The 140,930-nt window shown below is 34.5% G+C and overlaps 18 protein-coding genes, 1 long non-coding RNA gene and 1 other non-coding gene across 43 annotated transcripts; 12 read left to right on the top strand and 8 right to left on the bottom strand.

Moving 5' to 3' along the window:
- Positions 1-667: 667 nt before the first annotated feature.
- LOC108195813 (uncharacterized) lies at positions 668-11,657 on the bottom strand. Its single transcript, XM_017362774.2, has 14 exons — positions 11,570-11,657; positions 9,604-10,040; positions 9,242-9,310; positions 9,040-9,147; positions 7,642-7,710; positions 7,261-7,407; positions 6,809-6,856; positions 5,149-5,255; positions 4,962-5,024; positions 4,219-4,270; positions 2,384-2,988; positions 1,250-1,453; positions 1,054-1,177; positions 668-929 (listed from the first exon to the last, which is right to left on the bottom strand). Exons 2-14 carry the CDS (start codon positions 9,994-9,996, stop codon positions 843-845), a joined length of 2,076 nt encoding a protein of 691 aa, XP_017218263.1. The 5' UTR covers positions 9,997-10,040; positions 11,570-11,657; the 3' UTR covers positions 668-842.
- A 1,899-nt stretch (positions 11,658-13,556) lies between these two features.
- On the bottom strand, positions 13,557-19,583 carry LOC108196620 (uncharacterized). 13 transcript variants are annotated; one of them, XR_001801823.2, is made up of 13 exons: positions 19,028-19,581; positions 18,810-18,920; positions 17,811-17,935; positions 17,404-17,491; positions 17,204-17,332; positions 16,878-17,011; positions 16,519-16,670; positions 16,077-16,175; positions 15,726-15,784; positions 15,160-15,223; positions 14,885-15,003; positions 14,459-14,491; positions 14,184-14,266 (listed from the first exon to the last, which is right to left on the bottom strand). XR_001801823.2 is itself a non-coding variant. In XM_017363986.2 (13 exons), the coding sequence occupies exons 5-12, from the start codon at positions 17,294-17,296 to the stop codon at positions 14,484-14,486; spliced, it is 645 nt and encodes a 214-aa protein (XP_017219475.1). In that variant the 5' UTR covers positions 17,297-17,332; positions 17,404-17,491; positions 17,811-17,935; positions 18,810-18,920; positions 19,028-19,582; the 3' UTR covers positions 14,184-14,266; positions 14,459-14,483. The 13 variants fall into 13 exon arrangements, 12 of the variants coding, with proteins under 12 accessions (XP_017219474.1, XP_017219475.1, XP_063937719.1 ...); XM_017363986.2 differs by having other exon boundaries at positions 14,885-14,920; positions 19,028-19,582; XM_064081649.1 differs by lacking the exon at positions 14,459-14,491 and having other exon boundaries at positions 19,028-19,096; positions 19,313-19,579.
- LOC108194994 (telomere repeat-binding factor 1-like) lies at positions 13,868-14,233 on the bottom strand. The gene has a single exon (XM_017361929.1). It carries the CDS (start codon positions 14,231-14,233, stop codon positions 13,868-13,870), a length of 366 nt encoding a protein of 121 aa, XP_017217418.1.
- Positions 19,584-20,132: 549 nt separating the features above from the next.
- Positions 20,133-22,876, top strand: LOC108194129 (uncharacterized). Of its 2 annotated transcripts, none has more exons than XM_017361031.2 (4): positions 20,133-20,268; positions 20,376-20,464; positions 20,559-20,631; positions 22,630-22,876. In XM_017361031.2, exons 2-4 carry the CDS (start codon positions 20,380-20,382, stop codon positions 22,640-22,642), a joined length of 171 nt encoding a protein of 56 aa, XP_017216520.1. In that variant the 5' UTR covers positions 20,133-20,268; positions 20,376-20,379; the 3' UTR covers positions 22,643-22,876. The 2 variants fall into 2 exon arrangements, with proteins under 2 accessions (XP_017216520.1, XP_063936890.1); XM_064080820.1 differs by lacking the exon at positions 22,630-22,876 and adding an exon at positions 21,227-21,405.
- An 867-nt stretch (positions 22,877-23,743) lies between these two features.
- On the top strand, positions 23,744-26,707 carry LOC108194113 (zinc finger protein GAI-ASSOCIATED FACTOR 1). The gene is made up of 4 exons (XM_017361012.2): positions 23,744-24,172; positions 24,777-25,173; positions 25,259-25,461; positions 25,579-26,707. The coding sequence occupies exons 1-4, from the start codon at positions 24,037-24,039 to the stop codon at positions 26,316-26,318; spliced, it is 1,476 nt and encodes a 491-aa protein (XP_017216501.1). The 5' UTR covers positions 23,744-24,036; the 3' UTR covers positions 26,319-26,707.
- A 649-nt stretch (positions 26,708-27,356) lies between these two features.
- On the bottom strand, positions 27,357-32,764 carry LOC108196517 (G-box-binding factor 1). Of its 2 annotated transcripts, none has more exons than XM_017363835.2 (12): positions 32,625-32,764; positions 30,949-31,047; positions 30,454-30,501; positions 30,272-30,358; positions 30,074-30,160; positions 29,669-29,841; positions 29,468-29,525; positions 29,203-29,251; positions 28,909-29,117; positions 28,321-28,398; positions 28,098-28,223; positions 27,357-27,703 (listed from the first exon to the last, which is right to left on the bottom strand). In XM_017363835.2, the coding sequence occupies exons 2-12, from the start codon at positions 31,006-31,008 to the stop codon at positions 27,623-27,625; spliced, it is 1,056 nt and encodes a 351-aa protein (XP_017219324.1). In that variant the 5' UTR covers positions 31,009-31,047; positions 32,625-32,764; the 3' UTR covers positions 27,357-27,622. The 2 variants fall into 2 exon arrangements, with proteins under 2 accessions (XP_017219324.1, XP_017219323.1); XM_017363834.2 differs by having other exon boundaries at positions 28,321-28,401.
- Positions 32,765-37,037: 4,273 nt separating this feature from the next.
- LOC108195653 (uncharacterized) lies at positions 37,038-47,190 on the top strand. Its single transcript, XR_001801558.2, has 3 exons — positions 37,038-37,290; positions 39,278-39,355; positions 44,449-47,190. It is a non-coding gene; the product is annotated as an uncharacterized LOC108195653 (long non-coding RNA).
- LOC108193634 (homeobox-leucine zipper protein ATHB-40) lies at positions 42,870-44,486 on the bottom strand. Its single transcript, XM_017360372.2, has 3 exons — positions 44,346-44,486; positions 43,900-44,207; positions 42,870-43,222 (listed from the first exon to the last, which is right to left on the bottom strand). Exons 1-3 carry the CDS (start codon positions 44,437-44,439, stop codon positions 42,989-42,991), a joined length of 636 nt encoding a protein of 211 aa, XP_017215861.1. The 5' UTR covers positions 44,440-44,486; the 3' UTR covers positions 42,870-42,988.
- A 6,403-nt stretch (positions 47,191-53,593) lies between the features above and the next one.
- Positions 53,594-55,848, top strand: LOC108193633 (probable NAD(P)H dehydrogenase (quinone) FQR1-like 2). The gene is made up of 2 exons (XM_017360371.2): positions 53,594-54,188; positions 55,385-55,848. The coding sequence occupies exons 1-2, from the start codon at positions 53,701-53,703 to the stop codon at positions 55,611-55,613; spliced, it is 717 nt and encodes a 238-aa protein (XP_017215860.1). The 5' UTR covers positions 53,594-53,700; the 3' UTR covers positions 55,614-55,848.
- A 1,096-nt stretch (positions 55,849-56,944) lies between these two features.
- Positions 56,945-64,681, top strand: LOC108193673 (DNA topoisomerase 1). Of its 3 annotated transcripts, none has more exons than XM_017360431.2 (16): positions 56,945-57,181; positions 57,896-58,752; positions 58,896-59,090; positions 59,556-59,636; positions 60,356-60,415; positions 60,574-60,668; positions 60,797-60,953; positions 61,088-61,213; positions 61,486-61,566; positions 61,848-61,938; positions 62,031-62,164; positions 62,799-62,867; positions 62,978-63,067; positions 63,748-63,851; positions 64,015-64,183; positions 64,462-64,681. In XM_017360431.2, exons 2-16 carry the CDS (start codon positions 57,904-57,906, stop codon positions 64,528-64,530), a joined length of 2,370 nt encoding a protein of 789 aa, XP_017215920.1. In that variant the 5' UTR covers positions 56,945-57,181; positions 57,896-57,903; the 3' UTR covers positions 64,531-64,681. The 3 variants fall into 3 exon arrangements, with proteins under 3 accessions (XP_017215920.1, XP_017215919.1, XP_063938333.1); XM_017360430.2 differs by having other exon boundaries at positions 57,899-58,752; XM_064082263.1 differs by lacking the exons at positions 56,945-57,181; positions 57,896-58,752; positions 58,896-59,090; positions 59,556-59,636 and adding exons at positions 60,003-60,053; positions 60,154-60,217.
- An 849-nt stretch (positions 64,682-65,530) lies between these two features.
- Positions 65,531-68,786, top strand: LOC108193364 (uncharacterized). Its single transcript, XM_017359982.2, has 4 exons — positions 65,531-66,095; positions 66,796-67,410; positions 67,524-67,699; positions 67,982-68,786. The coding sequence occupies exons 1-4, from the start codon at positions 66,082-66,084 to the stop codon at positions 68,578-68,580; spliced, it is 1,404 nt and encodes a 467-aa protein (XP_017215471.1). The 5' UTR covers positions 65,531-66,081; the 3' UTR covers positions 68,581-68,786.
- A 16,637-nt stretch (positions 68,787-85,423) lies between these two features.
- Positions 85,424-87,126, top strand: LOC108193732 (allene oxide cyclase, chloroplastic). The gene is made up of 3 exons (XM_017360536.2): positions 85,424-85,778; positions 86,073-86,200; positions 86,633-87,126. The coding sequence occupies exons 1-3, from the start codon at positions 85,559-85,561 to the stop codon at positions 87,032-87,034; spliced, it is 750 nt and encodes a 249-aa protein (XP_017216025.1). The 5' UTR covers positions 85,424-85,558; the 3' UTR covers positions 87,035-87,126.
- Positions 87,127-87,782: 656 nt separating this feature from the next.
- On the bottom strand, positions 87,783-87,854 carry TRNAG-UCC (transfer RNA glycine (anticodon UCC)). Its single transcript has one exon. It is a non-coding gene; the product is annotated as a tRNA-Gly (tRNA).
- A 778-nt stretch (positions 87,855-88,632) lies between these two features.
- Positions 88,633-90,618, bottom strand: LOC108196213 (large ribosomal subunit protein uL6m). 4 transcript variants are annotated; one of them, XM_064081374.1, is made up of 3 exons: positions 90,463-90,596; positions 89,443-89,600; positions 88,633-89,322 (listed from the first exon to the last, which is right to left on the bottom strand). In XM_064081374.1, the coding sequence occupies exon 3, from the start codon at positions 89,313-89,315 to the stop codon at positions 89,007-89,009; it is 309 nt and encodes a 102-aa protein (XP_063937444.1). In that variant the 5' UTR covers positions 89,316-89,322; positions 89,443-89,600; positions 90,463-90,596; the 3' UTR covers positions 88,633-89,006. The 4 variants fall into 4 exon arrangements, with proteins under 4 accessions (XP_063937444.1, XP_017218887.1, XP_017218886.1 ...); XM_017363398.2 differs by having other exon boundaries at positions 88,633-89,333; positions 90,463-90,593; XM_017363397.2 differs by lacking the exon at positions 89,443-89,600 and having other exon boundaries at positions 88,633-89,333; positions 90,463-90,618.
- Positions 90,619-91,794: 1,176 nt separating this feature from the next.
- Positions 91,795-106,685, bottom strand: LOC108196210 (vacuolar sorting protein 39). 5 transcript variants are annotated; one of them, XM_017363392.2, is made up of 14 exons: positions 106,090-106,684; positions 105,382-105,596; positions 105,075-105,206; positions 104,845-104,988; positions 103,457-103,569; positions 101,508-101,919; positions 100,008-100,337; positions 98,824-99,045; positions 98,435-98,677; positions 97,004-97,459; positions 96,156-96,254; positions 95,766-95,959; positions 95,388-95,438; positions 91,795-91,914 (listed from the first exon to the last, which is right to left on the bottom strand). In XM_017363392.2, the coding sequence occupies exons 1-14, from the start codon at positions 106,520-106,522 to the stop codon at positions 91,896-91,898; spliced, it is 3,063 nt and encodes a 1,020-aa protein (XP_017218881.1). In that variant the 5' UTR covers positions 106,523-106,684; the 3' UTR covers positions 91,795-91,895. The 5 variants fall into 5 exon arrangements, with proteins under 5 accessions (XP_017218881.1, XP_017218880.1, XP_063937756.1 ...); XM_017363391.2 differs by lacking the exon at positions 91,795-91,914 and having other exon boundaries at positions 94,021-95,438; XM_064081686.1 differs by lacking the exon at positions 91,795-91,914 and having other exon boundaries at positions 94,021-95,438; positions 95,745-95,959.
- On the top strand, positions 94,249-95,234 carry LOC108196212 (uncharacterized). Its single transcript, XM_017363395.2, has one exon. The coding sequence runs from the start codon at positions 94,249-94,251 to the stop codon at positions 95,089-95,091; it is 843 nt and encodes a 280-aa protein (XP_017218884.1). The 3' UTR covers positions 95,092-95,234.
- Positions 106,686-118,089: 11,404 nt separating the features above from the next.
- LOC108195340 (GATA transcription factor 18) lies at positions 118,090-119,830 on the top strand. The gene is made up of 2 exons (XM_017362302.2): positions 118,090-118,969; positions 119,370-119,830. Exons 1-2 carry the CDS (start codon positions 118,508-118,510, stop codon positions 119,658-119,660), a joined length of 753 nt encoding a protein of 250 aa, XP_017217791.1. The 5' UTR covers positions 118,090-118,507; the 3' UTR covers positions 119,661-119,830.
- Positions 119,831-122,780: 2,950 nt separating this feature from the next.
- On the top strand, positions 122,781-126,030 carry LOC108195487 (uncharacterized). Its single transcript, XM_017362450.2, has 4 exons — positions 122,781-123,577; positions 125,283-125,372; positions 125,439-125,509; positions 125,703-126,030. Exons 1-4 carry the CDS (start codon positions 122,909-122,911, stop codon positions 125,833-125,835), a joined length of 963 nt encoding a protein of 320 aa, XP_017217939.1. The 5' UTR covers positions 122,781-122,908; the 3' UTR covers positions 125,836-126,030.
- Positions 126,031-127,257: 1,227 nt separating this feature from the next.
- Positions 127,258-129,537, top strand: LOC108195161 (uncharacterized). Its single transcript, XM_017362114.2, has 5 exons — positions 127,258-128,011; positions 128,518-128,607; positions 128,739-128,806; positions 128,976-129,107; positions 129,193-129,537. Exons 1-5 carry the CDS (start codon positions 127,370-127,372, stop codon positions 129,212-129,214), a joined length of 954 nt encoding a protein of 317 aa, XP_017217603.1. The 5' UTR covers positions 127,258-127,369; the 3' UTR covers positions 129,215-129,537.
- A 5,981-nt stretch (positions 129,538-135,518) lies between these two features.
- On the top strand, positions 135,519-137,506 carry LOC108193843 (zinc-finger homeodomain protein 6). The gene has a single exon (XM_017360674.2). It carries the CDS (start codon positions 136,403-136,405, stop codon positions 137,342-137,344), a length of 942 nt encoding a protein of 313 aa, XP_017216163.1. The 5' UTR covers positions 135,519-136,402; the 3' UTR covers positions 137,345-137,506.
- Positions 137,507-140,930: the final 3,424 nt, after the last annotated feature.

Genomic DNA, 140,930 nt, shown 5'->3' on the forward strand with positions numbered 1-140,930 from the left:
TCGCGCACAAATACAAACTTAAAGAGAAAATCCGAATATCACATCAAAACTTTCAAAAACATAAAGTATTGAATATACTAAGAAAACAAATAGTCACATAAAAATGTAAATTGAGAATCGGAAAAAGTACACCTTTACTTTTGAATGTCGAAATCTTGACATGTAGATCCGTAGATGAACCCTAACGCGACGATTAGAATACGTGTGTATCATATTTGTTGGGAAAGAATCACCAGCACTCCTCTTCCTGTTCCATTATCGTAATGCACGATCAGATCTAATTGAAGGACAACTCTCCACAGAACCGGAGCTAATTGAAGGGCAAGAAAGCAGATCGAGATCAAACCCGAAAAAATCAGAATCACGCCGCTTCGAACAGCATAAACAGAGAGGCTAAACCACCGCATGCTTTTTTGCCATTTGTATTGATGGAATTAATACACATGTTTACTTGTTTAAGCTGATAATCACTTTTAATATGCTAAACGTATGGGCAATAAGTATTAAACCCATATCTGCCATCTCACTTGTTTCGTATTTAGTCACCAGCTTAGCTTTATACCTATAGGCTTACAATCATGCTGCATTCTTTGCTTTTGATAGGCTGTTTTACCAGTATAACCAATAATGGTTTATGAATTTTCAATAAATATTTCCTACTACTGAATTCCAAAAGAAAGAACAATTGATTAGAAGTGAAGATTTTGTGTTCATTACATTATATGATGCTTCCATTCATCAAGTCCTACATACATATGGAACAAAGAGTACTCTGAGAACTACATTATATTCATTAGTATAGCAATCCCAATCCATATACAGTCAGTTGATTCTGGGTCAGCTCAGCTGTGCATCTTGTCATCTGGAGACCCGTCGCCGCTTTTGAGCACCCACACGGAACCTCGCGATACGCACAATTCACTCATAACCTGTAGCAGCAGCAGCACATCTAATATAATTATGACTAAAAAATAACAAAAACATTTTCTGAAAATTGTGACATGATGCATAAAGCATGAAAGAAAAGATTGATTGCTGATATAGTGATATGACCTTATTGTACTCGGCCATAGGAATTTCCTCCCTCTTCAGTGCAATTTTGGCAGCTTCCATGATGGTAGCCTTCTTAAGCTTTGCATTGGGCCCCTCAACAATAAGAAGATCAATAACAGTTTTCCTAAACGAAGAAAAATAAAATTTAGCATCCCCCAACTCGTATTCTTTGAAGAACGTAACAGTCGGACATTACCTCAATCCATCATATGAGTGCTCTGTAGATGTCCTTGAAACATAGACACCATGAATATCTATAGCAACTTGATTAATAATTGCTCGAAGCTCCTCTGGAGGAGCATCAAGACCAGTTGCTGCAGATCTCTCAAGAGCTCCCCCTTTCGCATGAACATCTTTTGAAATTGCCACGTCCCGTAGAAGTTGGCATATGCGTCGGAAGCTGCCAAAACAAGCAATAATTAGAAGTACATAAAATTGTAATACTTTGGATCTCTCATGTTTTAGTTGTTTAATTTGATCCAAAGATACAAATTTACATCAGAATCCATACACACTTCTTCACTGGAAAAGAAGATCTTAATCAATGTCCATACAACAGAACCTACCTGAAAATACAAGAAGCCTTTAACCTAACAACAAAAGAACACCTGATAACTGTATCTACATAGGCAGTTAACATAACGCTAACCAGAGTCACAACAGTCAATGCTGCATTGTATTCATTTTTCCCACTCGTCATCCAATATCCCTTGCCACATACAAAAGGCCTACCATACTAGGTCCAGATAATTATCAAATTAAACAGAGCACCAAGCACCAAAATCATCATTATGCAACATTAATGCTGTAAAGGTATATTGAATATTATTCTATCAATTTCTAAATACATTAAAATGTTCCTTTCTAACTGATAACAACATCCTCGAAGTGCTTGATAGAAAACAGAAAGAGAAACATAAGGGCCCTGTTTGGGAATTAGCGGTTAGCGGTTAGCTGTTAGCGGATTGAATTAGATGTATTGATGACTAGCTGATTGAAATATATGTTTTGACTAGCGGATTGAATTAGTTGTTCCTTGTAAAACTGTTTGGTAAATAGCTGTTTGATTAGCTTTTTATGACACGTATCAAAACCTCTAACCCAAAAAGCTCCTCAAAGTAGCTTTTTGAAAATTAGCTTTTTGAGTCCAAACCTCTATTTCAATCCGCTAACTATCAAACACTAGCATTAGCGGGTTGAAGTGGTCAAACCTCTAAAACACCCCAAACCTCTAAAAGATAATTTTGTTTGCTAAAATTGCGAGTCACTATACAACAGTCAGACAGGTCAATATCACAGGACTAGTCGAGTAGTAGAGAAGAAAACATACCTGCAAACTTTGTTGCTCTGGAATAGTTTCTGAAGGGTCTTCAATAGTGCTTCGCGAGTTTCATCTGATATAGCTGTTTTCGGAGGGGCTTTAATTGAAGTTTTTGGCAAGCCTTTGGTAGCATTTTCTATGGATACGGGCCTACCAGTGCTACCAGTCTTTGAAGAATTCTTCAGGCCATGTCCACTGCGTTCACCATAGATTTGAATATTCAACTTTTCACCTCTAGCTTCCCAAGCTTGTTCTTGTTCCTTAACAATATCAGGATGAAGTTGCACAAAAGACATATCTTTAGGTTCCTTGAATTTCCAATCTCTCAAGGCCGATCTTTGAACAGCAAACACTCTGAGCACATTTTCCATAGCATTTTTCAATTTACTCTTTTGTGGTAAATCACTTTTACTGATGCAGTGACTCTTGCTAAACAAATACAGGGTGTAATCCCTAACTAAAGCGTCAAGCCCTTGAAGTTCTAACAATGAACTTTTTGGAACCCATAGTCCTTGCACTAAATAACAGAGCTTCTTCAGCACTTCTAGAAGATCTTCAACAGAATCACTTGGAGCTAGGTACTTGAGAACGTCAAACCGATGAATGGGTGCTACCTATATTGAAATCATCTCTATGAATCATTAGCAGAAACTGAACTGAACTAATACCTAAGAACCTGAGTGCTATTGTAAACTAAAAACGTGCATGCTTTTTCTATCATTTAGAAAGAACGATCCTTTGAAGCAGCCAGATTTAACACTTTTCTAAAAAAACACATCAAAGTATCAAGTGAACAAAGCATGGTGAAATATTCCAGAATAGATATTTAGTAGCGATACTACTTAGTAGCACTGTTTAATGGCGCATTGGTGTCAGTGGTCCTGTTTACTTGATTCAAACCATAGTCCAAGAAGATAGAGCAAGTGGTTATTCATTACTTAATTACATAAACCACCATGACTGTAACGTGCACGCATTGTGCAAAGACAATATATAGTCTAGTAATAAACTCAATATTTTTGAAGACCAGATTTAGAAAATGCCCCCCCCCCCCCCCCCCCCCCCCCCACAAGTACTCTATTAATATTTTTTCGGTCCAAACATAACGAAGTTAAAAGGTATCAAGAAGGTACTTGTATCTAATGGTAAATTATGATAATGTATGTATGATGAAACCCAGAACGGCTTGAACATTGGATTTTAAAAAGTATGGGTTGACCCTGATAAGTGTTTAAAGCAGTTGAACTAAAGGAGTACACTGCATACAACTAGACATTCAACGGATGAGTAGGAAAATAGTTCAAAACTCAGCGGTAGCCAAAAGGAATAACATTGTATATATTTCAAATCAGGCTAAGATAAACATCTCAGGGAGCATCTGGGAGAATTTTCCATCCAACAACTTGCAATACTCACATTGGATAATATAAATATTATAAGTCCCTGTATGAAAGTTCTTTTGAAATTTGAACAAACATGAAATTTCACTTGAATATAATTGTGTGTGTGTAAAACTGTATATTTGGTCTAAGAAGGGATATTTCACAACCCATTAGAAATGCCCATAAACACACCTGTGTTATAATTTTATATAATAGTCTACGTCGTAGACTATTATATAAAATTATAAAGACATTGATATATATACAGTTATACACACTAATAATGCATTTAAATACAAATAACATAGGTTAACAAAAAAAATGCAGATTTGTGACATAAAAAGTACCACACATTTCCCAAGTAACGGGCAAGTAGCGAGCTATATACAAGCCAATAAACCAATGGGTGTGACAAATCTTTATCAAAGACTTCATATCAGAATTAGAGTCTTGGTCACAAACCTTACACAACCAAATCTTTAAGCGATCTTCAAGCGGCAATGAAAGCAGATACCTGAAATCCATCACACAAAATTTGAAGAAATTGACATTACAAAAATCATGGACATGAGTTCTAAACTTCATTCACCAGAATCTAGCAGTACTTCTCCATTCACGAACAAACAAAGGGGACAGATAAAGTTCTTGTATAAAACCATTAACACACGTACCAGTGGACAAACATAACGACTAGTATACGACCTTAAAGTCTTCAAGGATAAGTCACTCTTGAATTCATATTCAAGTTTCTAAAATATGTCTAAAGATAAAAGAATGCTGGTGCAAATAGACATTACAGACAAGAGCTTTCCCATAGTAAAAAGAAATTTTAGCCAAATGAGCACAATGGGATAATTCATGAAGTAAAAGCATATCCCTATGAGCCCTAACGCATATCGGTATAACACCATTACAATCTTAGCTTTTGCCTTCAAATATAATTTACTCTAGATCTCAGTAAAAAGAAAAGGAACGGCAAAGTAAGCATTTGAAATAAAATATGCATTTTTTGACTCTGAGAAGTGAAAGGAACTCAAATGGCGACAAAAGAGGGTGGGATGAGGCACTGATTGCTCTGACAATTACTTCCCTACATAATGTAGAGCTGTTTGGTGGCAAACCTGACCCTATTAACACACAAATTTAGTGTTTAAATGATCAATTAAAATATATAAAGAGACCACCTGGTTATCAATAGCAACTACCTTTTAGAAGGACCTCCTTGTCGATTTGAAGTCCCGGGACAAAAGGAATTGACATAATCAAACCTACAAGATTTGTGAGTAAAAGTTACTTAGAATACAAGATCACCTTTAAACTTGCACAGCCTAATAAAAGATTGATTGACTTGAGAATTCCCAATATTCAGAAAATATGGTATTAAAGGCATACGAGCTCATTGAAAATTCAATCTCAGAGCCTTCTTCTCCCACCATTTTTTGTAAATATCTGCTAGAAGCATCACTCGTTGGACCATTGTACTTGAGATGGATCCAGTTCTGAGAGTAGCAAAGATAACCTTAAGATACTCTAAAAAATTGTTGTTGTGATTATAATACAATAAAAAAAAAGAGCATGAAACAATTCACAAGCTGCAGCATCTATACGTAGTTTACTTGGATTTGCAAAACAGTGACTATTCAGTGGTAAAATAAAAGGCGAGGGAGCATTTAAAACAATCATTTGCTGGTTGCAGTTAATATGCAGGTCTTTGCCTTTTGTTCTTTCTCTAATAAAGGATATGTTCCACTACCATTGTCGATTCTGTAGATGTGGGCATATGGCAGTCTTTAGCTTCAAAATTCATGGTTTACTTCAAAATCATTAGGCAATTATCAAGCAAACCCACTGTCGGTGAGTTAGTTATATGTAGCCAGTGGCAAAACTAAAATTTTATAATAGGGTAGGCATGATTTAACTTAAATATTTCACCAGCTAGCATATACTTTAAAAAAATTCACCAACAGCATATATGCAATGTATTCAGGTCACTTCTAGCAAGAACATCCAAAATTACTTATAATTTCGAAGTTAAAGAACCAAAAATGAGCAGGAAAATAGGCAAAATTCATATAGGCTGGGCTCAACCAATTGTTTGTTTTTTTCCCCCAAGAATATGCATCCAAACGGCGTCATTTGTAACATATCATGTAGAAAGTTAAGGGTAGGCAGATGACTACCCTGCTTACATGCTGGTTCCGCCCCTGTAATGTAGCTAAACTCCCGTACAGGTCGATATATATGAATTGAAAAAAAAAATTTGCAGTACAACATTTAATAATAATATATATTGAAAAAGTATAGAATAAAAACATCGCCGCTAGACTAGAGCTCTACGTGCCTCAAGTCTGCAGTCCAGCTCAATTGTTAATACACTAATTACAATATTTAACTTGGAAGAGTAACAAAAACAAGTTCCTTTTAAAAAGTTTGTAAGTACCACTTAATTTTTTTCATTTAAGAGGCCAAATTTCATGTAATTGAGATTTATTTGTGTGGTTCAACTGCCCATCATCTGGAGACTTATCAGTTGCCACAGTGTTAAGACTACTATACGATTCTACTCTTTTCTTTTACACTATAAACAAAAAAGCATTTTAGTAAAGCTCCTGATCTTCTGTCAACATTTTTTACTGCTTCAGAGACCAACGCTACACAATTGAGTCTGTGGGGATGGTTATATGCACTCCTATAGTTCTTTATAATCTAGCACTAAAAAAATGGGGAAATGTTGTGGCAATTTAAATCACTTCTTAAAATGAGTGGCTTCTTGACAGATTGGACAGCTAGACCTTTGTTATCAGGCATCTTTCTCTTCCTCCAGAGCTTCAAAAGAGGAAGTAGGTTACTTACTTTAACATGTCATGGGCACCATCTGCAGCAGGTCCTTATTATACTTCAGCTATGATGAACTATGATAACAATAAATCTAGCTTAGAATAATACAGATATCACAGAACTCTGCAATCCCAGGCCACAGAGAAGGAACAAGGTAACGGGCCTAGAAATTTAAAGCTACATGATTCTATACAATGAAGCGAGTCTCATGTACCTCTTCTAAGTCTTTCAATGCCTCATTTAGGACCTCTGTCTGCTTGTTCTGCAGTAAAATTGACACAGAATTTGGAATCCTATTTTAGTAAGATGCAGATAACGAGAAATTGAATCAAATATAATCAGTAGATAGTCAGTTAAGGAATGCACCTACCACTAGCCCCCTCCCCCAAATAAACAACACACAAATAATTTTAGGCACAACTTGCTATGCAGTACATTATGCACCTAAGATCAGTAAATATAAGTACTATGTATAAGCCATCAAAGTTGTTTCCCTTATTGGAAACACACTCCCATACACTTCCCTGCATAAGGGTTAACTATTTAACCATCTATTAATAACTGTGCACTGCTATTAAAACTTAAGAGTTGGTCCTAAAATGGGTCCTGTGAAACTGAATAAACAATTTCACTGACCTTCGGAAAGATAAAGATGCCTAAAGTTACCTGTTTCTTTGATGGTCCAGCAGATTTTCCTTCCTTAACTTCACCCTCGTCATGACGTACCATATGTTTCTTTCTTGACGCCCCAGATCCAAAATGTTGCATGGATGGCCGGAGCTGGACTGCTGCATTCACAGGATTCAGGTGCAACTGCAAGAATTCACAACGACAACAAACTGAGCATCTTCCAGAGCAATCTTGTTAGAGTACATCTTCAAACCCATCTCTTCTAACTTGAGGTCAAGACCCCAACCAAGTAGCTTCACATTTTCTTTTGTCATATAACATTTCATTAAAAGTTGACAATTCATAGTATTAAACTTAAAGTTATCACTAAAACATCATAAGCTATGCTCAGGAATTTCGCCTGAGGAAAGAGCTTACCTTATTTCCTTTTAAAACTCCAACTGCGTATCCACTCCTACAAGGTAACTTCCATGAAGATGACAAAATCTAAAAAGAAAATATGAGCAGTGAATCCAAATATCATTCAATGTTGTTGCTATTCCATAGCTATAAACTAATAATTATCATTATAACAATTACTAGGCAACTATAAAAGGACAAGGAACTGTAATCTCAACAAAAGTGGTCTCCGACCATATAATGTAATAAAATAAGCAAGCTGTCAGGATCTGGTACTTTCCTGACCTAGTTTGAGACTTTGTTTGGTGTTTTCTATGTATATAAGTGCAGAAATAGAGTAACAGCAGAGAATTGAGAGGAGATTAGAGAGAAATAGAGGTGAGAAACAGAGTTTAGGTGAGAAGAGAAGAGAATTTTAGAGAGAGAAAGCAGTTATAGAGAGAGAAGCAGAGAGAGAAAAGTGTTGGAGGCAAATGCCAATTTTTCATATCATAACAGAATGAAAGTTTTACATCAGTTCTTATAGAGACCTATCAGCATAGCAGACTTATAACTAATACAATAGAATGACCAAAGTACCCTTACTATCATACTCTCCTTACTATACTGCTACTACTATAGTACTATTACTACTAGTATTATGCTGATACTAGTCTTGTCCTAACACAAGCTCTGGAGTACTAGCAGTCCAGCAGCAAAACCACCTTGAGACAAAGATGGAACAAGAAACAAACAAGAAACTTACAATGGTATATATAAGTATAGCCGATTTGCTTCGCACTCTGAATTACTCTAGAGGCCTCACTGGGAAATACAATATATCATAAATGCAGATTCTGAACCTCCCATACCCACTGCCACCATTGCTATGACCTATCACGAACTAGGCCATACAAAATGCCTAGAAATTTTGTGGGTTGCAGCGGACCAGCCAGTATGGAGTATGAAAATCACAGTATTGGATAAATAATTGGTCAGAGCACTTGAAAAACCGCAAGTCTGTGAGTAAAGGATATTTAGGAACTTTAATATCCAATTCATATACCAATGGTGAAAGAGCTCTCAAGGAACCTTGAGACAGCAAAAGATAAAATCTTTAGGCATCAACTAAATAGCATAACCAATTCTAATGATGTGTTCCAACAAGAAAGCACGATGGAGAAAAAAAGAGCCATATCTGGTAGCAAGTGCTTAGGAAGGAGTAGTTCAAATCAACCATTTGCAATATTATTTATCCATCTACCACAAGATTGTATTACATACGCAACTGTTACACAGACGATGGTTTATTGGTTTGTCTCTCATGCTTTAATCAAAATTTAGCAAATAATGGTAGGTAGCAAGCAGTAACTTTAACTTTTAACAGAAGGGACATATATTTGGCAGTATAATTTTGTTGTGTAAAAGAAAATAGACCTGCTTTGTCATCTTCACTCCGCTATTTGAATCAGGGTCGTAATTCTTCGAATCAAGATCCACTGTTAAATCAATCTCAACTTCAGAGGACGTTGGTTTCACTCTTACCTGCAATCAAGAAGCAAAGCTCTAACATCAACACAAGATTTTAGCAGTGTCTTTGTGTCAGTAAATAAATTTGCCATGGAAGATCCTTACAGACCTCTTCACATTGTTCATCCAGTTCGTAGGGACGCCAGCAGGGCTTTAATGGATATTGCATAACGTAAAGCTGAATAACATTATATAATAGAGAGGTTTGTCAAAACTATATAATTTGTATCGATACTACATGCCTACAACCATCAATTAGAAAGACTGCATTTGTTTTAGACTGCTATACAGTTTTCATATGCAAAACAATTGGATATTTTAGGTTTCTAGTATACACGTTTTACACAAATGGGCTAATACTAGTTGAGTACAATAATACGATTTTGAAAATTTATGACATCAAAATTGTAGTCCGTTAATTAGAAGAAAGAATTGTAATCAGTTATTGCATGATGGAGGATAGAGATTGACCAGAGACTTGGAGTCCAAGGATGGAGTGAAGAATACATCAATTTCTCGAACAATCTGATCTTCGTCTTTGTGATTGTCTTCTTCCATTGGATCTTCTGGCAGGTTCCCTTCAGTCTTCAAGTCAGTGTCCATTTTTACAATATCATCTCTGTTGGAAGCGGTTGTACAGGATGATTCCATTTCTACCTTAACTATATTTCCAGAATCAGTAGCTGTTATTAATGGCTCTGCTAATTCCTTCTTTGTTGAAGGCAGAACAGAACTGGTATCCAATTTTGGTTTTAGTGGTTTGATTTTAGGTTTGGGTTTAAATTTAGAGTTCTTAGGGGCAAATCTGGTAGACCTTGATGGAGCCCGGCCCAGATCGTCAAGTTCGTCCAGGTCCATGTCCATGGCTCTTGTTTACCTTACTAGACGTAACTTGAGCTTTTCATACACTGAGAAAAACCAGAGGATAAGAAGGCAAATACTTAATCACAGGAAATGTCTACAACACTGAAGTTAGCACGGAATTAAATAGAGTAATCATTTGGGTTTTAACAACAGCAACTTCTAATCTTTTCTAATAACAAAATCTATAATAAGTCATTAGTAATTACTGACTCATTAGTTTATCATTCTAGCAAGTACTTGTATCTATCAATAATTTATTATCCCGACATAATATTTCATGATCCATCACAAACCATACAGGTACTATAAATACACATGGCCAGTATGCAATGCAAATGAAGCATTGGACATCCAACATAATGCTCCTATATTTATGACATCATGTAAAGCATAGATGAAGGATGCTAAAATTATATAATTTTCACCTCACTAAAGTCATAATTTCCTAAATGGTTCACAAAATCAACACTATAGTTCAACCCTTTTATACAAATATTCAACATCTTAAATTCTGTTGATTTTATGTCAAGTACAAACCAAAATATGATCTAGATTTACACCCAACAGTAATATGCACACTTCAGAGAAGCATTTCAGGTCGAAAAATTTAATAGAACATATTCAAAGTATTATCAGTTGCTTGTATTATTTATATATAAATGTAAATTGTGCATAGAAATATGAAATAAGCATTTGCAAAATACGAGAGATGATATATAACCAAAACAAAAGTTATAGAGAGTATGTATAGCAGTTGCTATCGTAGAGGAGATATCGAAAATCGGGCTACGCAAAAACTATATGGTGGTTCTAAGAGGTGATATTAGTCTTAAGAGGATATTTAATTGAAATGGTGGCAGGTTCCATGTTCTACTGTAAAAATTCCGTGTGTATTACAATTCTAGCGTTCTGTTTGTAGTGTGTAAATAAATGTTCTGATCTCCTTCCTACCCATTTTGTTTACAAACACCATCATAAGAAACCCCCCCCCCCCCCCCCCCCCTATTTTTCCTTACATCCCTTCTAATTTTGTCCACAGTTTTCCATTACATTCCTCCGAATTCCATTCTCTCCAACCAAACCAAGGAGTAAGAAAACCCGCTGAATATGGTAGAAACATATGGAATACACATCAAAACATTATTCATCAAAGCACTAACCCTGCATATATCATTATTATCATTATAGCAATGTATACATATCTCCGCCTAACAATTATTCCACGAAACGGCATACAAGCAAACAATAGCGGCTTATTCTACAGAGTTCAGTCCTCATTTCTTGGCAGTGCAGTGGTGGTAGGAAATCCTTAAACAGTGAGAAGCTTCACATGTTCAATAATTTCTTAGAGGACTTTCAACAGACACTTAACAACCTGAATTAAAAATAAAAGAAAGAAAGAAAGAAGCTCCACATCGACTAATTTGCGCTCGAAATTTAAGACAATATAGGAATTAAAAATTCAGAAACTAAGCAAGAAGCTAAATAGGCAGTGCAGTAATGATTTCATAGCTCAATCAACACAAATAAGTATAAATTATCGGATAAAATATGTAAGCGATAAGGCACTTACGAGAGAGCAGAGCAGAGCTGCGAGAGCTTAACCGAGTTGAAAATTGGAAAGAAGTAAGAACGGTAATAACAGGGAAATAATAATTGTGATCTTACTTTATTAAAGATGTAAAACTAAATTTTATGGAATATATTTATAAAAATACCAACTTTTAATAAATATTTTTTTTATAAATTATTTACAAAACATGACTACTTATAATTAACTAGGTATTTTTGCCCGCGTTTCGCGTGCTCTTAAGAAGATATTTTTGAAATTATTTTAAATTTTCTGGTCATATAATTTTATATCGTTTTTCCGATACAGTCTTATAGTTTTAAATTTTTTTTTTTTTTTTCTAGTTTGAAATGATATATATACCTTATAAATAGTCACACGTAATTTAAAGATTACTATCATCGAAAATATAGTTATATCTTTGTAGATTTATCATAGATCTTTATGTTAAATTAATAAGACTTATATTAAATTCCGATAACAGATGAAAATATAGTAAGGTGTAAAATATATAAAAAATTGTACACAAAGAAATCCCTATACATACACAGTCGCCAAAAGCACCTTAACTGATAGACAAAACTGTGAAAATTAGAATAGATTGTGATCCATACTTGGCATTCATAAATCTAAATCAGAAATTTTAACATAAAAAAAGTTGGAAAATCAATAATAATAATAATAATAATAATAATAATAATAATAGGTTACCTTGGAATAATACAATGTGCGATAATTCGATAAAATAAATTTGAAAATTATGACTGTAGACAAAAATAATAATATACAAAAGAGAGGCCGAAATAAAATAAATTTCAGCATTCGACAACATACATTTCATATGCATATAAAAATCGATATATTATAACATTGTTTATATTTTTGTGCCTAAAAAGTGAAAAATTCAATTATTGTTATCACTGTATATGTATTAAAATTCATAAAATTCATATTTCACTCTATATTGTTATCCCAATTTTGCACATGGTCCTATCTTTAAAAAATTCATATTAAAATTTTCGTTTGAAGATTTAAATCACATGATTAGGCAGTGTATACCATAATAATCTAAATATAAAAAAACTATTACATTAAGAATTTGGTATTATATTTGGGAGTGCAAACCTCCTTAACTAATATAAATCATTTTATGTTCAAACATGTTTTACACGATGCCTAGTCTTATAAATGGAACATAAATGAAAACGGTCTCTATAAATATAAAAATTATCCCGATGGCATCAACCATGTCCAGAACCTCCTTTTCTGCCAAATTATGTAAAATTCAACACTTGCACCGAGCTTGCCGATAAAAGCACATAAACTGCAATGTCAAAAGCTTGTTATCAAAATAGTGGCCGTGCTTCACACACAATATTTATATTATATTTTTCTAATTAATTTAAACATCATTTTATTATAATTAACATAATTTTTTTATTTTTTTTAATATTTATCCTATATTGACATTTATATCAACAACTAATGTTTAATTTGATTATATAATTATGTGGGAGAACCGTATCAAATATCAAATATTACTTATTAATTAAAAATCATAAATAATATTATAAATTGTGTGATATAATTTTATTTATAATAATCATTGTATGTGATTTCAAAAAAATAAAATAATAATCATTGTATGTAATTCTCCATCAATTTCAGTATTTGGTGTTTTCTAAGTAAGTTCTAGAATTATGCCAAAATTTAGTACACGGTGACACATTCTATCTATTTATATTTCAATATTAATATGTATAAATTTAGGTTCGGTTTTTATCAATATCAATTTTTTTTATATTTTAATAGTATTTTTTTCTAAAAGACTTGCTGGAAATTTCAAAAAAAATTGTATAATAGCCGTTTTTATATCAAACACGTGCATAATAAAACTAATAATTTTAACCAAGATTAACGATATTGAAACATAATCAAATTACTTAGACATTAAGAATTGATAAAAGATGCAGAAAATGAAGACCACATCTCAATGACCACATGCTTCAAATATTTGTATATACTTAAATAACTTACCACATCTCCTGAGATGATAAAAATAGAAGTCAAAATTTTGTTCGTGCTCCGGATAATTTCTTCTATACAGTAATATTCTAAAAAAATCAAAATTTAATTTAGCAGTCTAACAGAATTAGTCAAAAACTTCAATTTAGAAAGGAGTCTTAAAGTTTGGAGGAGCCCAGTATTGTTCCTCCATGTATGTAACAATAGTAGTCTTATTAGAACCAGCAAGTTACTTCAAGTTGGTTATTTCTTCCATAATAAGATTGTCCAGTCTTATTATAGATCTCTTAGAACTACCAATCTGTGGAGAGGGACCATAGAAGTTGCAAGAGGCTGCTCATTGAAAAGTTCTTCATCGCTCTGATCTAAATGAGCAAGAGCCATAAAATTATCATCATCTTTAGAACTCTGGTGCATTCTTTTAAGTGCCAACCTAGCCTTCTCTCGAGAACCCCATCCATCTGCGATGACACTCATGTTCCTCCACTTGTCCTTGAGGTCCACAGTTGAGCCCAGGTATAACACACCGCTAAACTCTGGATCTTTAAGGATCGTACGCCACTTACCTGCATCATGTTTTTTGACACCAGCCTTAAGAGCAACTTCTTCTTCTGAGGTCCATTTCTGCTTGGGGGCACCCATTGGTAACAGCTCACAAGTGCCTGACAGAACTACCTTGAATTTGGAAATATAAATCTATCAGTGATAAGCCTAACAAATGAACATCTCAGTTCGAACCAGAAACAATGCCTATGGTGGACTTGTTAGTTGAGCACAGATAGTCATAACAGAAATTTCACAGCACTGACTGAGGAGAGACAAAGAACTAATATCAGTGTACATGCTTCATGTAGAGGTTAAACATACCACATGACCAAACTCCTTGAAAAGACTAACTACCTGTGAAAAAAATTCAAGTAATAAGCGTATCAAGATTATCAATCATGTCATCTTGTGTAGACACGTAATAATTATCATAAAAGACACCAAATAGAGAATATATCAGGATTATATGTTAGACCATGTTTCACTCTGTAATTAAAATTATAATCAAGTTAGCAAATAATAGGTCTCTATGAAAATTCTAACCAATCAAAGACTAATCTTAGTGATTTTTCTATATAAATCTCAACTTAATTCTTCCTCAATTTCAAAGTCAGCAGAAAGCACTGAAATCATATAGAGAAGGCCTGAAAATAATCTCTGCAATTCCATACTCTACTGCAGGGATGTTCAGTGGTTTAAAGATAGGCATAACAAAAAATTTACAGCAGAGAAAGGGGAGAAACATACCATAAGTGTACATGCCACACCTTAAACAGGCCACACCTTAAACAAAGCAAAAAGGAATGGTAAAAATTTGCTCCAACGAAATGGATACCCGAAAAAAAAACCACCACCACAAATTTTTCCTGAAAAAATGTTTACAAAAGAACATGTAGAGACCTTCAGATAAAATTTCATAAGCTAAACTTGTGCATTGTAGAACTATGTCACTTGTTATAAAGGGATGTTATTTATAGATCTTGCAAAAGATTAAAAACACAATTACATATGTGGTGAGTTACCTTGATTTAAAGTAATGGAGTTAATGGACTGTATTTCTATCTGTTCACACCATGACCTGTACATCTGACGACCAATAGCCACCATTGCAAAATAAGATAAAAAAAAAAATAAGAATGTTTACATAAGTAAAACAACTAATGATTTTTCTAACAAACGATAAGTAAAAATGTGAACACTATCTAGCAATAATCAGACCAGTAGCTTTTTGTAGAGGGAACAACAATTTTATACTAAAAGAAGATAGAAAATATATAAATTATACTATAAAGTTCGGTCCAGTGCACAAAGCATCTCCTTTTCTTGAAGAAGTGATATATGGACCAGTACCTCTACGCCCGATAAAGGCATATTGGTGCAAAATATCTTAAAAACACGAAGTTGAGTACTTGGATTCATATTTTCAGGTGTGATGGTTTTGCATCTTGAGCAACCTATTTTGAATATAAGGATCAATAGTTGTTAGATGTCCTTTATGTTTTATTTCTATGTCACTGAAAACGGTGGTGATTGCAAAACTCATATAAAACCTTATAATAGAAAACATGTATGGCTTTGTGATAGTTACCGCTTGAAATTCATCTTCATAGGAATCCGAGCTTCGTTTGCGACATAATATAGATAACACTGAATATAAAAACAATTATCATGATCAAAGTAATGCAAAATATAAGGCAATATTGATAATTGCAATTCGAATTAGTCCAGTGTAAAATATATCCATGACACGAATATATGGCCTGCTTATAGCTAACGACCTGTCTAACACAATAGCTTATCCAAAACACAATCACAGTATATCTAAGCATCCTTATGGTTAACAACATGGTTGAGACACCCTGAAATTATCAAATATTAGATTTTAAACCAATAGACAGCACACAGGTATGAAGTAATTTTGAATTTTAATATAAAATACCTTCTACTGAGAGAAACACTACCACTTTGGTGTATATTCTTTGATGATTCCGACTACACCACATCATTGCGGCCAGGGTGATAGACTTTGATCCAAATTCTGCAAGAAGGATTTGTAAAAATGTAAGTTACACACCAAGACGGGATGGCTGCCACTTAAAAGTTTTACGACTTATAAATGAAAGTCTGAAATGATTCAAGAGATGACCTAAAAGAATAAATAACCATTTTTGTGAAATAAGAAGCTGAATTGTCAAATATATATATCAAAGTAGTTGCCTTAGAGACACATTTAGCTGGGCTAGTATGAGGTGCCGGGCATGCTTTACAGAAGCTAAATACACAGAATGACAAAATGTAATAGTGATAATTTATGATTAATACCAACTAAGATCATATCTACAAAACTGACAACCTGAATTTGATATCTCATTATTTGGCACCTTTCATGCCAGACATGCGCATCATGTCTAGCCTCATGGGATGTGTTTGGGTCGACGCTGCACCACTTGTGCGCACATTTCTCAGCTTGGCCAGAGGCACCATTCTTTCCCCATTTGTCTGCAGTTTTCTCAAAATGCACTGATCCATCTTTCTGTAGGAAAACAGAACAGAATTGCATCAGCCAAATAAGCATAACCAATCATACATATTAGCCACAGTTGCATTGAATATCAACCTTGTTGCCAAAACTCAAGTTATTAGGTCTGCATTCGACAGGGAAGAGATTAACTCCAACAATCTAACAGCGCGATTAAAGAAAGCTACATCAGATTAAGCACATGCATGAGATGTTAATTACCTGGTACATGGACTCTTTCCAAAATTCACGCTAAACGTTTCCAGCAGAATCACGTCCTGATTTCTCTGAACCAAGTTCCTTATAATCAAATTCATCAGCAGCCTCCCACTACTTCTCTTCTTATTCAACAAACCCTTCAAATATGTCAGACTATTCCGCTAAATATTCGGAAAGAGCTTCTCCAAAGAATGGCAAATTAGATTCAGCTGACATCTCAATACCTATACTACTACCTATTGACCCTTTAGAGACGGTTACATATTACAAATAATCACAGTCCGTCAGAATGATTACAATATGCGAAGAAGATAGTAACTATTATGTACCAGTATCAGTAGTTGTCCTCGTAGCTCTATTCGGATCAACATTTTCACTTTCTGCTGGTTGGTCATTCCCAGTACTGTGACTATCGTGTGCATTAGAGTGATTGGACGGTGAACACCATATACGTTGTCCTGACAACACCCAAAACCATTCAAACAATGTGCGATAAGCATACGTATCAGTAATGGTTAGTTATGCTCACCAGTTCTGCCGGACGAAGGCGAATAAACCTGATGTGTTGTACTCTGATTTACAATGTAAATCTGGATGAATCTTCAAATAGTTGTAGCCTGCAATATTAAAAAAATGAAATTACTTGTTAAAATAATCTCAAACAAATAAACAAACATCATGAACCAATAAAATAAAATGTTTGATTGAGTCAGAGAACAAAAACGTGAATACATAGATGAAAAAGCTTGCGGCCAGGCACTATAACAGCAGAACAAAATCGAAGCAGGCATGGGAGGACAAAGAAAAACAAAAATTACAGGACTTTAAAGGAAAGGATAGCAACAGTAACATAAGTTCACTGTGTAGTCGAACTATATGAATATTTTTGTCTTTTAAAAGATTTACTAATAATTGAAACAAACAAAATAGGAATACCTTTCGAAAAAGATTGGGACTCGAAAAGTGGTGAAACCTCATCAAATGCATCTGGAATCTCTTTCCACGCTTCTACTATCAAAATCATAGCCTCTCTCACTACTTTCACCTACAACACTTACAATCTACAATAATAAAAAATATAATTAAACTTTTAGTGTTATGGTTTGAGAAATCTATAGATTTCAAGAATTGAGCTGCAATATTTCAGTATGAAATAATTTTAAGAAAAACAACTCAAAACAATACTCAAATCTTAATAATATGATATAAAACAGTAATAAATTAGTTTTTTAAAGAAGTTTTGGTACTAACCTGATGCATATGTTCCAAGAATGTTTTGTTTTATATTTTTCTTAAAGAAGAAGATGATACCACCACTAAGCTCAGATATCCATTTGAATTCAAAACAGAAATGGTTAAAAAATTTCAAAAAAAAAAGACTAATATTGCAACATACTAACATGCTCAACTCTTTCTTTGATGTTCTGTAAGCAGAGCATCAGAATTAGATGAAGGCACATATTAGCTTTTTTAAGACCAAAGCCCGTCGCTAAATCAAAAAATCTGTTTAAGAATCCTCTACAGCATCTTGTGTAACAAAGTCCAATTTCTCTGCTCCTAGTGGTGTGTGAAAATTTTGAGCCTGAGGAGGTATGTGTAGTGCATTATACACTGTCAATATTCCTTATAGTGCAGTTCATCACGGCGAACGTGTAAAACAGAAAAACTCATCTTCAAAACAACAAAGTATCCTCTGAGATCCAAGAATAAGCGACAATCATGCAGGGATGCAATTTTTTGTTTAAAAGTGGAGAGAGAGAATCATTGAAATTTAAATTTTATTCAGATAAAACAATGATGCATATGTTCTGGTGCTAACATGATGCATATGTTTCCAAGAAAGAAATGGTGACAACTTATGATTAATACCAAAAACTTGTACATGCCATTGGTAAAAATACAACAAATTTAAAGTCATTCATTTGAGATACATACCACCAGGAGTATACATATTGCTTGGTGACTGTGCCTCGTCATTTTGCATAACAACCATTCTGTTATGCAAAAATACATATACACCATTGCCAGATTTTTTACTTAGCTCACCTAATACATACATATATTTAAAGAGTTAATCGTCACTCTATTGATAACCATACAACACTGTATTATAAATTTAAGCCAAATATAGTGTGCCAAGTGAGAAGTATTACCATCAATAATTTCAGTTTGAGATGAATTCCAAGTACGTTTACGGGTCCAGTAAAACATCAAATTATATACTTGCAAATAAAAACAATAATATTAGAGAACCATAAAGACACACATCTTTTAGTTCCTCGATTTTGCAAGAGTGGACGGTATAATCATTTGGGCAATTGCATCAGCACATCACTAATGTGTCCAATCAAATTAAAGAAAATAATTAAACTTACACAATCAAATTTTCAAAAAAGAAAATAGCAAAACCTATAGAAACACAATTGTTCAATCCTTACCCGGGTTAGGGTAACAAAGTGAAGCCAAGCCTTGTAATTCGATAGGTATCAACAGCAATCTCCGGAACCTCATTACTCAACTCCCGACCATCACTTATTTGATCAGACTCCGGAGAATTATCCCCAGCCTCTCCACCGCACTGATTTAAAAGAGTGAAACCTTTAATTGAATTGGAACTGCATCACCGAGGGATTCAAATGTCAGCACCGATCATGGGATTGATTGAGCAAATATAATACATAATAAAGTTTACTATTTAAAAATTTCCATACGTAACACATTTTTATATGTAAAGTGTATCCCAAGTATTAATACAAATTAAATAAGTAGAACAATATAATCATTTTAAATTATGCAAAAGCACACTTTTAATACCTTGAAATTAGTTTTCTACAATTAATAATTAATATATATAATTACAAACGGGTTAACGGGTCGGAGCAGGCAAATCAAAAAGAAAATGACCGAAATACCCTTATTTTGTATAGGAAAACCAAACTCTTCACTAGCACCCATTAAGAATATATAGATATAGATATAGATATAGATATAGATTATTCTCAACTCAAACTTTTTGGTATATTTTAAAAGACTAATCTCAATATAATATTAATATGTTCGAAAAGATTACCACATGAAACTTCAAATCAAAATTTGATTATGTCATTGATACATATTAAATGAAATATACAAGTTAGGACTAATTATTGTATTTAATTTTTTTGACTTATTAGAATTTTTCATGAAAATAGAGAAGTATAAAATTATAAAAAAAAATATATAAAGCAAAAGTGTCTATCAAGTATCAAGAGATAAAAGATTTTTATTTTTTTATTTTTTGTCCGGAAGGGAAAAAAGAATTAAAATGACACATGAATGGCAAAGAGCCGGCTTCTGATAAACTCACACTACTACAGATTTAAATCATTTGGTTTCAAACTCGGAACTTTCAAAGGTAAGACTCTCTGTCTGTGATCTTGTCTTGTAAGTTGTATCTATACATGTATGTATATACCCGTGTAAATCTTCTGGTATCAATCTCACATATCATTTTCTTGTCAGAGAGATGAACTGGGTTCAGCGCAAAATCTATCTTTACAACGTTACCTTCGGGCTCTACATGTTAGATTGGTGGGAGCGTTGTCTTTTTAGTATCCTTTTTTAATTTCCTTAAATCTTTGTACTAGGTTGGTAATTGTGTGTGATTGTTGAAGTGGATGTTTGTGGATCCTTAATTTTTGGTAGATACTATTGTGCTTGTGCTCATGTGGTTCATGTGTTACAATGGGATTCGCTTCTTCTCTCAGCTCGGCAGCAGGTACTTTATTGTTTTTGTATCGATACGAGAAGTATGATTAATATGGGGGAAAAATTAGTAATTGTGCAGTGGATTTAAGCTGGGATTTGAAGTTACTAGTCTTGACATGATAGATTGTTTGTTTAGTCCTGATTTGTTTGACATTGTTGTTCTGTCGTGTGCTTGGGATCCTGAGGGAAATGATTCCTTGTGTGTGATCAAGGGTTGTAAACAGCTTGATTGTGCATCAGATTAGGTTTACGACTTGGTATTTTGGTGTTGAATAGTAGGAAATAGGAATTATTGACTTAAGAAGATGTGCATAATGTTTGTTAATATGCCTTTGTGATGTAGAACACTGTTGTGAATTGTGATCTAATGTTTGAACTAAAAGTAACAAAAAACTTGAATCTGTTGGAATTAAAATAGGATCCTCGACATTTAAAAGAGTAAGAATGCCTTAGATTCAGGAAGGATACTGTTTAAGAAAGCCATTTTGGATGTGTGGATTTTGGCGTAATATTCATGTAATGAGCTGTTTAGAATTATAATTATGAGTAGTTGAGCAATTTATTTATAGCATCTCATGGGTAGCACCTGAATCCTTGATCTGCAGATACATAAAGAAAGAATTCCATCAATTTTCGCTAGGAGCGTTTGTTTTAAGTACAACTGTAAAATACTATTGAGGAGCTTAATGTCGTATAGGCAAATGGAAAGTGTAGAATTGAACAAGGGATCAAGATTCTAGCTATGTAAGCCATGACTTACAAGTTTTTTCTTTGGTGGGAGGTAGCATGCATAGCCTATGCAGCATATATGCATGTGAAATTTAATTAAGGAAACGAAGATGAAAGCAATAGAACAAAACATAGATCTAAGGATCATGCAAACACCAATCAGTATATTAAATCACTAGCAATCATCATGGTAAGATCTATGTATTCTTCTGGCTTTTAAGCAATGTATGCCAAATCTCACAGCTTTTTCTTGATGCTCTAAATGTACCAAATCTATGACACGTGTAAATAGAAATCTTTGTGAACTAGCAATCATCAATGACACATGTCATGGTTTAATTAAACATAGAAATTAAATTAAAGGATAGATGATACAATATATCATAGAACTAGATATAAGGAAATTTGTAATCCGTAGGTTGTAGCCAGTTCTCTTTGTAGATATAAAAGTCTTGCTTGGTATCCAATTGATAGACATTTCAGTTAAATCCAGTAGCAAATTTATTAAGCAGTCAATATAGAATGGAGAAACAAGAGAATCAAGCACAGAACTATAAAGATCTCACCATGAATTGAGCGAAGCTTTATAGATACATGATATTATAGTTCAATCTGTCTGGAACTACTTAGATACAGCTAATAAAAATATAAGAAACCTAAATTGGAATTTTAATCTAGGAGAAAATAGGATTATAACAGCCCTTACATTTTTTTTCTTTTGTCCAGTGATGTAGGGGCAAATTTCAGAGGAATGTCTTGGTAGGGGCCAATCTTCCCCTACACCCCTTAGAGGCACAGCCAATCTTATTCTTGATTTAGATTCTGATCCATTACTTATAATGCTTTACTCCCCCCTAGATCTATATGCACTCCAGACTCATCAGCATAGAACATAGTTTCTCCATTGCAGATATGAGGACAAGACAGAGTAATTACAATTTATAAATTTACAAGCACATGAATTCAAAGCCCTTGAGCAAGTAGTTCAAATGAATAAAAGTATATTTAATAAAGCACATAAAAATCCTTATTATCATAAATACACTGTAACTTTTCTTGGTCTTGCATTGCTTTCTTTATGAGTTGTGTATAAGCCTTGAGCTAAAAGGACCAACTTAGAAATGATATGCTGAAACCTTATAGCTTTTGTTTGCAAGTTCTGCTTTTTGCATAATTTATTGCTCTGCAGATATAAATTTATTCATCCTGGTCTTGAAAGGCCCTGCTCTCAACCAGATCATGCATTTTTCTCTTAATCGGTGTATTCCTTCCATCTCAGGTATTTATGGTGAATCTACTACGCGCTTGGCCTGGATGCTGAAGATGCTTATAGTGCCAAAGCTACTTGTGCTTGTGATGTCTCAGTTTTAGACTATTCAATCTTTTCTTACATACAAGCTTAAAATCAAGTTAACTTAACCATCATTGTATCTATTTTGAAGAGTGATTTGCTACATAGTATATCGAATTTCTAGGTATTGTTTAATGTTTTCTATTTGATATATTTTTACTTTTCTTCGTTTCCATTCATAGTGCTGGTCTGTTTAATAGTTTGATGAAGTCAAGATTCCTGAGGCCATTTTCTCATCTTACCAACCTGAAAATGAAATGATTCTTATTTGCAGTTGATATCCAAAGCTTAATTTCAGAATTGCCCTTTTTTTAATTGACACCACATGAGCTTGTAGTTCTATTGTAGATTTACCAAATAAATTAGGGACAATCCTACTAGAAAGAGAAGAATGAGAAGAAATCTTTTTTTTTTTTTTGATTTCTTTCAAGAAAAATATGTTATAAATATTCACAACATCCTAATTCTAAATCAAATCAATATTTGTCGGATAATGGCTAATTTGTAGAATTTGAGTTAAATTTGAAAAGAAAAGATAAATGAACAATTCATGTAACTCAATTATTAAAATAAAAGATTCAATGCACAAAATTTTCTCTCTCTAACATGGAAGAGGTTTAATCCAACTTTGCAACAGCTGCAAGTCTGCAACACATGTCAAATTATTAGAATAGAGCGGACACAATTTAGTGTGTATTTTGGATATAAAACTGGAACAGCATGTTCCAATTTAAAGATTAAAAGTCACAATCTCATTGTATGTTTTGATTTCTATTTTAAAGTCTAGGATTCAGTTTTTATCAGTTCAATTTTAATTATAAAACTGCATGAAGATGATAAATCTTTTTGAATGAAATGATTATGTTTATTCTCCTCTAAAAGAAAGTCTTCTAATAAAGACAAAAGCAGTTTGACTTTTTCTGCTTGACAGCTCTACTTTGGCATCTTACTCTTTGAATATTTGGTCAAACACCACATCAGTCCAAAATACTTAACCAAACAATCAAAACAAAGATTTGCCCTCACACTCTAAATCAACACTAATCAAAGTACAACTTTTTGGAACATTTCCAGCGAGTTTTGTAATGAGTTAATTTTCATAGCTTCTAAAAATTTGATTTTGCTACATGGGTTTTGTCTGATAGCTTGCTTCTTTATCTGGGTTGTTGCTAGATTTTGATAACAGATTGAATACATGTAGCATAGACTCAATTCAAGAAAACAATATAGAGCTGGAACTCTAGCTAAACTTGTATTAGCTGCAAGATTCACTTCAGCTTAGCACTAAGTTTTGCTCTTTTTGAGTTTGAATTTGGATATAAAGTCATCAGAATCATGCTGGCCAATACAGATAATTCATCTGCTATTAATGACTCCACAGCTTCTGGTGAAGCTAGTGTTTCATCTTCAGGTGATCAGATGGCACCTAAAAAACCAGAAAAAAAGAAGCGAAATCTCCCAGGAATGCCAGGTATAATTCTTTATTTAGCTCATGTATGGTGTTGATTCATGTACAAATTAATTTAGCCTATAATTTACAAACTGGTTAGTTGTGGTTCGGTGACTTAATTTTTAGGATCGTGACTCGTGATTTGTGGCTAGTTTTTAAAGCGCGTAAGGATATACGGTAGAGCTAGTACAGTTATTGTATGAGGTCTACCCAATGTTAGATACAGAGGCGCATAATAGATCGATATGAACATCATGAGTTGTCGCGTAATAAAACTTGTTGTTGCTGATAATTTATTGTCGATTCCTTCTTCTCCTTCTTCCATGACTTGGGCTCGGAGAAGGAAGAGATAAGAGGGCCCTCTGGAGAATGTGGTCAGAAATCCATGATAGAGTCCGACCAGAATGACCGAAATGATTATCTTCATGCATAAGGATACTGGATTATCTAGTAGAAAAGATTTCGAAACCATCACAAACCTCCCTAAAATGATTCCTAGTATAACATGATCGTGTACGTGTAGGTGAATGCAGGTTCATCTGAGCTCGAAATTTAAATGATTAAAGTAATTGTTTATGTAGTGAGTGTCACAAATTTATTTGGACTGTTAATATGTGGGAGACAGATCCAGATGCTGAGGTTATTGCTATGTCCCCGGCGTCTCTGATGGCTACGAATCGATTTATTTGTGAAATTTGCAACAAAGGCTTTAAGAGGGACCAAAATTTGCAGCTCCATAGGAGGGGACACAACCTCCCATGGAAGCTAAAGCACAGGTCAAGCAAAGAGAATCACAAGCGGGTCTATGTCTGTCCAGAGGAATCATGCGTTCATCATGATCCTTCGCGGGCTTTAGGTGACCTCACAGGGATAAAGAAGCATTTTTTCCGAAAGCATGGAGAAAAGAAGTGGAAATGTGACAATTGCTCCAAGAAGTATGCGGTTCAATCAGATTGGAAGGCTCATTTGAGAATTTGTGGAACAAGAGACTATAAGTGTGACTGTGGTACTTTGTTTTCGAGGTCAGTTCATAATATTTTACTTGTTTTACTTCTTTGTTTGGATTTAAGCTGCTGAAAGGTTTAATAAATTTTCCTTTTCTCTTAGGAGGGATAGCTTTATCACACACAGAGCGTTCTGCGATGCATTAGCAGCAGAGACTAGTAAACAACAGCCGGTAGATGCTAGTGCTACTCCCAGCTTAGGAGAAGATCCGATGCCTCAGAATGACAGTTCATTACCTCCATCCCCGCCTTCACTCCTTACTTCAACCGCTGAGATTCCAGCTGTTTTGCGTAATCACAGTCCAGGTTATTTACCATATTAGTATTGTCTGGTTTTGAAGTGGTTTAAGCAGGTTTCGTATATTTGAATGTCTTTAAACATGTCTTTGTCCCATTGTTTTGTTCTATTTGCGATGGTCACAGAGCTGCAAGAAGCTTCAGATCCCAATACTGGTGAGGTTTCAAACAATACGCCACCACTGGTAATTGGCTTGAGGGGAAGCTGCAGCAGCTCAAGTAGCAATGGAAGTACAAGCAGCAGTGTGTTTACGAGCTTATTCACATCATCCACGTTTTCAGGAAGTATGCATTCTCAAACAACTGGATTTACTGATCTAATTCGAGCAATGTCTCAAGCTGAACCAGCACCTCCTTCGTCAGCAGAAAAGATATCTCTTTGCCTTGCAACCAATCACGAGTCAGGCAATATCACCGGGCAAGACCATAAGCAGTATGCACCGCTACCTCCACCTGCAATGTCTGCAACTGCATTACTACAGAGAGCTGCCCAAATGGGCGCAACTGCCCCTAACACGTCTTTACTTAGGGGGTTTGGAGTTGTCTCTTCTGCATCTCCTACAGGACAGGGAGAGTGGAAAGGACAGAAAGTTGAGTCAGATGGTTCATTACTGGCTGCAGGGCTTGGACTTGGGGGGCATTATGATGGGATATCTGGTTTAAAGGAACTGATGATGGGAACTCCGTCTGTGTTTGGTCCCAAGCACACTACACTGGATTTTCTTGGTTTGGGTAGGGCTGCCAGTGATGGTCAGACTACAGGGTTGTCGCGGTTGATGATGTCTACTCCCGATGCTGCTGCAGCCTCAACAACTTCCTTTTCTGGTACTGAACATTCTGGAGAAGAGAACAGGAAGAGTTCATAACCTGGAATGTGAACCAGAATGTTTTCATGAAATTCGGTACTTGTACTAGTCATTATCTATGCTAGAGACTGACAGCACAAACTTATTTGTAGAGTTCTAATTAAATGTCTGCTACTGCAAATCAAAGTTTAGGTCTTATTGTAAAAAGACCTACATATATGGTCTTTTGATCCATTCCTGGATCTATCAGTTGAGATCTTTAGTTAGTGCCAATTCTAGGGAAAACACAAGCATGATATAACAGGACTTGCTGAAGAGAACTGATCACCTAGATCTCAACCTTTCCAGTTTATTTAAGGAGCTGGTATCTTTTCTAGTTTAATTGTAAATGTTGAGCTGCTTGAGCATGCCTAGTTACGTTTTTTCTCGAATGCATAAATTATGTTTTATTTTCGAATGCATTTATCTGAATAACTCCTCGAGTTCCAGATGTTTAAATAGAGTTTATCTCCTCGAACTATCAAATAGAAAGCGTTTGGATGCTAAGTGAGAATGAGAATAGGAACGTGAGTGAGAGTGAAGGCATGAGAATGAGACTGTCAATGTGGAACGAAGGATATGAAAACGAGCATCCAACCAAAGAATGTGAGGAATAATTTACATTCCAAAGAATGTGAGGAATAATTTACATTCCACACGAAAAAACTGCGAATCCAAGTACCAAAACATGGGTATGCAATTCCGGTCCCTGGTTAAGGCTCCGTAAACTTGTCCGAAAAAATTGTGCAAGCAAAAACCCATCCATTCCGTTCCAGCGCCCAGATTCACCCCGGGCTATGCCGTCCCATTCGTTCAAACATGTAAATTTTTGAACAGATGCAGTTTATCATTCCATAGTCCTTGGAATCACAGGTACCAGAAATCGCTTGGAAAAGCAAATAAGGCATATTCCCATCAAACATTTAACGACTTCGATTTTGTGGTGAACTTTGTGATATACGTGTCATCAACATTGTAAGAGGCCAACATGTTGCAATCATATTAATAGGCACAAAAGGTACAGATGAAGCTATGATATAAAGGAGCTTCGTAAACAGGTACAACAAAGACATGCTTCAAAATTGGTTATAAAATGAGACGTCTTCTCATTCTCGTCTAATTGCTATTACAACATGAAGCATAAGTTGAGAGCTTTCTCTCATGTTAGTATCTCATAGGTAGTAAAAGCAAATTTACACTGAAAAGTTCATGTATTAGTGAGGACAAGCATTGCCTACTAACTAAATCTAAGCCATAGGTTCTGCAATCAACTTTAAAGAAGTTTCTGCTTCACCAGACGAAGTAAAACAAGTAAATTTTATGTGTTAACTGTCACCTCCGTCATCGAAAGATTGAATACCAAGTTTAGAAACCTCATCTGCACCGTAAACTCTGATTAACTCTTCCTGTATGAAAAGAACAATAAATTGTTGCCATTAATAAACTTTCTCAAATCACAATATATAGGTCCATACAAAATACAATGTCTGTATATGTTACTTTGCGCAAAAATGACAACAATCAAATTTAGAACATAGAAATACTAAGAAGAGTTAGCAGATTGTGGCAGAATCTCTCTGAATCTCATTCTTATACAGTTAACAGTATCATTCTGAACTGAAAACTACAGTCCCAGGCAGGTCAGCGTCAAAAGTGTTTTAGAAATGCATGTACTCTATGGATAATTTAAAGCTTTGATTTACTTTGTTAATTAATTATGGATCGACTTGAAGGCAGTGTGTAACAGAAAAGATAATTCACTACAAATGCGTTTTACTTGTAAAAAAAACACTGGAATACCTTTATTGTATTATTTTCTGATGTAACTTTCTCACACTCCTCAGACAGCCTCTTCAGCTCATCTCTGAGACTGCGGTTTTCATTATTAAGCGTCTCTACCCTTCCCTGTAGCTCTTCACACTCAGCCTGTTACAAATAAGAGATGTAAGCCAATAGTAATGATCATAACATTCAAACAACTATAGAACACTCCGTAATACGAAGAAAGAATTTAAGCCATTACCTGCTTCCGTAATCTTGATCTCCGAGCAGACTCTCTGTTAGATTGCTTCCTCTTTTGTCTCTTCAGCTCACGTTCATCCTGCTATTTTAAGAGTCAATAAATAAATCAGTCACATAGTTCTTGATCACCTGAATTCATTGTTTAAGCATTAATATACAACAATATATCTGTAAATTACAGATATTTTCCATGCAACATGAGTATTATGACTTTATGAGTTTTAACTACCCATCAACCGAGAATAAAAAATTAATACCCAACATACAATAATAATAACTGAAGAGCAGCTTGTAAGGCTATTAAACAAATTCATAACCCCCACCCCCCCCCCCCCCCCCCCCCCCCAACCCCCCACATACACACCTGTTTTTTATTTAAAAAACATCGATTACCAACGATTTTGTTGCATTTATTATGGCCAAGAATACACGGGGATGCAATCCAAGTTATTCATGTACTTCTGTTTTGTGTTTAAACACAGTAAGCACACTAAATTAACGTCACACAAAATTACACAAGTGTATCAAGTGAAGTAATAAAGTTAATGAAGCAATTTTATAAGTGGGGCTGTGAGGAAAAGTTCAATACATTGACCCACTGATCAGGCATCATCGCATCGCGACCCATCACTGTTCCTGGTACAACAGCAGCGGAGGGATTTTGACGCACTTTTAGAGATCCATTTCCAGCAGGAGAAGCATTCCACAAGTCCATTCCAATATTAAGATTAGCTGCGGGTACAGAAACCAATGCATTCCCAGGGACTGAACCAGCTACAGTATTCTGTGCACTGGCTCCTAAAAATAGAAGGCCCCTAGATTACTATGAGGTATATAACGAAAAAGAAACAATCAGTTTGAACTTTGACAGCAACAAGGTTACCATCTGCGAGCATCTGATGAAAACTTCCTTTCTTCCCAGTTGAAAATTCCTGAAGACATGGATTTGTATAAGTACGGCTTTTGAGTAAATATACTTCCAACTGGATTATATTTCACTGTACATCTATAGAACGTACAAGGTTGGTAGGTCACTTTTTAGTTAAACATTAGAGCAAAGTTTTTTATTTTTGCATGTTGAGGCATTTGATGTGCATATTAGATTATAAATTGCATTCATGTGACTTCAATATATATGCAGAACGTACATGGTTAGTATTCTCATCACTTCCTCCATCCGATGATCCATCGCTTCCGCTTTCAGCACTATGTTTGATTCAAATTAACAAAAGATCAGCAAATGTATAATTGTACAAATCCCCATACTCCGTAAATGAGTAATTAAAAAAGAACAATTAGCAAATGATTTATTTCCAACATAAGTTACAGTGAAATTCAGTCCAACACACCTTTGTGTGCCGCCATCATTTCCTGAACTTGAGGCGGCCTTTCCACTGTCTCCAGCTTTACCACCACCAGAACTAGCATTTCCTGAAGCTCCCTTCGACTTTTTGGTTGGATTTCTGTCCTTCCCATCAACTGCTTTTCCTTCTGATTCCGCGGTTGGTACCATGCTAGGATTCTAAAAGAAGCATTAATAGTAAATTAACAATAATATTAAAAGTGTATTGTATGTGTATAATTCATGAAAAGCAATATACTTATATATGTGTGTGTGCGTGCGCACGAATCCATATGCTAGATTCTTTTAACAATAAGCTCTGGATTTCAAGTAGGAATCACGCAAAAAACCTTCGTGTATATAGATACTTATTTAAACAACATGCCAAAAGATTAGATCTTGATATGATTACCGTAGCAATACTAGGATGAGCATACATCCCCCCTGGAGGATATACTGGATATGGAATAGGAGTACCATACGGTGGCATTAAAGGATGCTGAGTCATCAATATGATAAAAAAAAAATATCAATTCTACAGAAAAAACAGCAGTGTGTGCTTTTTAGGGGGCGGAGGGCACTTAGCTACATAAAATAATACGACAACTACCTGACCTCCCCACATATAGGGATGGGGAGTTGGAGGAGCAACAGTTGAGGCATAGAATGCAGGAGCAGCTCCAGCACCATAATAGGCCTAAAAAGAAATCAGAGCTATCAACTTTTCCGACATACGTTAAATCATGAATAATACTGACGACATTAAAACTAATGATGGATTTCATCAGGCACCTGCATAGAGCTTGACCAGTCTGGATATGAAGGCGGTGTCTGTACCTCCTGCATATTAAAATGAGAACAATTATAGACATGTTATACTAATACATTATTAAACCAGTTTTGTGATGATTAAATATTAATGAAACAGGTAAACTTTCAAAAGAATAGGCTCCGTCACACTGCATCCTTAATTGGAAAAGAAGACATGTGAACCTCGTCAATTCCACGGGGAAGATAAATCATGATTCATGAGTTAAAAGAGTACAAATCTTAATTACCAGAGATCTGCGCCAAGTTAGGGAACCACAAAAAATGCGAACAAGAATATTTTTGTAAATGTCATGTATTTAGTTTATGTGTGTACTACTAGTTTATAAGCACCAAAATTCGTCTGCAGTCGGTATGTGTGAGTGTGAGTGTGAGTGTGTGTGTGTGTGAGATAGATAGAGAGATAGAGAGAGAGAGAGAGAGAGAGAGAGAGAGAGAGAGAGAGAGAGAGAGAGAGACCTGAACTGGAGCAGTTGGTTTAGATTGCTTAGAGGGTGTGTTCTCTTCCCCAGCCCCCATGAGAACAGGAAAAAAGTCACAACTCCACCTTAAATTTCCCTGTACATATCAATATATCATTAATTACGATCCACGAAGAACCCAAAGACATCAGATTTTATAGGAGCAACATTAAGATGATTTAGTATATCTAACACTAGTAACAGCTCGTCTAAAATTTCTCAATAGGTTGACAATAAATTTACTACATTAACTCTAAAAATTAGTATATCTGATTCAGATATCCGCAACCACAATAATTTGATACTCGAGGCTTATTGTTTTTTCAAAATTAAGTCTGTTTAATCTTTTAACTGATAATAGTCATGCTATAGATAACTTTCAAGGCTAATTATTCTATGGTTATTTTTTTAGGCTAATATTGGACCGAATTATACTTTTAACTAATTTCCTCCTTAAAAAAGAAACAGTTAGTCAGCGGTCATGCCCAACAACCCAACACCTGTGATGGAATGAAAAATTACTCGTACCAGCCATTCTTAACACGTTTGATGACAGTTAACAATATTTAGTCTGTTTAATCTTCAAACATATATTTTACCAGATAATTTTCAAGCCTCATTGGGCTATGGTTAGTTTCAAGGCTAATTTTGAACTGAAGTATACTTTCAAATCTTAAATTTGCTTTATTTTTAGAAAAATATACAGCTTACTCTGTGTCAGCATTCGGGCCCAACACCTGTGATGGTATAAACTGTCTTACCAGTCATGCTCAACACGTGTACTGACTGATGGGTAACAGAATGGCGTTTCCAATATTTTTTTAATAGACCTGTTTAAAAAATATGAATGTAGTCCTTCACTAGATTACATAAACATATACGTACTCTGTATTTCCTCGAACTTTTATATTATTCTAGGTGCTTACTTGTCTGCCTTGGCAACAATCCCCAATGGTCCGCTTTATCCTTAATTAGACACTAGCTACCATTTTTACAATTCCTACAAGTCACAAGTGTAGCCCCCAATTGATCTTCGGAGCACTTAAATATCAAAATCCTTCGTCACACTAACTTTAAAAATATCTTAGGAATATCACGAGAGAGTCGGGGTCTATCAAAGTAAAAAGAGATAAGTTTCCATGTTTGGACCCATAGCCAAAAAGCACGTAAACATTCCGACAAAAGCCGCCTACAACCACAAGTATCTATGCCATTAGGCAGTCACCAATCTGAAGTAAATTGTATACTTTAGGGCTTATATCATACTTTGTTTTAAACTTCCCCGTAAAGTGTGAACCTATATTTCACTAGAATTTTAGAAATACTCTAAATCAACCGCTGAATTTTCATTTCAAATCCTGTTTCTTCTTAATTTTCTACGCCCCTATTCTCTCGAGATTTCCGCATTTAGGTCTTAATTTGTTCCTCTACAAGAACAACAAAAAACCCTCTACAAGCTAGCTTTTACAGTTAATTTAAACCTAATAGCAGTTATATAGCACAAAAACAACCTCAAATTCTATTCAATTCACAACAACAATAACTACAAGTCTAGTCTGTTATAAAGCTAACTAATCAAACAACAAATCCCCCAATTAATACGCTAAAAACCATCATAATATTCAGACAAAACACAAAACACAGACATAGAAAGAGAGAGTTAGAACAAAGGACCTGTTCGAAGAAACAGAACACTCGTTGTTCAAATCTGCAGTTGTTGTAATAGTCTAGGCAAGTACTTTAGTTCAGTAGTGATCTGGAGAGCTAGTTGGTGTTTGAAAAAGGATAGATGTAGATCCAACGGTGTTAAAACGAGGATGCCCACAGAGACAAAAAGGCGGAGTAGAGAGAGAAAGGGAGGAGAGAGAGTAGGGTTTTTAATGTGACACGTGAATGGGGTAAGAAAGTAGAGGACAGGTGGCGGGGTTTGAGTGGGCGAGCATGACGAGGCAGACTTGTTGATTAATACTATGGTTGTATATTCATCCTCCACAAGGGCAATGACACACACACCTAATCCTACCACCGGATAACCTTCTTTAATTACGATTTGATTTACCATTATACCATTCGGGTAGGGGCTCCACCACATTGTGTGTATCTGCCGTTTTGACTTTGGGGGTGTTCTAATTATTTTTACTCTTTTTTTTTCATATGACACTTTTGATTGGGCACGTACCGTTAGTTGGGTTCACCACATAGTAAAAATTTTTATTTTTAATTAATTTTTTTTGTGAATTAAAGTTTTGATTATCTATTTTTATTAAGAAAAAAATTTCAAAAATAATACTTTTAACTATCCGGTCAAAGCACTTAAAAGTGTGTGTCAAAAAGTCAAACGTCATATATTAAAAAACAGAGGGGGTAGTATCCTTATTGTAATACCCCGAATCCATTTTATTTGAATAATGCATAATGTGTATTTTAATGTAGTGTAGTACAAATTCTATATTGAATAGAAAACTCCCAACCGACATCGATAAAAGAAAAGAGCAAGAATAAGAATATATAGCAAGAGTCGAGGCAAGGTTTAACAAAAACTTGTTGATTTTGGCCATGCACCCTAGAGCGCCATGCTAGCGCCCTAGGAGCGCCTTGTCAGCGCCCGTAAGCCAACAGCGCCCTGGAGCGCCTTGCCCTGTTTTTGTACCACATCGATTACAATATGTTATACTACTATGAATATAGAGAATGACTTGGTTTATGAGTTTGTAAATATAAATCAAGTTGGCGTCACCCCGTCGCTCATCCCTGTCTTGGCGCCACCCCCGTCGCTCCCCGTGTCTTGGCGCCACCCCCCGACGCTTCGGCGCCACCCTGTCGCCATTTCAATTCTATTTTTTTTAGCCATCTTTGTACCACATCGAGAACATAATGGTATATTCTTATGAATATAACCAGTGATCTAATTATTCAACAAAATATGTAAGCCAAGCGCCCACCCTGTCGCTTAGGTGCAAGCGCCACCCCTGTTGCCAATTCAAAACTTATTTCCTTACAATCATCTTTGTACCACATCGAGAACTTGATAATATATTCTCAGGAATATAAGGAAGAGCTTAGCTATTAAGTTAAAAATATGTTAGCTGAGGCAGGCGTTGCACTGTCGCCAGCCCTAGGCGCTGCCCGGCCCTGTCGCCAACCCCTTAGCGTCACCCCTGTCGCCCACCAAAATGTTATTTTTTTAAACCAATTTCTTCGTACCCCATCGAGGAGTAAAAGGAGGGTCATTCCTTTCCTTATATATACACAACACATCTTAGCTTACTAAAATTAGGAAGCGCCACTGCTAAATTTGGTACGTCTACTTATTTATTCCTAATTAATGATTTATTTTTATAATTTTGTTAGCTCAGTTATTAGTTTAGCTGTGATTATAGAATTAATATAGGTGTGACTTATAATTATATATGTGTGAACATTCTAGGGAATGAAGTTGTAGGACTCGAGAACGTTGTGCACTGTAAGTATATACTGTACCCTTCGCTGTTGATATTTCGTGATGTTTTGGTGAATATTTTTACTGATGATTTTCTGATGAGAAATGAGTATTCTTGCATTGATACTTGATGAACTGATGATGATGCTTCCTTTTTGGAAGTAAAGCTAAACCGATTGTTTAGCTGGCCGAGATCCCATCTTGATGAATTGATGAACTAATCGTGCTTGAATACTCATACTCATACTCATCTTTAATGTGAGAAACTGTTTTGATGACTCTGATGAAATATTGATTTGGTTCACCAAGTTTTGGGAATAAAACTCAGTTGAAATGTACGTATATGCTTACTGAGCTTTATAAGCTCATGCTTTTTTATGTATTAACTTTACAGGGAGGAATTTCGGAGAAGGGTATTAAGGCTAATGCTAGGTGAAGAGTGTGAGCTGTTAAGTATCCAATAGTCAAGAGAGATATTCAAGGAAATGTTCAAGGTTGGTCTTAGATAGAATTGTGTAATTGAGATTCAGTTGTAAACTATAGTTGTAGTAGATTAACAGTGATTCTTCTTATCGAAGTTGATCCGATAATGGTAGTAGTTGATTCTAATTTCAATACTGTAACCTGGATGCGATCCTGTTGTTTTAGGGGGTTAAAATGTTCTTTTTGAAATCTTATATTAATGCTTTCAGGTTTTAAATTATTTGATTTTCAGAAATACAGTTTTTCAAAAGTGTTTTAAAAGATTTTGTGTGGTGACGTCAGGATCCAGGCCCCCGGATTCCTGAGGCGTCACACTTATGGTAAAGTAATCCATCAAATAATCAAACTACTCTCCCCGTCTCCTTTTACCTGAGTAGTCAAATTGACCAATTTTTTTATTAACCATTACAAAATATATATTCATTATTTGTAAGATCTGAAGGTTGCATATTAAAATAGACTAAATATATTTTCTAATGATATAATTTTAATTATTATTCTCAATTATATGGCGCATGTAAATTTTAGTTAAAGTATAGTTAATTTAATTGGTCAAAAGTCAAAATAGACATGTCAAATAGGACGGAGGGAGTAATTTATTTTCTTCATCGTTTATGTATTTACTCCCAGCTGTCATCCCCGTAATTAGGGTGTACATGGTTCGGGTTGGCCAGTTTACCAAAATTTAACAACCCAACCTAATTAATTCAGGTTTTCAAAATTTCAAACCAACTCGAACCGTGTAAACCCTAAAACCAAACGAATTTGTAGTGTTTCAGTTTGGATCAGTTTGACTCGGTTTGTTAAATATATAATAAAGAAAAATTAAACACATGCCCGACTCTCCTATGCATACTAGTATAATCAGATCAGACTACCCGGTAAAACTGAAACATGTACTACTAATAATTTAAATATTTCATAATAAATTCTGTGAGGTATACATGTTCAAGTATAGATCATATTATTTTAAGTTTATCCATATCTCGGTTCATGATCATATTATTTGGATATAAATCGATGTCGTGTATTTAAGTTCTGAATATGAACCGAATATGATCGTTATTTTTATTTTTTAACCAAGTAGTTTATGATACATGAAATATGAACAGGATATGATCCACCAACATCAAATATCATTATTGTTTTAATATTCAAATAATTATCATTTAGTCTAGATAAATATAATATTTTTAAATCAAAACTTACAATTATACGCAGGTATATATAATTTATTAAATATATACGATACGAAGATAACAAGCATTATAACATTGAATAAATCATATTTTATTTTATGAAGATTTAAATTTAAATAAGATATTAAAATTTTATAAAATGATGGCTACTTACTTACAAATGTAATAAAATAAAAATTGAATACTACATATGAGTTGAAATCAAATATAAACCAAACATGAACCGTAGACCATGTTCGAGCAGAACGTATTACGAAAATTATATGACTAGGTCCAGGCGGTTACAAAATGCTCATATCCGGATATCGACAGCCCTGCTAGTAGAGGTGGCCAATCGAGCGGTTTTGAACCGTTCGTTCGGAATCGGCCCATCAAATTATTCGTCAAAATTCGATTCGGGACGGGCTTGATTGGTACCGGACCGGCTTGTTATATCTTACGAAGCGAATACGAATCCTAATATTAGAAACCGGAACCGGCCCGCGAATTAACGAGTCGGTGAGAATTATAAAATATTTTTTTAATTAATAAAATTTATACGAGGTATCTTCCTCTTTTATTTTATTTTAATTTAATTAATAAATATGGTAATTTAAGATAACTGAACATAAACTAAATTCCGAGAAAAGACACGAATCAATCGCGATTCGCGAATCATGAATTAATTCGTGAATCGCGAATGATTCGCGGTTTAAGGCTGGCTGAGTGGTATGCCTTGTCTCGATTTTTTTTTTGTTTTTTGTTTTTTATTTTTGGCTTCTTTTATTTACAAAATATTGAATTTATTTTAAAAAATATTTGATTAAATCAACTGAAATATGAAGAAAAAAAAATGAAAATGAACCGTTTCAATTCGTGAACCCGTGAATCAGTTCATTCGGTCGAATTCAGCCCGGAACCCAACCAGCCCGCCTAACTAAATGGGCCGATTACGAATCATATTCATGTAACCCGACCGGATAAAAATTCGGCACGGCTCGGACCGGCCGTTTGCCACCTCTGCCTGCCAGTACCCAGGCAAAGAGGCAAAATAAAATGCAAACGAAACGGAGGGAAAGTTCAAAACAAAGGCGAGGGAGATTAAAAACGCTGGAGAAGCAACCATACCTAAACGTTAAACCCTTCCCCAACAAATCAGCCTGGATGACTGGATCACTGGATCAGGGCTTAACGATCCAATTAAATTTCATCAAACGTATTTAGCTCGTCATTTGTCAAGGTAGTTTCTATACTCCGTTTTTTCCGTCAGTGTTAAATTCCGTTCACTTTATGTCATTGTTTTCTTATATCGATATACTCGTCATAATCGTACTCGCAAATGTGCAATGTGCTTGTTGCATAATCAATCTAACTTCTTCAATAGCTGAATCTAAGGGTGTGTATCGATTCGGTTATTTCCAAATTCTTATTTGAAATGATTCGGTTATGTCTCTGGCTCTCTGCCTTAACGTATAGAATTTAATTTGTGATTTAAGTTGTAGTTTCACGGTGGCAGCCTCTTCAATTTTGTAACGCCGTGTTGTTATAAAAATGTGTTGAAGTTATGTGGGTGTGCACTGACACTTTGTTAAGGATTCAATTTGAACAGGAATTGAGACATAGTAAGCGAAATTAATATATTTAGTATAACAGGTATGTGGAAATGCAAATAATTTTGTATATCCAAATTAATTTTGATCTGGTTCCGAAAGACCAATCATTGTTAATTAACTGTGTCTGGTCAGGCACGGGAATAGGTCTGGTTATTGGAGTGACCAGAAGTGAGAACCTATTGCTAGAGTAGATGAGATGAGCAGTTCAAATTGACACCACTAGTCTTGATTACTAACTACTAAGTGGTCTGAGTCAGGGAACACTTATAAGTCTTTCTCGGGTTTAAATAAGCAAAGAGTTTTGGTCGAAGGTCATATAATCACAGATTTGATTTATGGCAAGGTTCTGTTTAACCGCAACTTTGCAAGCTACCTATTGTTGGAAATACTCGATGTATATACAATTTCATACCAAGATTTGGAATTTGGGGATGGTTTGCAGCCTCTATGAAGTAAGGTTGTAAGAGTTTCCCAGCAATGTCTATCTGCATTATATATATTATATATTATATATTATAGACTCTTTGTAGGACGTATATTGGATAATATCCATTGTTGTCGATATACTAATCAAACCCGTAAAACATTTTTGTTATATACCTAAGAAACACATAACCATGGAGAGTTACATGATTTAGTGGAATTTATTGCGTATAAATCAAATTAAAGGAAACTGAAACAAGCTCAAACCCATACTCAAATGTCATTCAGATGTGTGGGTCGGTCAGTTTAGAACACAATCAATGATTTACTATATTAGGTGGCTATACACAAATGAAATTGCCTTGCTTTGATTGCTAAGAGCATCTCCAAGGGTAATATGTATAATGGTCGGCTATTTTCGTTGGCTATATGGATTATGTAAATGTTTTGCTAAGGGGGCTAATGATTACTCCAATGGGTTTTCTATATTCATGCTTATGTGAAATTATACCTAGAGGCTTTCTTGGATCGACAAATATAGCCAACCAAACATGGTTGGCTATATTTTTTGCTAAGGGGAGAGAGGGTTGGAGTTCTAAATTTTTTACATGATCTTTGAAAGTGACGCGTAGATGCCAAATAGGCGCCACCTAGATAATTCTAGCTTAGGGCTTTTACCATCGGAGATGCTCGAATATGGAGCAATCACTGCAACAGCCAGAGTAGTATAGACTTTTCTTATTCTTTATAATTTTCATTTTTCATCTCTGCAATAAGCAAATGTGACAAAACTCGCAGCTTGTTAGTTGATAATCAAGAAGATGACGTGCTCTGGACTTAACAAGTCAACATTACCCTGAGCCATTACTAAAAACGCAGAAGTCGTATTTGTTTTTTAATTTGAAGTGGGTTGTTAGATTGAAAATAAATTTAATGAGAATTGATTAAATAATTTTGCTGATGGAATCCTCTTTTGTGATGTTGGACAAAACACCTTTGACGCCTGAATTTCGTCAAGAATCCTAACTTTCTTAAAATGTCTGCTTTCACCATGTTATATTGTTATGCTTGTTTATCCTGCTTGTATGCTTAAACGCACAACCTTATAAATACTATAACTTAGTAGTCCTTTCAAATACTAGATTTATATGAAGATGACCCCCCCCCCTTCTTCTCTCTCTATATTTCCAGTGTTTCTTGATTGGAAGAACCTGAGCATTTGACCAGATGATATCATGATGGGAGGCTACCTAGAAAAATTGATCAAATGTATGTTCTCACCGGTCTTCACATAATTGCTGATTTTCCTTTTGGTAATTGTATGATGTTTTACTTATCGTTCCGCTTGTCTACGTTTCCCTCTTGAATTAAATGTTATATGTAATTATGTTTAAAGATTAAAATCAGGAGTTCTCGAATGAGAGATATTTGCAAATTGTGTGTGTGTGTGTGTATCAGAATATGTATTCCATAAAATAGTATAATCTCATAGAGCATAGTGTATATAGGAAAATGACAGTTCCGCATGTTTATTTATTTATTATAGTTTAGGTTGTGCAAATTGTCTTTGTGTATGTCATCTACCCATTTGGCTGTAAAATTTTCTGAATATATCAGTTCCCACAGTTTTATACATTTCATTGTGCGTTACTTATTCTATTTGTAGTTCTGTCATATACCATCAATTTCAACTTTAAGTTGAAATTGACTTGATCAAAATTGAGTGAAACATCAGATTTCAAATTCACGATGGTTGAATTCGAAGTCAACTCTGAACATCTTAATTGAGTAAATTTAAAATAATACTATATTAGGCTCAAGTCGATATCACATGGGTTCACCACAACATATTTCAACTTTTTAAGTATTATGTGAAAAATCTCATTTGCAATTTCTCGATTTTACCTTATGCTAGTTAAAGCAGGAATCCAAGAAAGAAAAAACAACACACATGTTCGTCATGGTAGCCGAATTTTGATTTGTGGATAGAGACATTGAGTCTAACAAATAAAATTTTCATGTAAATATTCTCTTAGCATGAAAAATTTGGGAGTTGTTGGAGTTATGTGTTCACTTAAGTTTTTAAAAATAATATAAAACATAAAATATTCTTATATAAAATACATTATTATATTTTATTATGTTCATAAAATTTAATAGACAAGATAATCAATTCATTTTAAAATGGGGAACCATAATATAAACATACTTAAAGTTTAAAACACAATCTCTTAAATTATATTTAAGTGGTTATTTTCCCAAGCGCAAACAGGCAAATAACTAGCATACAAAAAGGATGGAAGTTTAAAACAAAGGCTAGGAAAATTAAATCTCAACGCTAGAGAAAAAACCAATAGCTGAAAGTTAGAACTTGCCCTAACAATTAGCCTGGATCAGGGCTAAAAAATCCTAACAGGATTTCTTCACACGTGTTAGCTTTTTAAAATGTACAAGGTTACAGAGTTATATTGACTTCAAAGCTTCACAAGTCACAACCAGGGTAGGTTTTAGTACCCTGATTCATTCAACATTGTTATTATTTGGTTCAGATATCATTTAATATGTGTCATTGTTTTTTTTTTTTATATCGGATATAATTGTTCTAGACTCGCGCTAATGTCTAATGTAACTATTTTATATTTGATCTACCAACTGTAGCTAAAATAATATCAATCTACGGAGAAGATACTTGAATGTAAGGGTGGGTATTCGGTTCAGTTATTTAATTATGAGATGCTTTTATTTGTTCGTTAATGTCACTGGATAAATTATAATTTGGTAATTTTCAATTGAGAAGCCCCTATTATTTTTCCAAGTTTTATGATTCGTTTACCATAAGTCTGTTCCCCTAGTGAGCATTACTACTTTGTTTAAAATTCAATTTGAATAGGTATTCCGATATAGCAAGCGAAATTAAGATATTCAGTATAATAGGCATGTGGAAATGCAAAATAATTTTGGATATCCAAATTGATAATGGTTTGGTTTTGGAAGAACCCTGTCCCTGTACTTACTCCCATATAAATGGAGATATAGAACAAGGGTTATTAACAATTAGCTTGTGTCTTGTCAGGTACCGGAATAGGTTTGGTTATTGGAGTGACCTGAAGTAAGAACCAATGAGCTAGAGTAGCTGAGATGAGTAGTTCAAATTTATAGAACTAGTAATTACCTTGCTGTGCACTTTCACTTAATAACCCAGTGATCTGATTTAGGGAACATTCAAAAGTCTGTATCGAGTTAGATGAAGAAACAGGTTAGGCTTGAGGGCATATCGTCATAGATCAGTTTAACTAGAAACTACCTATTGTTGGAAACAATCAAGAATCAAGATGTATACATATCCATACCAAGATTCAGAAGATTGTTTCCAGCTTCTGGAAAGTAAGGTCTTAAGAGTCGCCAAGCAATGTCTATCTACATTATATATTTTGTAGTCTTGTAGGCTTATGTAGGACTTATATTGGATAATATTCTTTGTTGTAGCTTTCTTTAGACACTCGTAGATCAAGCAATCATAGTGATGGCGGCATTGCCTTGCCCCATTATTATTACTATATACTATATTTTTTTGATAGCTTCTCACTTGCATATTAATAAAGGACTCATTCTATGTCTAATTTCAGAGAAGTCCTTATTTCTTGTATGATGAGCTCTAGTTGTTCCAAATTACAATGTGGAAGAATATAATCTTATGTAGACAGTGTATACAGGATCAAGGAAATGGAAGACCCTGTGCAGATAATAAGGCATAACAATATAATATGTCAAAATACGTCTTCTAGTTGATCAATCTAAAGTTCTTGAGATAGTTGGGCAGTACTCACCCGTATATAGTTATTCACTTAACCGAAAAAACTCGTTATTTATAGCAAAATAAGTTCTATTAAACCTCTATTAGTGAGTATCATATGTATTTTTAAATAGAAAAATTTAGGAGTTCTGGAACCAGAGAATTGTGCAAATTGTGTTTGTATATGCCATTTGGATGTCAGAATATTTAATCCGTAAAATGGTATCATCTCATAGTATATATAGGAAAGTGATGGTTCCACACTTTTTCTATATATTTTAATTTTGGGTTATTTTTGCAAGTGGGCATAAATATTACGTGCTTGTGCATTGTGAACTTTCTGAATACATCAGTTCCCAATGCTCCTGTGCAAATGCGGACACGTCGTTCTTTGTTTCCTTATTGTACACCATGTTTTAATAACTGTGATAGGACGGAGGAGACATCTAGCGAGACCTCCCCCCTTTCCTTGTTTATCTTTTGGCCTGGACAAATTAGATATGGGCTTCGAAAGGGGTGAATAAGTTACAACTTCAGCAGCACAATTTCCGGTTCATAGGCACAATTATAGGCAATTGAAGCACACAAATTTTTTATAATGTTCCGGAATAAGTAAAAAGATGATATGATCCACTCATTAGTTATTATATGTATGTAGTATGTACATAATTTCGCTGATTCCCGATTTGGCCAAGAAAGATGGAACTAGTAGATGTTGATTCCTTCACATGATAGAGAATTTAGCATGAAGTTGCATGTATAAGACAAGAATACCCGTGTGAGTGGTGTTTGTTTCCCAGCTTTTGGCATCTCAATGTACTTGTGCTTGTGCACTTCCCTAAAGAAACCTCCTTTTTAGTTTTTACACATTACCAACCTTATGAAACCCAATAGGTTGCTTAAAAAAATTTACACTAGCAAGGTTAAACAATAACTACCATATTAAACTATCACAATGGTGTAGATTACAGGTCTAAAACATGCTATAACTGGTCAAAGGCAAGTTATTTAATATGCAATATTTCCCTAGTTACACAATGGAACACTTGCTAGAAATCAAGGAAACATTTACATAGGATAATGAATATGTACAAGCTAAAATAATCTAATTATATGTCATAAAAGTTATGCCAGTACTCCATTCCGGTAGTGTCATAATTGTTTCCCGTCACACAGAAGACACTTTCGAGTCCTTCCATTCCAAATCCGCCAAGAAAAGGTGGTTCCATTATTTCAGCTGAAAAAGAAGAACTCGGGCTATTGCTTGAAGCCCCATTGGATTGCTCTAGTAACTTCTGCATTTTTTCCTCATTTTCTGAGAGTCGTTCTTTAAGTTTTAGAACCTGTACAAGTTATCGGATTTCAGACCAAGTTTTAATACTATGTACTGTAGATAATATAGTCACTAAAGGCTTGAAATTGTTACTGGGAACGTAACTTTGAATAGGAATCAGGTAAGGCCAAGTGGCTAACCACATGGGAAAAGAGTATTTGCAGCTTCATTCAAAAGGGTGTGGCTTAACATTATAAAGTATAAACCTCTAACAATTGTGTACATATGTCAGATGCTTGTGCATAGAGACAGTTGTACCTTTCCTTGTCCATTTAGGTGTCAGTATTCCTATCTCCATGTCAAAGTTTGTCCTAGTATTTCAAACTCAGCTACAAGTCATAGACTTTGCTGAGACTAGATCCCATTCATCTTCATATGTGTATAGACTATAGTTGATTTGTTTATCGGACCTCTGATATACATATATATAAAACACAGTAGGAACAAAGTCTAAACTACTTTCAACTTGAGTTATAGCTAGAACTATATGTCTAAACTATCCAAGTTTTAAAATAGAACTATAGAGCTGGGTTAAGCACATGAAATGATAAGATTTGGTGTGAGAAAGAGGAAGCTTTTGTACATGACAACACCATTCGAGTATTACCTCACTAAAAATGATATCTGTACTATAAAAGGAAACATGTACCAATGACTAATGAGAGTAGGAACAGGGATAAAACTTACTTCAGTTTTCAGTTGGCACTTTTCAAACACAGCATTCTCGTGTTCACTTTTCAATCTTGAGTATTCTTCCTCAAGCTTCTTGCTCTTGTAACGAGTCCTTCTGTTTTGGAACCAAACAGCTACTTGGCGTGGATCAAGCCCAAGTTCCGCAGCAAGCCTATCCTTCCTCTCAGACTCCAATTTGTGTTCATTTTGAAAATGAAGCTCGAGCATGTTTACCTGCTCATCACTAAGTTTCCTCTTCCTAAACCCGCTGTTTGACTCCGCTTTATTATTCTTGCGCCTTCTTCTTGGTTTCGTCTCTGATCCTAAATAGAGTCCAAACAATCTAGAAAGTTATATCTTGTGAGTTGTAATCCTATTCATTAATTTGCATGCGTGTAATATCTATATATAGAGTGAAAAAGAGAGACAGATTGCATTTTACAAAAATACTACATACCGACCTTGTACTGATGCCACCTGAGTGTATACATCAGGATAATAGTGATTGAGTACTACCATCTGGTCATCAAACTGATTATTCAAGCTGCTTGACATTTTTTACAGGTTTATAATATAATGAGAGGATGGGTGTACTGATGAGCTATATCAGAAAGATGGGACTATAAAAGGGAAGACAGTCACTGGAGGAGTCCCATTTACCTATTTATAAAGCCGCGGATTGGGTAATCGTCCTCAATATTGTTTAAAATATCAGGTTTGCCATCTAATAGATAAGTGATGGATGCATAGAACTATAGAAGTGGTCCTGCCTAGATTAAGAAAATGAAGGGTAGAGTTGTTTTTTATCTAGTTTTGTTGAGACGTGACCCAGTGAATAAGGTAAGTCAGTTTGTTAGTCCCTTGTTATGTACACTAACCCAGCCTCATGTGCCAAGAAGTGATCCAGATAAAGATGAAGTAATACATGGTTAGCTCATTAAGGTACCAGCCAGGCATATAATGCACTCTCACACAATGAACTAGTAACCTTATCCAATAAGCTATATATGTGTATACATATCGTTGATATATCTTTTAAGTTCTCATCTAATATAGAAAAAGAAGTGTACTTGAAGGAAGTAATCAACATAATGAGAACGTGGGTATTGTAGTTTTTTACACCAACGAAGGACGCGTTAAAGAATTGTTATTGAGAATCCGAGTACTGTAGTTTTTACACTGAAACATTCTCTCATGTGAAATTTACTCTATTTTTATGTTTGAAACAAATAGGTTCCCAGTGCGGAATAAGCTAGTTTATAGGTTTCGTGCTATACTGCTTGTTATCAGCTTTGTCATTGTTTTAATTATTTTGATGCATTTTGGAGATTTCCCTGTTCTCTGGCGAGAGAAGTGAGGTTAATCTGGTTTGCCTTTCAAGTTCTGGCATATAAGATAAGTAAAGATGGTCATTTTAATGTGGTTTTTCCATTAAAAAGCAGAATTTTATTTCATCTGAGTTCTTTGCAGAAAGAAGTGATAGTGTTGCTAATAGCAAAGATAAAATGTACATATATGATATATGGATAAAGATAGGAGAACATGTCCTCTACTGGATTGTGCATATTGTGTTGGTCCATTTTGGTGTGAACACAAAATTATCATTGTGGTGAACAGTGATGTTCACGAGAATGTAGTTAAGGTTGGGATCTGGAATCTGACCACCACCACCATCTCTGAGTTAAAAACACACTCTGTACGGACTGAATATATTTGTTGTAAAGTAGAGGCTTTAGATTTTTAAATAGTTTTATTTAATTGGATGGTGTTATTCTGTCCTCTAGTCTCCATGACTACCAAGTACCAACTAACTTAGCCAAAGCCAAACTTCGCCGTTAAGAACAGCCGAAGCTTTGTTTGAGCTTTCGGTATCGAATATGTTATAAGCCAAGGGGGGCTGGCAGACGTCTAGTCTTGGACTTAGACGGAAAAGACATGCACCAAGTTCTAAAATCTAAATAATTTCGTAAACTAAAGGGTGTTTGGGTGGTAGATGGGAATGAGAATAAGAGGTATGAGAATGAACATACGTGGAAAGAATGATTTATTCATCAAATAGGAATGAGTTTTCCATTCCATACTTGGATGGTCCACATCTCAGGGTCAGACGGCGATGAGTTTGTGATTTCTGTTAACCGGGCTCATTAACTATACAGCAAACATCCCTTAATTGGATTAGGAAGGGAAGTGATGGCTTAAGCTGCCAGCTACGCCGAGCCGATTGGAAGAGAGAACAGCCTCTACGCAAAGGAAAATGCACATCAGCACATGGGAGCAAGGTGAGAAGTGAACACCCGTCCAGCCCGGAAGAGAGCTATAATGGTACCAATTTTCCCTAAGGCTCACACACCTACACGTGTGCACTTTTGAAACTCTCCACTCTTTAGCCCTACCAAGAAAAAACAATAAAAATCAGAACCGTACATGAGCACGTTAAAACAATTTAAAGTAACCGCCGATACATTCAAGCCCACTGTATCGAATACTCCCTCCAAAGTAATGAGAAAGAGAAAGAAAAGTAGGTAAAGTGGTGGGACCCATTAATATTTAAGTGATAGATTTGGAAAAGTAGATGAAAGTAGTTGGTGGGTGGGGTTTTTATATTATAAAATTTTACTATTTTGGGAAAGTTTTGAAATGTATACAATTGAATGGGACATCCCGAAAAGGAAAGTGTATAGAAATCAAAGGGACGGAGGGAGTAACCAATACCATTGTGGCAATGTAGGTGGAGTACGCTTCTTTAGAGTCTTATCTTCACCGTTTTATTGTACTTGTGATAAGCTGCAGTGCAGTGCTTTCTGACTGGGGCCGTGCTTTGTTGTTTCGTTTAGTGCCTTAACATCATACTTTAATTTCATCGTTGAAAATTTGGGCCAACTAAGTCAGAGATTGCATCATCTATATTAAACGTGGCTAGATTCAGAGTTAGACAGACTCACTGATGTGCCCACAATCCTTTGATATTTTCTCTTTGTATTTTGTTACTGAATATTCTCAAGACATTTGGAGAAGAGTCTGGTTTCAGAGTTAAGAGCAACTCCAGCCGCTTCTCTATTTCATGTCCTAAGTCCAATTATAAGGAATATGACATAAATTAGTGTTCCAGCAGTGTCTTAGAGGTGCCTTAAATCAGTAGGATCCTCATTCCATGCCTTATTAGCCATGCCTTATTTGATTTCTTTAATAAAAAAATCATTTCTCTCTCTTATTGTAACTTATTTTCTCTCTCTTCCTTCCATCTTTTATCAATCTCTTTCCAAATTTATTATTATAATAATAATAAGGAATGAATTATAAGGATCATTGTTGGAGTTGAAATACAAAATCTTGTCCTAAATCACTAGGATTCAATATTTTATAATATTTATAAAGAAGATACTAAGACACTGCTGGAGATGCTCTAAAATGTGCGGCAGACAACAAATTTAAGTTATTTTCTGTAGTTGTGAATTTGTAAGTTCCTTTAGTTATGAGTTAAATCTGCGAGATTTTTGTTTAGTGCTCTCTCTGTCTCAAAATAATAATTTCTTTGATTTTGTGCACATAATTCAAAGTATAAAAATATATGAATTTGCATATTATTTTTTAATTTTTGAGAATAAAAATATAGATGTTAAAAATTTATTCAGAAAAAAATTGAAAAATAATATGTAGACATATGTAATTTTTTTATCTCAAATTATGTGCACAAAATCGAAACTGACTTTTATTTTGAGACAAAAAATAATATAAATCCATATTTTGAAGTTTACACGTTTATATCAGGTAAATTAATCAAAGATCATTAGTGTGTCTTTTTTGTTTTACCTCGAATTTGGACCACGACTTCTCGCCTACTTGAAGTCCATTTCATATACTTTTACCCTATATGCTACCAATTCTCATTTAGATGCAAACATTGCCATAACAGACTGGCCAGAAATAATTTGTGTATTCTTTTCTTTTCCTAACAACTTAGACTTATATGTTTTAGAATTAAGTATCTATTCTAATAATTTTCTGGGTGAGTGAACTTTTCTGGGTGAGTGAGAGTCGAATCCGAGTTTTCAGAGACATCGCAAAACTTCAATATCAGCAGTTTAAAGAGTAGCTAGCACATACTTTTGGCCCAACACGTAGGAATCTGAATATGTTTCATATACTGAGTGTACGTAGATCATGTCTGGGTTTACTTCACATACCAAAAACTCAAACATTTAGGAGCATTGATGCTTTCATAAAGTGCTGTTTAGCTCAGTTGTACAAGAATATTCGAGGAGTTTTTAGCCAGTCTTTACTTAAAAACGAGGGGAAAGCTTTAGAGCATCTCCAATAGCCTCCTTATTTGAGCTCTTAACTCAAAATTTAAAGAAGAGGAGTGAAAATGCAACTCCAATAGACTCTTAGTTGCTCCTCAAATCATTAAGAGCCCCACTTCCTTCTTTATTTTTAAGAGCCACAACTAACTCTTAACTTACATTTTATACTATAATAATCTCTCCACTTTCTTTCTCTCTCTTTCCTATTTGTCCTTTTATAGCTTCAATGTACTTTTAAATTTAAAATAATAGATAAGGAGGAAGTTTAAAGAGTATTGTTGGAGATGAACCTACACTATCTCACTAAGAGCTATTTTTTTATAATATTTATAAAGAGAGAGCTAAGAGTCTATTGGAGATGCTCTTAGGAAAACCAAATGCTATCGCAAATTTAATATATAGGTATCGAAAAATTGGAGTTACTGATTGATTTTCCTTTAGACTATGATTGGAAGGACATTAAGGGTAATTATCGACTAAATCACTAAACTGATTCTGCTCTCCTCTTAAAGCTAAGCCATTAGTTAAGAAGCGTTATGGATTTCCTGAGTTAGAGTATCATGCAGGTGTGTATTAGGTCTCATCTGGGGAATAAACAAGTGCAAACTTAAATCAAGAGACATGCGTATGATATGGCTAAGATTCCTCTTATGCTTTTGAGGAGTTATTATTGGTGGCTTTGCTTAATTTAAAACACCGTTAACTAAACAAATGGGTGTCATGTTTATTCCGACAACTCCTCCTGTTGTTTCCCCATTCCCAACTTTGTGATTTAGTGCCTATACAGCTATTGGTGATTGGATTTCAACACCTACCTCTGGCTAATTACGTTGGTTTTGCTGTATTAGCATTTGATTAAACATTTAAGTACATTGCTTGGAATCATTTCATTTGCTACCTCACTGTAGACAGCTTAAACAATCCCCCATCTTTAGGCCTTTCGAGAAATCATTCATCTGTGGTCCTTCAAATCCATAGCCTAAAATAATTATCTTGTGATCTTGCTAGTTAGATCGTGATTAGTCATCCACTTCAGAGAAGTGTGTGGAAATGTGTATTGTATTATATAATAAAATGTTGGGTTATTCCAGGTTGTGTTGGAACTTGCTTTTTGAATCCTTTGTACATGACAATGTGCTTAAGTTGTACATTTTGATGTCTTCCGGCCGTGAGAATGAAACTCAGATTTGATAAACCTGTAGTGCATCATAATTTTACGTAGTAAATTTTGAAAGGCGGTTCATGTGTCAAATTTTGACACAAAATATGAAGACTGTCGTATAGTGTCGAGCATCTTCAACAGCGTTGGCTAAAAATGATCGACTAATTTAGACTCTGTATGATATTATATATATTTTGTCGAATCCGTAAGACATTTTGTTTTAACGATATTGTTAAGAGATTTGCAGGGTTAGGAGATTCTCCCAGCACCAGAAAGCACTAGAAAGTATGTATTACACAAAATTTACTAGACTTGTTTACAGACTTAGATGTTAGCAACCCTCAAATTACGCCACAGATTTAGCCAGAATTTATCAGATATAGGTCATGCATGACTTCATGATTCTCAGTAGGGCTAATTATTCGGTAAAAACCGAACCGAATTACCAAATACCGAAATAACCGAAATACCGAATAAGCTCAAAAATCATAACCGAATAGTGAATCGAATTTAATTCGGTTATTTTACCGAACCGAAATTTTTATTCCGGTTAAAACCGAATACCGAAAAAAAAAAACCGAAATTTTATAATTAATAAAAAAATATGAAAATAATGGAGAAAAAAAATTTAGGAGGCAAGCAACCAACATTATTATATCTTTTTAATTATAATTATTAATTTGTGGTGTTAATTTGAGTCAATATATGAGGTACTTTGAATCAGCTACTCATGCGATACGGTTCCAGAACTCTTTAGACTTCACCTTTAAAGCTGGAGGCACTCTGCATAATTTGCATATACCATTTCACCATGTCAGTGCTTTCTGGTGCTTGCTTTTATTTTGTTTTTCTGCAGTTATTTCAGCGAAACTGTTTCGCAATCTTATTATAAATATTGTTTTAAGAGAGACTTTCATATCGAATGGTGGCGAAATATCATATCTTCAACTCAATGGTGACCCCATCATGTTTTAATGTATTGAAAAATAAATAAATAAATAAATATATTTTTTTATTTTAAATATTTCGGTTGTTCGGTTTTTTCGGTTAATTCGGTAAAAAACCCGAAAAAACCGAAATAGCCAGAAAACCATAACCGAATTAGGTACCGAAATATTTCGGTTCGGTTAACCGAACCGAAATATTTCGGTAATTTCGGTTCGGTATTCGGTTAACCGAACCGAATGCTCAGTCCTAATTCTCAGTGCTTATTTTAAGCTGAGTGCCTGGGGTTAATCGAATTAACTTAATTCCAAGCAGCATAATTACATGATTCTAAGCACCGGGTAGTGGTGGTTTAGATACAAGTCAGCAAGAGAATCAAAGTTTAAAGTATTCAGAAGTTGAGTATAATGGGCCTGTTTGTTTAGGGGAAGTGGCTTCTGCTTATGGCTTCTCTTTTTCTTGACCCGTTTGTGTAAATAAGTAGAAGCACTTTTAAGAAGCTGAAAATGCTAACTTCTCTCTTAGAGCTTCTACTTCTTTTCCAAACACTTTATTAACTTATTTACTTCTCACTTCTACTCCACTTCTTTAATTTAAGCAAGAAGTCACTTCTTTTAAGCTAACCCAAACGGCCCCAATATGTATGTTGTATGCAAGCTTTTGTTTCTTGAAGCATCCATCAACTTTATTTGCACATGGTGAGCACTTGCTTATATATTCACGTGTATATGTGTTTGTAGTTTGTTAGCCTGGTTCCTAATCTTGGTTAGCTTGTGCAAATCAGGTTTTTGTTCGGGCACCGAGCCATTATAATAGAAAATTCGAAACACATGTTGAAGAAATATTCGAAGAAGCTCAGGCTCTAGCTAAGACGGAGAGAAAAGATCATATCGATTTGAAATTAATATTTTACATTTAAATTGATGTAAAATTAACAAAAGACACCAATTTATTTACATTTATAGGATTCAAAATCCCACATGGTTAAGCATTTAATGTCACTTGTAAAATCGAACGATTTATTGAAAAATCTTTCATTAAATTTTAAATATTATTTTATAAATTTACCGTATACATAAATTTGATCAAAAATCTTTAATTTGTCGAAAAATCTCTCAAAAATCAAGAATTAGTAAATCGTTCGATTAGTTATGATTTTCTATTTATTATAATATAAATACAAAGAAAAAAGTCGAGCTTATAGAAGGTTGTATTTGTATATTACTCCTAAATTATTATTTTAAGGGGTCATTTATGTGAACTAATTATTTTTGTGATGTGTAAGTGATTTTTTTTGATATGTTACCAAAATGTGCTCAAATTAATACTTAGCCTATCATGAAGGGATCAGGCTCTAAAAAATAATGGCCCATGTTCAAACCTCCGCGAGGTTCCAACTCTATTTCATGGGCCAGCCCAATTTGGGGTGTGAGTAGGTGTTGACATCAGTATCAGTAATATACTAATATCAACTACAAATCTATATTGCTAATAATCTTTTGAAAATAATGTATAATGTATCTGTTGAAATTAAATTTGAATTCAATAAATATTTATTCAACTTTCTTTTCAGAAATTATATTTGGAAAAATATTTTCATTATCCAATCATCAAAATAAAAATTAGTAAAAGATGATTAATTTGAAAAATATTTTTTGTTTAAAAAAAAGGAGTCATTTATCATAAAATCATATCATCATTGAAAATAATTTTCCTTCTTCAAAATTATTTAGACCAAACAAAGCAAAAGGAATATTTTGTACAGTTTCTTGTTTTTTAACATATAATTTGAAGTATGGTTCAAGGTCTCGTACAGAAAAATTATTTTAAAAGATGATACGAAATACGATTTTATGATAAATTGCGACAACCCGGGTCAAATCCCGAGTCTTTTTCGAAAATCGGGTCAAGTCCCGAAATTCGAATCCGAATATAAGCCGCAATAAACTGGTCCAAGTGCAACAATTTGGGTAATCCACAAGCCCACCACAGGCCCTAAAAGATCATGATTTGCTGGTGCAATTGGTAATAGTAGTTATGCTTCTGAATACCATATGTGACAATCCGGGTCAAATCCCGAGTCTTTTTCGAAAATCGGATCAAGTCCCGAAATTCGAATTCGAATATAAGCCGAAATAAACTGGCCCAAGTGCAACAACTTGGGTAATCCACAAGCCCATCACAGGCCCCCAAAAGATCATGATTTGTTAGTGCAATTGGTAGTAGTACTTATTAGGGCTGAGCAAAAAACCGATTTGCAACCGAAACCGAGCCGAAACCGAGAAAAACCGGAGAAAACCGATCCGAATGTAACCGATCCGAAACCGAAACCGAAAAATTAAAAACCGAACCGATTTAAATGGTTCGGTTCCGGTTATAACTCCCAACCGAACCGATAAAACCGAACGGAACCGATTATTAAAATAATTATTAAATAAAAAATATACAATATAATAAATATATAATTTAGTCATATTTGAAAATCATTAATAATTATTTTACATAAAAATGGCTCCTGTATAATACGAGACATGTTTACTAATAGCTACACAGTTAATTTACAAACATTTAGGTTTCTGGTCAGATTTTTAAAACTACATATCCTCAGAGTCTGCACTTTCTGGGAGATGCTTTGGAGGCAGTTCCGTAGTTGCAAACTTTCCAGGAGGGGGCTTCAATGAAGAGGAGTATTTCTGAGTGGGAATATTGCCGCTGTTTTTACAGGAGTTCCCAGATTTGTAGCACCAGAGCCAATATAATGGCTTGAGTTCTGGACTGAAAGATTACCAGGCCTGTGCTTGTTTATAGAGTTTATATATCGTTTTTATTTTTATATTTGTCGGTTTTATAACCGAAACCGAGCCGATTATAACCGAACCGGGGTTTTTAAAACCGAAACCGAAACCGAATCCGAACCGGCGGTTGCGGTTTTCAATTTTAAAAACCGAAGATATATGGTTGCGGTTCCGGTTTTATCCCGAAACCGAGCCGAACCGGCCCATGCTCTCCCCTAGTACTTATACCTATAAACTGAACTAAAGTCTCCACACGACTCGATGTGGGACTGAGGTGTTACATAGATGATTTCTTTTTCAAAATAAAAAATGCTATATTTTGTTAATTTATCAAAATTGAAATATTTAATTTAGGCATACTAGAAATATAGTTTAACGAATTAGTAGTTTCTCGAAAATTTTAAATTAAAAAAAATCTTTAGCCAAAAAAAATAATAATTTAAATTTAAGATGACGTCGAAATGGGGCCCAAACCTCTCATCTTCTCTCCCGCCGACCGTCCAGTGTCCTCTCAAAGTCTTGCATTTAAAAAACACAATTAGGGTTTATTCATTAACATAAACACATTAAAGACATCAATATATCAATATATCAAGCGATCTCTTCTGATTTAATGGGGAAAGGAGGTGGATGCATTCCGAGCAAAAATAATCCGCCGAGAATCCTCGACGACAATCCTCCCATCAAAAACGACGCCGTTCGCTCGCCAAACTCAAAAAAACTGAAAATCTACATTGTGTTCTACTCAATGTACGGCCACGTGGAAGGCCTGGCGAAGAGGATTAAGTCGGGAGTGGACTGCGTTGACGGAGTTGAGGCCGTGTTGTTTAGAGTGCCGGAGACGTTATCGGAGGACGTGTTGGCGAAAATGAAGGCGAATGAGAAGGACGCTGACGTGGCGGAGATTTCGTCGGCGGAGGAGCTGGTGGAGGCGGATGGATTCTTGTTTGGCTTTCCGACGAGGTACGGGTGTATGGCTGCGCAGATGAAGGCGTTTTTTGATTCCACGGGGAAGCTGTGGAGGGAGCAGAGGCTTTGTGGCAAGCCTGCGGGGTTTTTTGTCAGTACCGGGACGCAAGGCGGTGGACAGGAGACCACTGCGTAAGGCTTGGCTCGATTCGACTTGACTCGAGTTTTTGTCTGTGAATTGTTATTTTGTGATCATGATTGATAAATTAGTTTTGTTTGTAGTTATTGAGTGAAGTGATTAACTATTTAGTCACGGTAATGGTAGTGAACTAGAAATTTAAGCTTACATTTAACTAATTAGCATTTTAGGAGCTTAAATAATTTGTGTTATTAAGGTTCTATAATTTAACTGGTCTTGATCATCATCCAAGGCAGTGGGATGATAAATTTTGAGGTGATTAACTAGTTTAGTTATGGTAATAGTAGTGATAGTAAAGTTGTAATGAAATAGAAATTTAAGTTTACATGAAACTAATCGGCATTTTAGGAGCTTATATTATTGGCATCTTAGGAGCTTATATTATTTGTGCTATTAAGGTTCTACAATTTAACTGGTCTTGGTCATCCAAGGCAATGTGATGATAATTTTTGAGGTGATCTCATTGCTATTATGTAGAGTTCTTGAGTGCTTATTCTAATCTTTGTGCGTTTTATCAGGAGTTTTGAGTTTTGACGTTCATCAAGTGTGGTTAATTTTTTGGATATATGGCCAGTGTGTGTATATAAATTGTTAAATTTCTATTTTTTGGATGCAAAAATTTCATTATACTTGTCATTCATTCGTATAAGTTGTTTGATTTCTTTTTCTGATAGTGCTGTTTACTATATACATATATATTTTAATAATTAGCAGTAGCGAACCTGAGATTCATAGGTTCAGTAGAATTGAAAAGATATTTTTGTCTATTATTAAGATTCATTGTGTTTTTGAATGGCAGAATTTGTTTTAAGATGCATGTGTGGGTCAATATCAGCGTTAGTCATAGAGGATAAGTTGTTTATACTGTCTTAAAGATAAGTTCAGTCGCCGCTGTTAGAGCTATAAGAAAACTGTGGATAACTTTGAAGTTGGTAGAGGTGGTCTTATCTGAAGCAGATAGGCATCACTCAAATTCTGTGTAGCATTACCATTTACCAGTGGTAATATTTTGGTATGTCGAATGTATGTAGATGCATTTATAGTGGATGCTTGGTGGTTGGTGCAGACCGAATTAGATTAAGTGTATTCTTTACGTTCCACTTTATTGTAAATGCTCAGTGTCTTGGTCCTCAGAGACGAAGTTAAAGTCTTGCAGGCCTGCTCTCATTTACTTAAATTTGTATTGCAGGTGGACAGCTATTACCCAATTAGCGCACCACGGAATGCTATATGTTCCTATTGGATATACCTTTGGAGCTGGTATGTTTGAGATGGATTCTATCCGTGGGGGTTCTCCATATGGTGCTGGTGTCTTTGCTGGAGATGGCACAAGAGAACCGACTGAAACAGAGCTAGCACTTGCAGAGCATCAGGGCAGGTATATGGCTGCTATAGTAAGGAGGCTCGCACGAACTTGACAAAGTATTCTAGCTTATAGGAAGTGTCTGGGGTCTATATTATTCTTTATGGAGTATCTGCATCTGGGGTCTATATTATTCTTTTTGGAAATGTTGCTTGAGAATGGGAATGTCTTTATCTGGCGTCCAGGTCCATAGTATTCTTTATGCATGGGTTGAGATTTCCCTCTAGTCTACCTGGATTGGATTTTGATAACAAGTTATATACGTTTCATTAAATATGATTGTTTCTCCCAATTTCAATTTTCAACCTTTAGATTATATAATAGTTAAGTGGATCTGGATTTCATACAGGCTAGTAATTCCAGTGCATTGATAGGTCCGGACCGTCCGGTCATGTAAAATGATATGAAACTTATGATAGAGGATTATAGTTTAATTAGCAAACAGGGATCTAATTCACCAGAAACATAATATGGAGTTACATTCAGTGCAATTCTTGGACTCTTTTAGTAGCCTTAACAGTTCTTATACATGCGTAGCCGAGGGATTTCTGTTTGCTCCAGTCTCCTGCCATATGATGGTTTGTTTTGTTCGTTAATTAAAACAAATTTAATATTGAACATGAATCTGGTAAATTCGAAAACGATCTTGAGCTGAATTTTTTTGCATGTTTGAATCATTTAGTTCATAATTGATTCATGTTTAGTTCAAACTAGAAATATGTATATATTTTAAAATATTATGAAAAGAATTAATATTTTAAGAAACAAAAATATCAAATCATTATCATTAAAATGATAAAATCTTGATATCGAAGATGTGATAAGTCATAGTGTATATATCGATTATTATCATAGTCGATACTAATCTAAATTTAACTTGTAAAATGAGCTGTTTGAATGATAAATAAATATAAAATATTTGTCAGAATAATGTAAATGTAAGTATATAATTATAATTGATAATATAAAACTGATGTGAATATAATTTATAAAATTATAAATTTAATTTTAGGAATGAGGCTTGATTACATAAAATTATTCGATGAAAAACTTGATAATATTTAAACTTGGCTCGATTTAAAACTCTGTACAGCTTGCTCGAACATTACTTCCGTTAGGTTGAAAACTTAATATATTACTTCGACTTATTTAAAAGTTTAAACTAATTCGATTTAAATCGACAAAACTCAATCCGCATCAATTCATTCGTGGACTCACGTCAATGTACGATGTAGTACCAGTTACCCGGTCAAAGACCTTTCTGGACTTAAATGAAGAGTACTCCCACGGTATAAACAAGAATAAATATAAACCGTTAGATCAACCTCTGATCCAACGGTACGCGTTCTCTTTACAAAATCCATGTAGATCAGGGGTCCACATTTCTTTTGTGTGGGGATAATCCGCTTCTATTACAAACACCTTTCGCCACCGTTAACCACCGCAATCAGACCACCGTGTAGCCACCGCCGGCGAGCTGACCTGTCACTCTTCTCCAAATTTAATCAATTTTCTCTCTCTCTCGTTAATCTGCAAATAAATAATTTTCACCGAAATTACCGCTAATTAATATAAAATATTCGTTAATTTATTTTCAGGCGGTGCCGATAGTCTCGACAAAAGGTATATGCACAATTCTCATTTTAATTTGTGTACGTAATTGTGTATATTGCTGTGTGTATTTTGTATATGTTAACGTGTGTTTATATCATTAGGGTTGAGAATAATTTATTTTTTTTGCTGAAGGAAATGATTGCTCTTTGATTTTACTATAGCATGTATGTTATTGTGTGATTTTGAATGCGCAACTAAATTAATCTGAACATGTATTTTTATGTGTTCACTCTGTGACTCGTTCTCGAATTTTTTTTAGTTTTACGCACATAATTACTCTACGCAGAAGGCTATGATCAGTTGATATGTGTCGTAATAGTGAGTTTCGGGTTAAATGCCGTGATACATATAGTGCAAATAATGAAATGTATAACTATAACATTATTTCGGGGGCAGGGAAGGGTTCATTGATTAATTGTTGTGGCTTTAAGTGTATCAAGTGCCACTCATGATCTATGATGTAGAAACGATAAAATGTTATTGCCTTGACTGGTTTTTGCAAATTACTTTGCATTGCTCAATGTTTTTTTTAATATTATCTGTTGCTTTTTCACGATTTCGAAGTCCTGGATAGGTTTCTTTGGCATGTGACAAATTTTATTTACTATTATTTTTTTGTTGTTCTACTTAAAATACCAACTCCTAACTTATTAAATTATGGCGTTTTGCGGTGTTGTTGATGGATGTATGATCCGACGTTGGATGTATGTGATGGTGTAATAGCAGAAAGTATGAGTGAATATGACTCTCAAGATGACAAGCCGTTGGTTTTTAGAAGGAACAGTGCGACTCCACAGCAAAATGAGTCTAATCCAGAAATAACCATTATTAAACAGAATGCATCCAATGTCATGGAGAAAACATTGAAGGAAGAAGGTCAGTCAAGAAGCAATTCCGAGGATTCTGATGATGATAAGCCCCTTAGTGTTAAACTATCATCTGGAGCATTGAATGGAAACTCCCACCACATCAGGATGGGATCCAACTTATCCTGTCCCAGTCCTTACACATCCCCAAAGCCAAGAATAATCAAAGGCCCAGAAGATGAAATGCTGTTGTCTTCAGAGCTCCAGTTAAATGCAGGGGCATCTAATGCTGAGTCATCTGATTCCGATGAAAGCAAACCGCTGGCATCAGAACTTGAGGAGCCTTCATCCTCATTAAATAAGAGACCTTTAATTCAACCAAAAATTTCTGACCCGTCTCCTTCAAAAAAGGCAAAGCTTTCAGAACCATCTGCACCAACGAATCGTAAACGAAAACAGCCGAAGGCAGAAGAAGCTGCTGCTGATGATGATCTTCCGATTTCTAACAGAAACAAGAAGTCTACTACGCCAGCCAGTAAAGTGTCTGATAAGAAGAAAAGGCCAGATGTTTCTGCTTCATTGAACAAAGTAAATAAGCAGTCTAACAAAGCGGATTTTTCCAAATCATTGAAGGTCCCCCCTGGTTCTGGTGAAGGGCAGAAATGGACAACCTTAGTTCATAATGGTGTCATTTTTCCACCTCTCTACAAGCCCCACGGGGTGAAGATGCTTTACAAGGGAAATCCAGTTGATCTGACGCCTGAACAAGAAGAAGTAAGCCTTTGTATTTCTGTTTCTTATTCCACTTTGTATCTTATATATCTACAGTTCTTTGCGCGAAGCATTCCTAATAATTTTCGTGGAAATTTCCAATTCTTTTACTAGTTTCCTTCAAGTAATTTGCTAACTTTTTGCAGGTTGCGACAATGTTTGCAGTGATGCTAGAGACTGAATACATGACCAAACCAAAATTTCGGGAAAACTTCATGAGTGATTGGAGGAAGATACTCGGAGAGAAGCACATCATTCAGAACTTGGAAGACTGTGATTTCACCCCAATATATGAATGGCATCAAAGGGAAAAGGAGAAGAAGAAGCAAATGAGCACAGATGTAAGTTCTTTTTAGTAGTGCGAGCCAATCCCCTTGTTCAATAGTCTTACACATTTTAAAAAACTGCTGCTCTTACTTGGCAATGGATTGTGAAACTTACCTTGAGTTGCTGCTTATAAAGGGCTCCTTTTTGGTAACGTATCAAATTCTTGGTAGCTTTGCTCAATAAGCAATCTGAATTGTATACAACATATAGATATACCTTAAACATATTTTGGTAACGTGACATGTATTTGCATACCTTTCTAGAATGACCCCTTTGACATACTGCAAACCCTTTGGCTCACAACAGAATAGTATCTACTCTCAAGTGATATAACCATCAGTTTCAGTTTGGTATCAATGTTTAAACTTAATTCATTGTGGATTTGACTATTTGAGCAACGGTCTATCTTCTCTTTCCATTGTAAAAATTCTTGAAAAAATATTTGGATATCTATATTCTATACTGTTTAACATTTGCAGGAGAAGAAAGCCATAAAAGAAGAAAAGATGAAACAAGAAGAGAAGTATACGTGGGCCGTTGTTGATGGTGTCAAGGAAAAGGTTAACTACTTTTCAAGTACATCTTTTTCAAAATCTGGATCATTATCAGTTGTTATAAGGTTATATACAACTGACCTGGTAAATGGAGAAGCATTTTTTAGTTTATTTAATTGACACAATTTTGTTATTCGAGTCTTTTCTGAACACTCCTCCTGACCTCTTCGCTTTCACTTTTTCTTCTTCCTAGTGATCCCGCAGATAAGTAGTAATTTGCGATAAATTGATAGAACATATTATTGTTTTGTAATACCCTGTTGATGTGGCTCAAGTTTAGTTACTTCCAAGTGATTTAACAACTATATATGTTGTGTGGACCAGTGATTAGCCAAGTTGATGCTGGGAAGTCGGTTGTTGCAGACAAATTCTAACTTAAGATCGTCCATTCTGTCTGTATTGTGTAGAGGGAAATTGATGATTGTAAATTCTCTTGAACTTTTAAATTTTTGGTATAATTATTTTTATGTGCAATGGTAATTATTGTGATAACTAGTTGATGCAGAAAGTTGACTCATTGCAGACATATGGAAGAATCACCGTATAGCGATATTTACCTTGCATAAAGCTTTTGTTGATACCAATATGTGGGTCTATCTTACATGATATATTGAACAAGATATTGCTGTGAAATATATGTATATATGATTCATTTGAATGTTCTCATTTTTGTATAATCATGAGAATTTAGCTATCTTAACATCTGCTTATGGAACACTGAATAGGTTGGAAACTTTAGGGTTGAACCACCAGGGTTGTTCAGAGGTCGTGGAGAGCATCCAAAGGTTATTTTATTGTCATTTTACTAATTGATAATTGGCTGACATATAACATGTAGAATGCCTTTTCTTGATATGTTGTGGTTTCTCTTTACTAGCTTATTGACTAGATTTGCATTACTATGTAAGTTTCCTGTGAACTTGATATCATTTTTCTGTCTCAGATGGGGAAGTTAAAAAAACGTATATTCCCAAATGACATTACTATCAACATCGGAAAGGATGCCCCGATTCCGGAGCCCCCAATACCTGGGGAAAGGTTGCAATTGTTCTTTATTTTGTACTTTTATTACGTTTATTGTATTTTTTTAAAGTTATTAAAATTGTTTATTTAAGTTGTCTACTTCCATAATATCTGTGTGTTGTTGCCACTTTGGCTTCTGTCAGATGGAAAGAGATCAGGCATGACAACACCGTCACTTGGTTGGCATTTTGGAATGATCCAATCAACCCAAAGGAATTTAAATATGTGTTCTTAGCAGCTAGCAGTTCCTTGAAAGGGCAAAGTGACAAGGAAAAGTATGAAAAATCAAGAAAGTTAAAGGTATGCATGAAACCTCTTACAAGTATCATTTTAGGCACATTGACTTGATACCTTTACATTTTTTGCTTGAAAAAAATAGAATGATTATGAATTTATGTTTAGACACCCACACCTACATAATAATATAATCTCAGGATTACATAGAAGGCATCAGAGCAGCTTACACCAAGGATTTTGCCAGTAAAGATAGCAAAAGGAGGCAAATAGCAGTAGCAACTTATTTGATTGACAAATTAGCTTTGAGAGCAGGCAACGAGAAGGTATAGATGCATAATATATCTTTTATTTTTATATGAACCAATTATTTCATTGTTCTTTCTCATTTACATTTGTCGTTCTCTTGAGTATTGAGTATTACTAACTAGTACTGTATCGAAATATTGGCTGGGAAATGCTATCTAAGTGCAAACTATTGCTGTATTCTAAGTATAAGTGCTTTTTTTGGTATTTTGTTGCAATTAGCCTGCTAGGTAGAGTATAAATATATCCTCGTCATTTGACTTTTTCCTTCAACTTGTCTTATGTTTTACAGGATGATGATGAGGCTGATACAGTTGGCTGTTGTACACTGAAAGTGGAAAATGTCGAAACAAAGCGACCCAATATTTTGAAGGTATATGGTTAATGTTTGAGAAGGCATAGTTACACTTGTGAAACTATTCTTATGATAACGCCTTGTTAAAACCAAATTCGCATGTCAAAGAGATTAAAAGTGAACAAGGAGAAATCAAGATTCATTTATTTATCGTATTGCAGATTATGATTGAACATCATATGCTTTGACAGCGAAGTCAGTATATTGGTTATAGGTGTAAAATTTTAATAATATGTAACAATCATATTTTTTTAAAGAAATGTAACTATCATTTTTAATAACACATCTCTTGTCTTCAGTTTGATTTCCTCGGAAAAGATTCAATACGATACCAGAATGAGGTAGAGGTTGAACCTCGAGTTTTCAGTGCTATTGAGCAGTTCCGAAGTGGTCAGTTAATTTCCCTTTTTGTTCAGTATTGCAGAATCTGTCAAATATCCTAATGTGTGGAAGCTGAATATTCTATTTATAAATATTTTCAGGGAAAGAAGGGGGCGATGATCTTTTTGACCAGCTCGATACTAGTAAATTGAATGCCCACTTAAAGGAGTTGATGCCTGGTCTTACAGCAAAAGTGTTTCGTACATATAATGCATCCATAACATTGGATGAGATGGTTAGATGCAAGCTTGTACCTACTTCTGCTATAAGTTTGTGGCTTTCTTTCACAATGTGTATGCACTATACCTGCGGTAATGTCTATGCATCTTATCCAGAATGCCTAATCAGACCCTACGCTTATTGATCTATGCTGCATCGACCAAAACACCAAAAAGAATTCTCTTTCAAGTTCTTCCTCTATGAAGCTACCCTATCTGCGGCCTTAAACTTTTTATTCACCGTCTATCTTTTCTACCACGCGTCCAGCGAAGCATGCACATTTCTGCAACACTCATTTGTAGATATGACTTTCATTAGGAGCCCAACAATCCGTCCCATTAAAGTAGTGTTGGCCTAAACGCAGTTCTATACAATTTCCCTTTCAATTATCGCAGAATGTTTTGATTGCATAAAACTTCATTCGCCCTTCTCAATTCTAACCATAATGCCTGAATTCTTCAGTTGACATCTATGTCTACATCCTTAGGTATCTAAAATGGTTGCTATCTTTCTCACTAGGTGTAACACCACTAGAATTACTATATGATTTGTATTGGATCGGCTTAGTCGAACTTATTCATTCTCCCATGAATACATTAAGACCCTAGCATAATCCTTTTTGTTCTTTTTTGTTTTTTGGTTCATTACAGCTTAGTAGGGAAACTAAGGGGGGAGACGTTGCGGAGAAGGTTGTAGTTTATCAACATGCAAATAAAGAGGTAAATAATTATATTTAAATAAATTTGGTTGTTCTAAGTTTCCGTGAACTAGTCACAATAAAAATTTTAAAATCAAACAATCACTTCAAGTTTGATGTTTCACGCTGCAGGTAGCAATCATATGCAATCATCAGCGTACTGTTTCAAAGTCCCACAGTGCACAAATGGTGAGATTGAATGAGAAGATAGAAGAACTAAAGGTACTGTTCTTTGTATGTTTTACCCCATCATGAATTCTGTGCTCTATTTGGATAGTACTATCAAAGAATCGGGTATATTATATATGATTATGACGATATTACAAGTTCACGCACATACAGTTTTGGGGTACAGTTATAGTTTCAATTGGTTATGAAATAAACATCATCAAGCTGGACAAAAAGACCTATAGCCAGAACTAGAATTTAAATTAGATAAAAGAGGTTAGTTGCTTGGCTTTTTGTGCATTTAATATAGAAAAAAGTATGGAAAAAAGTTGAGATGATAAAGAGAATTATTTCAAGGGTTACAAGTCTTAGTTCTGTTCATCTATGTTCTACTCTTTTTTGGTTTTATAGAGGGGTTCAATGTGAAAGTAAAACTATAACACTCCGTTTGGTTGGCTGGAATGGAGTAGAAATGGATGAACCTCAAAATTATAAACAAATCAAAGGTGAAAAGAATAATGTTAGTGGGAAGAGTGAAACAAAATGAGAATGCAAATATATGTAATAAGGTTTTTGAAGAAAGTTTGTTGAAGTAGATGTGAGACACTTGTCCTCAAATTATCAGATTTAGCTTTAGTTTAGATTTGTAAGAATGATATGGAGGAAGGAATTTACCCCCAAAATAATAAATTAATTTCTGTCTTGTTATTTGCACCCTGCTTTCCTGTTTGTAGGGTCTCCTGAAAGAACTACAAGAAGATTTGACTAGGGTGAATAAAGGAAAGCCCCCGCTGAAGAACTCTGATGGGAAGCCGAAGAGAAACTTGAATCCTGAAGCGTAAAAGCACTACTTACTTTTTGAATACATGTTGCTTTCTCAATAGTCTCTACATGAGTAATACTTGTCTTTTTCTTCATCTCAGAATTGATGCACTAACCTTCAATGGGGGATCTCTAGATATCCTTGTGTTGCTATTTGCTAATAGTGATCCAATATGCAGGTTACAAAGGAAAATTGCTCAAACTAATACAAAAATTGAGAAAATGGAGCGAGACAAGGAGACCAAGGAGGATCTGAAAACTGTGGCACTTGGCACATCAAAGATTAATTACCTTGATCCTAGGATTACAGTCGCTTGGTGCAAGCGGCATGACGTTCCTATTGAGAAGGTCGGTAAGCTTTTTTGAAATACAATTATATTGTAATATGGCTTTTGCTATTTTACTCAAGTACCCAACTTGCATGGTTTACTGCACCTAAGTAGAATTATCAAACCACTGCACCACTCATTTTGGAAACAATATAAACAAAACCGCACGACAGAGGTTTGAAACTGTGAGTAGTGGTGCAGGCTGTTTGATGAACACTCGTAGGTGGCCATGTTATTGAGTTTACCTTGTCAATGTGAAGTTTGTTTAAGGTATCTTTACCTGTAATGTTACTGCAGATATTCAACAAGTCTCTTCTGGCAAAATTTGCTTGGGCTATGGATGTAGATCCTAATTTCAGATTCTGACACTCAGTTAACTATGATTTATAACCAAATCATAGTTTTTTTTTTCAATCAGGGCTTGTCTCGATTTCCTTTCAAATTAACAAAAGAATGGCAAGAAACCATGGGAATGAATTGTATGATATGCTTTTAACTTAATTAGAATTCCTTATCATATCAATTTTGTTGTTTGTATAGTCTTCGTTAAGTTAGTTAAGTTATCACGTAAGCTCTGCATCGTTATAACTTATAAGCATGTCCAACATGCTTATAAAAACTTTTATCTTTGAGTAAGGTGAGATTAATCTATTTTTGTAGCTGTAGCCAGTAGGTGAGGCGAGAAGGAAAATCTAATTCTTAAATTGCAATGCTAATATGCTATCAAATGAATTTAAATGGTATTGGACATGTTTTGCTGGTCTATATTTATGAAAATAAAGATTTATTTTGAGAAAAACTGTCACGTTTAAATTTTAGAAAAAATAATATAACTTAAGAGGTGTTTTAACGTTTTTTATTTGCAGAAGTAAATCATTTATTATCAAGTTGTACTTTATACACTTTTATTTCTGTAAGTAAGTGTTTTATTTATAAAATATAAGATAAGCTAGCTCAAATTTGCAAACAAATGAACATGTAAGCAAGGGTGATATATATATCTTATTTTTTTTTTGAAAAAGTTACTTATTTTTGAAAAAATATACAAATATGTACTATATTTTGAAAATAGCTGACTTATTTGTGCAAATAAATATTATTAAATATCAATATAATATTTAATATAAATATGTTTAATATAATTATATTTTTCTCAAAATAAATACTTATTTTTATGAAATGATATCGGACAATCAGGTCCTGAAAAAAGTTCCACAATTTTATAATTTAGAGTTAAAATGCTCCAAATATTATAGTCATTTGACCCCAATCCTAATAAGTTGTTATTCCCAATTTTTACGTATGAGCAAGTTGCAACAATATCAGAAAAGTACAAATGACCCACCAAAACGTCATTATTGTAATTGTAATAGATTAGATTTAGCGAAGAATAAAGCCAAGTACAAAACACACGTATCATGTTTTTAAGCTTACTTCCAGAGGCCTAGGCGGACTCTTCCTTAACATAAAGTCAACAATCCAGATTTAATCTCACATCTTATACGCGTATTCATGTACGTACACACATTTTTGTATATTATTACACTACTACAAACATAGTAATCTCCAGATCGAACCCCAGATTCATGAACACAATACCTTAATAACCCGGTCGTGTTCATGGCGCGTATTTAAATATTACATATCTGTATGTATCTGTATGTATAATATAGGCTAGTTTGAAAACAACGTTCGATCTCCTTTCGAAATTATAATCAGTTTGGTTTGGTTTGTTTTGTTTATATTATTATTGCTTGTACCTAATTACTTGTATTATATTGTATAATCAACTTTATTTCAAGTAATATATAATATTTCAAATATATGTTGCTTCAAGATTCAAAATAGTTGAGTTGATGCTTGTTTGCCGGCGGTGTTAGATCGAGCCCAGATTCAGGCTTCTCTTTCTCATCATCAATGGCTATTATGAAGTGAGTTTCTTTTATTTCATGGGTTTTTTTTTTCTGTATTGAATTATGTTTTGTATGTATTTATTCATGTTTCTTAGGGTTTTTAGTTTGCTTGATTGGGAGTTATGTACATTTGATTTTTGGTTGCAATGTGCTGATTTTTTTGATTAATATTATGAGTGTTTATTTTAGAGGAATCTAGAGGCTTGAATAGGAAGGAACTAAATTGTTTTAGGAATATGGAGTATTATGGAAGATTAGCACAGATGCAGACTGTTTATGTGAGTAAATGGAATCAAGATGGGGCTATGTGGAAGAAATAATGAGTTTTTTGATTATTAGGACTTTGGAATTGTATTAAGAAAATGAGTTGGGCAGTCGGTTAGGGGTTCGTGATGATGTTTAAATTCAATATCTTGCCATGTATAAATAGGAATGCTTATCTGTCACTACTGTAGTTTGCTAATATTTTTGTGGTTATCCAATGTGAAGAATTATTAGTATTTGATATTTGCTGAAATTGGTATTAGTAATCCTATACTTCCACACAGATTGTATTTGCAAATGAAAATGTTATGATGGTTTATGATTTTCCTCGAATAGATTTGTCTTTGTAAATCTGTGTCTATGGTTCCCCTAATTGTGTAGTTGGCATTTAAAAGAGGTCTGCTATTGCTCTTGTTGTTTGTTTCTTAATTTGGTTAAATGTTTACTTATTCAGAGCAAGAACATTTTTTGGGGTTTCTCTCTCATTAATTATTATCAACCTGGTTGCTGTAATGGAGCGTGCTGATGAGAATCTTCTTCCATCTGTTTACAAAGAAGTTAGTGAAGCTTTTGGTGCTGGGCCAGCTGATCTTGGTTATCTCTCATTCACAAGAAACTTTGTGCGGGGAATTTCATCACCACTAGCTGGTGTATTAGTTATAAACTATGATCGCAGCACTGTTCTTGCAACTGGGACCTTTTTTTGGGCATTTGCAACAGCTGCAGTTGGTGCAAGTCGTCATTTTCGGCAAGTTGCATTCTGGAGAGCAGTAAATGGATTTGGACTAGCAATTGTGATACCTGCGCTTCAGTCTTTCATCGCTGATAGCTACAAAGATGCTGCAAGAGGAGCTGGATTTGGGTTTTTGCATCTTATTGGCCACATGGGTGGCATAGGAGGTGGAGTTCTTGCCACTGTAATGGCTGGACATGAATTCTGGGGTATGCCTGGATGGCGTTGTGCCTTCATTCTGATGGCAACTTTGAGTGCCCTGATAGGATACTTTGTTCTTCTGTTCGTTGTTGATCCAAGAAGAACAGACCCTACAACTGATGCTAGTTCTGATAGGTGAGGTTTAGTTTTCTTAGAATGATATAAATAGTTTACATAATATCAATGTGGCCATAATTATCTATTAACAATTCTTAAGTTCTTGGTAACTTATCTACTTCATGTTTTAGGGAAGCATTAGTATACAAAGATAATATCAGTGTGGCATCAGTTTGGATGGAGGCCCTGAAGGCAATGAAAGCAGTCGTAAAAGTGAAAACATTTCGGATCATTGTCTTGCAGGGTTTAGTTGGTTCACTGCCTTGGACGTCCATGGTTTTCTTCACTTTGTGGTTTCAACTAATAGGTGAGCATTTATGCATACCTGTATAATCATTTTATGTGTAATAATGAATTTTAATTCCATGTCCTAATATGTTATACAGTTATGCCTATTTTCTTCATAAATACAATACACATTCATAGTTGTGAAGGTGAGGGAAATGTACATGAGTCCACTATTCGAAGTTCTGTATCTGTTGCTAACTTGTTTACTGGATGTCAAAAATGTACATGAGTCCACTATCGAAGTTCTGTATCTGTTGCTAACTTGTATACCGGATGCTTAATATATTGACATAATCTGCAGGCTTTGATCATAACAGTACAGCATCCCTCCTTAGTCTTTTTGCTGCTGGAGTTGCCATGGGATCCTTTTTGGGTGGAGCGCTTGGTGACAGAATATCACGTGTTTACCCTAATTCAGGTCGCATATTATGCGCACAGTTCAGTGCGTTTATGGGCATACCATTCACATGGTTCCTTCTTAGAGTAATTCCACAATCAGTGAGCAGTTACTATACATTTGCCATCACACTTTTCCTCATGGGCCTCAGCATAAGCTGGTGTAACACGGCTGCAAATGCCCCCATGTTTGCTGAGGTTGTCCCTGCTAAGAATCGGACAATGATTTACGCATTCGATAGAGCTTGTGAAGGATCATTCTCTGCTTTTGCTGCTCCAATGGTCGGAATTCTTTCAGAAAAACTATATGGTTACAATCCAAAATCTGTTGATCCAACAAACGGGTCATTGCCCGAGGCCCTTGCGTTGTCCAAAGGGCTTTTCACAATGATGGCAGTTCCATTCGGCTTGTGTTGCTTGTTTTACACACCTGCTCACTGGTTCTTTAGAAGAGATCGCCTGAACGTTAGAATGGCTAGTTTGAAAGAGACCGAGTTGATATAGATAGCGTTTTTTCTTGGTGCCCAGATATTATTCAGCAGAAACGTAACGTTTTACATGGAAGGTAAAATCCTTGAGAACTAGAGTATAATTCTTTGACATAGTTTGTATTTTAACTATACTCATAGTTTGGATTTAATGAACCACTGTTGTGGTTCACTATTCATAGGGGACTACTACATTATTATTCCATTACTACTTCCCTTTCACAGTAGCCGGTCACTTTGATTTTTGCGCATGTATGATAAAGTACTAGCTTATAGCCCGTGCAAGGCACGGGAGCTTTTTAATTATTTATAAATTTTAAAATATATTTTAAATGGTGTGAAAAATTAAATTTATAAATAATAAATTAAAATTATATGTATCATGCCAAACTATTAAATTCTTTCTATCAAATTTTAAAATTTTTTAAGTAGAATATGTGACGCCAACTCCTATTAGATTATATTTGTAAATATATTTTATATTAGAATTATTATACTGTGATTCAAATATTTTTCTAAAAATTTTTATGGTTCGAGATTAAAATTGATAAATACAATTTATTTTGAACTAAGAAGATGAATCATAAACATGCAATAAGATAGTAAAATTTGTTTTGGATTAAGAAAACGTTTCAGTATTCGTTCCTCACATAAATCGGGCATATTAATTTTAAAATATATTAGATAAAAATAATTTTGTGACGGTGCGATTTATACGATTCTACAATTAAAATTGGTAGGAAACATTTATTTTGGATTAAAAAAAAACAAAAAGACATGAAAGACAGAATTTGTTTTGGATTTAGAAAAAGAATTATAAACATGCAAGTAGATATCAGTTTCCTTATGGAACATAATTTAATTTTGTCTTAATCTAACGGTGCTTATTTGTTCAATATACGATCCAACGGATGATAAGCTTTTGAATCATAGGACCATGCGACCAAATTATCTCCCTTACGCTTATTATATATAAGTATATAATATTGGCTGATATTTTTATAAATTATTTTTTCAAAATTGTCCTCATAAAAAAAAATTATTTTTAACTTTTTTTCAGTAGAAAATTTGTAAAAAGACTCGGTCAATGTAATTCAAAATACTGTGTAAAATCCAAAATGGAGAAGTATTATAAAACACGGAGTATTTAAACAAAATATATACAAAAGATATTATTATAATTTCCCAGCCCAAATAAAGCAGGAAAAATGAAACCGCTCACTGCAGCTCTGAGACGAAAGCAATGTCTGTGAAAAAGGGAAAAACAACAATTATTGGACTCTCTTTTTTGAAAAAAGTTAAAAAAAAAAAAAAAAAAAAAAGCAATGCAGTAGGTTCTGGTGATTCCCCTCTCTTCAATGGCAAAACACACAAGAAGTTCACTACAACGACAAACATCAAAAAAACGTGACAAATTAATATGCTTCTAAAATCCGATTTAGACATGCCCTTTTTAATTGATGCCAGTTTGGCAATTGGAGTGGCACATCGCACATGCCACTCAAATTGTTTGTGGATTAACCGATAAATATAAATCTCTTAACACCACTTTTTAAATGTAAACGTGGTATTTTTCACTCGATCTTTCCTTTTTGTTACATTTACGGTTTTACCCAAAACATATAAATATGAGCGGTGGTAGTAGCAACTAAACAATACATATAATAGAAGATGCTAGTGCTCTGATATTTAATCTGCATCTATATCCCGTCTCGAGACTTTTTTAAATATTAAAGAATGGGGCCGTTTGGGTGAGCTTAAAATAAGTGCTTATTACTTAAAATAAATAAGTGGAGTAGAAGTTAGAAGCAAGATAAAACTTATAAGTGATTAAAGTGTTTGAGAAATAAGTAGAAGCTCTGAAACAAAAACTAGCATTCCTAACTTTTTTTAAGTGCTTCTTGACTTCTTACACAAACGGTACGAAATAAGTGCTTCTAACTTATAAGTCGAGAAGTCCAACTTATAAGGGGGGCCAAACACCCACAATATCACTGTATTTTAATAAAAAAGGAAGATAAAATACTATCACTAAATTTTTAAGAAAATCTTAAAATACATTTAATTTTAATAAAAATATAAACTGAACATCGACATATATACTAAATTGTGATAACCGAATATTGAATAACCAAATATTGAGATAATTTTCAATAATTCATTTATATATTTTTGAATCTCTAAATTACCAGTTTCTCTATATTATTTTAAAACCAATTAATCGAAAGAAATATAAATAACGACATCTTATTAGCTCCAAGCCTCCAACGTGAAACATGAAATTATCGTCTAATTAATATGTTAGATATAATTGATGATTACTAATGTTCTTAAAGTTTGTTTTAGAACAGGAATCATCAGAGTTTAAACTGGAAGCTGATCAGAGTTTAGTAAAGTCTGACAGAGTTTGTTAAAGTCTGATCAGAGTTTACATAGTCAAGACTCGTCAGAGTTTACACGTGAAAGGAGCTCAGAAGCGGATATACTTCAAGGAAGGATAGAAGCTGAGGAGTGATTTGCTGACTATGGAAACTAAACAGAAAACTGGAGCAATCTTTGATTGATAGATTTATTAGCTGATTTATAGGATATCAAATCAGAGATTGATTTTGTAACTGTGTCTATATAAACACAGATTAGGGTTACTCTATAGGAGTTGAGTTATCGAGTATATTGTTAAGAACCCTAGCAGCTCTTAGTGATACAATATAAATCACTGAGAGAGTTTTTCTAACTATTAAAGCTTTGTGAATATAAGAGTTTATTGCTTTCAATCTCTTATATTGTCATACTGTGTTACAGATTGTGATCACTATATCATTTTATATAGTGAATTAATAGGACCTAACAAGTGGTATCAGAGCCAGCTCTGTTAAGATTACTACAGTGAGATCTTAATCACAATCATGTCTGAAAAATCACAAGCTTCATCCTTTAGAGTTCCAATCCTTAAGGCATCTGAATATCCAGTCTGGAAAGAAAGAATGATCATATTCTTAGACTCTGTTGATCCAGAATACCTTGACAGGATCTATGATGGACCACATATGCCCACCAAGCTCTCTGTTGGGCTTGCAGATGAACCTCAGAAGATGGTCCCAAAAGAAAAGAAAGATTATACCCCTGAGGACATCTTGTCAATTAGTAAAGACTCTAAGGTGAAACACCTTCTGCACAGTGCCCTTGATAATGCAATGTCTAATAGGGTGATTGGGTGCAAAACTGCTAAACAAATCTGGGATGCTCTGGAAACCAGATGTCAAGGAACTCAGGCCATTAAGAAAAACAGAAAAACAATCCTTACACAGGAGTATGAGCACTTTGACTCAAAATCTGGTGAGTCCTTGACAGATCTGTATGACAGATTTGTCAAACTGCTGAATGACTTATCTCTGGTGAACAAGGAATATGATCTTGAAGACTCAAACCTCAAATTCCTTCTGGCTCTTCCTGAAAAATGGGATTTGAAAGTCACCACAATAAGAGACAATCTTGATCTTGGAGAAATGTCTCTTGATGATGTTTATGGAAGACTAAAGACTCATGAACTTGAGATGGAGCAGAGGAGCAAACGTCATGGAGGAAAATCAAAGTCTGTTGCTCTGAAAGTTCAAGAGGAAGCTGCTAAGAGCAAAGGAAAAGCTCATGTCACAAAGTCTGACATTGATTCATCAAACTCTGATGATTCAAACTCTGATGTTTCCTCAGACTCTGAAGAAAGTGATGATGAGATGATGCAGTTAGCAGCATTGATGGTGAAAAGCTTCAAGAAGTTGGCCTACAAAAAGTTCAACAAAGGCAAAAGTTTTTCAAGGAAAGACAGAAACTCTGACAGATTTTATGATAAGAAGAACTTCAAGAAGAATGAGGGCAAGGAAGGGAAAGCTGGAAAGGCTGACAAGTATACCTGTTTCAACTGTGGTGAAAAGGGTCACTTTGCATCTGAATGCAAGAAAGCCAAGAAGGAAAAAGAAAAGGCTTTTATCACCAAGAAAGGAAACTGGACAGATACATCTGATTCAGAGGAAGAAGTCAATTATGCACTGATGGCAAACACTGATAACAACTCTGAATCTACTGCAAAGGTACCTTATTCCACTCTTGCCTTTGATACTGAAGATATAACTGAGTTAAGATTGTTTCTTAAAACTTTGCATATCAGCTTTAGAGATCAGACTCTAGAAAATGAAAGATTAAAATCTGAAACTCTAAGTGTAAAGAAAAGGAATGATTATCTAGAAAAAGAATTAGTGCAGATGTTGGAAGTTCAGAAAGAAAGAGATGATGCTGTCATTGTCAAAGATGAATTATTAAAGAGGTATGCATCTCTTCAATCAGAACTTGCTAAGGAAAGAGACATTATTAAAACATGGACTAATTCAGGCAAAACTACTCAGGATATCTTAGGTAGTGGAAACTGGAAAAAGGGACTAGGTTACACTGATAACTCAGAAGCTGAGTCATCAAAAACAGAGTTTGTTAAAACTCAAAAACCTAAGGTTAAACCTGTTAAATTTGTTGCTGAATCCTCAAAGTCTAAACAGAGTAGACCACAAACAGAGATTAACAACAATTTAAAATCTGATAAGCCCAAACAGGTTAACATAGGACTGATGACTCAGAAACAACTTAAACATAAGCTTAAAGAGGTAAAGTCTGATGACAAAAACAGGGAACCTAGGAAAAATAGAAATGGCAAGATTGGAATAGACAAGAGTAATAACTACATGCCTATTCCAAATGCACCTAGGAAGACATGCCATAACTGTGGGAATACTAATCATCTTGCTAATTTTTGCAGGAAGAACAAGGACATTAACTCCTTACCTACAAAGTATGGAGTTAGAAAAAGTAGTATTAGATATAAACCACAAGATCCATGTTTTCATTGTGGTAGTTTATGGCATTCTATTTATACTTGCAAAGAATATCATAGTTTGTATTATGATTATTATCAATTGAAACCTTCTTTAAAGGTTAATAAAAACTCTGCAAGTACAAACTCTGTTTCTAGTACAAACTCTGTTACAAAGTCTGTTAGCTCAAACTCTGACAATAATAATAATTCCGCTGCAAAAGCTAACAAACTTAATAAGGCCAAGGGATCCAAGCAAGTCTGGGTCCTTAAAACTAACAATTAGTGGTCTTTGTGATTGCAGGGCAACAGGAAGAATATCCTAGTCTTGGACAGTGGATGTTCAGGACACATGACTGGAAATAAGACCCTGCTGTCAGAGTTTGTGGAGAAGGCTGGCCCAAGTGTTTCTTATGGAGATGGCAACATAGGAAAGACTCTGGGATATGGCAACATCAATCTTGGAAATGTCATCATATCAAATGTAGCTCTTGTTCAAGGGCTAAAACACAATTTACTCTCTGTCAGTCAAATCTGTGACAGAGGATATCATGTTGATTTCTATGAAGAACACAGTGAGATAGTAAGCAAGTCAACAGGCAAAGTGGCAGTGATTGCTCACAGACATGGGAATATTTATGAAATCCACTTGCCTACAAACTCTGAAGGAAAAGCAATCTGCTTGTCTACAAGAATCTCTGCAGAAGAAAGTTGGAAGTGGCACAAGAAACTCTCACATCTCAATTTCAACTCCATAAATGAGCTTATAAAGAAAAAGCTTGTGAGAGGACTCCCTGAATCACTACTCACATCTGATGGATTATGTGATTCATGTCAAAAGGCCAAGCAGAGAAAGACATCTTTCAAGAGTAAGACTGAATTCTCAATAAAGAAACCATATTATCTTCTACATGTTGATCTATTTGGACCAGTTAATTTACCATCCATTGCAAGGAAGAAATATGCTCTTGTCATTGTTGATGAGTATACCAGATACACTTGGGTATATTTTCTTCACTCTAAAGATGAAACAGCCTTGCATCTGATGGATCATGTGAAAGAACTGGATCATGGATCTGAAGACAAAGTAAAGATCATTAGAAGTGATAATGGAACTGAGTTCAGAAATTCAACAATGGAAGAGTTCTGCAAAGAAAGAGGTGTAGTGCAACAATTTTCTGCACCTGGTACACCACAGCAAAATGGTGTAGTTGAGAGGAAAAACAGGACTCTTATAGAAGCTGCCAGAACTATGCTTGATGAGGCTAAACTACCTACTTATTTCTGGGCAGAAGCTGTTCAAACAGCTTGTTTCACTCAAAATGCAACCTTGATAAATAAGCATGGCAAGACCCCATATGAGATGGTAAAGAAAAAGAAGCCAAATCTGAAGTACTTTCACATATTTGGGTGCAAATGCTTTGTATTGAAGACTCATCCAGAACAGCTTACCAAGTTTGACTTAAAAGCTGATGAGGGGATTTTTGTAGGTTATCCTCTGATAACAAAGGCCTTCAGAGTCTACAACCTCAGAACCAAGGTGATCATGGAATCCATACATGTGTCATTTGATGACAAAAGAATCATGGGATTAGCAGATATGGATGATCATGAAGAACTGCATTTTGAAAATGAAGAAATATTCTCTGATTCAACAAACTCTGATGAACAGTCAAACTCTGACTGTGAACAAAATACAGCAAACTCTGGTGAAAATTCACAAGTTCATGATGATGAAGCACTTGTTGAGGGGGAGCATCAGAATGTTCCAGACTCTACCCAAGACTCATCAGAGAATGCTGACTCAAACTCATCAGAGAATACTGATTCAAACTCTGATAGCACAAACTTAGGGGGAGCTACAGAGAATAATCAACAGAATCAGGAGAGCATGGATCAAGGGGGAGGATCCAATGATGAAAATGGTCAACTTCCACATGCTAGGAAGTGGACAAAATCTCACACACCTGATTTAATAATTGGTAATCCAGAAGCAGGTGTGCAAACAAGGACAGCTACAGCAAATGAGTGTTTACATCATTGCTTTCTGTCACAAACAGAACCTAAAAAGGTGGAGGAAGCTCTTCAAGATGCTGACTGGATTCAAGCAATGCAAGAGGAGCTAAATGAGTTTGAGAGAAACAAAGTATGGACCCTAGTACCAAGACCTAAAGACAGATCCATAGTTGGTACAAAATGGGTGTTCAGAAACAAAACTGATAGTGAGGGTGTCATTACAAGGAATAAAGCAAGGCTTGTGGCAAAAGGGTATTCACAACAGGAAGGTATTGATTATGATGAAACATTTGCTCCAGTTGCAAGATTGGAGGCAATCAGAATCTTTCTGGCCTATGCTGCTCACAAGAAATTCAAAGTATTTCAGATGGATGTCAAGAGTGCTTTTCTAAATGGAAAACTGGATGAAGAGGTATATGTTGAACAACCTCCAGGATTTGTGGATCCAAAACATCCAGACTATGTCTACAGGTTGGACAAAGCACTTTATGGACTAAAGCAGGCTCCAAGGGCATGGTATGAAACTCTGGCTCAATTTCTTCTTGAAAGTGGATTTACTAGAGGTACCATAGATAAAACCCTGTTTTATTTGAATCATGGTAATGATCTGCTTTTAGTTCAAATCTATGTTGATGACATTATTTTTGGCTCCACTAATGCTAAACTCTGTCAAAGATTTGCCAAGCTCATGCAGTCTAGGTACCAAATGAGCATGATGGGGGAACTCAGCTATTTTCTGGGTTTACAAGTTAAACAGACTGAAGATGGGATTTTTATCAATCAAGCCAAGTATACCAGAAATCTCTTAAAGAAATTTGGTATGCAAGACAGTTCAGCTGCAACTACTCCTATGGCAACAGCAACCAAACTAGACAAAGATACTGGTGCATCAGTGGATATCACAAACTATAGAGGAATGATTGGATCTTTGCTTTATCTGACTGCAAGTAGACCAGACATCATGTATGCCACATGTCTATGTGCAAGATTTCAGGCAGATCCAAGAGAGCCTCATCTGATTGCAGTAAAGAGGATATTCAGATATCTCAAGGGAACCACATCTTTAGGATTATGGTATCCTAGAGAATCAGATTTTAGTCTAATTGGATACTCTGATGCAGATTTTGCAGGTTGCAAAATTGACAGGAAAAGCACAAGTGGGAGTTGTCAATTTCTGGGTGGAAGACTTGTTTCTTGGTATAGCAAGAAGCAAAAGTCCATTTCAACATCAACAACAGAGTCAGAGTATATAGCTGCAGGCAGCTGTTGTGCTCAAATTCTTTGGATGAAGAATCAACTTTTGGACTATGGGTTATCCTTTTCTAAAATTCCTATTTATTGTGATAACCAAAGTGCTATTGCTATGACAGGAAACCCAGTTCAACATTATCTGACAAAGCACATCAGTATAAGATATCATTTTATAAGGGAGCATGTGGAGGAAGGAACCATTGAACTTCACTTTGTTTCCACAGAACAGCAGCTAGCAGACATATTCACCAAACCACTAAGTGAAGCAACCTTTACTAGGCTGGTGAATGAGCTAGGAATGATATCAGGAACTGAGTAAACATAATGGTCAGATCTTTCAAATTTCCATTGTCAAATTACCATATGTATTGCTCACAAATTTGCCATGATATACTCTGATTGTTAAAATCTGATGACATTCTCTGATGATATACTCTGTTTGTTATACTCTGATTGATATTCTCTGATCGTCATTCTCTGACGATATTCTCTTATGTTTGTAAACTCTGAATCTTGATTAATGATCTCATCTTTATTTCTCTGAGAACACAAACCTGTGAAGATACTATGAAGCATGATCTGAATTAGTAATCATGAATCTCAGTTAAGTTCTTTGATCTTGATCTCAATTTTGTGCTACTATTTTACACTATATGCATATTGATATCATTGAGACTCTATTACTTCACATATCTTAATTATAAGTGAGACTGATTAATTTGCATTTTCTCTCAGTAAAAATAGACAGTGTTTATAAACTCTGATGCTTTACACACCCCTGGGAATAAGCATGGTACTCCTTTGAGATCTTAGATGTCTATATGACAGTGACTGGGAAGACCCAAACACTTACTGGTATTAAGTAATTGCCAAGATTTTATAATCTATGGTGACCAGTCATAATCTCTGATTACTGGAGAAATACTGTTGCAAAATAATATTTAAAGGTCGTGATTCATTTACACTGAAAAGCGTCCTTGAAAAAAAAAAAGGGGGGGGGGGGGGTTAGTTATTTTATATATTTCTCCATCAGAGTATGTCTTTTGTCTATGTCTTGAGAGTTTAAATAAATTATTCTTGTCTACCTTATAATTACGAAATTGTAAAATTCTTAAGTCTCTGATCTCATATGTTAAATTACACACATTATTTCACAAGCACATTATTGAGCTATGGATTTTATAACAAACTCTGATTTATTGATGAATATTCTGAAAATTATGTCTTTTATTCTGAGGTATTTAGAATTTATTTTCTCTAATTTAAATCTCAGAGTTTAAAATTCGAGAGATTTAATCTTGATTTTTAAAATCTTGTACATTTCAGGAGTTCAAATATACAGAGAATGTGAAGAGAGTGTTCCAAACGGATGTATTATTAGTGGGTTTGCATGAAAAACATTTTAATAGGAGAACGTGTAATCAGCATTTACTACTGCACATGTTTTACTGCGCTCATGATTACTACTCTCGTTTCTCTATCCCACTAACATTCAACTACCAGTTAAAATCTGACAGGTGTCCAAGTGAACAAAGAGCCCAAGCGTGTACAGCTAAACAAAATCTGAAGAGTTTATCATCAGATTTTATTGCTTTTTCTTCACTTTTACACTTAATCTTCACACACACTCTCTCAACAAACTCTTACTCTCTTCTCTCTGAAATTCAAATCTTCTCACACACATTTTCTCAAACACTTTTCTCTACTCACAATCTCTGTTATAATGGCAACTACTACATTCACCCATGCAGGTGTGGACTTTGTCCCCAATAACTATACAGCCATTCTTGACACTGCCGAAGCTCCAAGGGATTATCATCCCATGCAGCAATTTCTTGCCCAGAGTGCTATTGCTACAGCTCTTACCGCTCCTGCCAGACTCTCAGGAAGCCAAATCATCAGTTTTTGGAGGACGGGTAAGTACGACAATGGTGGTGAAAATGGATCACCATCAATTGTGTTTTCATTTGAAGGGGAGGAGTATTTTGTTACTCCAGCCACAGTCAGGGCAGCATTCAACCTACCAGAGCTTGACACTGCTTATGTCACTACTGGCGATGCAAATCTAAGGGCCATGATGACTGACTTGGGCTACTATGATTCTCTGGACAAATTGGGTCAATTGAAGCGTCCTGGACTCAGGAAGGAGTGGAGTTTCTTCTTCGATTGCATAACCAGAGCCTTCCAGAAGAAATCTACCAACTGGGATGCAATACCCATGGACATGCTACAAATTGGGTATTCTCTGATCTATTCTACTAATTTCGATTATGGTAGATTAGTTATTAGAAATATTGGTGAAAGAATGCATGAAAATCGTAAAGTTGTCTATTTTTCTCGCTTTTGCCAATTATTGTTCAATGCATCTGTTGGAGAGGTAGCTTTTGATGATGAGATCAAACCTTTTAAACTCCATAAAAGGGCTTTCAAAGATCTTATCTCTAAAGATGAAAAGAGGCTAGTTCTCAGGCCATTACAAGTTCCAGCTCAAATTAGAGATAGACTGAACATGCTTCCAGCAAATCAACAATCTCCAGTCTCTTCTCAAGCAGCCAGGACACCTGCATCCAAGTCCAAGAGGGCTGCAAAGTCTGATGCAGCCCCCTCCACTGCCAAAAGAACAAGAACCTCTGTTGCTACACATGTTCTGAAAGCAAACTCTGAAGTACCGACAAACACTGATGAGCCAGTAAACTCTGAGGCTCATTTAAACTCTGAGGCTCCAAACTCTGATATTCCAGTAAACACTGAAGCTGCTTCTCCTCAAAAGCAGAAAAGAAGAAGACTGGTTGCAGCCTATGATTATGATGATCTTGAACCTGCACATGCTGTAAACTCTGAACCTATTCCTACAACAGACTCTGTACCTGTTCAGACCAGTCCTCAAAAGCCAGCCAGATTCAAAAGAAGGGCTCAAAAGCCTGCAAGAGCAAAAGTCCCAATCACTGAAATCACAGACTTCACAGTTGAAGAAGAGCAAACACCATCAATTCCAGTTGCTGAACATTCTCAAGCTCTGATGGTGCTTCCTATCCAAGCTGTTCCTCTACCATCTCCTACAGCATCTACTACATCCTCTGAAGTAGATGAAGAAATACAGTGTGATGAACCAGTTACAACTGAAGCTGGAGCAAAAATGTCTGATCCTCAAACTCCATTATCTGATCATGGACCCTCCACTCCAATTCCTCATTCTCCAATGAAAATTCCAGAGGGTGCCATTGTTCATGATACAGCTCCAGAAAACTACAGGTCTGATGTAGTTGATGAATCTGACAGAGTAGCTATGGAAGCTCTACAGTCTCTTGCTCAGACTGGTGAAGAGCCTAGCAAATCACAGTCTGAAGCTCAAGAAAAATCTGCTCAAGATACTGTTGAGAAATTTGCTGATCCTGCATCTGATAATGATGAGGATGATGAAAGCTCAGATGATGAAAATGATGACAATGATAATGAAGGTCCTCAGTCACATCTACAACAAAAGTGGGAGTCTACCAGCCAGTATAATGCCAGGCTACAAACTCTGAACACAGACTCTGAGCCACTTCCCAGGGATCTTCAGGTTGATCCACCAAATGAAGTATGGGATAAACTCTGGCTGAGCCATCAGCATTCTCTGGAGCCAACTAAAGCTGAAGAATTCTTATCTATGGCAGAGAATAAAATTTCAAACTCTGATGTTATGTCAAGCCTCAAAGGCACAATTCTCTATCTGAAGACATTTCACCCTGCTCATGCCCAGACATCTAAATCAATAGATGGTCTAAGAACAGAGGTGGCTAATATCAAGGAGACAAATGAGATGGAGAAGAAAAGGACTATACTACCTCTGAGAGATAATGTTCAGAAGCTGGTGTCTGCACATGAATCTCTGGACAAGAGGATGACCATCATTGAATCAACTCAAGAGAAGATGTCCAAGCAGCTTGAAGCCATCCAATCTTCACTTTCTCTGATCACATCAATTCTGATTCCTGATGAGGATGATGTCAAAAAGGGGGAGAGAGTAGCTAAAGTCAAATGCAAGTCTACTACTCAAACTCTGAAAAGAAAGAAGAAGGATGATGATGATGATGATGTGGATGACTTCACAAAGCACAAGAGATTTCAGGCAGGGACTGGTGGAAGAGTTTCAAACTCTGACAGTCAGAAACAATCTAAGCAAAGCACAAAGTCTGCTCCAATACATAATTTCACATCTGGATCTAAGCAAAGACCAGTGACTGGATCAGACAAACCCATGACTGATGAAGAGCTTGCTAGATTGATTTTTGAACAAGAAAATCCAGAAGCCAATTTGGATTTGGAGTTGATTGCTGCAGAGGAAGAAGAACTAAAGAAAGAACATGCTGAAGCAATAAAGTCAGGAAAAATCCAGAAACCTGCAAAATCAACTGCCAAACCAAAGGAGAAGGGGATACTGATTAAGGAAGCTACTGTTGCTGATCAGAGTTTACCAGTCAAAAAGGTATACTCTGAAGATGAATATACTTCCAAGGGCAAAAGCAAAGTAGATGAACATCTGGAGAAAGGCTGGGATAAGAAGAAGTCTACAACCTCTGACAAGGATCAAGTTGTAAAGGAAAAGAAAACAGAAGCTGCAATCTCTGACAAAGCTCATGTTGCAGAACCTCAAAAAGAAAGATTAACATCTGACATAGCTCAAGTTAATAAGGATGCAAAGAAAGACACAACCTCTGACAAAGCTCAAGCTGTGTTCAAACCAACAACTACTCCATTAGCTGGATTTGCAAAGCCTAGTCTGATGACTGAGATAAGCTTTGAAAAAGGACCAATTCAACCAATCTCTCATCGTAAAGCAGGAAGAGATAAAGGAGGGCTGGGATCCAAATATGAAAAATTTGATCAGAGTATAGGATCAAGACCAGATGACCCCTCATCTCTATGTGCTCCCAAGACTGGAGCTTTACAAGAAAGAATGGACAAATTAGATTCAGTCCAGTTGGTGAAGAATGACAGAGGAGATAATATTCTTATCTACTTCATGTCTGATGGAACAGTGTTTAGAGTACTTGAAGCAGATCTCTATGCTAAACACTGGGAGGAATTGAGATATGTATCACACATATTTCAAGTGAAAAACAAGTCATGTCAACACATCTCCAACCTGCTTAAAGATCAAATCAGAAGAAAAATGAGTATTACAGGAAACAAAAATGCTGGACCTTTTATTCCAAAATACTTCAACAGTCAAGGACAACTGGTTGAGATGAAGAAAAATTCAGCTAAAATAGAGACAGTAGCTGGAGTCAGTGCTCTGAGTTTCAATGAAGAGTCTGACAAAGGCCACATTGTGCTGAATAAGGACATGAAGAAGAACAAGATCTATGATCTCAGAGCTGCAATATATCAAACTGGAGTTTCAGATCCAGAGCTAAGAGATGTAAAGAGACAGATGGTAGCAGCTCTTGAAGAAGCAGAAAAAGAACTCCTCAGAGGATACTTAAAGACTGCTCATGGTGTCTATGAAGTTAGGGAGTAAAATTTCTGTAAGTTTTAAAAGTTTTCTGTTATATAGTTAAACTCTGTTGCATTTGACTTAACTGTTTTGACATCATCAATTATCTGTGAACTTGCACATAACATATTTATGCACAAGTTGGGGGAGATTGTTAGATATAATTGATGATTACTAATGTTCTTAAAGTTTGTTTTAGAACAGGAATCATCAGAGTTTAAACTGGAAGCTGATCAGAGTTTAGTAAAGTCTGACAGAGTTTGTTAAAGTCTGATCAGAGTTTACATAGTCAAGACTCGTCAGAGTTTACACGTGAAAGGAGCTCAGAAGCGGATATACTTCAAGGAAGGATAGAAGCTGAGGAGTGATTTGCTGACTATGGAAACTAAACAGAAAACTGGAGCAATCTTTGATTGATAGATTTATTAGCTGATTTATAGGATATCAAATCAGAGATTGATTTTGTAACTGTGTCTATATAAACACAGATTAGGGTTACTCTATAGGAGTTGAGTTATCGAGTATATTGTTAAGAACCCTAGCAGCTCTTAGTGATACAATATAAATCACTGAGAGAGTTTTTGTAACTATTAAAGCTTTGTGAATATAAGAGTTTATTGCTTTCAATCTCTTATATTGTCATACTGTGTTACAGATTGTGATCACTATATCATTTTATATAGTGAATTAATAGGACCTAACATAATAGAATACAAATAATATCATTTTTAGCATGATTGTATACTTTAAATGGTGGGTTTATCCTCTATTATCGCGAGACACCAGGTTCGACTGCGGGAGAAGTATTAGAACAGATGCTCATTTGTAACGGATATAAAACTAAATTGTCTGGAAAAAATAATATCATTTTTCTTATAAATAAAGAAATATGAAAAAATGATATAAAATTAGTTAAAAGAAGCGTAAAACTATCCTTAATAATATATATTAATATAGATAACAAAAATTATATACCAATTCTACTACTCATTCATATTATATAAAAATATATAAAATATAAATAAAATATAAAAATAAAATTAGAAAAATATAATCAATCAGTGAATAATAGTTAATTAAATTTCGGTATATTATCATAAATATTTCATATAAAAACAAAATTTGACCATATTAAGGAGGAATTTGAGCATCCAGCGATACTAAAATGTTAATACAATGACTTTAATTATTAAAATTACAACTAAAATTTTGAATTATATAATCTTTGTGTTCTAAATATTTTTGATTAATTCTTAAAATTATATTACTGTTTTGTCGATTTTTCTCCGATTTAGTTAAAATTTTCTGATTTATTAAGAAATCTTTAATAGATTTTCACTAAATTTTGACGATTAACCTATTAATTTCAATTTCTGATTTTTATAACCATAATCCCACCCATGTTTTATGCTTTACATGCCCGAATTTTTCTGAAAAAAAAATGAAAGTCAGTCGTGAAATAACACCTAGAGGGGGGTGAATAGGTGTGATTAGCTACCAATGTCAGTTTTAAACTTTTACCGGATATTTCAGCTTACTGTTTTGCAATTATAGCAGGCTGTTATGAGAGCAGATATCAAAACAGTAAAGAGCAGAAAAGTAAATCAGACACAAGCGATTTTAGCCAGGTTCGACCCCTATATCTAATGGTCTACGTCCTGGTCCCTTACCAACTCGGTAAGAGAATATATTATTACTGAAAATCAAAGCTTGCTGAAACCTTGAGCAGACAGAAAACAGCTCGACACTTTAGTCCCCTGTGCACCTGTTCTTGAACCTCTGAATTCCTTGAGCTTCCCTCCTTGAATTCACCTTGTTCCTCGAACCTTAGCACCTCAGACCTTGTGAAGACTAATTCTATCTAACTCCCCCTTTGTTCTATACCAAGAACCCCGCTGGCTTTGGTGACTAACCACAATAATTAATTACAAGAAGAATGATTACAACTCAAAAGTATTCTCTAAATAATGTATAATAGCAGTGAACAATTCAAGCTCGAAGTTTAGAGAAAGATTTATGCTTTTCAAAGTGAGTTGAATGCTTTTCTGAAAAACACAAGAGCCATATATATATTGAAATAAAATAACGGCTAGAGCTCTGAATTTCTCCATCAACGATCTTGTGAACGTTGTTCTGAACGTTGGAGAGAAATCAGATGCAAAACTATAGGAGTTTAGAGTTTGAAAAACGAATACAAATCAGCTCCTATAATTTAGGGATAAGACAGAAGTTGTTAAGAGAAAAGATTTTGAATTCTTCTCAACTTCTTCCCATATTTAGAAAACGTTTAATTGATTTTAAATGAGCTTAAAACGTTCACTAAAATCATATACTAAACAGAGAATGTACAATATATAAGTCCTAACCCATGTATAAATTTTGAGTTCAAAATCCGAGTTAAACACTGTTTCTGTCCAGACTCTGTTCAGCTTGCTGTTATCACATAACAGCTCGCTGTTTTCAATTCCTGCAAAACTGAATTAGCAGATACAAAACGGCAGGCTAAAGCAATCAATATCAAAAGAGTAGGCTATTATAATAAAACAGCTTGCTGAAGTGTGATCATCAAAACTTGTGATTTACAAGTCGAATCTTCAAATAGAAGACAGCAGTTTACATTTTCATACCATCCAAATAAATTTTGGGAGACGGTGGACACGTAGAAATTTTTGGTTGACTCTTCTCCTTTGTTGTGAGCCTTTGACCAAACCCCGCCCGCACTCCGACCAAACTTAACGAAACCAAGGCCCCCACGTGAAAATCAAGTTCTTATTATCATATGGAGTTCGATAGAGATTTAATGCAATACACGTGGATTTTAGTGTATTATATGTGATTTTGATTTTATATAGATTAGTGATAAAATGTCGTAAAATTGATATAAATTTTTCAGGTTTTAAATATAATACTTCAAAATATCGTGTATTTTGATAGAATTTTAAAAATATTAAAATACACCAATAAATCCTACAAAATTCATCATTTTATGAAAGGCAAATAAATTCATCAACATTCGAATAACATCAGATTAAATGAATTTTAAATAATATCAATTGAATATAATTGATTTTTTAAAAATAATTTAAAATTCTAATTGAATACCACCATAATTTGTACCAAAATTTAAAATCTTAATCAAATATTTCAAAATTTTAATAAATTTTAAAATATCACATTTAAATATCCTCAATTAATAAAAATCATTTAAAATCACCATCACCACGCTTAACAAAACCCATGATTTGCGTATAGTAGCACACACTTATATCATAACGCCATGTGGCTATATATACTAATATATCTCCACTGACATAATCACTCCTCACCATCTAACAATTCTCCTCACTTTCCTCTCTCTTTCTCAACACTCACAAAAGTTGTCTATTTCTCTTCATGGCTGCTGCTACTGCCTTCAGCTCCCCCTCTGGTGCTGTTTCTGGAGCTATCTCCACCAAAAATGTTAAGCAATTGTCGTCCACTTCGACCAGGCTTTCGGTTTTCAAGAAGTCAAATTCGGCGAGTGCCGGGAATCTGAGCCTGAATCTTAAGGCCTCTGCGAAGCCGTCTTTCCATTGCAAGAGCCTGGCCAGTTCTCAGAATTTTTCTGTTTCCGGTAATTTATTGGAATTTTTTTTATTAGTCTGGTTCACGAGATTTCAACCTGGTTAACAGGAATCGGAATAGATTGTTAATATTATATATATATGCTCCGTTCTAAAGTCGGTAATTTATCACGGTTAAATATTGATTAATCCATGTTCTGTAACTCGTCGAACTGATTAAATATCCGAATATTTTATTAATCACCCAATTACTCCCTAATCCTTGTTCCATGACTTCACCGACTAAATTCGATTTTCGTTTTTTACAATACTGCTTGAAGTAATTGGATTAATTGTGTGCGTAGATGCGGGGAAAGTGCAGGAGCTGAGCGTGTATGAGATCAACGAACGTGACCGTGGTAGCCCTGCTTACCTTCGTTTGAGCCAGAAATCTGTGAACTCTTTAGGCGATCTCGTCCCTTTCTCCAACAAAGTTAGTTTTCTTTCCTTTTTTACTTGCCTTTTTTAATTTTTAAAATTGTTTAAAATTAGTAAATTGTTATTAATTGCCTGTCAATGAAACCATAGACTAATCATCCCACTAATAAAATTAGCTACTACGAGTAATTTTTAATTATGTCGGTATAAACCACTGATCACAGTATTACATAAATCTCGTTGGTAAAATTTGTGAATTGGTTAAATAATAATGTACTTAGACGAAACTCATATATATATTGTTGAGATAATATATGATTCGGTTCGCATTGAAATTTTATTGTCTAAATGTCTCTGTCATCTTCATGAAGGTTAGATAATTTTTTTTTTGTTGAATGAAATAATTATATTGGAAGATTATATGCTCGTACACATTCATATTTGAGATTCGTTGAATTCGGGTTCTGACGCCTTGATATATTTACAGATCTACACAGGGGACTTGCAGAAGCGTATCGGAATAACAGCAGGGCTGTGCATATTGATCCAGCATGTAGAGGAGAAGAAAGGTGACCGATACGAGGCTGTTTACAGCTTCTACTTTGGAGACTACGGTCACATGACAGTGCAGGGGCAGTACCTGACATACGAGGACACCTATTTGGCAGTCACCGGTGGCTCAGGCATATTCGAAGGTGTCTCAGGGCAGGTAAAATTGCAGCAACTGATCTTCCCCTTCAAGCTGTTCTACACATTTTACCTGAAGGGCATTCCTGCCTTGCCCGAGGAGTTGCTTGGAGCAGCAGTCCCTCCGACACCCGCTGTGGAGCCTGCTGCTGCTGCCAAGGCTTGCGAGGCGGGTGCCACCATTGCTAATTATACTCAATAAGGAGCAAAATGGGGAGGATTAAGATTAATTTGTTGGTTAGAAATGTAATGGATTTATATTTTTGGTAATAAATCATGTATGTTTCCAGACAATCACAGTCTTCACTTTTGAATGTGGGGTAAAATCATGTTTTGTTGTGGAGAAAAGCATCATCATGAAAGGCCCCAGACAGAGCAAATGGCAAATCTTCGCTTACCTTTTCTCAATAATGGCTATAGATATTCTCAGCGTTGATGCCGAAATATAAATTCAATATATTGATTTTTAGTTTTATGTGCAGTAATATAATTTTTAACTACAGATATTACAAAATCAATAATATATACTTATATAAAGGAATAGTGACGCATCTCAGATAACTCCGTTATATTTTTTTAATTGTAAATTTTTTGATGAGGAATATTTTGAAAGGTGAAAACAGTGGTTGCGGGGTTATAAGATTCCTTATGTTTTTTGTATATACATAGTATCTGTTTGTTGAGGATATTATTCTCTCGCACGACTTTTCCGAATGCGTGTTGGTTTTTGCTTTGCAAGCTCAGTTATGTAAAATATTAGTGACCCTTTATTATAATCAGAAAAGATAAGCTACTAAAATAATGAAATTATGAGCATGGAGCATGTGCAACAACAATGGTAAGCATTATCCTGCATTCCTGCCCGTCTTTTACACTTGATAAAAATAATAAAAAAGAATGAGAAGATGAATTGAAGGTCTGAAGCAACTCAGATTTTAAAAAAAATAAAATGCGTTTGCCGGGAGTCGAACCCGGGTCTATTGCTTGGAAGGCAATTATCCTAACCGTTGGACTACAAACGCTGATATGCACAAAATGTGAAAATTTCGATTATCAACACGGAATTTGAATCCTGAAGTTTTATGCCTGCCTATACAACCAGCTTTTAGTTGAAATAGATACTTGATTGTCAGTCGAAGAACTTGCTTTATGATCTATGTATACCAGATTGCTACCACTGTTTTATGTATCCAAGAGCAGTGGAGATTCTACTGTTTATTGTTAGTTTTTCATGACAACATCTGCAGTTGTTTCAGTGTAAGAAAAGGCATGTAACCGCTGATTTGCAATTTTTGCCAGTTCTATTATTTAGAGCTGTTGTTTTCTACTGTCTTCATGTACCTAGTCCTAGAGCTTGTTTCATTCTATACCAGGCTTTGCTCTTAGCACATATTGCACATTTTTTGAGTTCTAGCATAGATGATAACGAAATTACGCACATTTCGAATGTTATGTACAAAGTTTTAGTCAGGACTCAGCTCTAACGAGATGATATGACAATGTAGAGTGTATGGTGTTGCTTGTAGTTCCACCCTTTGATTCTGCTTCAGTGCTTCTAACCTGCTCTTAGCAATATCAGGATTATTTCAGCGTAGCCTTATTATCAACCAAAGTAAAATGGCCATTGACAATTTGACATCCAGCAATAAATGCACGACTTAAATATTATTTCAGCATTTTCTTCAACTTAGTAGATGCAAGATGCGTGCATCAAAATATCAAGACATGTATATAACAGCTGCTTCAAATTTGAATCTATGATTGTGCAAATTAATTCATGACAGCAATCTTACATCAACATCAGACAAAAGAACTGTAATATTAAGGACACCAAAAGATTGAATCAACATTCTTACAAGGACTACTAGGCATTTCCGGAAATAATAGAATTTGCACTGCTAACATCAAAATCAACATTTTCAAAGCCCAGTAAGGCTCTCAACATATTTCAATTGACAATGTAGTATATAAGGTTTGGTGCTAACAGTCATGCCAGTAAGAACAGAACTCCAAGGCACCAGTAATAAACATAGAGAGAGAGCCCCTCTGAATAGAAAGTCAGCAGACAAAAGAACGCTCTGATTCAGGCATTGACCATGTGGTTTCACCTTAAGTTATCAATTAGAAAAGTACCCACCTAACAAAATGCAGAAAACCAGGCACAAAACTACAGTTCATTTTGACTTCTTCCCTGCCTTCTTTTTGACAACTTCATCTAAATACATAATACCTTTACCCTTATAAACTTCAGGCGGCTTACAATTACGAACAGCTGCAGCAAACTGGTGCACCCTTTGCTTGTCAATCCCAGTGCAGCAAACTACATTTTGTTTAAAGCAAAATACTCGGACAGCTGGAGGTACCGTCAGTTCAACTTCATGGCTGTATCCTAATTTTAAAAACAAGAGACGCCCTCCTGATTCAGCTCTCGCTTTAAAACCAACACCCACAATCTTCAGAAAGCGAAAGAACTGAGCTTCCATACCTCAACTACAGTAAAGCTAAACCAAAAGAGAGTTACATAGGGCTAACTCCTCAAAAATTGTTAATTGCAAGAAACAGAAACTAAAGAAGTATAATTGATGGAAGAAACATGAAGAAAAAGCATACCTTTTTACTAAATTCGACTCGAAAACATTAATTTAAGTAAGATTTGTATGTAGATGGTAAAGACAGGGATCACTGGTGGGGAAAAATTGTCAAATACAAAAAGTCTGGCATTGAGTGAAGCAATAAAAAACGTTGTCGGAAGGACATATGAGTTTTCACTACAATGTCAATTTGAACGAGGCATGGTCAGTACAGGGATTAGTGATCACGTTATGCTTAAAACAACTGCATGATAGTTTCACAGCCACACACAGAAAAAAATGCTTCACATATGTACATAAAGAAGAACTGAAGAAGTGTCAACAACAACATTCTTACCAAAAATCAAAATTAAAGAACATCTACAGACTTCCGGTGTCTATATAAACTTATAAGCTAACATCTAAACTCGAAAAGGCACAAGTAATTATGTATTACACAAAAGGGTGCCATCAATGGCCAGGGTGTGGGTGTGTTTATACAGCCGGCACAATTTTTTGCTGGAAGGAGTTTTAACTTCCAGTAAAAATAAATTACGTACATCTTCCAACCAAAATTTTGTGCTAATAGAAACAGATGAACTTCAATACTCGAAACAGACAGACTTGAATACTCGCTAGTTGCTAGCCTAGTCACACCTAAGTCTTTAGCTTGTTACAAAGAAGAGACAACTCGCCCTTCCTTCACCATCAGTCACAAAGTAATATCTTCCTATCATCGTAAAAGGTGAGAATTGGACTTAATCGGTAAAATCATGAAACAAGGATCAATCGAATGATTAATTGAATAATCGGAGACTTAATCAGTTCGGCGACCTACGAAACACGAATTAATCACCGTGTGGAGGTCTTAATAAAAAATTCATCACTTATTCTACCTAAAATTATCATTAAAACGATTACTCCTGTAATACATTGCACATAATAATTTGAACAAAGAATGCGTTCAATTTAACTTAATTTGAACAAAGAAATGAAATGAACGATAAGAACAGATCTATTAAGCAAATAGAGAATGAATTGAGTTGATAAAAAGTAATACCTGAAGGAGAAAGAGTTAGGTCACAACTCAAAAGCCCTTTTCACTGATGAAAAACACCGGCAGAGGAGAGAAGAGCCTGGCGTGGTTTGGTGGTTGGATGCAGATACGAATCAACAGGCAAATTTACCAGGCCCAATTATATTATCCTAATTGGGCTGGCTATAGCGGGGCTAATTTATAGCCCACATTCAACACTCTGTACTTCTCGCTTCTCAGAGTAGCTCTGAAAAAAATTGGGAGTAATTTTTGAGTACCAACCAATTTTTATTTTATCGGGTCAAGTATTTAGTTGAAAACTTTCAAAAAAGAAGTATTTAGTTGAAAAGGGTTTTTAAATTCTACTTCCCAAATTGATAAAGTACTGGATTTTCGTATTAAGGGGAAGGTGGATACTGGATACCAAGCATTGCCCATGTCTTTGGAGAATCGATATTTTTAGAAGATTATTTATGTTATTATATAAATTATTAATACAAAATCAAATTGATGAATTGAAAATATATAGTATAATAATTAATATTTTTTCTAAATTTATTATAACTAATCACTTAAAAATATTATAAATCAATGATATTTATATTATCATTCAATCAAACAAATGGTATGTATCCTGACAAAAAAAAAAAACAAATGGTATGTATGTATATAATTTTTCTTTCACTTTTTAAAGATTTCTTAAAAAAAGGTATTATCATTTTGAAATACCTCTTACATAAACTATATATCATTTACATAACGATTGTTTTAGAACTGTGATACTGCAAATTTGACTCTTTCTTTTTTACATTAACTGAATATTTGTGTGATTAAGTATACTTCAAACTATTAATTAGGAAGAAAATAAAACATTGTTATACAACATGGTTAGTACAAAAAACAAAACAAAGAAACAATGTAACCGATCTCAATTCAAATGTCCATGCATTGCCTAACAAACTAAATTAGCTAGTCTTCCTTCATTGTAGAATCAGCAAAGTTGCCTTCATCCTTGATCCTACACCTGAAAATTTTCAGTAGAATAATAGTCATGCATATACACAAAGAGCTTATCGCTTATTACACAAATAAATATTTTTCAATTTAAAGTTGAAAATGACTTAAAATCCTGGCATATAAGCCGAGACAAACACGCTTAAAGAACTCTAGCAAAACTTACATGCCAGTTGACAGTTGTGTTATCTTGGCTTCAGGCATTGAGCCACTGGTTAGGAAGAGGAACTTTGCCTGCTTCAATAAGCGCGATATCATGTACAAGCTTCTGGTACTGCATCTTTATTTCCTCTACACTTCTCCCACCAGTGGCATTGGCTATCTTCATCCAGCGATCCGGTGTATCCTTATCGTACATCGCTAAAGCGTTTTCAAACAATTTGTTCTGCTCAATCGTCCAGTTCGACTTAGAACAGCTCGAGGAGAGTAGGTCTAGTGACATTCTAAACTTGCTTGAATTGTCTGTCAGTGCAAAAATTGGTGTGAAGTAATGCAAGTTGCAAAACAGGTTTACATTTATAGATCACTCGACAATAACAAATTCGGAAATCATTTCAGGTTCTCTAGCATTCTACTATTAAACAAAGAAAAAGAGATTGATATGCAAAATTTTCTTTTCAGGTCTTCAAGTCTTTTCTTATATGAAAATCTATCAGCAAGTACAACTAATCTCTATAGTTTAGTGGCATGTGGGATTACTTAAATTTAAGAAATCTCGAAAGAAATGCATTCAAATGACAGTGATGATTATTTGAACAAGTTGGGTCGATGGCATAGTTTTAATTCTTATCCAAGCTACTAAAATGTCCTTGCAAATTAAAGGTTGTCGGATAATTAGTGTTCTTTTACAAGTTAAATATAGAGATCTATATGCTAGGACTCGTTTTCCTACATCAAACTCTTCAATTTCTAGCTAGCTGTAACACCTGTAGTCTTGAGATTAGGACTTGCTTTGCATATAGATATAATTAAGTACTTTATTAGCATTGTCATGCTGTAGATTTGTGTATTTGTTTTTCATTTGAAGCTAAACCAGAGGAAAATGCACATGGAGTCGTATTTATCCTATCACGTGATTGTTTGACTAATCTTATTTTTCATAAACAAGAACTTATTGTCGGGAAAATGTACATACAATTATACTTTCTTCTAAAATTAAACGCTTATTTTTTTGCCACGTAATGAATATCAAACATATCGTTAACATTTATATCCAAAAATATTATAAAAATATATTTATTTATTTATTTGAAAAATAAGCCCTGTGGACTTATTTTTCCCACGACCCATAACATACAGATTAGAACGTCAGTGGACAGCTCTTCCATTGGGATTTAACTTTTAAGGTTATAATAGCATCTCCAGCAGAGTCCTAACATGTTTCCTAAATATATAATAAAATATTTATTTTTAAGGGATTACTACATTTTATTGAATGGGAACTCCAACAACATTCCCTATTTCTATTCCCTATTATTATTATAATATTATATTCAACTTGTTTGTAAGTAGGAGAGAGAAAGAAGGGAAAGAGGGGGGAAATGAGAGAAGTGAATATTTTATTGTTTAAAATAGTATGAGGAATGGTTCCACAATCCTTAAAAATGAAGAATGAAGTGGACATCCTAACTTTTTAAGGGATAGCTACGACTTTGCTGGAGTTGTGTTTTATGTCATATTCCTTATATTAATAGTTTAGGACACCATATAGGGAAGCTGCTGGAGATGCTCTAAGCACTATAGTTAAGTGGTGAAAATAATCGTTTTTAACAAGGGAATAAGAAATTTTCTGATACATTTTGGAGGGGAGGAAAAGAAAAATGATCAATTTCGATCAATCAGAACTTTGTGTTGGTTGCAAAGTTTCTATCACTGAAGCTTCTGCTATTGCTGAAATTTTCGGGTGCATAGTTTCGAGTATCAAGCAAAGTACTCGTGGCTGCCTACAGTTTTCGGGAAAAAGAAAAAAAGAATGAATAATTTCTTTCGTGGCTAAACGTTGTGATTAGATTGTTATTAATAGATAAAAGTGTACAAATCTCGTAGTTAAGGTTTTCTATTTTATTTTAGTTTAGCTGACATAGAATCATCTTATTTTGACATAGATAACAAATTATGATGGAACTATTGAAAGAATGGAAATATTGAGAGGTTGTGAACACATAAATAACGGAAAAACCGAAAGTTTAGTACTTCTGTTTTTTCAATTTCATACTTTGACCGTTGACATACCATTGTAAATTTTAATAATTAAAAATATTATTCTTTAAAAACAATTCTAAATCAAAATACGTAATCAAAATTTTAAATAAAAATAATAATTTTTATCATCCAATCAACCCACTTAAAATATAGGTGTCAAAAATTAAAATATCAAACAAAAAAAATAGAGTAAATATATTCAAGTTGATGTATCATATCCCGGCTTCAACGGCAGTCTTGTCTTACATACCAACATGGATAATTTTATAATATAACATTACATTTCCAGAAAAAGCAACCCCATTCCCCAATTTTCCCCACCATCACACATTCATATGATAAGAAAACTAATAAACATTATTACTATTCGTTAGTAAGTTACTCATATACTTGTACTACTCTTACATATGCAGTAACAACTTTTAGAAGTAGTTGGCTGAGTAGATGTAATGACGATTATACTAGTATTAAATACATGACATTGTTTGGAATAGATTCTAAGCATTACCCTGCAACTTGTAATCTCTTGTGAAAAACTGACCTAAATTCCATAAAGGAGGCGGCTGCCACTGCTACTAATTTTGAACCAATTTCATGAGTATGAGAAACACCAAAGAAACAGAAAGAGAGGCAGAGGATAGTGACCAGGAAATTAACCCTTGCACTGTGCTATTAGTTCAAGAACACGAAGAAGGAAAACCGGAGGCCATAGATGATCTGGTGCTACACCATCATCAACAGACATTTAACCTCGAGTCTATAAAGTCAGCGGTGGTGATCAGACAGCTGCCGTCTCAGGGCCTGTCCTTCCAGCTCTGGCCAGCTGCCACCGCCTTTGTTTCCCTCCTTGATCGTCATGACCGCAGCTCCACTACCCTCTCCAGTCTGCTTAACCGCCCTCATTTGGGGCCACTTCGCATTTTGGAGCTCGGGTCTGGCACTGGCCTGGTTGGAATAGCGGCTGCTGCCATACTTGGCGCTCACGTGACTGTCACTGATCTTTCTCACGTAATACCTAATCTCAAATTCAATGCTGAAGCAAACATGAATGCAGTGGGGCTCAACGGAGGGAAAGTGGAGGTGGCTGCGCTAGGGTGGGGAGTGGAGAAGGAGATGGAAGCCATTAAAGAGAATGATGAGTATGATGTCATAATGGGGTCTGATGTAGTGTATCATGATCACCTCTACAATCCTTTGCTGCAGACTTTGAAATACTTTTTGTTGGGTGACCGAACAAAGAAGGAAATGGTGTTTGTGATGTCTCATTTGAAGCGGTGGAAGAAAGAAAGTGTATTTTTCAAGAAAGCCAAGAAGGATTTTGATGTAGAGGTTATTCACAAACATGATCCTTGTGATGGATCCAGAGTTGGTGTTCTTTTGTACACTTTTGTTGCGAAGAACAAGAAGAAGAAAGTTGAGGTTGCAGAAAGCCAATAACAACAAATCGAGCCAACTAGTTTTACACAATTTTCCAAACACTGCAAATTTGAATTGATTTTAAGAATCGTATACATCCAAGTACTGTCTTTTACCTGGCATACCCATTCTCCATATATAGTAAATTAAAATCCTTCTATAAAGGGCAAAGATGCTAGGTATTTTCTATTTACACCATCCAAATAAAAGATGCAATGATGTATACAACACCATCCTAAACTGTTTAAACTTCATAGTTTCAAAGAAATGATATTAGACTTGACAAATATATTAAATTAATGTAGAGATCTACAAACCTCATGGAGTTTCCATCCTTGTCTGCTTTGTGGTACCAAGCTATACTAAATCTTCAAAAGAAAAAAAGAGAGTGAATTATTGAGGAAGCAAAAGGAATGTGCAACTACCTTCAAGTTTCAATGCTATGTAATTTGTTTGCATCTCTATAACAATTCTGCAATTAAAATTTCATATACTTAACAACACCAAAAGAAACAGAAAAAACCAAAGAAAATCCATTCCTGTGGATGGAGAGTACATATTGTGAAATAAAGAGAAGTTGACATTATTTCAACATCTTATAAAACTGGATAGAACATATATGAGGTCAATTCATGAAGCTAATCATTTAGTTGAAAGTCCAAGCAATGAAAAACCTGAATATCCACCATCACTACCTCCGCAGTGGCGTGCCTTTGCTGATCACCTTCATGTTCTGTGAATCTCTAAAACAAACAAAGTGCACAATTGTCTGGCCATTGGGATAAACTGCAAAGACGCTAGTGCCTATCTTCTTGTTGCAGAGAGAACACATACTTTCTCCGGTGATCTTCACAACCGTTTTCCTATGTTTATACAGTTCATCTTTGACCTGTTTCATGATTTCTAGCTCTTCAGAGTGCAGACTTTGTAATCCAAGGTAGGGGAAAATGAAAAGAATTCAAAGCTCAATGCTGCCAAGAATAACAACTAACTATATGACCTCTTAAATTTACAAAATATCCATCTTACCGGTTTCAAGTTCACACCTAATTTGACGTTAAAAATTAAAATATGGATAGATTCACCTGGAGGTTTTCCTTCTCTCTTAAATTCTTTATCACCAAAAGGTTTCGGTATGCTTCACTAGATTTTTTCACAAGGGGTCCGAGAAATGGAAGCAGGTTCTGAAAAATAAATTAAAAATATTAGAAATCTGTACCTCATACAAACTGCAATTTTGTTTCTGTGGGAGCAGCTGCTTAATAGTATCTATTAAATTTGTTATAAATTTTAGTTTTATGTTCCATTTATGCACTGGAAAATCAGAATGATTTCACAGGCCAGAACATCCTTCCAACAAAGGTTACAATTAGCTCTTTATGACTGAAAGGAGTGTCTATATATATCAGAGTTGTGTCCTGTGAAAAACCTTGAAATATCTAGCATGTCCTTACACGTCATAAATTTTGTACGCGACCACCTGAGAAAAAATCACTAGACATAAACAGTTTATCTAGACAACAGTACATTTGGATTCTTGACAATGATGTACTGTTACACATTAGAAAAGTAAACAGATATTGCAGGACGGGAAAATGATACAATAAGATCGTTGTGCTTGATATCTTTTACTATATATGTTTGATCTGTCTTAGGTAAGACTATGGAATTTCGAGGATTTGCTCAAAATTATACTTTAGGATGGATTGCCAAAAGAAAACAAAGTAAACACTGAGGAGAATAATATCATTTGGACAAAAATACATGTTGCGATTCTTGACATTAATGTTCTATACAAGTACATTTGCTATTTGTGGAAGCCCCCAAACAAGAATGCAAAAAATTGGAAAAATTACTTTATCATCTTGAAACATGTGGTAGATTATACAACACTTTGCGATACAAACTGCAAATAGTTCAGAAAATATAGTACCTGCAGTTTGGTTTCTTTCGGTAGGAGTTTTAGGGCATGCGCTCCATGGATGCGATCCCACCTCTGACCTAAAAGATCAAGGACCTCATCAATCATAATATTAGAACCTTCTTCCTCAACCATATCATCTGTATCGCCGTCGCTTTTCCCATTATCTGTGCTACCTGGGCTGATATTGGTGTCTGCTGCACCCTCTATCTCTGCAATTTTCTTGGATAGTCGACCTCCTTTTGTCTTGATTAAATTCCAGGAACTAACCTTTGGAATGCTGGTGTTTACTGATGATATCAGATTATTTATTTGCTTTTCGAATTTTTTTGTTGTCCTTCGAGGATTGAGGTAGATTTGCAGTAGAGTAAGGTATATATTGCTGCTATATGTTCTCGAAGAATGTTGATGCAGTCCAGACTCGTATACCCTATCACAATAGGACAGTGCCAGTTGTGGAACATGAAGCTACAAGCAAGAGAAATTACTGTTAAATAATAGTCAAAAAACCATTGTAATAAGCGAATAGATCGAGCTTTCCATGCATTAAATATGAATACAATCCTTCAGAGACCTATTTTATCTGAAGTTGGTGGATGATCCTTAAGCCCACCGACACCCGATTTTCAGATCTGGAGGGAACTAAAAAGAAGCCATTCGGAGAATCAATATCTTTCACTATTTAATCCTAGCGTAACATATTGAGAAAATTAATTCTTAAACAATTTTCTTAAAACTGAAAGAAAACAACTAACCAATTTAAAGTATTAGCTACATAGTCAATGGCCAGTCTTGTTGTAAAGAATATTCCGAATAAATTGCTTCAGCACTCTTTTTTTCAGGAAGGGTGGAGATGCAAAACTCGTCATTAGGAAGAAAAATTCAAAAAATCTAAGAATTTTAGCAAAAAAATATCCTGATTATGACTATTGAACACTTGACCTAATCAAAGAATGTCCCAAAAACAGCTGAAGACCTTAATCTCATTGTCAGAACAATATGATATTCTACTTGACAAAATTCAGGAGGGGGGAGGGGATACTGTTCACATGTTTCCATAGAAACCATAGTAAAATGGATTAAATATTCATCAGGATTTAAGGCAGGGATCATGAGGATGATAGATAAAGGTATGCTTCATGCAGAAAACTATGAAGAACTAATTAAGATAAAGCTCAAATGGAAACCACCAAAAAGATTTTTTATTTTTTATTTTTTGAAGGAAAGACAGTGACTTAATGTACTTGTTATCATGAAGATTGCAAGTCTGCAACACAGTAGCACAGCAAGCGGCAGACATTTTTACAAGTAATGCCTGGAACCTAAGTTCTTTGCATCTCAACCGTTCATTGCATGTTCCCGCCAGTATATACTATATTCCTTACCTTAGGAGAAAGAAAGGACAACAAGTTGACAAATTTAAAAATGGACCATAAAAAGTACCTTATGAACATATATCGACAACGCAAGCTCATGTTGGTTCATCTTTCCAAGCAAAATTGCTCGCTCTTCATACAAAGCATTCTGTGGAAGTTGCTTAAGCAAAACTTCCGATTTAGATCCTGAGATACTTTCCAAAGCAGACAACAGTTTTTTCCTTGTAGGAGAATAATCTTTCTCGTCCCACTTCTCTTCAGAACTAAGCTTGGCTTGCCAATCAAGCACTTCAGAAAAATAAATTTGGACCTGCCAAAAAAAAAGACCAGTACATAATTATGATATTAAAGACAGCTCTACAACACAGAGAAGATAAATAGCTGAACATGCAGATGCAGGTGATAAATTATTTAAGGCCACAGATGTAGTAAAAATATCAATACATATACTATTACCATTTCATTTTGAAGATTAGCAGAGATTCCATTTTCATTAAGTGCAAGCATTTGTTCAAGATAGGTAGCCTGTAGTTTTGGAGCGTGTTGCTTTAAATAAGAATTAACCAAATCTGCAGGGATATTTGCAGATAGAAAGAGCTCAATAGTCTGTGTTGGACAGCTTTCAAGAACAGGAATCGAGAACTCCAGGGCAAGCATAGGGTCAATCTCGCATAAAGGCTGCAAAAAATTTCACATCAGATGCATGCTTTAAGGGTAACCAGTTGTTGATTACACATGTCCAAGAAACAGACACACTGATCCAATGTTTTGGTTGGAAGAAGGACAAGAGAATAAGAAGTGAAGATAAATGATGAAAGTTAAGTATATAAATTCCTGTCATATTCCATGACATTCTGCCATTAGTATGTTAATTACAATTCATAAGTATGGACCGTAGAAGCTAAATATTCACGATACATCTCTTTTGGAGTGTTCTATAAAGTATATATAAGCCCATTCCTAGTGCCGTGTTAAGTTTGAATGATGAACTAGAGCTTCATTATCCATCCTAATCATTTTCTTCACAAATTTCATTATAGAAAATTTGCACTCCTCATATTTTCTGCTCTTCCCTGCTACTTCCGTTTTTTTCCTTATACTGTATTATTTTCACAGATCTTCATTTTATCCTCCCCAACCAAACGAAACATAATGTTGTGTTTGGTTGGCATGAATGACAATGGTGGAGGGAATGGAATAAGATTTGAACTATATTTTAGTTAAATGTTCACAATCTTCATATCTTCCACCATTCTTTTCAAAAGGAATGCTACATTCTCCCTCACACACATTTTCTTCCCTAGTCTTATCGCACAAAAAAATTTCTCCCACTTTTTAATTCACAATCTTCCCTCCTAACTCTATTGTTTCCTTTTAAATTCATTCATTCTCTTCTCTCCAACCAAACACAACATATGTGTCCTACAGGTGAGGAATGCAGAAATAGTACATTACCAGCCAGATTTTTTTTTTTTTAACGTGTGCAATAAATTTCATGTTGTATGCCAACATAATTTTGTTTCACAGAGAGGAGGGGGGGGGGGGGGGGGGGGGGGGGGGGGGAATCAGTGATGCCAAGTATTTTAAAAATTAAACAGCAGCCAACGGATGCAATCTAAAACATATAGAACCAAACTTACTTTCAGATAGTCAATTATCATCTCCGGCTTGAAATTTTGATGAATCTCGGCATTATGTGTCCCAAATTTTGACCCTTCTACTAGTTCCAGAAGAAGTTGGAGAGCCTCACGATGCATGCTATTGCATTTATAAAGTTCTATCATGCACAAGTGTTGGTTCCTCTTCAAAAAAAAATCCTCACATATTTCAACATCACAATAATTAAGACCTTTCATCAGCTCAATAGCAGCTGAAGATTGTTCGGTTAAAAGCAGAGCTTGGACAAGGGCGGTATCCAATATTGCTGCCATATCCCTTGCAGCTGAATTTTTAGGGTTGTCAAGTCGGCCCTAAAAAGCCATAGAGATCATAATCAAACATTCAAAAGAAAATTGTAAGAGTAAGACAAATAAAAAAATTATTAAAATTCAAATTGCAGAGTATCAATGGCAAAAGGCCAAAACCATTGGCTTTTTTAATCATACTAATTAATATCAGAAATGGAAATAATTCCTATTGAGGAAGTTCTCATATAAGATGGTCAAAATTGTGTGCCATAGAAACTTCACAGTAAATGTAAGAAACTACAAGTATTTATGAATGGGATCAAACAAGATTTAGTGCATCAATAAAGTGGTCTAGATAAATCAGTGCACTGACTGATGGTATCTTCAGATCAAGAGGTCGTCGAACATGTTGACTTTGAGGAACAATAAATCAAATTCCATTCGTTGATGGTGGCTATAGATAAGGTCAGCGCTAAGAATATATATCATTGAGAAGGAAGTGGCTTAATAATATGTGTCTCATTTCGACAGACTTTGATGGTTTGACCATCTCAGTTGATATTCTGAGGCAGCAGTAACACTTTGGAACTTATAGCTCTCGCCTTCCACTATGTGACATTACTTGGGTAATGCTGAGGTCACAATAAAAAATTGTAAGCCTAGATCTCAGATTTAGAAACATAGGAAAACAGATGGCACTACATCTTAGTGATGCTGACATCAGTTTGCAAGCTAAGTGACGGCTCATTTTCTAAGAATTATAAAAATTAAAATAGGATTATCTATTAGAAACCGAAGGTACAGCTAAATAGGATCCTCAAAGAGAGTAAGATAGAAGTTTCCTGTATAAAAATGAGAAAAAAGAGAAAGAAATATATCCATTACACTTGAACAAGAACCCGTTTATGTTAAAGGCAGCATAACACTATTTAACTTGTTGCTCTTGCTTCTTGCTATGCGACATTCCTCACGTGATGCTGAGGTCACAGTAACAAGAGTTGTAAGCTGAATCTCAACATTTATTTTTAAGACCATGTAAAAAATATGGCAGTATATCTTAAGTAATGTGACATCAATTAGCAGGCTGAAATAAGTAACGGCTCATATTCTCAGAATCATGAAAAATGCAAAGGATTCCCTTAATGAAGAAAGGGAAAAAAAACAGCTGATAAGGCAAAAAGTTGATACAGCTAATATAATATATACACATATATATATAATAATTTTTCATACCCTGATTGTTATATTAGGTCTACTCGTTTGATCTCCCACAGCATATGAAACTACCTCTTCAGTCACCTCTGCAGTTGCCTTTTCAATGATATTAAATCTCTTTTTCTGCAAGAACTTAATGAGAGACATTAAAGTATTGTGGCTCATTTTCTTGGACTCAAGACCTAATCTCTCATCAGTCTCCATTGATGGGGAAAATGGAGTTCCAAAGTCGTCTGACATATCGGACGAAGCTCTTGATAAAGCATCCCCCGCGAAGTCCAAGAACTTGTCTGCTTCAGCCACCGTAGATGATTTGGGAAGCGTAAGAGATGGATATAAAAAGAGGACATGGGTGATATCAACTTGAGATTGGAAAAAATGATCCATCGCCTCCTCATAGCTCCCACTCTCAAAAAGAGAGTGTGCATATCTGCACAAATGGCAAAATATACATAAAATCTGGTATTACATACCGAGTATACAGTATATATGTGCACATACATGTGGGTGTGCATAAATTAACTGATATTTTCTCTGGATGACATTACTCAATGCCAAAGGTCTTCACAAGAAAAACCACTCCATTTCTAGTAGTAGAGTAAGGTCTATGAACATTTTCCCCTCCATTGGCCCTGTTCTACAAGCAGGATTACTAGGTATGTTTAGTTTCCTTTAACATAACAAAACTAAAAAGTTATATATAGCAATAAAAATAACAAAATTCTTCAAGAAACTTCTAAAAACAAATACAGGCTATTCGGTTTGTGCTATTTCTTGTGTCTCGATCATAATAACAGAATCATACAATTTACTAATAAATAAGATTCATAAAAGCAAAATGTCAACTGCATATAAAGCATCAGTCTCAATAACAGACATGAGGACACTAGAACAATTATTAAACAACGAATTAATGTTTTAAAAGATTTATTTGACAAAAGAGGGAGCGAAAAATTGTGATACAGAAGAAATGAATCTAGGGACCTACTTTCTCAGATATTGTTAGAATAAGTTTAAAAAGGAGAAGCAAAAGGGAAGGACGCTACTATATACTACCTGGCTGAAACGCCTATATACTCCATATAGTTTCAGATTGACCATACTTAACTACTTACCATATGATAAATAAAATTAAAAGCACATGACCAAGATTAAATAGAACTCTAGAAGTAATTGGTAAATGCCAGCACTTCAAAACAAATCTGTGGACAAGGCATGAAGAAATCACAAAACAATAAATACCATTACAATCTTTAAATTTGGTAATGTGTATGCAGCCATGCAGGCCTTCACAGTCTTTAAAATTAGATGTCTAACATCAGGCACCATAATACACATATAACACCTGAAATTACAAATCTCGATAAATTTATAAGTGTAGGACCTTCCTTTGAAAAGCCCCTAAATATCAATTCTTTTCACATATGTATCAACAAATAGATACTTAGATTGTTTCTAGTGTGTACATATTTTTGCAATGTACTATTGTATAAGGCTTGAAAAGTTGGAGCACTTGATACCCCTTTGCCAGGTAGGAGTTTGAGATTGTATGAGGCAAGAGGAAGGTAAGATAGGTTGGAGCTTCTCTTGTTTTGCCATCCTGGTATATATGAATGTAAATGATATACCAGACTAATAACAGATACATTAAATTTTGTAACATGGTTTCATCTATATATTTTCGAGATTTTTTGGTGACAAATATATAGAGAAGTAGCTTTTATACATATTTGAAGCGACTGGCAACGTGGTCGGTATTTCTTTATTATGTCCTATTCATTTTCATTGTATTTTGTTGCAGGCTTTCAAGTATTCTTTCATATATACAATGCTTCTTTTGAGAAATTCTTTTAGCTTGGAATATGTCAGCATAAATAAATTAAATAGAAAACTTTTGTAGCTTGTAGATGTTACAGCACCATCTTGACATATAATAAGTTGGTAAAAAACATAAACAAGTGATCCACCTTATATGAATTGACTGTTCTTTTGCTGTTCGAAGGTTCAAATCCTCTGGAGGAAGCATCTTGCACAATGCCAAGGCTTCTTCAAAGTCACCAGATGCTGTTACCTGTACAATCTGCAAAAACCAGTAATATGCCAATTTGGTAGTTTACTCTGCACCAGGGTTGCACTATATGGTATATCAATCAAAGCTTTACTTACAAAATGAACAGCTGAAGTAGTATTACAATGTATTAAAGTAACTGCAAAAAATCAGCCCACCATCCAAACCACAGCTACAATCAAGCTGTCATAATTGATGTAATTTTGAATGTAGCTGTAAGTTAGGAACAGTTTGATTGTGTGATCAAACCAACTCTTCAGTTGTAATTGTCTTCTGTGATTATGCATATACTTGGTTATATAATGTACAAACAATACACAAGTCAGAATCAATCAGCCTAGGTCTAAGATCCTTATCTCTTTACTTATATTCATCTTTATCCACATCTACTCTCTCTTATATTAATATGGAGATAAGAATTGATGGGGAGTACTACAAACACGGTAGTAAAAAACAATCGAAGTAATATGACACCCAAATCTACTTCCAACACCAGTTAATCCCAACTATTAGGTGTTGTTATCTTGGGAACAGCTTGAAGGTCTGTAAGCATATACTTGTTTATGTATTAAATTGATAGAATGACTCCCCCTACCCCCACACAAAGAGTAATAAACATAAGAGGGAGATGGAATCCACGAAACAAATACTCCCTCCGTCTATAGTGATGTTTGACTTTTTTGACATGCATATTAAGATGTAATACTTGACACAAAATTTTAATTTTTACAACAAGTTAAAGTTTAGATTCTAAACTTTTATTTGATATAAATTTTGTAAAATATAATGATATTTTAGATGCGATTTTCTTAAAATCTTAAAAAGTCAAAAGCGGTTAATATGCGATAGAGGGAGTATATAACACTTCAAGATATGTAAGTTACCTTGGTAGAAAGACCTATATCCCACAAACAAGAATGTGTATGATCAATAAGCATAGCCTATTCCTCTCCACTTGGTAATAAGGGGTCAGCGGTTCAAGCCTCGGTGTAGGCATGTGAAATTATATTTCCGTGATTCACCATACCAGGAAAGGAAAAAAAAAAATTACGCAGATACTATTGCAAGTAACAGTTGTCAAAAGTTGCCAGGACAGTGTTAAAGATTATAATCTTTAACACTGTCCTGGCAACCAATATCATTCAATTTTCAGTGATCATATAGACAAACAATTCAGAAAGGAGGTGGATATCGGTTGCATCTGCCAATTCTAAGAAACTAGTCTGGCACATGTAAGTACAATGGAAATTAAAATATCAAAAGTGAAATATCAAGCTACAAACTTGCCTGAGCACCAAGAGGGACAAGAAAAAGTCCATGCACCGAGTTGTCTTGTGCAACAATAACTGTATTATTGCTACGGACAAGACAACGGACATTGCGGAGTACGACTGTTTGTATTAATGGATAAGGAAATCGTAGAGACCTTATCTGCACATCTCCAAAGTAATGCATAGATGCTGTTCAACATAACAAAACTGATCAACTTACTTTGCTTGCTAAAAGCATAAGAATACCTCGACATGTCTTGGCAATAAAGCTATCGCATATGGCTTTCGAATGACAACTGCTGCTGGTGCCTCAGACCAGCAGATCCTTCCTTCTTGAACAAGCTTCCCATTTTGGTCTACAATCACTCCAACCTTATCCTACAACAAGAAAGAGATTAAGAAGAAGAAGAAGAAGAAATCCTCACAAAATATCAGATTATCCTTCTATATGGCACACACTCGTCCACAAAAGGATAGAAGTGTGTATTTTGTGCGTAAGATTTCTATGACACTAAAAATATGATATACCAAATATCAATTAGGCTATCAATACCTTTCCTAATAGGAGTTCCCCAGATGGTAGAGACACTACTAGAGGTAAAGCATTCCTCCCCGAAGAAAACACTTCAGACAATGTCCCACTTGTGACATTCAATATCATGTACACTTTTCTAGTGAGACCTAAGCATATATTCTCACCACACCAAGACATTGATTTAACCGTGTCCGGAACACTTAACTCTTTAATCTCCACAAAACCTCTTCCACCTGCACAAGTACATAATATAACTCAAATAGAAAAAAACACATAACAATTCATACTTATTAGTTCATCAACAATAACACTCCCTGATTTAACTAACATTCATCATCAATAACAATAACTGAAATAAATTTTTAGCTATGTCATTGCGCATAAAAAGTGTTTTTCAGATCAAATCAATTGGTAATTACACTATCCAATTTCATCAAACTAAAAGCAATAAACAATAAATTCAAAAAACTATCTTATCTCAGGAATTGAAAAGAACATACATAAAATGATTCAGATATAAAAAAAAAAAAAACAAGTAAACAACACGTGAAAGATTCGTACTTACTAATTCACGGATATTAACACTCACTGCTTCAACTAATTTTATCAATTTTACCGCGCATAAACAAATCGTTCATTATCTCAACTCGATCAATACAAACAAACAGGTAACAACACTTTCTAATTTCATCAAACTAATAACAAGCAGTAAATTGATCAAACTACCGTCATGTCGATATATCGAAAGCCTCTTTTGCCTCGCAAAGCACAAAAGCCCTCTCCTCTCCTCCCACGAGTACGCATTCGCACCTTTAGCCTTACCAATCACCGCAACAATCTCCAAATTAGGTAACCGATGCACCGCAATCGCTTCCGAGAGCGAAATCAACAGCTCTCTCGCCGCCACCACCTCCATCGCCACCATAGGCTTCTTCGAAAAGCCTTTAATAGTCCGTTGAAGCACATACGCCTCTTTTCTCAGCTCTAGGGTTCCGTAAACGACGTCGTGCGTCGTCGAAGCAGTGGATTCAGGCGAGTAAATGCGAAGACAGCCGTCCGATGAGCTGATGAGCAAATCGTGACCGTACGATTCGACGGCGTTGATTTTGTACGGCGAGGTGGCGATTAATTGCGAAATGTCGAATGCAGTGTGCACCATTTTCGAGATTAATTGAGAATTTTGTATTTATTTTTGTGATTTTTGTTAGTGTTTGTGGAGAGGATGAGTTTAATTAAGTCGGTGAAAAGAGAAGTAACGGTTAGAGAGTGACGCAAGCTAGCGTGTCGTTCATCCCGCGCTTTTTTAATTCAGCGGATCTCTGTTTGACGAGTTTTGGGCTTTTTGGTTGTTTCTTGGTGGCGTTGCTAATAGGGATGGCAATCGGGTCGGGTCGGGTCGGGTTGAGTTTCATGAAATTCGTATCCAATCCGTTATATTTTGGATCGGATCGGGTTCGGGTTTGGATATTAAAATGTAAAATCCAAATCCAATCTGTCGGGTTTTTTCGGGTTTCAGATCGGATTCGGGTTTCAACCGGATATCTTAAAAAAAATTAAAAATTATAAACTTGTCTGAACTATGATAATTAAATATTTTTTTTCAAAATTAAGATTATTGGATTGGATTCTATTGGTTTAAATTAGAATAATATAAACTTAAACCATATTAATTTTCATTATTACCGATATACAATATATTATTAATGAAGTATTTGTCTTAAATAGAAACCCTTATTCCTTTAACCTAATCTATTGATATTGAGAGTATTATATTACATTCATCCAAATAATTAAATATAAATATGTTATATATATAGACACACACACACATTCATATTAAATTATTTATAATATATATATATATATATATATATATATATATAATATTCGGGGTTTTTTCGGGTTTCGGGTTCGGATCGGGTTCGGATAGGATTTCGGGTTTCGGATCGATAGAGGTCATATCCATATCCAAATCCAAAAAATTTCGGGTACAAAAATCAAATCCATATCCAAATCCAAATCCAAAAATTCGGGTTCGGTATATCCAAAAATTCGGGTATCCGTCGGATTGGATTATTTTGCCATCCCTAGTTGCTAATTAGACATCTAGACTGTATAGTAATTTAACAAATTTGTTCTTATTCATTAATTATGTTTGAAAAATATGCAACATAAATTTATTTTTTGTATTTAATTTTTTAATAATAGTTTGTATTGTTAAAATAACTTTGTATTGTTGTTTAAAACTAAATAATTTGTTCTACGTCATTTTCGTTAGATACAAAGCTAATACTGAAAATTAAGAATTTGATTACAATAATATTATAAATTAAATTATATATAAATTTGATAACTATTAAACTAATTTTAAAAAAGCATTGACAAGAATAACTTAAATACACGAAAATTTGATTTTTGTGGATTATTGATAGATTTTCATGTAATATTAAGAATCATCAAATTCCAACAAGAATTGAATTTACTACGAATTTCCAAGATAACTGATTTTTTGAATAAAATTCTAAGAATTTCAATAATAAAGATGACGAGCGAAAAGGCATAAACATTTTAATCTTGACAACTCACAAAAACATATAATGAAATGAATGAATAGAATCTATGAATATTAAGCAAGAGTTTATAAATTACCAAGTAATATTAAAGTGTAAAGATAAATCTGAATGTAATGATGATTAAATTAGTTTTTTTTCTATAAAAAGAAATCAATTCATTAATCAAAAACCATACGGCATCTACAAATATAATCGAAATTGGACAGACGCTGAATTATATCACTATTAAATCCTTTCTTCTTGGATAGTCAACTAAGCGATTTGAAGATGATTCGAATACATGTACTCGTTTTCACCTGATTGGCTTCACCTGACTGTTCTGAACAATCAACCATAAATGCGATTTCATAATAACCTTCAAACCTGAATCAAACCCATGAAAATCATGTCGATCTATAACCTCGGTCATGGAGAACATTAAAACACACCAAAACAAAACCAACTCTCACAAGAAGGAGAGACTAACAAAACCCAAATAAATTGGAAACTTATTAAAAGGAAAACAAGATTTCAAACAAAAAAATAAAAAAAGAAAAGAAATCGGGGCTTTCCACCGGTGAAAACCGATGGAAGACCCCTCAAAAATTTTTAATGGAGGCTAGGGTTTGAGAGGGGAGAGAGCTGCAGAGACAAATTGTGTGTTACTAAACAGTTTTTATGATTAAGGAGTCATTTGATAACACCTGGATGAAAATAAAGGAACTGAACGAGAGGTGTACGATGGTTCAGATCATTTGTTTATGTTTAGTGGTTGCTGGACGAGACAAGAATACCTGGACGATGCATAAAATTTAACTGGACGACTGTAGCTTAAAAAGTTGGCTGAACCACGCCGAAACGAAATGTACTACTTAAATACCTTTTCTTAAGGGCCTAGTCTTCGTGCAAATAATTTTGGTATTTTCTTTTGGGTTATTGGTTTATAATATGTCTTTATAGATTTATATTGAAACTAATCTAATTACATTATTATAACATCTTTATTATTTAATTGTACAAATATATCTAATCCTTTAAATTATTTTATATATTTATATATAATTATTTTATAAATTTGAAATACCGAAGATTTTGACATTTAAGAATACTTATTTATAAATATATTTTAATAAGCCAAATTATCGAAAATATTTAATATTTGTATTTTGAAATTAAATATTTAAAAAATATATTACATTACTGAAAAATATTAAATTTTAAAATAAATAAAATTCACCAGACATAAGTATATGGGTGATAGAAAAAATAGTTTATTTCATTATATGATTTAAGTTTCAGTTTTCCATCAATATTATAATAAAAGTTAAATTTATAATATAAATTTTAAAAATTAAAATGAATAAAATTTTTACCAATCATATTATATTTTAAAATTATTTGAAAAATATATAATACATAATAGTACCAATTATTTAATAAAACAATATATTTAATATTAATTCATGTTATAAGTTATTCATCTAGATAAATTAGAAAAAGAGAAGACAAACAACATCATTCATTCACATTCAGATTAACTAATCGTTCAGAAACTCGACTCATCCAGATATAATTGTTCAGATTTAACAAATAACCCCTAAATTAGTTTTGAATTCATTAAAATCTTTCATCGAATTCATCGTTTTTGCAAATATTCACAAACGGGATCGAACCAACAATACCAAAAATAGAGGCATGTCCATCTTTTGGGCCAGAAAGCTGCCAAGCATGAGTGAACTGTATATATTTGGGCCTATGAGTCACTACTAATTACAGTGCAACAGAATTCCATTTATTTGGGCCAACGACGAAATATATGAATTTAAGCCATCCTCTCTATCCAGCAAAAATGAATTATCACATCTTACAAATTCTTCCCCACTTGGTTAATAACCTGCTGCAATGAAATGACGAGTATATATTTATTATTCTGAAAAAGATAATTAAGAAACACCCTTGTAACTAACAAGGGTGATATCTTTGTTGGCTAATTTAAAAGTTCATATTTAATTAAGTTTATACTAGTTATAAAAATTCCTCTGCCTTCAAAAAAAAATTAAAAATTCCTCTATCAAAAAAGCAAACAGAAAACAAAACTGTGATTCTGGTAAACCTTGGCTAAGAAGTTTCTATCAAGTGGTTGCATCAATGACTCTTTAATGTTAATAATTTATCCATAAAATAGATATATGTATGTCAAAGTCCCATTTTTTTTTGATAAAATCACAAACAAATAACTGATTTTAACTATGTGTTTTATTTACATACAAAAAACCCATTACTATGAGTATAATCAATCAAATATCAAAAGCCAAAAAAAATGAAAAAAAATTCGGACATCTAGAATTTTCCTATAAAATATATAATGAATAAATTATAATAAAAAAGATTCAACCGATGCAATGTGGCAGTCTCAGCTCAAGCATCTAAGCGCCATATAGAAAAGTAAAAATAAAATAAAAATGAAAACCAAAAAACAAAAGAGTAGTAATAAAGCATAATAAAGAAAGAAGAGAAATGCAGAGAGAGAGAGAGATTAGAGATTGCTTTGGACATAGGCTAGGCACCCATAGAGGAGACAATAAGAGGTTTCATTTGTTTTTCTTCGATGTCCAAAATTGCATTGACCAGATCTCGCACACCACTTTTCATAGGGTTTGTTTGTTCTTAGCTTATTAAGGACTTGTCTTGCTTCTTAGTTCTTCTATACTCCCCTTCTTTTTCTCTCTGGTCCTCCTCAATACCCTTACTTTTACTTCCTTTTTGCTCATTCTCCAAGTATATTATCCATTGCTATCACACTTATAAGCATAAATAATTATATAACCTGGGTAAAGTATATAGATCCCACCAACACCAACATCACTAGACCAATCCCAGTCTCTCTCTCGTCTCTCTCCTCTCCTAGAGAGAAAGAAATCTAGAGATTCATTCCAGTTGTGTTTCGTTACTTTTGAGGAATGTGTTTTTTAGGAGTTCAATACTGTTCGTGACTTGCTGTAAATAATGCTACTCCATTCGATAGTGCATGCATGCAAAGGTGTAAACTCCCAAACTGGGCACGTCAATTAGTGGTAATCATTAATCTTTAATTTTATTGGGTACTGTATAATAAGGCAGGTAGATACGATACTCAGCCATGATTTGCAATATTTGCATGCAATCTTGGTCTTGATGGGTCCCACAGAATCCAGCGAGCCACACAATACCATCATTGTCATGCATGGCTCTTTTTACACGTCTGTGACTCTGTCGTAAACCTTTTACTGTTCATAACCCATGTTTGTGTATTCACACTGTTAGGCAAATGTAAAAATATAGATGCATCAAAAAATGTTTGCACTTCATAGAAAAAAATGTTTAAACATCTATATTGGTATTATTAATATAAAACTTTGATCGTCAGTTTATAACCGTTTGATAATCAAATTGATTAATTTTCTATATTTATAATACCAAATACTCAGGATTCAAATACTGTTAACAATATATTAATATAAATTATTAGTTTAAGTATATACATAGTATTATTAATCATCAAAAATCATCTTTGCATCGCACATTTGTAGGCTACTAACTAATTATTTACATTTATAAACTTCTTGGTGATATTTATAAAGTAATGTCCCGTAATATTAATTTGTTCGATTTTCACAATTACTTATGTGCATGTAATAATATTTTTATAAGTTGTATAAATAATTAAAATTAATTTTTAAATTTTAATGCAACAACAAAACAGAAAATGATATATATATATATATATATATATATATATATATATATATATATATATATATATATAATATACTCGAGTGTAAATAAATTTTAGTATATATATTTTATGTGAGTATTTATTAAACTAATAGATTCAACTCAACATTATTAGGAAATATCGCCTGATCGACACATTTTAGTTTCAGACTTTATTCAAAATTATTCCTGGAGTTCCCCAACTCGCCACATTTACAAAATTAATATTGCACAGAGGGTTGTAATACATTTTTACACACATAATTTTCATGGCAAACACGGTTTGGTTTTCTATAAACTTACTCGTAGTACAGATGTTGTAGTATTACTCTATTACTATAACATAGTACCCTGCTTGATTTGAAATTCAATTTTCTAGCATGGTCGTGGTTAGTAAACAAATGAAACATTTCACTGTCAAATGTCAAGATCCAAGAGCTTGGAACTTAAAAAACAAAGGATTAACAGAGTTAAATAAGATTATTAATCAAATCAAAACTACGTTTTGTATCTTCCTTTGGCAGTTTAGCTACTCTGACAAGTGAGATGAAACCAAGTATTACCGACTCCAGTTAGGCGCATGCCAAACACGGCCAGAGAGTGTAAAGTAAAATACAGCGCGTAAGTGTACCCCAAGGATAGTGCGCGTAGAACATATCCACAGTAACTTCAGAACAGGCATGTGTAGCAGGGAGTCTCGGGGTGATAGAATTAAGGGTTTTTTTCTCATTTGATTATAATTTATTTTTTTCCCCAAAATACGATTGTATCATATATACAATAATTTCAATTATAAGTATTATAATTTAAAAATTACTGTTTTCGGAGTTACAAACTCATATATAATGTTGACTGTATTTTTAGTATAAATTTGAAAAATATTGTTAATTTTAAAAAATTTCTAAAATTAACGGGCATGTTTTGTTGGTCTTCAAATAAGGATGAATTTCACATTCATATAGTATTTTTAATATTAAATACTAAATAAATTTTATTTTTAGGAAAAGTCACTTATTTATAAGAATAATACTTATATTTTTTAAAAATCTGTAATCTTCTTACAAATTAAGATAAAGCAAAGGGATGATAACTTGGTTCGTTCCTTGGCAGCATATACTACAGTCTACAGAGCAGCTGTGCTACCAGAGGAGAGCATCTTTTGGAAAGCGGTGGTCGTCCCGTTTGTCGAACACTAATACCCACACCAATCTCAAGACGATCTGATTCTCTCTTTCTTTTCTTTACTCTCTCTCAATCTCTCTCTCCCACACAAAACACACACATGCATTGGAGTAGTACAAAACAGTAGTAAGACTCTTTCTTACTTGATGTTTGAATCTTTTGATCGAATCGATCAATATTCCAAAGATGTTTGTTCAGCCTTGGGTCATGATCATATGTATTATATTTGTACGTAGGCCCACTCTTAATCACTTGCCTGCACCACTTTTGTTTTCTTCATTCTTGCAAGTCTTTTCTTATTTTGCTGCAGGGCCCTTTTCACATATATCAGACCCTCTCAAATAGAATATTTACTGGTCTTCGTTTTTTATTCAATTATATGTACCTAAACTTACGTTAACAACTTACTTGTGTAAAAGATGAGCTTGCTGGTTTTACATCCCAACTCATTATCTACCGGGTTTTTTTATAATCATTCCCAAAAACATAAAATGTTGAATTATAATTGTTTTCCTTGTTCGAAATTGTACATACACATGTATACATGCATATATATATAGATAGTAACTCATCCTCGATTATTTTGAATTTTAAAGTATACATATTTTTCGACTAGTACTTTGTCATTTTGGATTTCTAGAAAAAGAAAACCCTCAGAAAAAATTATTCACAAATTTCTTTCCCAAACCCTAGTCGATAATATTTAATTATTTGCAGTTATATTAATAATAATAATGAGATTCTTCTACATACATTAATTACCCGCTTAAATCAGTTTTTTATTTATCATGTCATTTCAAAAAATATTTCAGAAAATTTGAGATACATACATATTTTGAATTCACATACGGGTTTATACATGTGTAACATTAACATTTCTTATTTTGCTTCGTTCCTACGTTGGTATATCTGAGTCAAAGATGTATCTAGTTAACCTCGCTTTGATGATTGCAGAGTATCTCCCATCTGGAAGATACCTTTATCTCTTTAACCTTTTCTCCCAAGTAATTATATTTCCGTATCACAATATACCATCTCCCCACAAGTACCACAGCCCGTAATTTTCTTCTCTCTCTCGTTCGTCAAAACACACCAAGACGTTTCTTTCATGATTTATTTATTCGAGATTCTGATTCGTATTCGAAAGTAAAAATGATGATGAGGAGAGAGAGAGGGGGAGGGAAAACACATGCACGTATACTGTAGTTGCGCAAGGGCGTAAGCATAAGGAGACTGTAGAAATGATAGATAGATAGACAAGGGATTGATTGTTTGGTTCACGTGATTTTCTGAGTACGGAGGCTGAATCAATAATCTGGTAGGCTTCAACTTGGCGTTGTGAGATTTGGAGATGGTGATGATGATGGGGCTAGGGAATATGTAGAGACATGGATAGATACATGTATATGAGGAAACTGTGTACTTTTGTTGTGCAGAAAGTGGGAGATGGATGGATTTGACAATGGATGACCTATCTATATTTATGAACAACTAACGGGGTACAACTGCGAGGGATGGTCTCTTGGTCATGGTTCTGTTTAAGGAGACTACTTCTCAATTATTATGGTTTTTGTATGGTCAAATATTCGATCTCGTATAGTTCTATTTTGTTATTCTACAGTACTATTTACCTCTCCGATCCGTGATGAAATCAGCCTCAAGCTATAATATAAGTCACGGATTGGTCTGTGGTGATTTTAAGCCGGTTAAGAAATATTAAACAGATGTATCAAAGCAGCAAGTAAGCTCTATTTGAATGATCTTCTGCAAAATCAAATTTTTATCGAGCCAATTCTAATATTTATACCATATATAACTCAATTCAACTTGAGCTCAAAGCTACGCAATGAATTCAAAAACTGATGAATCAATGGATAGGATTCAAATGGATTTAACTACTCCCTTCCTTTTATAATACTTGTCCTTAACTTTTGACTAATTAAATTTTATCATTTTAATTGAAATTTATATGTATTACATAATTAGGGAAAAAATAGCATTGAAAAGTATATGTAATTTATTGGAAAAATATATCTTTTTATTATATAAAAAATATATATTCTTGATAATTAGAAAATATAGATTAATTTGATTTTTAAAACTCAAAAGTAATATATGATGCGGAGGGTGGGGAGTAATTTACATAGCCAGTCATCGTCAATCTCACCACTAATAAAAAATAGTTCCATTACGTGCAGGAAGTCAGGAACCCTTATTAAGCAAGTTCACATTATTTAACTGCTGCGCCTGGTCTAACATTTTCCGATCCCATATTCTTAATTAAGGGCCACATTATTTTGTTATTATACGTAAACACTAGGTAACACAACACGCATCTCTAGAACCGGCCAATATGCGTTAAAAAAACATGTTTATTAGTCGAAGAGGAGGATGAGATGAGAATAGAGAATGGAGTTGTTGATTGGGAGGAGGGAGTGACAGAACAGGGTGAGGGGCAGAGATTATAATGATAGATTCAGATATGGACAGATTCGCATTTATAATAGTTAAATAATAGAATTTATCTTGAAAGTAATAAAAAAATGAGTGGAAGCTGTTTTTAAAAATTTAATTTATATAAATAATATGCCGATTTATTAATAATTATGATTCATCAGCATATTTCTAATAAATTCTGAAACGGGGCCAATCCAATTATTCATACTTACGATTTCTTATTTAAAAAATCGATGACTAATAACAGTTCATCACCTACTATTCTCTATTTCGCAACTCGTCGAACTAGAGATATTTGATTCATATATAACACGGGAATCAGAATCACAAATTCATTTGTTAGAGTTTAGGTTAACTATTTTATGATATAAAATATAAACTTCATCCGTATTTCATATCCTTCATTCTCATAATTCTTCGTGCTCATTACAATATCCTCCATTCTTATATTCCTCGTGCTCATTCCAATATATACACCATTCAAACTAGAGGTGGCAATATGGATGCAAAACCATTAAACCAATCCAAACCAAACCAAAATTATGAATTTGGATCCATTTGAAATCACATTTATAAAAATGGATTTGGTTTGGTTTTTAGTCTCACATTTCTCACAAAATATGGTTCTAACCATATTTGGTCTCACTTTTAAGATTTTTTATAACTCTCCACACACACTATTAGGTTCCTTTTCTTTTCTTTCTTTCTTTTTGCAATTTATCACACATGCACATCCCATGATTCGAACTCATGACCTTACTTGGAGAAGCCAAGAGCTTAAACCACTCCATCAACTCACACATGCTTTTGTTATATTTAGTATTCATTATATTGTGATTTGAGTGTATTAACTTTTGGTCATTATATAAAACTTATTTTTACTTACTAAACTAGTTACCCATAATTCAAACTAAAACCATAACCACATTTATTAATATATGGTTTGGAAATGGTTTTGGTTCATCTATCTAAACCAAATCCATTTTATAAGAACCAAAATCAAACCAAAACCACATTTTGCCACCTCTAATTCAAACGCTCCCTAAATCTGTTTATTTAATTAATTATTCATCTAATCAATTGAACTAATCTCGATTAATTTTCAACTATTTCTTAGTGATTAGGTCCAATTTCTAATTTTTACAACATTTGGCCGGGACCGCGACGGAAGGAGTATTATAGTATAGGAGTAAAATTAGTAAACAAGTAGGGGAGGGACAGGGAATAGTATAAACTGGACTACTGGTAATGGAGGGAGGGGGTTGGGCTGGGCTGGGGGTACTGTTGCCTCGTGATCGGAGAAGAGCAGATCCATGGAAGACTGTTCCCGTTTGTCACGTGGGTTTCTTTTGACTACATACCTCCCTCCAACGACCATTCTGATTCCGACCCCCTCACTCTCTCTCACACACTAACATATGTACTGCTATGATTGAAGTATCTCCATGATTACTACTGCTGCTGCCCTTTCCTCCACCTCATTTTTTTGTTTTTCTGCGCTTTGAGTATTTGTTAAGGATTTTTCAAGTGCACTCCTTCAAATTTTCATGCTTTCATGAAACTGAATTTGTGCTCAAATACAGTTTGTGAAATTGAAGTCACAATTTCACATTTGATTTTTCTTACATATTTTTGGCTGATTTAGAGGCGATGACGTCTACAAAACATATAGTTTGTAAAATTGAAGCCACAAATTCATATTTGATTTTTGCTTACATATTTTGGTTGGATTTAGAGACGGCTACAAGAATCGAGTGTATAGTGCTCGAATATAATCTAGGAAGATGTGATTCAATTTAAAATTATAATTTATGAATTTATTATTATAAGCATCTAGTTTAAATATTTATTTGGGTAATTACATATTTAAGGTGACATGTGACGTGATAAAAAGGTAATAATAAAAATAAACTGGACAACTTAATTTGATAAAAAAATTACTAGAATAATTATATACAAAATAAGCTGTTTGAAAGTACATTCCATCAACTTCTGATTTTAAATTAGTCTGTTTATTCTTAATTTTAAATCACTTTGTAACTTATAATACTAACAAAATGGTTTTTAATTTAAGATTAAAAATGCTTAAAATTGGGGTAAACAGCTTAAAACGGGGGCTGCCAATAAGCACCGGTAAACAGATTCAAACTCTACATGAGTAGAATAACAATTCGACTATTTCTGCATGATATATTTACGTCACATGAAAAACAGGGCAACAAAAATAATAACAATATTTAGATTGAAGTGAAAATCTACAATAAATGAACAAAAGGTTACTGCACATATATGTGTCCTCCTAACAAAAGATTACCAATACTACGACTGTACTATAGGGGTGTCTGGATCATGTTGTATGCCCTTTTTAAGTCGTTGATTGCACTGCTCTCTACTCATAGTAATTAAAGAGTTGTAAGTTAGTAACGTGCACTTCGGACCCCACTCTGTCTCTTTTATTTTGTTATCTTCTATACGCCAGCTTATTTCTACTCAACTCGGAATATTTATTCTTAACTTTTTTTTTTGAGAATAATATTTATTCTTAACTTAAACGAAACAAGAAAATAATACTATTAATCATAGTTATAATATATAATATTCCATACATTCACTTGTATAGTTCTTCACATTGTCTGACACTTATTTCAAAAAATAATTTTATAATATTTTATTGTTTTAGCAAAAATTTAAGTATTCAATTTCGTTCAGAAGAAAAGAAATATTAAAATAATTTATCTGATCATATTTTATAAAAATATTAAAATACGTATCAAATTTTCTATCCTAAACTTATATAATTTATCGAGAAAGAATGGAATATACGTTATAGCAACAATAGCTAAGTTGATTTCTCGAGGAATGACGTATATCGATACGTTATAATAACGAGCAGTAGTGTATATTGATACGAGCAAGTGTATTCTTGTAAAAAAAAGAAAAAACAATAGCTAAGTTGGTATAAAGGTGAAATAGTTGAGACTGACGACAACATGGAGTCCAGTGCTGACTGATATTTCGCCATTTTCTTTGCTGCTTATAAATGCCACTTAGATAGACCAACCCCACCCCCCATTATTCATTTCCTCTGCACCCTATTATTACTCTCACTCTCACTCAACTTACCTATTCTCTTCTTCTTCCTCCTCCTCGTCTTGCTCTGCACTAAAATCACACACACAAACACGCACTCATTCTTTGAGATGGAGATGCATAGGTGCAGTAGCAATCATCACGGACAATGCACGTGCGGCTTGTTCCACACAAGCAACCAAAGCACCAACTCATTCTCCATGCTCTTCAATAACAACCACAAGCCCTACGATGATTACTGCCCTTTCGCCGCCTCTTCGTCGTACTCCTCCGCCGTGGATTGCACGCTCTCGTTGGGAACTCCCTCCACTCGCTTGTCCAACGACAACTATTACAACAACAATAACAATAGTAACAACAATAGTAATGCAAAGGCTGCAAGGTCTTCGTCTTACATGCCGAACTTCTGTTGGGACATTTTGCAACCCAAAAACAACTCGAGTAAGCCGAGCCGCGGGAGTAACAGCGGTTCGAACGGTTCACCTAGTATTGATCCGCTTCTCGCACGCCGCTGCGCTAACTGCGACACCACCTCTACTCCGCTCTGGAGGAATGGCCCCCGAGGCCCCAAGGTACATTGTTCATTTTTTTTGTTAATTGATTATACACACATGGAGTCGAACACTTGACCTCCCGCAAGAGGTATCAGACTTCAACCACCACACCAACGTCTTGTTGGCAACATTGTTCATTTTGTTTTCTAGTTCCACAACACGTGTTTAGGGTTGGTTTGTATTTGATCAACCGGTCTCGTATGCGATGCATTGTGGTTTCAATACAAGAATGTTAACCTACTTGGCGAATTACGCCTTAGAATAATATGAACGTACACAAATGCACACACATGTTGATATATTCGATGAGATACAAATATTCTGACACAAGATTCTTTTTGCGGGATGATTTTATATACTGACTGACAAAATAATATAGTCCTCGAGTGCTGACCGGTTGTTAAATTTAATAATGCAGTCGTTGTGCAATGCCTGTGGGATTCGATTCAAGAAGGAAGAGAGAAGAGCCACCGCAGCTGCCGCCACCACAAGCAGCGGAGCCGGAATGGACTCGAACTCATGGATTCACCACCAGTACTCCCAGTCATCGAACCAAAAAATCCCGTGTCTCTCGCCAACCTCATTCGGGAATGAATTCCGGTTCGTGGATCACGAAGATGATCGCGATTCCGAGACCGGGATTCCATTCCTGTCATGGAGACTCAATGTGACCGATAGGCCGGGACTCGTCCATGACTTCACAAGATAAGCTGGTCGTACCGAACTATCTCACGACGTTCTGTATTGTTTTAATACGGCGTATCTAGTGATGTTGATGGTACTAATGTACAACAATATAAGTCTATAATTAACGAACGGCACGCTAGCTATTATTATCATATTTTAAAAAAATCGGAATTCACTTTTTCTTTTGGTTAAGTTTCGGCTTTGAGACGAAGAAGTGTCTGCTTACTTTTGGCCATCTTACATAGATGGAGTGAGATTGAGTAGTTCTATGTTTGTTTAGTTGCTTTTCAAAATTCTTATGAATTATTAATACGAGTTCTCTCTATTACTTTAGTTCTTTAACTTTTTGTTGCTTGATTTGTCAGTCAAAATAGATACATGAGATGTGTAGGTAAAACTTTGCAGCCGTTAGTTGTTCTCATGCATACTTTCTGTGATCAGTGGCCCTCTAGATCATCAATCGGACTGGCTTTATCGGCTTATGAATTCAACTGTTTACGCAGAAATATATTTATATGTAATCTTGATGTGAAGTTTGGTGGGGTTCGATTCTTGCTTAATTAATTGCCTTGTCCAAAAAGAAAAGGTCGCAAGATCTAATATGTTAACTGGCTGACTCGTCTTACGTGTTATATCTATCAAATAAATATATTTTAATCTATCAAATAAATATATTTTAATCATATCCTTGATCAGCTTTGGTTACAAATTTATTTTATTAAAATGAAACAATTTATAAGAACTAATTTGAATTATTATTAATATTAAAAAATTAAGCACACTGAAAGACATATTTTTAGGCGCCAACTTATTTATGTTCAAAAATACAATTTACAACTTACTTTTTTTATTAATAATTTAAATTTATTTTGGGGACTTTCTGGACTGTTCCCTGTTTTTTTTTCTAAAAACAAATGCAAATCTAGATTAAGTTATTGATATTAAAGTAGGCAGAATTCTCTCAAAAAAAAGTAGGTAGAATTCAATCGGTTGTGCTTGCATCAGAAAGAAAGATTCTCTTGAATCATAGATCATAACACTAGACCCTCAGGCCTTAAATAAAAGAAGGTCCAAAAGTAGGTGTAGATTCATGGAAATGTTGAGGCCCGTAGCCAACTTAACCTACAGTTGATTAGGTACGTATATTTAGGGTAGCGGATTGGGCTTGAGCTCAAGAGCCTGCCCTGGTCTAAAAGTAACAAACTTCATCATGGATCCTGAGTATCAGAAATTTTTTATTTTAATGTCATAAACAAAAGTAAATGACCCTAAAAATCACAGCAAAACTATATAGGGCCTGTTTGGTTCATAGAAGCAGAAGCTGCTTCTGGTTTCTGCTTCTCTTGACCCGTTTGTGTAAAAAAGTAGAAGCACTTTTAAAAAGCTGAGAATGTTAGCTTCTATCTCACAGCTTCTGCTTCTTTTCCAAACACTTTATTAACTTCTTTACTCCTCACTTCTACTCCACTTCTTTACTATAAGCAAGAATTCACTTCTTTTAAGCTAATCCAAACGGCCCCATAGTATTAAGCTGCTTTTCTATCTCATCAAATATACTGATAATGATGCACTTGTACATATTTTAATTTTCATTTTTTCACTTCCAGTTAAATTTAGTATCGGTTTTTCTATGGTGTGCCCATGGGCACACAATAAGCACTAACTCCTATGAGTTTGGTGCATTTTTATTGGTCACCTAATCATAAATAAGGATGGCCCCCTGCATTTACATCAAGTCCACCAATCAAAATCCACCAAAACCATCAATTTTAGTGTATAATGTGTGCCCATGGGCACACACTAGACAAACCCATCTAGTATTACTGTATAACATTCATAGAAACCTGTGTAGTTGGAACAACAATATCTTATAATATCTCAAATTACTAAGAAACCTAATCATTTATATTACTCCCAAAGTTTGACCAAAGTTTGACTCAAATTTATTAATATTTTATCAAGTGAAAAAATAAAAAAAAAATATTATCGGAAATAACTTTTAATCTACTTTAAGATGGAATTTTTAGTTTTCTAAAATAATGAAAGAGTGACTTATAATCTTTGGTCAAAAATTAGTCAATTTGACCAACAAAAATAAAAATATGACAACTAAAATGGGACGGAGGAGTATTTATCATTAGTGCAGTGAGAGGCACTTGGAGTTCCTTTTAAGTTTGAAAAACAATTAAATTTATAGTAACAACGTAAAACCTTAAAACTGGGATTCAAATTATATGAAAATTGTTGGAATAATATCGTTGATTTATGGACCGGAATAGTTGACTTGACGAATTGCAGATGTCATACAGCACACTCCATCGTATACTTATAATCGACAGTAAATAATGCATGGCAGAAAAACAGGACAAAATAATTGTGGTTGTTCACCTTCTTTATTCTTTATTTCGACGACTCAACTTAAGTTGGTTACCGACGAGTACCAGAATATGTCACAGCAGACAGCGAAATTAAAAACCATAACCTTGGATGTGGCAATACATTACAGGAGAAACTAGTGAATATTGTTCATCAACACTTTAACAACCTAGCATTACGATATAAAATAAAATTAAGTTGATGCGAGTACGATTCTATTTCTTTTCAAAAGTTGATATTGTAATTCATTATTAGATCGCAATACATAACTGACGACTAGATTGAATGTGTCGTGCACGAAATTGGACACAGTGGCTGAGGATCCTAGGCCCGTTTAGATATTAAAAAATAAATAAATTAGTTCTACTTGTAAATATTTTTTAAGTGTCATTTTGCGATTCTTTTCACTTGTAAAAAGACGCAAATCATAATATTAATACCGAGTTTAACCTGTTTCTGCATTTTGCTCTCTAGACATCTTCTTTTTTCTTTCAAAGAAGGTGGTTTTAAGCATCCTTTTCTAAACTTAAATATTATTTAATTATATTATCATAAATTTTAAAATTCAAAATACTAAAACGTTTAAGTTCGGTCAAAATTTTATAACTCACACTCCAAATAATCAAGAACACAAATATCCAAGTATAAGATATTAATGTACAATCATTTTTTTATATGGTAGTAATGTATTGTATAATTTTGGGACGGAAGAAGTACATATTTACGAGAATATAAGCCCCTCGTTTAACGGTTGACAACAGATATCAACCGATTACCGAACACCAACCTTGCCATTCCTCTCATAATAGCAGTAGGCATTTTCGCCAGCTATAAATATCTCGTATCTTTGTCCTCAATACCCGCAGATCCTTATTTATTTATTTTTATTCAAAAATGGTGAATGTCGTAGCTATACAGCAGCCATTGCTACACTTTCTCATGAAAATGGCCGGAGTGAAAAAACACCTGGTACAAATTAACCCAGGTACCGTCATGAACTTTTGGATCCCTTCCGAAACCCTCAACAACCCGAAAAACAACAAAACCAACCCAACCTCCGAAACTGACAGTAACGTAGCGAGACCAAACAAGCCTGTGATAGTCCTCATCCACGGCTTCGCAGCCGAAGGCATCGTAACATGGCAGTTCCAAATCGGTTCCCTCACAAAAAAATACTCTGTTTACGTGCCAGACCTTTTATTCTTCGGTGACTCGATATCGGATAGCCCGGATCGATCACCGGCCTTTCAAGCCGAGTGTGTGGTGAAAGGACTTGAAAAATTGGGAGTCGAGAGATGCACGGTGGTGGGGTTTAGTTATGGGGGCATGGTGGCGTTCAAGATGGCCGAGATGTATCCGGAGTTTGTGGAAAATATGGTGGTTTCGGGGTCGGTTTTGGCGATGACGGATTCGATTAGTGATGCGACGCTTGAGAGCTTGGGGTTTGGTTCGTCTTCCGAGCTGTTGTTGCCGACTTCAGTGGAGGGACTCAAGGCGCTTTTTTCAGTTGCGGCGTACACGAAGTTTTGGTTTCCGAATAGAGTTTACAAGGATTATCTTGAGGTCTGTTTTCTACTAACCTTTGATTATTATTTGCCAGGCCTTTTCATTTTAAATTTCGGCTTCTTTGAATTTAATTAATATTCCGAGTTATGGTTCGATGCCCGTCACCTACATTGTTAGTAACGTTTTTATACACTTACATAGCATGCATGCAGTCAGTGGTGGATCAATGGTGCACATCAAGATGAAGATTGAGGGTGGTCCAATATTCTATATAAAATATTGACCGAATTGAACTGAGGGCAATAAGTAGATAATTTTTTTTCTTAAAATATACCGTTTTCATATTTCATTTTAAGCATGGCGGCAGAGAATTAGGGAGAATCTAGTTAAGAATGTAGGGTTGTCTGGACAAACAGTATCCAGAGATATTGGTAACCAGAGAAGAATTATTAAGAGCAAGTTTGATGCAGTTTAAAAGAGAAAAAGAAAAAAGGAAAGTAAGTCTGATGCATAATTATAATTTAAAATTTCCAAAAAAGTATATATTTACAATATCCGATTTTAAAATGTCTGTAAAACTCAAATGTAAAATTTTAAAAAGGGTTAGAGTATCTTTTACACGGTATTGACAGGAATTTGTTATATTATATCCATCCCAAATTAGATGAGCTAGTTGACTTTGGGCACGTAACCTAAAGTGCATTGACCGTCTAGTTCCGAAATTAATTTTTTCAATTTTTTTTTTGCAAACAAAAATTTCATATTTAAATATTTATTTACAAAAATAAAATTTTAAAATAAATAATATAGCTATGTGGTCAATGAACCATAAAATTTGTGCCTGAAGTCAAGGAGTTCATCTAATTTGAGATGGAGGGAGTATATAATAGGATTATTATGTACTTCTTGATAAGCAATAAAGTCAAACCCAAATTATAATACAGTATGCGGTGCGGCGTTGGACCATGACGGAATTAATACATAGTCAGGGGTACATGCCTACCCCGTCGTTGTTTTCCCGAACTGAGCAATCAGATCTACCATGTCATCTTTCTACGTTCTTTTCCTTCCGCTCATTTCTATACATTCAATTTTTTTTTTAAAATTCCATCATTTCTATACATTATTAAATAATAATTTTTTATAATATAAAATACTATTACATCAGTTACTTTTTTCCGCTATCTCCGTTTTATAATAATAAAAATATTATTACACCCAATACTTTCCTCCACTATCACAAATCTATTATTAAAAAAAAAACCTATCAATTTATCACTTTTCATCTAACTTTACTCATTTCTAACATTTTTTTTGATTTCCGTGTCCAATCCCAATATATATGAGTATTCAGTGGGACAGAGGGAGTACTATTCGATTTAATTTAGTCATGCTTGTAAAGATTATACTTATAAAGTATCATGTTGCAAATAACAGTTTTTGGTGACACTTTACGATAAATATCCAAATACTTATTTTAGATAAAAAAAATGTGATTTTTTAAAATAATTATAAATTAATTCCATACTTGGACACACATATTTTGACAGTTTTGATCGAGGCAGGATGGACAATAAAGGTGAAAAAGTTGATTCAAGTAAAATCTGATTATACAAAGATATTGAAAATGAACAAATATTGGTTTCGAAAAGATAGAAAGAAAATGTCCAAGTTAATATATTGACAAGAAATATACGAGGATAGCATTAAATTTATGAGCAACTACTTTAAATTGATAAGTGGAGTTCAAAAATATTGGCAGGTGATGTTTAACAACAGAAAGGAAAGAGCGGAGCTACTTGAAGGTCTGATAGTTAGCAACAAAGATACAATCGTCCCCATATTCAACCAGGTATAATATGCTATTGTAAATTTAACTAGATTCTACCTTCTATTAATTGTCTTCTTCCTTGTACAGAAAAGAATACATCTTCTGTGGGGCGCGGATGATCAAATTTTCAAGTTCGAACTTGCCAAGAATATGAAAGAGTGAGTTTTTAATGTCGAAGACAAGAATGAGACTTTAATTTTACGTCCATCGTTCTAAAATTTCTTTTTTAACTATATTAATATGGCGTTATACGAAAATTATCTTTTAGTGACTTTTTGGATCCGCCAGGTTTATGATTACTTGATTTTATAGTTTGTGCTGATAGAGAATTGGTAATGCTTTATGTAACAGGCAACTAGGCGAAATGGCGACATATGAGAGCATAGAGAAAGCAGGGCACCTGGTTCACTTAGAAAGACCCTGTGTGTACAATAAGTGCCTCAAGCAGTTTCTTGATTCGCTGCAAAACACCCATGCACAGTAGTCACGAATGATATCCTGAATGCTCCCATATCTATATATATGTATCACTCCCTTGTTTCTAAAGAAAATTGTGGACTCCATATCTTTATAATTTAGGCTACAATTCGTACCTGAATTCACTACTACTCCTGGCTGGAGTAATTCATATTAGGAACAATATTTGTTAGAAGAAAGGATCTCTTTTAAACTTACACAAGATTATTTTAGAAATATTATTTAAAATTTACTTGATTACAAATGATCGGTACAAGGCATTATATAGGACTCCATAGAAAGATTTACACACTTGACAACTCTTAGATTTCAACAGATTTCTCCTGGACATCGTAGAGATTACATGTATCTAGACCAATACATTGAATATAAAAAAATACTAATAAATGTATCAAGATTGTTTTAGAAACTCTCACATACTTCTATAATTTTAACAGTCAAATATATTTTATATATCTTAGACACCCTTTTAATTTTGACTATCTCAAGCAGACGTTGGAATTTTTTGAAGATGTCACTTTTGGCTTTGTAAATATGTCACTAACTTGATCCATATTGTGCTGCTGTTTGATTTAACTTAATAAATGTGCATTTTACTTATAAATGAAAAGTTACTTTAATATATGTGTTTTGATAATTTTTTTGAAATTTATAATTTGTCAGGTATTATAACATAATAAAATATTACAATTATCTTATAAAATGATCTTACATATTTTTGTAAGGTCAAATTTAAAAATAGAAATAAATTATTCAAACAATTTAATATTTTCAACTTTTTATCAACTGACTTAAAAATTAGAGACTGAGTGACAACTTGTTTAGTACTTTGACTTATAAATCAGGTTTCTTGAACCCAGCCAAACACTCCATGTGATACGCAAGTTGTACCAGAAGGCTGTTGCGACTTGCGATTCAGCTGTATTTTCACTGAACTGATTTAGTAAGGAGCTCAACCAAGCTTGAGCTGACCTATCTACATCATGATCTACACATGTAGCAATGTCATTGCAGTACTCTATCACACATAAAATACATAGATCTGAACATCGACAGAAAGATATTTAGTAAAAAAACTCGAAAGAAATACTACTTGATCTAGAAATCAGGCACCCATTCGTTTCAGAATTAGATAAACATCAAAATAGTAAACACATGTTAAAGCCACAAGTAGTTTTTTTTTTTCTGGTACAGTTTATCCCTATCAATGCTGTGAGTCTGTGACAATATAAAGAGGTATGGCTTGACATGCTCTAAAAATTTATGTTGGTAAGAAAACATCGCAATCAATAATTTATTGTACCAATGTCAGTACTCAGTAGCAATTTATTGCTTTGCCGAAGATTTTGAGTAATGTTGTTTCTAATCTCCTTTTTTTTGAGCAGGCAACACAAAATTATTGATTAATCAATATATTTATTATTAGTAGAACTAACTCTACATGCATAACTACTCAACAGTCCAACACCAAACTCCCCTTGATCTTCTTTCTCCCTGTCCTTGAACTCTGTATCAACAAGTTGTTGATTACTTTAGTAAACATGGTAAACTTTGTAGCTGCATTAAAGCTTTTGATTCAGTTTTTTATGAAAATGTTCGGAGTGCAAACTCACCTGGTAGAGATCATGCCTGGTACTGTCATGAACTTTTGGGTACCTTCCGAAACCCTCAAGAATCCCAGTATTGATAAAACCATTCCAACTAAACCAAACAAACCGGTAGTAGTCCTCGTCCATGGATTTGCAGGTGATGGTATAATTACTTGGATGTTGCAAGTTCGTTCTCTCACGAAGCAATACTCCGTTTACATACCAGACCTTTTATTTTTCGGTGACTCATTCACCGATAGCTCGGACAGGTCACCTGATTTCCAAGCCGAGTGTTTGATGAAGGGACTAAAGAAATTAGGAGTGGACAGATGCACTATAGTGGGGTTTAGTTATGGAGGCATTGTCGCGTTTAAGATGGCCGAATTGTATCCTGAATTTGTTCAAGCGTTGGTCGTTTTGAGCTCCGTCGTGGCTCTGACTGATTCTATTAATGAGGCCATTTGTCAGAGGCTAGGGGTTGGTTCGTTCTCAGATATGTTGTTGCCAACTTCTGCAGATGGAGTCAAGGCGCTCTTCTCGTTTGGAGCTTATCATAAGCTTTGGTTGCCTGATAGAATTTACAGGGATTATCTGGTTTGTTTCTTCCAATCTTTCCTTCCATTCTCTAATATTAATGTTACTATGCTCATACTTTGTGCACATAACCTATTAGAGTTTAGACCACTTGAGAGTAAATTGTAACTGATATACTTGGGGGGCTTTTGGATACTGAGTTGAATGGAAATCGAGAATGAGAACAAAAGGCAGGGGAATGAGGGGTATGAAAATGAGTATCGAAGTTTAAGTATTGATTTACCCTCCAAGTGGGATTGAGATTTCCATATCATGTCACAAATTTGATAATCCAAACATCAATACATGAGATTGAGGTTCTGATTCTCGTTGACCAGGATCATGGTCGTTAACCAGGATCCAAACACCCCCTTAGTTATTGAATCAGTACCGAATTGTTTTGCCTAAAAACAGAACACCCTGTTAAAAGCATGTATGATCTTGATAATCCCGACTATATGAATGTTGATTTACCAAACTATTAGAGCTATCAGCTATTCAATATTGGAATTCATTAAATTTTGCAGGTCATGATTAACAACAGAAAGGAAAGGCGTGAATTGCTCGATGGCATGATTGTGAGCGACGAAGATGGCACTATCCCAATTTTCAAACAGGTAATTAACATCGACACCACAGAAATGAATGTATTATTATCTTATAATCAAGCATGTTAAGCACTTGTCTTAAAATTACGATTTTGATGAAGACTAGACTCGGTAACCTGAAACATTGTGTTCTGATGTAGAAAATACATCTTATATGGGGCGAAGAAGATCAAATTTTTAAGTTTGAGCTTGCCAAGAACACGAAAGAGTAAGTTTATTCATGTCAAAAACATGCATATAGAGCAATAATTTACATCCCTTACAATTCATAATATATTATATGCATCGTAAAACACGTGTCAAGCAAAGCAAAAAAATTCATAAACAAATAAGAGGAACGGAGGTAAATAAAATAATGCGGCATTGGTGTGTAACAGGCAACTGGGCGACTTGGCAACGTATGAGGGCATAAAGAGAGCAGGCCACCTGGTTCACTTAGAAAAACCCTTTATCTTCAACAAGCGTCTCATCCGGTTTCTTAATTCCTTGCAAGAAACTGATCAGGCACAGTAAGTAGTCAATAGCCTTAACACTCAATTAGAAGACTAGATTTTGTTTTGAATAATTAGGCTCATCTGTTCTAGTAAATCTCAGGTGTGCGAAAATCAAAGCATGATACGAGACAACGGGGATAAACCTTTATCACTGTGCTATCCGATCACGCTGGTAGGGAAACCAATTGTTTCTTGATAATTTGGCTTCACAAAACTGCCAGTACTAGTTTTGATAGCACATTGATGGCAACTGAGGTTACGTTGAAATTTGAGAAAGATTACTTGAACTCCAGTTAAAAGACTTAGCAGTACTATTACTGGACTTTTATTCTTCATGCAAGGCCTTTAATATTTACAAGTTTCATATGTTGGTTTATGTTATGTTGAGGCCCAGGCCTTTTATAGCTGCAAAATGATCAAATATGGGTATCTCTTTATTGATAAAGTCATTTTTTGGGATTCAAATTTTAAAAATGTTCGAATGTATTGCACTTATCTCGAATGATCAAAATTTGATGGCCAAACGGCTTCGTAACTAAACTAAATGAAAAAACTATTTTCTGGAAAATAAATATGATGTTGGCCGTATTTTTAAAAACTTTTTTTTTTATTTTAATTTTGGTTTCTTCTATGAATTAGATGAAGTGATTGATAATATAATTCAGTTCATGCAGGTTGTTTGATATTGTATCTCAGTATCTTTTCAGGTAGAATTTTCAGTTTTCTTAAATTCTTCTAAACAATTTTAGTACTGTATCAAGGAGCCTTTTTCTCTGGATTTGAAGTCAGACTTGACGTCATTTTTGACTTTAAATTAATAATTGTCTATTTATATGATGAATCACAAGTTAGCTTGATATTATAAATAAACAATAAATTAACTTAAAACCGAAAGTTAGGAGGATGTTTTTTTTTGTCAACTTGTTTTATTTTTGTAATTTTTTGATAAAAATCAATTTCAACACAAAAATTGATAATCCATCAATTTTTTTAATTATTAATTTACTATCTAAAAATATATAAAACATTTATAATATAAAATCACAATTTAAACCGAACACTTATTGGAGTATAATCATAAGTCATACTCCCCCGTCCCTCCCATTTCTTATCGAATAGGGGGCACGGAGGTTAAAAAATATGTATAAAGTAGTGGAAAAGAGGAAGGTAAAGTGGTGGATACCATTGATTTTTAATATATAAAAAGAAGATAGTGGAGTAAAAGTAATGTGAAAAGGAAGGAAAAGTGGAGAAGTGGTGAAATCCATTAATTATTTTTGGTAAGTTTTAAAATGTAAAGAATTGGATAATACACCCCAAAAAAAATGTAAAGAAATGAGTGGAACAGAGGGAGTAATTTTTAGATCTCGATATCTATATCCATTGTACCTAAAGAGCTCGGGTACGTAATTGTTGGACGGCATGAGGGCAGTGAGGTATTTGTCCCGTTCAATAATATACATGTATATATATTTTCTATACAGAAAATCAGTTTTTTGATTGTGGAGCTCGACCTTTTTAGTGAAAGCACAAATTTGAATCCAAAATATAGCAACGAAATTATTTTGTCTAACATAATTTTTGTGTCCCGAGAAAGATAATAACCTAACTCCGTCCCCGGCTGTCAAAGCATATTTATTATACACATGTCCGCAAGCATCATTTTCATTCTACTCTCGTATTGTCTTTTACACAGAATTAACCAGAAAGAATTTTGAAAACATTAAACCAGTTGATGTTACAGTGATAATCTTTCTCTGTATCAAAACAAAAACGGCAGATATTATTGAAGCTCGTTTGTCAGCCTCTCATTAACGGACGATATAAGCAATTTTAGTCAATTCCTTCTTAAATTATTATTTTTAAAATATTTAATTGATATAACTTTATCTCCCGTCACTATTTCTCTCGCACTCTCGACTAGTTATAATTCTTTACTAATTCTCTCTTATTTTTGTCTCATCCTTCATAAAAAAAAATCTAATTTTACTGTATTTTGATTCATATATCAAAAATTAATTTACATATCATATATATCATATTTCGATTTAATTTAGGAATTTATTTTATTTTAATTTATAATTTATATTTTAAAAAGGTTTTGGATAGAGCCTAGAATGTTTCAAATTTTGTATCGCATTTTCATAAAATACATATAAATTCAAATCAAATTTCAGCCTAAATATCGAATTAAAAGAATCCAATCATAAACGATTCGGATATGCGCTGAATAGGGGTGATTAAAACCGAACCGAACCGTATAATTTCGGTTCGGTTCGGTTTCATTTTTTTCAAAATTTCGGTTAATTCGGTTTTTCGGTTTAAACCGAAAAAAAAATGGGTTCGGTTCGGTTCGGTTTCTGATATAATATTTCGGTTTAAACCGAGAACCGAACTTTTATTATGTATAAAAAAATATATTATATATACCTTATTTATGGATAATCCTAGAATCTAATGTCCTAAACTCTGATTAAGGATGCCATTTGTCAACTTCTTATGTAGTTTTAGATCAGTTTTGCTGGTCAGTGAGCTTATTAGGCACAATTCTGCCTGATCTGCCTGATCTCAGTGTGTGGGTTGTATATAAATCTAAACTGAAGGTGAGAAGATTGCATCCATTACCATGACCATGGATAGGTCGATAGAGTATGCTTTGCTTTACTGCTTTTACGGCTTTATAGTTCTTTGATCTCTGATTTGAAACGCCTGGTATTGAGCTATTTCGCACAGCACAAACTCTCTGGTGCATTATAGTTACAGTATAGAGTTTTTAAGAATTTCGGTTTTTTCAAACCAAAGCCGAACCGAAATAATTCGGTTTGATCGGTTCGGTTTAGAATAATGGTTCGGTTCGGTTCGGTTTAAAGAAAAAATATATTTCGGTTTTCGGTTATTTCGGTTCGGTTCGGTTTTGAACCGAACCGACCGAATGCTCACCCCTAGCGCTGAATCAAATTATTTGCATCCATGAACCAAAATATTAAAACAACACAGGCGTGGGCGAGGGCGATGTGACTGGTCATTGGATTTGATGGGCCTCATGTTAGATTTGCTGCATGACCCAAGTCCACTAAACAGTACGAAGAGATCTCGCTGCTTAAATATATTCAAACATAATTGAGATGGAACAATTATTATTTCCCGAGTTATCATTACCGTAATAGAAATAATCACGTCTTAAGTTTATCTACTGAACTCGAAAGTCAACATCCACATGCCATTTGGTGGATAGTCAGCAAGGAATGCTACCCAAAGATATTCCAACTAGAAGTGTAATGCTCTGCTTGTTCAATAAAATAAAATGATTCGTTCAATGTCTTTGATTCGTTTCGAGTCTTCCTTTTAACTTTTTCAAATTTTTAAGAAAATTTGCTCGAGCACGATTGGATAACTCAGTGGTTAAGAATTTATCTTCTGTTATTCCAGATCCTCGAAAATTTCGTAGAACAAATACTCATTTGTAAGACTATAAGCAAAACAAACTTAACCGAATTGTATTTTAATCCATTTAATTCGAACTGAGTATATCAAATTTCCAAAATATAAAATGCGAACCAAAACAATTTTTCACAATTTAATTCAATTTTTCAATCTGACTTTCTGGGACAGGCTGTGTGCTGTAATTCGATCCGGACAGCTCGCGAGCTCGCCCGACTCGAACTCGTTTTGATGGACTTGACTCGACTCGTTTAGTTACACGAGTTCGAGTCCGGGTAGAGGTTTTGGTTCGTTTCGTTAAACGAGCTGGCTTGACTCGACTTGTGAAAATTAACGAGTCAAATTCGGATAGCATTTTAGGCTCGATTTAGTATTAAATTAAACGAGCCGGCTCGCCCGACTCATTAAAATCGGCTCGTTTAGCTAAACAAGCCAGCTCGACTCGACTCGACTCGTGAAAATAAACAAGTCGAGTTCTGGCAAAAATTTAGACTTCAATTTCTTAAACGAGCCGGCTCGGCTCTACTAAATAAAACTCGACTCGAATTATGCCGGCTCGAAACTCGGCTCACTCGCACCGAATGACAGCTCCAGCTGTGTCCACTTCCACTCCCGGCCAGAGCAAACTCTAGAAGTTAATTGGCACCATCTCAGTCAATTCCGCAGGTGACAGTCTTCATATGTACAGTCGTAAAGAGATTGACAAGGCTGTGACACTGTGCCCAGAACTTTGCGCCTGCTGTCACGTTTGAGCTCTTTCAGCCACAGCTCAATCATGAGCACATCCCCCCCCATTTCCATTTTTTAATTCAGATTACCGGCCTGTTTTTGCATTGATTATATAATTACCGATTACTCTATTACTCGGAACTTGTTCCCTTCAAAGGTCAGATCAATAATGAAGTACAGCTATATCTTATTTTAATACTAATAGCATTATACTACCATGCTGCGTGCGGCCTCACTAACCATTCAATCAAGTTTAGCATTTGGAACCCTAATCACCGAACGAGGATTTCAATTTCTAAATCATACTCCTCCTTTACATGTTTAATTTGGTTTTCGAAAAATTAAATTGACTAATTTTTGATTAAATATTTATTAATGATAGAGTGAATAAATCTGTCATTTCTTGAAATCTCTCTTCTGATTCAAAATCATGGTGTAACGTTTAGATTGTCTTTTTATTATTTTTAAAACTTGAAAATTGCATATTAAAATATATTAAATATACTTTCGATTGATATAATTTTTATTTTTTTAATTATACGATATATGTAAATTTCAGTTAAAATATAGTTAATTTAACAAATCAAAGGTCAAAATGAACATCTAAAAGGGGACGAAGGAAGTACAATGGACAAATATTATTGCGGTTGTTTGATGATTATGATATATTGATCAATTAATTAAGCCATATATTTGAAGATTATAGGTAATTGATGCATTTTATAAGGACACCGTAGACTCGCGTTTTCTTAAATTTTTAGGACATTATTTTGTCATTATAAGTTTTATTAAATTATAATTTTCGGAAGTTTGTTTGGTAGCTTACGTAATTCTTTTGCCGTATGTTAACGGAAAAAGAAAAAACATGCGGCCGTATGATTGTTCTCATGCACAGGCGACCATTTAGCGCATACCCTGCAATTTTTTACTGTGTGCACAACAGTAGTACAACAGCCAACAGGTGATGCAACAGTAAAAATATTAAAGGCCTAGGGTAAATAAAAAAGTTAAAAGGAAGAGAACTTCACGTCTTGCCGATGGCTCAAGTACGAAGAAAATTAGGCGTACATTTTGTCAATTTTTGCTTGCTGAAAGAACTGATTTTTCTGTACTTTTTTCCCGTGACAGGGTGAGTGATGAGTCTGAGAAAATAAATAACGTATCCAAGTAGTTACATACTTAATTTCAGAAAAATGAACTGGATGATTTGCATTAAATTCAGTATATATTTTAAACCCGACATTGTAACACAATGAAATTTCAAAATTTCAAACATAATATTTCAAAATTTCATAAAATTTGATAGAATTTCAAAAAATAAAAAAATACTGAATAATCCTACAAAATTCTATGAAATTCAAAAAATATAATCAATATTTAAATATCATCAGATTTTAACAAATTTTAAAAAACTATTAACTCTTTCGGTCTAGTTATACAAGTTTGATACAAGTACAAACTGGATATCAGTGGTCTGGTTTGGACACAATACACATAAACACTCCGCCGTTCCCCGAAGGGGAAAAATCAGATTCTCAATCTGATAAAAAATAAAAAAAAAGTTAAAAAAGTTTGTGGCCCGTTAAAATGACAGTACAAGCTGACACCTGTGAAGGAAAATGCGTAACAAAGACGACATTATTTCAAATGGAGACCATAATTGCACGGAAATTAGTGGAATCTGCAGGACTGCACTATTGCGTCTGTCTCGGCCACAACCCCTCACTTGAGCCAGGAAAAAACAAAAATTATGAAAAGAAATATAATTCAGATTTTCAACTTTCAAGTGCCCCAGTTTTCTTAGTAATGATAACAGTTTGTATGTAGAAAAAACTTCATCAATAAAACATTTTTATCTAAATAAAATAAAAATAATTTCTCTGTCTTCCGAGTTGTTTTTCTTGAATATCAACGAGGACTACACACATTCTTGGATTCTTGTACAATGTAACTTCACAATTTATTTTAAACTTCAAAAATTAATGTTCCAATATTTATGCATTAAAAAGCTTAAAATAAATTATAAAAATTACACTTATATACATCTTAAAATACATGTTAAATAATAAATAAACATCGGCAAAGAAATGAGAGACACGAGAGTTCTCTCAGTGATATAATAAAAAAAAAAGAGCGAGAGAATCTGACACACACAATACCAAAAAGTGCTGTACTATGCTTCACAGTGGACCACCATCAACTTCATCACTTTAATTCCCAGCCCCACACCCAAAAAAAATCACTCATCTCTCTCTTCTCTAATCTTATTCTTGTTCTCCCAACCACATTTACATAAACAATCTTATCTTAAACTCCACACACTATATATACCTATTAGCACACTTCTTGTTTGTTTCTCCCCTCCTTTCCCTTCTAAACACACCCAAATCAAGAATTAAGTAGGGTTTAAGCGTTGCTAACATCCCCGGCAGATTAGCACTGTGCTGTCCCATCAAACTAGTCCGTGCCTCGGGCTGCGTGACTCGATTTTAGGGTTTAAAACAAGTGCATCAGTAATAACAAGACTGGACCATAGTGCAGGGAGTAATAGAGGAAGAACATGAAGCTGTCGGCTATTTTGTAGAGTAAGTCTTTCATTGTCTTCTTTCTTCATCTCATTCCACTCCCTCACCAACTAAATATTTATCATTCTTGAGAGATTGCTGTGTTTTCTCACCTCTTTTGATGCCTAACAGGAGACATAGTTTCTTCCTAATCTCTCCTCACTTAAACAAATCTATCTTCATAGTTTAATTATATTTATGTAATCTCTTTGATTCCTCCTTTTAATCCTCTTTTGTTAGTATTTATTTTGGTGGTTGTGCCCACAGTTCCAATAAAGGGAACCCATTTGTTTTCTTGCTTCATCAACTTTGAGATATTCTTTCGGTTCCATATTTTTATTAGGGTTCTAATCACCTTGTTAAGCACTTAATTAACTTGCATTTCAAGAATGGAGGTGTTGTTTAGGCTGATGGGTTGGTGGGTTTAGCACTTTCATTGTCCACATCATTAGATGATGACAGTCTAAAAAAGACTACTCCAACGTTAATTAGCGTGTTATTAGTCACTAATCCTTTGTTAGATTCCATTTAGCTGTCCTCTCTATAGTTTGATTGTGAGATATTAGCTGATAATTAATGGAGGGACTGCAAAGTTCTCTAGATTTTACGAGTAATTCGACTCAACCTAATCAAGATTCTTCAGCTCCCAAGCTACCCTCAGGCCAGACCCTAGATCAGTTCCGCCAATTTTATGTTCATCAGCACCAGAGACCCGAGCCAACCCAACCAGACCCGGATCCGGACACGATTCCAGATCCAGATCCACCTCAATTAGGTGCAGCCACAAGTGGTGCACCAAACTCAAGCACACCACCAGCTCAGCTGCCAAGGCAGGAGCCTGAAGTGGCCTCACCGGTTCGATGTCAGTATCGAGAATGCCTTAAGAATCACGCGGCCAGCATCGGAGGCCATGTGGTGGATGGGTGCGGAGAGTTCATGCCTAGCGGAGAGGAAGGCACACCAGAAGCTTTTAAATGTGCAGCTTGTGAGTGTCATCGCAATTTTCATAGGAGAGAGGCCGAAGGAGGCGAATCGCGACAATTTGCTACTCCAAATGTATACTACCCTCATAACCCTAATGGCATAAATATAAATAGCTTGAGAAATGCGAATCATCAGAGCCAAATTCTTCCAACTCGTCATCAGCACCGCCATTTCCCTAATCACTTCTCGCATAGTTTGGCTAGTCCTACTGGACCTGTGATGATGGCCTTTGGCGGTAGAGGCCCGGAGGAGTCTTCGAGTGAGGACCTCAACATGTTTCAGTCCCCCGGGGGAGGCCAGCATATGGGATTACCCTCTTCATATTCGGGATCTAAGAAGAGGTTTAGGACGAAATTTACTAAAGAACAGAAAGATAGAATGCATGAAGTTGCGGAAAAAATGGGGTGGAAGATTCAGAAGCAAGACGACGAGGAGGTTCAGCAGTTGTGCCAAGAGTTGGGGGTGAAGAGACAAGTGTTTAAGGTTTGGATGCACAACAACAAACAAGCCATGAAGAAGAAACAAGATCAATGAAGTTAGTTCTGAAGTCTGGCCATTTGAGGTATTACTTGTAAGTGCATTTTGCTGAAAAGAGTAATTGTACCACAAACTAATTAGGCATTCATGTTATGTTTTACAATTAGAATTAGCTAATACTAGGTATTATTAAGGTGTTAATAAATTACACATTGAATCTCTGCAACTTACTCTAGCTAATTTCACTACTCCTCGAAGATCAATAATTAAGATGCCATTAGTAGTTTTTACTAATGACCTTTCTTTTCTGTCATACTAATGAACTTTCTTTAGCGTAATTAAAGTTAATGAAGCCTCTTTGATCCGGCTGTTAAATTCACCTTAATGACAACTTTTCTTAGTTCATACCCACGCTTATGCCTTTCATTCTTCATAAATTATAAGTCATACATGCTTGCTTTTGCTGGACAACACTAGGATCTGGTTGTAATTGTTTGGGGCACTGCTGGGCACAACATTACATATACACTACAATATATTCTACCTTTAGATTCAGATTTTAGATTTGGTAGGCATGAATGTTCTCCTAATTAATACTGAGTCGCACGTATTATAATTTATATAATTTTACTATTTTTTATTAGATATATACTATATAGTTGTAATTGTATTCTATGATCAAATATAATGTGGTGAAATATTTTACATTTTATATAATTTTTTATGTAGTTAAAATAAATATTGTTGTTATTGTATCGTATGGCCCCTGCGAACAATGGCCCATCTGGCCTTCATTTTAGCCAAAAGTGACGGTGTCCTTCCCTGAATTTGTCGCTTATTGAATTATTTGTAATTTAGTTTCCTATATACTAGTATATAAATATCTTTTATTAATTTGTCCCTATTTCGTTACATATTAATATACTCAATGATTTCATTTTGTAACCGATTTTGAATTAAATGCTGGTTCATGAACCATGTGGCAATCCTTTAATTTATCCAAAAGATTACATTTATTCATATAAGTTGCAAATGTATTAGAATCCAGGCATCATACCCCTGTATAACACAAACCAACATATTGATATTTGATAATATATTTATTACCTAATAAAAGTATTTTTAAATATAGATTACTAATTACTGAGGATATTTACTATTTAAAATTCTATTTTTAATAAAAGAATCATATGCTTTTCTTAATTTAATTCAGCCAAAATAAACAAGAAATCTTTAGTTCTATTACATTGGGGCCCTTGGGATGTAAAGAAATGCAAGGGTACTTTTCAGGCGATCATATCAAGTCAGCAATTCTCCCGGTACAACATTATGAATTTGCATCCAGAGTAAATAGTAAATAGTTCAAATTTTGATGTTTTTCGTGACTAAAATATAAACTTTTATTCAACCTCTCAATAGAAGAGCGAGGGGAGTTTTTAGACATTGTATTTGTGTATTTTGAGATATTATGAGGTCGTTTGGCTAAATTTAAAAGAATTGACTTCTTGGTTAAATTAAAAAAGCTGAAAGTGAGAAGTAAATAAGTTAATAAAGTGTTTGAAAAAGAAGCAAAAATTCTGAAAGAAATTCTTAAAAATACTTCTACCTATTTATACAAACGGATAAAAAAAACATAAGTGCATAAGCCTAAAAATGACTTCTACTTCTTAGAAACAACGGGGGGCTATACCATCAATGGAAGAAGTGGGTAAGATTAAGTCAAAATGAGGAAATGATTCTTTTTCTCATAAAAAGATAAATAAATAAGATTTCAAAATACAGTAAAAAGAGATTCAGTAATCTACCCTTAAGAAGAAATTTTCAACTATTATTATTATTATTATTATTATTATTATTATTATTATTATTATTATTATTATTATTATTATTATTATTATTATTATTATTTTGATCATATGGCAAAGTGGTAATGGCGGGGACTGCAAATTCTTTTTCCCAATTCAAATCCGGATCTCTTATTTTGTGTTGTTGACGTACTACAGATACACAATATATATATGTGCTTATACATGCATGTATGTTTATGAAGGGGCAATACCAGAGCATCTAAAATACACCCAAAAATTCTTCTCAAACGACACACATTTTACTTCGTATTATTATATATATGCAGAGAGGTCTATTAAATTTTTAAGAAAATTATCCATAATTAGCTGAAAAGTTATTATTTGGGAAGAGTTGTGGGCGTTCTAGTACCGTAATTATAGACTTGGAAGGTATAAAAGTCTAATTACTAAAAAATTACCAACTTAAATATTTCGGATCACATAAAATATCATTTGCACAATTAATAGATAACTTGCTGCCTATGTATGCAAAATGTCTATGATCATACATATTACTCTCCATGTCTGACGATATCCCGATAAAGTTGATCTGTAGCGGGCAACGAGCAAACCCTAATATTGAGTCAAACACTAGACCAAATGTATATGACAATGAATGATTGAAGTCCCTTTGTTTCAAAATATATAATAACACGGTTAGCAAATATATACTCCCTTTGTTTCAAAATATATGACATTTTAATTTTTTGCACGTAGTTTAAAATCTTTTGAAAATGTATTACGCTTTGACTTTTTGCATGTAGTTTAAAATTTTTTGACCATATATTTATGTTTATTATTTTTAAAATTTTATTTTTTTAAATAAAAGCATATAATCAAAATTTTAAAGTATAATTTTTTTTAAAAAAAAATGATGATTCTAAGTGCTTGGTCAAAACATTTTGAAATATGTGTAAAAAATCAAAGCGTCGTACATTTTGAAACGGAAGAGCGTGTGTATTTGTGTAATTGTGTGTGAAAAGAGCGGAGTACTTTTATTAGTCAATGATATGAAGCTCAAACATGATCAATCAACCACGCGTGATAATCCACTTCCATGCCGATACTGTAAATTGCTAAGTATCTTTCTAACGGCCACATTTTTTGCACCACCCAAATAAGACTTTGTACTTGGTCAGACTAAATTATCGATCCAGACGTGTATCGATTAGCACCACTCATATTATGAGCTTCACAAAGTAGAACGGAAAAAATAATGTAGCCCTACTTTAGTACTATGGTTGATGTGTATTTAATTTTATCGTTTCGGGATAAAGTAGAATAGATCTGATTAATGTTAAATTGAAAGGAATCGATCATAAGAGATCATAAATTCAAGTTAATATTAGGGGCCCGATATTTATGTTTAGAACAACACTTCCAAAATAGTTGAGACATGCCCGATTGCAAGGTACCATCTAACAGTACTGCTCTAGTGTGTAACTTTTCTGAAAGCTATTTTAAAGAAAATAAGCTATTTTGAAGAAAATAATGGGAAATATATGATGGAGTGGTGCTACTGGAGCTTGATCTTCATTTATTAACTTCCTTTGTCACTTCCTTCGGACTTGACAGAAATTTTCCGTCGAAATTACGCGAGTTCTTTGTAGTGGTCTTGGCAACCTCGGAAGTTTGCAGACCTTGATCATTCAGAATTCCTTGGCCTCTGTATAATTTTTTTTAGCTTGAGTGTGCATTGTCAGAGGGTGCAGTGCAGAGCCTTTCTCTTCTTCACGTTATATTGAATATTTGACTGTCTTTTTGCATTGCTCGCCTTATCATAAACCCTCAATTCG

This window comes from Daucus carota, chromosome 7 (genome assembly GCF_001625215.2).
Source record: "Daucus carota subsp. sativus chromosome 7, DH1 v3.0, whole genome shotgun sequence".
In the NCBI taxonomy this organism is placed as follows: domain Eukaryota; kingdom Viridiplantae; phylum Streptophyta; class Magnoliopsida; order Apiales; family Apiaceae; genus Daucus; species Daucus carota.

Excerpts from the sequence above, each read along its gene's own strand:
- LOC108195813 (XM_017362774.2), bottom strand. The coding sequence starts at position 9,996 with ATGGACATGGACCTGGACGAACTTGACGATCTGGGCCGGGCTCCATCA. Across the intron at positions 9,148-9,241 it reads TGGATGAACAATGTGAAGAG|GTAAGAGTGAAACCAACGTC; the intron begins GTCTGTAAGGAT and ends TCTTGATTGCAG. Across the intron at positions 930-1,053 it reads CTATGGCCGAGTACAATAAG|GTTATGAGTGAATTGTGCGT; the intron begins GTCATATCACTA and ends CTGCTGCTACAG.
- LOC108194994 (XM_017361929.1), bottom strand. The coding sequence starts at position 14,233 with ATGGGTGCCCCCAAGCAGAAATGGACCTCAGAAGAAGAAGTTGCTCTT.
- LOC108196620 (XM_064081652.1), bottom strand. The coding sequence starts at position 17,296 with ATGCACACGATAGTCACAGTACTGGGAATGACCAACCAGCAGAAAGTG. Across the intron at positions 15,785-16,076 it reads AGTGTTTCTCTCAGTAGAAG|TGTTATCTATATTATGTCGC; the intron begins GTATTTTATATT and ends TTTTATATTCAG. Across the intron at positions 15,224-15,725 it reads ATGAAGATGAATTTCAAGCG|ATGTACAGGTCATGGTGTGA; the intron begins GTAACTATCACA and ends ATTGGTCGTCAG.
- LOC108194129 (XM_064080820.1), top strand. The coding sequence starts at position 20,380 with ATGAACTGGGTTCAGCGCAAAATCTATCTTTACAACGTTACCTTCGGG. Across the intron at positions 20,465-20,558 it reads GTGGGAGCGTTGTCTTTTTA|ATACTATTGTGCTTGTGCTC; the intron begins GTATCCTTTTTT and ends AATTTTTGGTAG. Across the intron at positions 20,632-21,226 it reads TTCTCTCAGCTCGGCAGCAG|ATACATAAAGAAAGAATTCC; the intron begins GTACTTTATTGT and ends CTTGATCTGCAG.
- LOC108194113 (XM_017361012.2), top strand. The coding sequence starts at position 24,037 with ATGCTGGCCAATACAGATAATTCATCTGCTATTAATGACTCCACAGCT. Across the intron at positions 25,174-25,258 it reads TGTGGTACTTTGTTTTCGAG|GAGGGATAGCTTTATCACAC; the intron begins GTCAGTTCATAA and ends CTTTTCTCTTAG. Across the intron at positions 25,462-25,578 it reads TTTGCGTAATCACAGTCCAG|AGCTGCAAGAAGCTTCAGAT; the intron begins GTTATTTACCAT and ends CGATGGTCACAG.
- LOC108196517 (XM_017363834.2), bottom strand. The coding sequence starts at position 31,008 with ATGGGGGCTGGGGAAGAGAACACACCCTCTAAGCAATCTAAACCAACT. Across the intron at positions 30,161-30,271 it reads CCTATATGTGGGGAGGTCAG|CATCCTTTAATGCCACCGTA; the intron begins GTAGTTGTCGTA and ends TTGATGACTCAG. Across the intron at positions 28,402-28,908 it reads TGCCTGATCAGTGGGTCAAT|CAGGATGAACGTGAGCTGAA; the intron begins GTATTGAACTTT and ends CTCTTAAAATAG.
- LOC108193634 (XM_017360372.2), bottom strand. The coding sequence starts at position 44,439 with ATGTCAAGCAGCTTGAATAATCAGTTTGATGACCAGATGGTAGTACTC. Across the intron at positions 44,208-44,345 it reads TCAGGTGGCATCAGTACAAG|GATCAGAGACGAAACCAAGA; the intron begins GTCGGTATGTAG and ends GACTCTATTTAG. Across the intron at positions 43,223-43,899 it reads AGTGCCAACTGAAAACTGAA|GTTCTAAAACTTAAAGAACG; the intron begins GTAAGTTTTATC and ends TAACTTGTACAG.
- LOC108193633 (XM_017360371.2), top strand. The coding sequence starts at position 53,701 with ATGGGGAAAGGAGGTGGATGCATTCCGAGCAAAAATAATCCGCCGAGA. Across the intron at positions 54,189-55,384 it reads GGTGGACAGGAGACCACTGC|GTGGACAGCTATTACCCAAT; the intron begins GTAAGGCTTGGC and ends TTTGTATTGCAG.
- LOC108193673 (XM_017360431.2), top strand. The coding sequence starts at position 57,904 with ATGAGTGAATATGACTCTCAAGATGACAAGCCGTTGGTTTTTAGAAGG. Across the intron at positions 59,091-59,555 it reads AGAAGCAAATGAGCACAGAT|GAGAAGAAAGCCATAAAAGA; the intron begins GTAAGTTCTTTT and ends TAACATTTGCAG. Across the intron at positions 60,416-60,573 it reads GTCGTGGAGAGCATCCAAAG|ATGGGGAAGTTAAAAAAACG; the intron begins GTTATTTTATTG and ends TTTCTGTCTCAG.
- LOC108193364 (XM_017359982.2), top strand. Across the intron at positions 67,411-67,523 it reads ACTGATGCTAGTTCTGATAG|GGAAGCATTAGTATACAAAG; the intron begins GTGAGGTTTAGT and ends TTCATGTTTTAG. Across the intron at positions 67,700-67,981 it reads TTTGTGGTTTCAACTAATAG|GCTTTGATCATAACAGTACA; the intron begins GTGAGCATTTAT and ends CATAATCTGCAG.
- LOC108193732 (XM_017360536.2), top strand. The coding sequence starts at position 85,559 with ATGGCTGCTGCTACTGCCTTCAGCTCCCCCTCTGGTGCTGTTTCTGGA. Across the intron at positions 85,779-86,072 it reads TCAGAATTTTTCTGTTTCCG|ATGCGGGGAAAGTGCAGGAG; the intron begins GTAATTTATTGG and ends TTGTGTGCGTAG. Across the intron at positions 86,201-86,632 it reads TCGTCCCTTTCTCCAACAAA|ATCTACACAGGGGACTTGCA; the intron begins GTTAGTTTTCTT and ends ATATATTTACAG.
- LOC108196213 (XM_017363397.2), bottom strand. The coding sequence starts at position 89,315 with ATGGAAGCTCAGTTCTTTCGCTTTCTGAAGATTGTGGGTGTTGGTTTT.
- LOC108196212 (XM_017363395.2), top strand. The coding sequence starts at position 94,249 with ATGAGTATGAGAAACACCAAAGAAACAGAAAGAGAGGCAGAGGATAGT.
- LOC108196210 (XM_017363391.2), bottom strand. The coding sequence starts at position 106,522 with ATGGTGCACACTGCATTCGACATTTCGCAATTAATCGCCACCTCGCCG. Across the intron at positions 105,597-106,089 it reads TTCGATATATCGACATGACG|GTGGAAGAGGTTTTGTGGAG; the intron begins GTAGTTTGATCA and ends GTACTTGTGCAG. Across the intron at positions 97,460-98,434 it reads TGTCGATATATGTTCATAAG|CTTCATGTTCCACAACTGGC; the intron begins GTACTTTTTATG and ends TCTTGCTTGTAG.
- LOC108195340 (XM_017362302.2), top strand. The coding sequence starts at position 118,508 with ATGGAGATGCATAGGTGCAGTAGCAATCATCACGGACAATGCACGTGC. Across the intron at positions 118,970-119,369 it reads ATGGCCCCCGAGGCCCCAAG|TCGTTGTGCAATGCCTGTGG; the intron begins GTACATTGTTCA and ends TTAATAATGCAG.
- LOC108195487 (XM_017362450.2), top strand. The coding sequence starts at position 122,909 with ATGGTGAATGTCGTAGCTATACAGCAGCCATTGCTACACTTTCTCATG. Across the intron at positions 123,578-125,282 it reads TTTACAAGGATTATCTTGAG|GTGATGTTTAACAACAGAAA; the intron begins GTCTGTTTTCTA and ends AAATATTGGCAG. Across the intron at positions 125,373-125,438 it reads TCGTCCCCATATTCAACCAG|AAAAGAATACATCTTCTGTG; the intron begins GTATAATATGCT and ends TTCCTTGTACAG.
- LOC108195161 (XM_017362114.2), top strand. The coding sequence starts at position 127,370 with ATGGTAAACTTTGTAGCTGCATTAAAGCTTTTGATTCAGTTTTTTATG. Across the intron at positions 128,012-128,517 it reads GAATTTACAGGGATTATCTG|GTCATGATTAACAACAGAAA; the intron begins GTTTGTTTCTTC and ends TAAATTTTGCAG. Across the intron at positions 128,608-128,738 it reads CTATCCCAATTTTCAAACAG|AAAATACATCTTATATGGGG; the intron begins GTAATTAACATC and ends GTTCTGATGTAG.
- LOC108193843 (XM_017360674.2), top strand. The coding sequence starts at position 136,403 with ATGGAGGGACTGCAAAGTTCTCTAGATTTTACGAGTAATTCGACTCAA.